At 60.3% G+C, this 133,146-nt stretch overlaps 8 protein-coding genes and 1 long non-coding RNA gene across 27 annotated transcripts; 7 read left to right on the top strand and 2 right to left on the bottom strand.

Moving 5' to 3' along the window:
• Nucleotides 1-1,757: 1,757 nt before the first annotated feature.
• On the top strand, nt 1,758-17,328 carry Kcnn1 (potassium calcium-activated channel subfamily N member 1). The gene is made up of 8 exons (XM_071609676.1): nt 1,758-2,222; nt 2,765-2,860; nt 5,777-6,195; nt 8,744-8,885; nt 11,324-11,434; nt 12,081-12,208; nt 15,335-15,404; nt 17,074-17,328. Exons 1-8 carry the CDS (start codon nt 1,818-1,820, stop codon nt 17,326-17,328), a joined length of 1,626 nt encoding a protein of 541 aa, XP_071465777.1. The 5' UTR covers nt 1,758-1,817.
• A 2,128-nt stretch (nt 17,329-19,456) lies between these two features.
• Nucleotides 19,457-25,992, top strand: Arrdc2 (arrestin domain containing 2). 2 transcript variants are annotated; one of them, XM_027932165.2, is made up of 8 exons: nt 19,457-19,730; nt 22,571-22,637; nt 22,826-22,973; nt 23,457-23,559; nt 23,651-23,907; nt 24,082-24,244; nt 24,610-24,767; nt 24,927-25,992. In XM_027932165.2, exons 1-8 carry the CDS (start codon nt 19,472-19,474, stop codon nt 24,978-24,980), a joined length of 1,209 nt encoding a protein of 402 aa, XP_027787966.2. In that variant the 5' UTR covers nt 19,457-19,471; the 3' UTR covers nt 24,981-25,992. The 2 variants fall into 2 exon arrangements, with proteins under 2 accessions (XP_027787966.2, XP_027787965.2); XM_027932164.2 differs by lacking the exon at nt 19,457-19,730 and adding an exon at nt 19,758-22,477.
• Nucleotides 25,993-47,117: 21,125 nt separating this feature from the next.
• On the bottom strand, nt 47,118-60,596 carry Il12rb1 (interleukin 12 receptor subunit beta 1). 3 transcript variants are annotated; one of them, XM_027932595.2, is made up of 17 exons: nt 60,473-60,596; nt 60,209-60,289; nt 59,181-59,240; nt 57,991-58,108; nt 57,547-57,716; nt 56,990-57,144; nt 56,289-56,322; nt 55,721-55,849; nt 55,283-55,365; nt 54,497-54,731; nt 53,308-53,475; nt 52,332-52,469; nt 51,932-52,084; nt 50,672-50,806; nt 50,206-50,302; nt 49,866-49,947; nt 47,118-49,143 (listed from the first exon to the last, which is right to left on the bottom strand). In XM_027932595.2, the coding sequence occupies exons 1-17, from the start codon at nt 60,525-60,527 to the stop codon at nt 48,760-48,762; spliced, it is 2,277 nt and encodes a 758-aa protein (XP_027788396.2). In that variant the 5' UTR covers nt 60,528-60,596; the 3' UTR covers nt 47,118-48,759. The 3 variants fall into 3 exon arrangements, with proteins under 3 accessions (XP_027788396.2, XP_027788397.2, XP_027788398.2); XM_027932596.2 differs by having other exon boundaries at nt 60,198-60,289; nt 60,473-60,491; XM_027932597.2 differs by lacking the exon at nt 50,206-50,302 and having other exon boundaries at nt 48,977-49,143.
• Nucleotides 48,702-55,459, top strand: LOC139701657 (uncharacterized). 2 transcript variants are annotated; one of them, XR_011704216.1, is made up of 3 exons: nt 48,702-48,784; nt 50,177-50,285; nt 51,961-55,459. It is a non-coding gene; the product is annotated as an uncharacterized lncRNA (long non-coding RNA). The 2 variants fall into 2 exon arrangements; XR_011704218.1 differs by having other exon boundaries at nt 51,861-55,459.
• Nucleotides 60,597-66,848: 6,252 nt separating the features above from the next.
• On the top strand, nt 66,849-99,887 carry Mast3 (microtubule associated serine/threonine kinase 3). 13 transcript variants are annotated; one of them, XM_027932606.2, is made up of 29 exons: nt 66,849-66,902; nt 71,943-71,974; nt 74,229-74,318; nt 82,119-82,207; nt 82,290-82,359; nt 82,530-82,550; nt 83,045-83,123; nt 83,503-83,660; nt 83,837-83,912; nt 84,109-84,318; nt 84,409-84,510; nt 84,700-84,832; nt 85,991-86,049; nt 86,337-86,422; nt 88,032-88,240; nt 88,565-88,703; nt 90,045-90,177; nt 90,366-90,531; nt 91,133-91,234; nt 91,654-91,776; nt 92,276-92,385; nt 93,454-93,590; nt 94,064-94,308; nt 94,695-94,916; nt 95,196-95,422; nt 95,675-95,797; nt 96,331-96,467; nt 96,547-96,731; nt 97,816-99,887. In XM_027932606.2, the coding sequence occupies exons 1-29, from the start codon at nt 66,864-66,866 to the stop codon at nt 98,334-98,336; spliced, it is 4,023 nt and encodes a 1,340-aa protein (XP_027788407.2). In that variant the 5' UTR covers nt 66,849-66,863; the 3' UTR covers nt 98,337-99,887. The 13 variants fall into 13 exon arrangements, with proteins under 13 accessions (XP_027788407.2, XP_027788406.2, XP_071457315.1 ...); XM_027932605.2 differs by having other exon boundaries at nt 82,287-82,359; XM_071601214.1 differs by lacking the exon at nt 74,229-74,318 and having other exon boundaries at nt 82,287-82,359.
• Nucleotides 99,888-101,096: 1,209 nt separating this feature from the next.
• On the top strand, nt 101,097-112,561 carry Pik3r2 (phosphoinositide-3-kinase regulatory subunit 2). Of its 2 annotated transcripts, XM_027932421.2 has the most exons (16): nt 101,097-101,193; nt 103,072-103,791; nt 106,454-106,546; nt 106,857-106,907; nt 107,009-107,140; nt 107,240-107,450; nt 107,770-107,855; nt 108,018-108,126; nt 108,220-108,318; nt 108,439-108,619; nt 108,732-108,857; nt 109,955-110,097; nt 110,300-110,476; nt 111,124-111,195; nt 111,320-111,490; nt 111,668-112,561. In XM_027932421.2, the coding sequence occupies exons 2-16, from the start codon at nt 103,476-103,478 to the stop codon at nt 111,873-111,875; spliced, it is 2,175 nt and encodes a 724-aa protein (XP_027788222.2). In that variant the 5' UTR covers nt 101,097-101,193; nt 103,072-103,475; the 3' UTR covers nt 111,876-112,561. The 2 variants fall into 2 exon arrangements, with proteins under 2 accessions (XP_027788222.2, XP_027788221.2); XM_027932420.3 differs by lacking the exon at nt 101,097-101,193 and having other exon boundaries at nt 101,385-103,791.
• Nucleotides 112,562-116,169: 3,608 nt separating this feature from the next.
• Nucleotides 116,170-119,783, top strand: Ifi30 (IFI30 lysosomal thiol reductase). Its single transcript, XM_027932396.2, has 7 exons — nt 116,170-116,349; nt 117,682-117,864; nt 117,942-118,016; nt 118,223-118,315; nt 119,032-119,184; nt 119,353-119,406; nt 119,487-119,783. Exons 1-7 carry the CDS (start codon nt 116,239-116,241, stop codon nt 119,550-119,552), a joined length of 735 nt encoding a protein of 244 aa, XP_027788197.2. The 5' UTR covers nt 116,170-116,238; the 3' UTR covers nt 119,553-119,783.
• Nucleotides 119,784-124,040: 4,257 nt separating this feature from the next.
• Nucleotides 124,041-126,809, top strand: Mpv17l2 (MPV17 mitochondrial inner membrane protein like 2). 2 transcript variants are annotated; one of them, XM_071601167.1, is made up of 6 exons: nt 124,107-124,259; nt 124,459-124,555; nt 124,691-124,861; nt 125,544-125,620; nt 125,732-125,860; nt 126,237-126,809. In XM_071601167.1, the coding sequence occupies exons 1-6, from the start codon at nt 124,194-124,196 to the stop codon at nt 126,291-126,293; spliced, it is 597 nt and encodes a 198-aa protein (XP_071457268.1). In that variant the 5' UTR covers nt 124,107-124,193; the 3' UTR covers nt 126,294-126,809. The 2 variants fall into 2 exon arrangements, with proteins under 2 accessions (XP_027788204.1, XP_071457268.1); XM_027932403.2 differs by lacking the exon at nt 124,459-124,555 and having other exon boundaries at nt 124,041-124,259.
• Nucleotides 126,810-126,866: 57 nt separating this feature from the next.
• Nucleotides 126,867-132,909, bottom strand: Rab3a (RAB3A, member RAS oncogene family). The gene is made up of 5 exons (XM_027932402.3): nt 132,764-132,909; nt 131,391-131,618; nt 130,228-130,346; nt 128,511-128,635; nt 126,867-127,620 (listed from the first exon to the last, which is right to left on the bottom strand). The coding sequence occupies exons 2-5, from the start codon at nt 131,616-131,618 to the stop codon at nt 127,430-127,432; spliced, it is 663 nt and encodes a 220-aa protein (XP_027788203.1). The 5' UTR covers nt 132,764-132,909; the 3' UTR covers nt 126,867-127,429.
• Between the last annotated feature and the right edge of the window lie 237 nt (nt 132,910-133,146).

Here is a 133,146-nt window from a genome sequence, read left to right as displayed (position 1 = left end):
TGTCATATTTCCCCTCCTCCCCGCCCCCCGCTGCCCCCTCCCTGCCCAGGGCACCTTAGGACGCGGCTGCCAGGCGAGGAGGAACATGGCAGATACACCGCTGAACTTGGCCCAGGCGTCGGGTGGCTGAGTCACATCCCAAATTGCCTCTTCATCGGTGCGTTTGGAAGGTCGTTTGCAGCGGCCCTCTGCAGGCCCCCGCCCCCTCTGGGTCCTGTCTGCCAGGCCGCCCGCCTCTCCTGCCTGCCTGTGCTCCCCAGCCCAGGTGGAGACCTTCTGCACCTTCAGGGGACGTGGAAGGGCACCTGGGGTCTCTTTGCCCCCTGCCCTCGGGTGAAGGCAGGACGTAGGGCCAGGATGAGCTCCTGCCCACCTGGAAGGTGGTGGCCTCAGCGTAGAGAGCGGGGGTCCCAGAGTTTGTGTTGACAGAGAAACCAGGGCCGGGAGGGGCCGCTGAGTCCTGCCGCTGAGCTGAGCGTGCCCGGCCAAGTGTGGGCGGAGGCAGGGATGGGGACAGGCTTTACGAGGTTGGCTGGCCACGAGGGGATGGCACCAGCATCTGGAGATACCTGGTGGAGGGGACAGACCCCTGTGGGGGCTGCTGGACGAGGGCACGCGTGGACTGTGGTGGGTGGTGGGCAAGGCCGCCCTGTCTCCCCCTATAGTCGGGCTCATCTTGGTGTGTCCTGAGTTGATGGTCTCCATATCGGCCACCCCAGTGGGAGTGGGGACTGTCCTGCCTATAGGCACAGCTGCTGCCCACCTCCCTGACCCAGGCCTGGCATCTAGAGGAGCTCCAGCCTGTGTCCCCTGAATCCCACCAGGCAGCCGAGGCAGAATCTGTCCCTTCACAGTGCTGTGCCTCGGGGTCTCCATCCCTAAGACTGGCCAAGCCCAGGATCCCCTTCTGGGGTATATGTGAGGGTGAGGGCAGACGTCTACATGAAGATTGAGGCACGGCACATAGTAGATGCTCAATAAACCCTGGCGAGGTGGCCGCAGGGTGTGCCGGTGAGGGTGTGAGACAGCGGGCTGGCAGGGAGGGTTGGTCCTGGAACCTGCCGAGGCAGAGGGAGCTTCGGGGTCTCTGTGGCCACAGCCTTGGTCTCTGATGTGGCCCAGGCCTCACCTGAGCTGCGTAAACACACGCAGGCCTTTGGAAAGTCTGGGGCGAGGAGCCAGAGTCTCCATCTAGAAGTCTGGGGGGCTGACCTGGATCAGAACCACGTCCTCCCCATATGCTGCGTCTCTGCTCCCAGGCACCCCTGATGGCAGCGCCAGCTCGCAGCGTCCAGCGGGTGTTCACTGGGTGCCAGCTGCGTCCTTGGGGACGGAGACAGTCAGCAGGCAAGGGTCTGCTGTTTGGTGTCCCGGGCAGAGGGCACAGCCCCTGCAAAGGCTCAGAGCAGGACTTGCTGGGGTCATGCGGAGGCCGGCGTGGCTGGGAGGGAGTGAGCCTGGGGTGGGATGGGCGGAAGGCTGAGCACAGAGGGCCTCTTGGCCGCAGTAAGGAGTTTGGTTTAGCAAATGACGGCGCTGGGCGGGGTGGGGGTGTCCAAGCCGAGAGGCCACAGGCTGACTTGATGTTTCTGGATGGTGACCCACATGTTGGCATTCTGAGCCTCCCGAGGTGGCCTGTGCCTTCCTTCGAATGTTCTGGAACGGTGGTGCTGATCCCTGCTCTTCTGGTCAGTCACCAAGGCCTTCCTGTGACTAAGTCCCTCTGCTCTCCGCAGGTCAGCGCAGGAGCCCAGCCACTGAGCCATGCCGGGCTCCGGGTGGCCTGCAGGGAGTCCAGCCCCGGCAGCCAGGTGGTCATGAACGGCCACAGCCATAATGGTAGCGTGGGGCGGCCGCCGGGCAGCGGGCCAGGTGTTCTGGGCCGAGACCCTCTGGACCCTGAAGCAGGCCGCCCCCTGCACCCCCCGCCCAGCCCCGGCCTCCAGGTGGTGGTGGCCAAGAGCGAGCCGTCCAGGCTCTCGCCAGGCAGCCCCCGGGGGCAGCCCCAGGACCAGGAGGAGGAGGAGGAGGAGGAGGAGGAGGACGAAGCAGGCAGGCGGAGGGGCCCTGGGAAGACCCCGACTGTGGGCCACCGCCTGGGCCACCGCAGGGCCCTCTTTGAGAAGCGGAAACGGCTCAGTGACTACGCCCTCATCTTCGGCATGTTTGGCATCGTCGTCATGGTGACGGAGACCGAGCTGTCCTGGGGGGTGTACACCAAGGTAGGCACAGCCCCCGCCCAGGCACCTCAGGGCCCCCAGGGAGGCGGGCGGGGAATGCAGGGGACCCTGGGGCTCCCTCTGCCACTCCAGCCCCTCCCTCTGCTGCTCCCCGGGTGAGCTGGGGAGGGGGACCCCAGGGAAGGCTGGGCTAGGCTCAGGCCACGCTCTCCCTCCCCGTCTAGAGTGGTCGGTATGTCACCAGCCTGGCTCTGTGAGCCCTCTGTGTCACCAAGCGGGTGTGAGGACAGAGAGAAACCAGGGCTTGTCTGCCCGGAGACGGGGGCTGGAGGGAGCCAGGCCTGCAGACGGAGGTGCCAGTCCATGGCCCAGCAGGCCTCGCGACATCCCGGGGCCATAAGGGACCAGGCCTTATAAACACAGGACCCAAGTGAGACCAGGCCGGGACAGGCAGCTCAGGAGATGGAGGCTCAGCGGGCACCGGGGCGGCCATGGGGAGGAGCCCCCTCTGGCCAGCTGCTGTCCCCAGGGGCCTGGTGGGGTGGTGCTTGGGAGCCCCCCCAGCGCCCTCTCCCTCTCCCCAGGACTCGCTCTATTCGTTCGCCCTGAAATGCCTCATCAGCCTGTCCACCGCCATCCTACTGGGCCTCGTGGTCCTCTACCACGCCCGGGAGATCCAGGTCAGTGCCTCCTCACCCTGGGCCCCAGAGTCCCCCGGTCAGCCCAGCTGGGGCCCCCGCTCCCCAGGACACACAGGACAAATAGTCTCCTTGACAAAAACCAAAGTTCTCGGTGGAGAGTCACCGCGTCGTCACCCCCTCCCTGCAGCGCGTCTGCCTGTTGACTTTTGTGGCTCCTCTCCAGACGGGAACAGGTGGGGAGGTGAAGGAGGGCAGAGCCAGGGGGCTGGGACACAGTGGGCTTCATGGCCCTGGTGGCTTCCTGGTGGCTTTCGCAGCCCCGGAAGCAGGCCCTGTTTCTACTGGGAGGCACCCGATGTCCTTCCCAATAGGAAGAGTCGCTGGGCCTGGCGCTGGCCTCCTGCTGTGGAGCCAGCTCAGGCCCCTCGGCGCCCGGTGAGCAGCACCGGCCTGGGCTCCTGCCCTCGCCTCAGACCCCTGAGCTCCAGGGGCCTCAGGCTGGCAGAACAGGCGAGTGGGAAATCTCCATCTGTGCCATGTGCACGTGTCTCTGGGGGCTGGCTGTTGGGGACAGGTGTCTGTCAGTTCCTCCAATACAGCCAGCCCTGGGGATCCCTGCAGGATTGGTGCCAGGACCCCCACAGATACCCAAACCCCAGGACGCTCAAGTTCCTGCAGATGACCTCCTTTGGACTCTAAATCATCTCTAGATGGCCGAGAACACCTAACACAACATAAACGTGCATGCGCTGTGTTGTTTAGGGAATCGTGACAAGAAAAAGAGTACAGATGGGATTTTTTTTTTCAAAATATTTTCAGTCCGTGGGTGGCTGACTGTGCGATATGGAACTCAGGTGTGGAGGGCGGATTCTAGCTAACCAGGAGGTTACCCTGGCCCCTAACAGTCCCCCTCCTAGGTTCACCCCCCAAGAGAAACAAAAATCAACATCCACACAAATGTTTATAAGACCATCTTTCACAACAGACAGAAAGTAGAAACCATGTACGAATTTCCCTTAATGAAATCCCAGCGGCTCAGGAGGCCGAGGCAGGAGGATCAGGAGTTCAAAGCCAGCCTCAGCAACCTAGCAAGACCCTAAGCAACTCAGTGAGACCCTGTCTCTAAATAAACAAAATACAAAATAGGGCTGGAGATGGGACTCAGTGGTCAAGTGCCCCTGAGTTCAATCCCTAGTACCACTCCCCACACGCACCCCCCCCACACACACACCAAGGTCCCTCGGTGAATGGATGGATAACCAAAATGAAACATAGAGCCTCTGTACAATAGAAAGGGTGCACCTCTGTATTGATGAGCCAGGGAGCCGGTGCAGAGACCCACACGGAGTGCCCTCAACACAGATGCACCCTCTGCCTGTCCTGGAGGCTGAAGGTTCAAGACCAAGGCCTCAGCAGGGCTGGCTCCTCCTCAGGTCTGTGGGGGCCACTCCAGGCCTCCTTCCTGGTTTCTGGTGCCCCTGCAGTCTCGGTACTCTTGGCTTGTGGATGCGTCACTGGTCTGGAAGCTCACATGCCATTTTCTCTGTGCACGTCTGTCTAACTGCCCCCTCCCTCTGGGCAGTACTGGGGAATCAAACCCAGGGCCTAGCGCTCTACCACTGAGCCACACCCCCAGTCTCCAATTTCCTCTGTTTCTAAGGTCATCAGTCTGTCTATCTTTCTGACTGTCTTTCTTGTGTTGTGGATGGAACCCAGGGCTTCACGTGTGCCAGGGAAGTACTCTTCCACTGAGCCACACCCCTGACTTGCTCCTGTTTGATTTTATTAATTTAATTTTATTATTATTATTTTTGGCACTGTTGGGAATTGAATCCAGTGTCCTGTGTATGCTAGGCATGTAGTGTACCACTGAGCCACATCCCCAGCCCTGTTTATATTTTTATTTTGAGACAGGGTCTCACTAAGTTGCTTAAGGCCTCGCTAAGTTGCTGAGGCTGGTCTCAAACTTGTGATCCTCCTGCCTCAGCCTCCCCAGTAGCTAGGATTGTAGGTGGGAACCACTGCATCCCACTAGATATTTTTTACTAAGGTAAAATTCATATAATATGACTGTAACCATTCTAAAGAGGAACAGTTCAGGGGCATTTGCAATGTTATGTAAACGTTACTTCTATCTAGTTCTAGAACATTTCCAAAATCCCAGAAGGAGACCCCATCCCCATCAGCAGTCACTCCCCACCCCCTCCCTGGCCCCTGGCAGCCATGCTCTCTGTCTCTGGATCCGCCCCCTCTGGACGTTTCATATAAATCGAACCTCACAATATTAATAAGTTAATCAAAATCTGCGTGAGTTCGGTGCGGCTGCTATAAGTAAAATACCACAAGTGGAATGGCCTAAACTACACAGATGGGTCTTCTCGCAGTTCTGGAGGCCACGAGTTCAAGATCAAGGGGCCAGCAGGGGGTGGGTCCCTGGGCCCGCTCTTCTTGCCTTATAAGTGGCCGTTCTGTCGCCATGTCCTCGTGTGGTTTCTCATGTGTTCACTGTCATCCCTGGTCTCCTCCTCTCCTGTCCACACACCGGTCTTGTTAGCATAGGTCTTTGTGTGTTTTTGATCTTGTTCTGTTTTGGAACCAGGGATTGAACCAGGGCGCTTAACCACTGAGCCGCCTCCCCAGCCCTTTTTATTTTGTATTTAGAGACAGGGTCTCGCTGAGTTGCTTAGTGCCTCACTTTTGCTGAGGTTGGCTTTGAACTTGCGATCCTCCTTTCTCAGCCTCCCGAGCCTCTGGGGTGGCAGACGTGCCCGGCCCATGTGATGTTCAGTTTGAATCTGGCCAGAGCTGAGAACTAGGGAGCCTCCTCTGAGGCCAGCTTCTGACTTTTCTTGGGAACCTGAGGCTGGGTTGGGTTTCCCGGCAAGGGCGCTCTTGGGGGTGGGACCTGGGTGCGAGTCCGGGACCCACCGTCCTCCTTGCGTCCGCTCTCGGCAGCTGTTCATGGTGGACAACGGCGCGGATGACTGGCGCATCGCCATGACCTGCGAGCGCGTCTTCCTCATCTCGCTGGAGCTCGCCGTGTGCGCCATCCACCCGGTGCCCGGCCACTACCGCTTCACGTGGACGGCGCGGCTGGCCTTCACGTACGCGCCGTCGGTGGCCGAGGCCGACGTGGACGTGCTGCTGTCCATCCCGATGTTCCTCCGCCTCTACCTGCTGGGCCGCGTGATGCTGCTGCACAGCAAGATCTTCACGGACGCCTCGAGCCGCAGCATCGGGGCGCTCAACAAGATCACCTTCAACACGCGCTTCGTCATGAAGACGCTCATGACCATCTGCCCGGGCACCGTGCTGCTCGTCTTCAGCATCTCCTCCTGGATCATCGCGGCCTGGACCGTGCGCGTGTGTGAGAGGTGCGCCCCAGGCCGCCAGGCCGAGCGGGAGGGCTGGGGACCCGGGCCTCGGTCCCCCCCCATCCACGGCTCCCGTGACCTTGGCTTCCACTCATCACCCTTCCCCAGAGCCCTGTGGTGCCCCCTGGCCCCATTTGTGGTCTCAACGCTCATTCCTGAGGACCTTCATCCCAGCTGTGGGGAGGGGGTGTCCTGGGCCACCCTTGGCTCCTCCCCCAACGTGGGCGGGGCTCCCGCTCTCCCCACCTCCCCTCCGCAGGCCTCCCGTGCTCCTCCGGGACCTCTGGCCAGGGTGGCAGAGGCAGCAGGACGCAGCGGGACAGGGACACCCCACGCCCCTGTTCCCCTGCCCCCACGGTAACCAGCTTTCCTTCTCCCTCTGCCCGCCCTGCCGGACTGTAGGGAGAACATGTGAGTCCCGCCCTTGGCCGAGCTCAGCGCGCTCAGAGCTGCAGCCCCCGCGCGGCCCCGCTGCTGGGAATTTAAGATTAGCTGCCGACAACCGAGTGAGGGCCAGCGGGGCTGCCAGCGCTGCCCAGGGGAGCTGGGGGCACCCCCCGCTGGCTGGAGGCCATCTTCTCTGAGCCTGGGTCCTTGTCTCGCCTGAGGAAGGCGCTTGGAGAAGCGTCCTGTTTGGACGGCTCTGAAGCCCCCTCCTGAGTGCTTAGTGGGTTGGGGTCACCCGGCCTTCAGGGCTTCTGTGGGGTCTGGACAGCCCTGGATGGCGGCAGACCATCAGCCCAACTTACAGATGAAGAAACTGAGTCTCTGAGGGCAACAGGACTTGTCCTGGGCTTCCTTGTCCAAGAGGGGCTCGCCCTACCCCTCCTGCAGCCCCTCTCAGACCCGATGGCTAGTTCACAGTGGCCGGGGCCAGCTCCTCTGGGGATCAAGTCTGCCATCTGGGAGTCATTGCAGGGGTCTTCTTGGACCCCTGATGTGCCGGTGCCAGTCCCGGAGCCCATCCCCACCCATCAGGACAGGAGTGAGTCAGGAGTAGGTCTGGGGTGGCCCATGGTCAGGTGTCCCTGAGGTCCAAGTTGATTCCCTGCAGGCCTCTCCCCCAGGTGAGGTGGGGACGGGGCAGGGCCAAGGGCAGCCAATCCTAAATTCTGAGCCCAGCAATGATGCTTGCCCCCGCTGCTGGCCCCACCCCGCCTCCTGCATGCTCCTCGCCTCTGCCCCTGGGGTTCTCGGCAGCAGCCCCCCATGCTCCAGTGGGCGTGGCCTCATGCTCCAGTGGGCGTGGCCTCACCTGCCTCCGCCCCCACCCTCCTGGCTCCTGGGGCCGCGGTGCTGGTGGTCCCCCCTCACCCCCATTGAGGCTGGGGCAGTTTGGGACTCATGCCTCTGTGTAAGACGGGGTTCTGTCTCTGATCCCCCACCTCGTGAGCAGCCTAAGCCCAGACTGGAGGGGCCTTGAAAAGCATCCAAGCCTCGGCGGTTGGAGACCCCCAAACAGCTGATCAGGGGGCTCCATCCTCCCAGCTCCCCTTCGGGAGGCCTCCACCTCCTTCCCTCCCCCAGACCCCTGTCCCCAGGCTGTGTCCAGCACAACTGCTCCTTCCAAACCTCCCTGTGCCCCGCCGGCCTAGGGGTCCCCACCTCCCGTCTCCCCAGCCGGCTGCTGACTTTAATTGCCCCCGGGTGGTCTCCACAGGCTGGCCTCGGCTTCTGGAGGCTGGGAAGGCCGAGGTCAGCGCGGAAGGGCCCCTGACTCCCTGACAGCGGTCTTGTCGGTTGGAACTGGACATCCAGAGTTGTCCGGGAGGTGAAGGGTAGCAGACAGGCCTCCAGCTGCTCCAGACCCAGAGAACCAACCTCCAGCCCCTACCCTGAGTCGGCCACAGATGTGCCTCTGAACCCCTGTGGCTGGGGCCCCAGTCCTGGCTGAGACTGGGACAAAGTTGTGTCCTTTCTAAGTTCTTGGGGATTGTTCCCCTGGATACCGGACTATAGCCCCAGGCCTGTCCCCTGTGCCAAGTGACCTGCCCCCTTCTTCTCAAACCCAAGACCCCGGGTTTGGGCCTTGGTGCCTCCCCTGCGTATTGGCTTTCCTTCTCCTAAGTCCTGGGCTCCATCCGCTGGCCTGTCCAATAGTTCTCCTTCTCCGGGGCCTCGCCGGCTGAGGAAGTTCTTCCTGGTGTCTCACCTAAATCCTTGCCTTCACTCCTTGCTGCTTCTGGCACCCTCAGCCACCTGTGTCCCCGTGTGTGTGTCTGTTGGGAGAGGGATTGTGTGCACGTGTGTAGGTGCACCCTCACCTGGGCCCTTCTTTGTCCTGTCACCAGGGCTGGGGAGCAGCAGCTTGGGTGTCCGGCAAGGGGGAGGGTTGGGAGAGAGGGAGGGAGGGAGGCTGTGGGCGCCCTTGCCTCCTGCCCCCAGCAGAACCACGCCCCGGACTGACCCACTCTCTGTGGCCGAGGTCAGGGCCTGGTGCAGCCGGTGGGCAAGGTGGGCAGGTGCCCTCAGTCCCGGCCCTGCCCCAGGGGTGTGACGGGCCGAGACATCACCGTGAACTGATGGCAGCCCCACCCCTGCTCCCCAGGTACCACGACAAGCAAGAAGTGACCAGCAACTTCCTGGGGGCCATGTGGCTCATCTCCATCACCTTCCTCTCCATTGGCTATGGTGACATGGTGCCCCACACCTACTGCGGGAAGGGCGTGTGCCTGCTCACCGGCATCATGGTAAGGGCCGGAGACACCCCACTTCAGCCCCGCCCTTGCCTCTGTCCTGCCCAGAGCCCCCCCTCCAGAGCCCTGAGGTCCTGCCAGCCCACCCTTCCTCCCCTGCTTCTTCCCTCTCCTGTCGTGTGACATCTGCACCCTCAGGCCTTGGGGTCTCTTAGTGGGCTCTTCCAGCTCTGGCTGAGTAGCTCCCTCCAGGAGCTGAGGTCCACTCTGAGTGGAGTATCATCTTTGCCCCCTTATTCTCTGTAGCCCAGTTTATTCATAGCCCTGGTTCGGGGCCTTGGTTTCCCAGCTTGTTCTGTGCCACTTTCTCCTCTTGCTACAAAAACTAGGCTCATTTATGCTTTGGAACCATGAGTGCCCTGGGCAGCCCGTCAGTGTCTGGAGGTCACAGCCCCGCCCTGCCCCCATCCTTGGCTGGCTTCCAGAAGCCCAGGACCCTGTGTGGCTTCCCCACTGCGGCACGTCTGTGGACTCGGGCCAGCAGCCTCCTGCTCTCCTGGGCTTCTCAATCCGCCTTCGTGGGCGTGGGCGTCCTCTTTTCCCTGATTCCATCATCCGTTTCCTTTCTATCATCTCCTCCTTCTGGAACCTTCTTTTTCGCCAAGTTTCTTTCATCTCCTCCACAAGCGCTCTTCCTTCCTCCCGCCCCCGCCGCCGCCCCCCTCGCTCTGTTCCCTTCCCTCCCGCTCTCCCCATCCTCTCACCCCCTGCTGGCCGCCCGCCGGGAGCCCAGGCCTCGCTTCTGCTGCGAGGGGACTCGCCCCCCCCCCCAAACTGGCTGCACGCGCTTCTGCGGAGGGAGGGACGCGGTGTGGACGCTGCACTTCATCCTGGAGTCCAGGGGGAAAGCGGGAGACCGTGCCCCCTCCCCTCCCCAGGCAGCTGGTGCAGGAGGACTTCGAACCCAGGGGGGCCAGGATGAAGTGGAGAAGCCACGTTCCCTTAATGGGCGTGGCTGTCAGCGTAGCTCCTTCCAGAAAGTTCTGTGTCTACCCTGCAGCCTGCTCCCTGCCCTTGCCCCAGTGCACATGGAACTGGTCACTCAGGTCTATATGGTGGACTTTTTGGATTTCGGTGGTGGGCACAGAACCCAGGGCCCTCCGCCCTTTCCATTCAGCCTTAGGGGTCACATGAAGCCACACCTGGACGTTTCAGCCAGGTCTTTTTCTCCCTCTTCTATCAACCCTCTCCCCTTCCATCTTTACCCAAGCGCATCTCCTTGTGCTCGCTGCCTCACAGACTCCAATTTCCAGCACCATCTATGAGATTCTTGTTCTTAAACTTCAGGGCACCCCAGCCTGGCCTTCTGGAAGCTGACACTGATTGGCCAACATCATGTCTAGACTGTATCTGTGAAGCGCCCATGTGCTTCTACATGGATCCCTCAGTTGTCCTTTTTCTTGGCTGCATAGTGTTCCAGAGTTTCCCAGCAAATTGCTTTTTCCCTGTTGACAGAGATTTTCCTGAGAAGCGGCCTCTGCATCCTCTCTAGACCCTCATTCTGGTCCAGGTGGGAAGCCCCTGCTTCCCCTTTTGCCCACCCACCCAGGCTTGGCATGTTGGTATTCAAACCCATCCAGGACTTTTTTGATAATGTCCTGGCCCTTCCCCGCTCCTTCCCATAAATGTTTTTCCTTCTATCCCCAGAGAAACGTTCAGCCGTCCTCGTCCCCACCCTCAGGGTCCTTTCCCTGCTCCCAGCCTGTGACTGGGCAGTGGCAGAAGGAAGCAGCTGGTGGCTCAGTCATGGGTGCCTTCTGCTGCCTCAGCCCCCCACCACCACCACCTGCCTCCCTGCGCCTGCGACACCCCTGGGTGTCTGAGGTTCCCTGTCCCCTGCTTCTCGGTGGCAGAACTCACCCCCCCATTCCTCTACTCCTGTGTCACTCTCCTCTGTCTCCCTCCCACCTTGGCCTTGCCCTTCCCTGTCTCCCTGGCTGCCCTGAGCAAGTAGGGGGCCCACAAGCAAGTCCCCAACCGCCACAGGGGAGCTCCCATTCTTCCTGGGCCCCCGCTGCCTTTCCCCTCCCGCAAATGCCCTGAGCCCCAGCCTGACCTCTGACCCTGTTTGGTGGCCCTGTGTATGTCGGCTCGTCTCCTGTCCAAGACCCCGAAGCCTAGAACAAAATCTTCCAAATCCTCCTGCCGCCGTGGGCGTGGCTGTGGGCGTGGCTGTGGGCGTGGCCTGCAGGTCTGTTTCTTGCTCCTTTCTCCTCTGAATCTCAGTCCCCCTCTGCCTGGAGGGGAGAAGAATGCGTGGCTGGGGACTGAAGGAGCTCTTTGTGGGTTCCGGAGGTCGCCTGGGCTCCCAGAAGGGAATCTACCGCCCTCTCGGGTTTGGCGCAGCCCAGCAGGGGTGGAACAGGGCAGGCCTCCTGAGGAGGAGGCGACCTTGGGGCTGGAGGCTGATGTGCCCCTCGCTCTGCCTGCAGGGGGCTGGCTGCACGGCGCTCGTGGTGGCCGTGGTGGCCCGGAAGCTGGAGCTCACTAAGGCTGAAAAGCACGTGCATAATTTCATGATGGACACTCAGCTCACCAAGCGGGTGAGGACCCCAGCCCTGGACACGGCCTCCTTTCCTGCTCGCCTTTCCCCGCACCAGTGGGCGCGCCTAGGCACCCTTGAGTCACCGCCCTGCCTGGGTCAGACTGCGAGCCCTGCCCGCAGTGTGCACGATTACACGCTGTGCACAGACCCAGGCGGCGGCCTGGGGAGCCACCCTTGTGCCCAGCCAGGCCAGACAGGGAAGCACGGATCCTGGGACCCCGCCTCTGGTGCCATGTGCGTGCTCTCTGACCTGGCCAGGTTGCAGATTGACCTTCTGTGCCTCAGTGTCCCCCTACAGAGAATGAGGGCGGCCTCAGCCAGGCATGGTGGCGCACGCCCCGAAATTCCAGCTACTCGAGAGGCTGAGGCAGGAGGATTGCTGGTCACTGTAGTGAGACCCTGTTTCAAAATATAAATGAAAAAGAGCTGGGGACGTGTCTCCCTGGTAGAGGGCCCTGGGTTCAACCCCTCGTATGAAAAATGTCAAGGCGATATCAAAACGGGCGGATGCACTGCGCTGAGGTTCCCACTCGCACAGCCCCACCTTACATTCCAGGGACTCCAGTCCTGGGGGGTTCCTGGAGGTTTCTAGAACCTTCCCTGGTTTTCTACCTACTCTGAAAAACTTCTTTTTCTGACCCCAGGTAAAAAATGCCGCTGCTAACGTTCTCAGGGAGACGTGGCTCATCTACAAACACACCAGGCTGGTGAAGAAGCCAGACCAAGCCCGGGTTCGGAAACACCAGCGTAAGTTCCTCCAAGCCATCCATCAGTAAGTCCAGCAACTTTCCCGCTCATGTTTCCCAGGCTGCCGGGCCTAGAGGCAGCTGTGGCCCCCAGGAGGAGGCCAAGGGCCAGGCCAGGCAGCTCACCGTGGCCTCATCATGGGTCCCCTCCACGCCAAGTGGTCAGTTGGTTGGGACCTGCCATTCCTGTGCTGGGGAGGATAAGAAGATGGGGGGGGGGGGTGGCAAGCGACAGGCCAGGCACCAGCCACCACAGTTGCCTCAGATGAGTCACAGAAGCCACCCAAAATAAGTGGAGGAAGCAGACTTTATTCTCTGGGATAACAAGAATGGTTGAATGTTTTGGCTTTGAAACTATTTTCCCTTTTTGCTCTGCCTCCCAGGAAGCTTGGAATGAAATGTGTGATCCGATCTGTGAGGTTGTGTGGCGTAATTAGAAACTACTTGATTACTTCTGTTGTCCCTTGGCCCCAGGAATTATTTAATCAAGTGGGTTTCATCCTTGGCCACTCATTAGAGTCACTTAGGGAGCTTAAAAAAAAGCTCACAGACCACTTCCAATAGCAGTTACGGGATGTCCTGGGTGCAGCATGAACGTCAGTTCCTCAGGTGGATCTGAAATGTCGCCAGGAAGGGCGTTTTTCCAAGTAAAGGGACAAGTAGTAAATATTTCAGGCCATGGGGCCAGATGGTCTCTGTCCTGCTGTTCAGTTCTGCTGAACAGGGAAGCTGAGTGTTTCCGAGAAAGCTTTACTTTCTAGGACAGAAGAACACGTGAACAACAGTGCGATTTCCACTTCCAAAGAAAGTAAAAGAAACGATGGAGTCAATGTTGTTTGTTTATTTATTTTTACTTTTCGGTTCTGGGGATTGGACCCAAGGGCACTGAGCCACATCCCCAGGCCTTATTTTTTTTTTATTGAGAGACAGTCTCACTAAGTTGTTGAGGCTGGCCTCAAGCTGGCCATCCTTTTGCCTCAGCCTCCCAAGTTGCTGGGATCATAGGTGTGTACCACCACGCCTGGCTTTTTCATATTTTCAAAATCTTGACAGAAATAAGTGTTCAGACTTACGGGGTACAGTGTGATGTTTCCATGCCTGTGTGTATGTGTGAAGACCAGGTCAAGGTAATTGTGATATCCATCTCTTCGAGTGGTTTTCATTTCCTCGTGAGCCTGGTGGTCCACATCTGTGGTCCCAGCTGCTCGGGAGGATCACTCGAGCCCAGGAGTTCAAGGCCAGCCTGGGTGACATGGCAAGACCCTGTCTCAAAGTATATGTTATTTACTTGTGTTGTGACTAGCTATGTTGACACATCACAATTAGAGGTTGTCAGCCAGTTGCCCTCCAGTGCCCTCCTATACCCTCCCGTGCTGGGGATCAAACCCATTAACTATCCTCTATCCCTCCCCTTCCCCCCCCCCAGTTTTGTTGGTTTTAAAATATGTATACTATCGCCATGACACTGTCACCACAGCCAAGATATGAATATATCTGTCACCCTAAAGACTTCCTCATGCCTTTTACATCCCTGTCTTTTTTGGGGGGAGGGGGGAGGTCAGGGGGGTGCCCAAACCCAGGACGTCCTTAACTAGACAGTTTAGTCCGTTTACATTTATTGTGTTTACTGTTATCATTGGACTGATTTCTGATGACAGCAGCCCCTTGTCACATGACTGTGGTAAGACTCTTGTTTTTGTTTCTGTTTGAGACAGGGTCTTGCTATGTTGTCCAGCTGGCCTTGAACTCCTAGACTCAAGGAATCCTCCTTCCTCAGTCTTCTGAGTAGATGGGACGACAGGCTCGGGGCACAGCACTTGGCTACCATGGGAGGGGTTTTTGTTTGTTTATTTTGCTTTGTTTTTCCGTGGTGCTGGGGATGGAACCCAGGGCCTCGTGCATGCTAGACAAGTGCTCCTCAACTGAGCTCCCCCATCCCCTCCCCTTTCTATAAGGACACTGGTCACAATGGATTAGGGCCACCCTAATGACCTTATCTTTGCTGAGGACACGTGCAAAGACCCTATTTCCTATTTGGTCACATTTTAAGGTACTGGGAGTGGGGGTAATTTGGGGGAGAACATGGTTCACCCTAAACAGGGCAGTTCAGAGAAGCCAAGAATACTATTCCCAGTGCAAGGCTGTCTGGGTTTCCTGGCGGCCTCCTGCTGTTCCTGGGGCTCCCCAGCACCCAGCCCTGAGCTCCGGGGCTGGGGGTGACTTTCCATCTCTGCTTCTCTGGACTGGGGCTCCATGGGCATCTCCTGCCGGGGGCCCTACGAAGGCTGAGCTTGGAGTGCTGGGTCTGGGGTGCGGGGAGGTGAGTGCTCCCTGACGTGGTGCCCTGGGCTGACCAGCACAGAAGGGACCGTGGGGACAGGAGAGCACACACATTGGCTGCCCCCGCAGGCAGCTGTCCAGGGGCCGAGGGCATAGAGAACAAGGGGCAGTTATGGGTTCAAATCCTGCTGGGGTGCCTGCCGCTGGGCAGTGGCTGTGCCCCTCATACCTCAGCTTTTCTGGGTGAAACGCCATCTGCAGGGTCCGGGCCAATGTGCACAGCGAGGCCACTTGGCCAGGACTGTGTGGACACTGCTGAGGGGAGAGACCGAGGACAGGCACCTGCCTGGGGGCTGGCCCTGAGCCTTCAAGGCTGGGCCCCTCCTGCAGAACAACAGCAGCCCCTCTGCCACGGGACCCCCAGCTTGGCCCTGGTGGGGTGCAGGGCAGGGCGGGGTCTGGCGCGTGCGGCTCAGCTGGGCTGAGAGTAAAATTGCCTCGTGGTTTCCTCCTGCTCTGCCGGTCCTGCCAGGGCTCAAAAGTAAGTCACCCGTGGGGCTCGGGGTGGCAGGAGCCTGGGGTGTGTGGTGGCGACGGGCACCCGCGGGGCATGCCAACCCCCACCTCAGAGGCAGGCAGGGTGCATGTCTGTCCCATGGGTTGGTGTGAAGATTCACCTGGGTCTCGGGACGGTTCTGATTGGGACCAGTCCTGCAGACACCTCAGCCAGTGGCCACAGCATGGGAGCTGACCTGCCCTCCGCCCTGCAGACCCGATGCATGTCCCAAAGGCCACTGCGGGTGGGCGCATGAAGGATCCCATTCCCACGGCAGCGGCCACCTGTCCCCACTCACCCTCCTGTGTCTCCCCAGGCTCCGCAGTGTGAAGATTGAACAAGGGAAGCTGAATGACCAGGCCAACACGCTGGCCGAGCTGGCCAAGGTGAGCGGGCGGGGCAGGATGCGGGCAGAGGACTGGAGGGACAGGTGCTGGCCGGGGACCAGGGTCCTCTGTAGCCCTGATGTAAGAGAGACACTAGGCATCTACCTCTGCGTGTGGCATCTTTACCTGTTGACACTGGCATCTGGATTTATTTTAAAAGACTGATGTGTCTGGCGGGGGGTGGGGGTGGGGTGGGGCGGGGGGGGGGGTGACTGGAGTCCCCGCCCCTCGGAGGCTGAGGCAGGAGGATCACTTGAGCTCAGGAGTTTGAGGCCAGCCTGGGCAACAAAGCAGGAAACCTGTCTCAAATACTAATATGATTACTTTAAAAATTATCTTTAATTGGAACCCATGGCCTTGCGCCAGGTGAGCGGGGGCTCTGCCCGTGAGCCTCACCCCAGCCTTGAAATTTGGATTTTTAAAAATTATTTATTTTTTAGCTGTAGATGGACACAACACAATGCCTTTATTTTTATGTGGTGCTGAGGATCACACCCGGGTCCCGCCCGTGCTAGGCGAGCGCTCTACCGCTGAGCCACAATCCCAGCCCCTGAAATGTGGATTTTAAAAGATTGACCCACCCTTTCATCCTACGCTCCTCGCAAAAAGACATTTAACAAAACCTTCTTTGAAATAAGTCTTTCACCGGATTGGATTATATGAGTTTCTAATTTTAAAAATAATAATAAAAGTTAGAATATTCTTCAATTTTTGGTCAGTACGTTTTGGTTTGGTTTGGTCTTGGAACCTCACCTGTTGACCAGGCAGGTGTTGAACACCTGAGCTCAGGTGATCCTCCTGCTTCAGGGGGAGCTGGGGCCACAGGCGCTGGCTCGATATTAAATTTGAATGGTCTCCAAGATTTCTGGCTAATGGAAAAATAAAATGTAAATTCTAAATTTAAGGGGGTTGACTCTGAGGTTTACTGTCCTCAGAGAGCCCAAAAGATCCGTCCATGGCTGGATGCCGCTTCAGGCGCCAGCAGATGTCACCCTCTCACCCAGGGGTGGTGGCAGTGGAGGGGGGCCCATGGGGGACAAGCTTCCTAGGGATCAGGTCCCGACCTCCTCTGTGTGCTGCCTGGGGAGTCCTCAGATCTCTACTGTGACCTGGCCGCGTCAGTCAGAGTCACAGAGCGAGGTTCTGGCGCCACCTGTCGGCCAGAGCGGCATCTGCGCCAGGGACTGTCCCTGGGGTCGTCTCCTGCCCCTGTGAACAGGAGCGCCTTTCTGGGTTGTGGGGAAGCTTCAGGGGTGACGGGGACGCCCCACCAGCTGCTGAAACAGTGATTGTTCCAGTGACACGTCCCTGATCTGTGATCCTTAGACTAGACCCCCATCTCATCAGGCCCCGCCCCCTCCCCAGCTCAGTGTGGAGCAGGAACCCTCAGACCCTGGCCCTGAGCCTCCCCTGTCCCCAGCCCAGCGCCTCCTCCAGGTCTGGGAGCCCCCGCTGAAGTCCCCTGTGGCTACATATGTCCAGGTCACCCCCAGGGCACCTCCGGCTGCGGCCACCCTTCCTGGGCCCTCCAGGTCCCCTGGCCCTGAGCCTGGCATTCGTGCCCATCCCCCACCGCCCCCTCAGCTGCAGCCCCAGGTCGCCCATGCTGGGTCCCCGCTGCCCTGTGCCCGTCCCTCCTCCGCCCGCTCAGCTCTCCTCTCTCCGGCAGACCCAGAGCGTCATGTATGACCTGGTGTCCGAGCTGCACGCCCAGCAGGAGGAACTCGAGGTCCGCCTGGCCGCCCTGGAGAGCCGCCTGGACGCGCTGGGCACCTCCCTGCAGGCCCTGCCCGGCCTCGTCGCCCAAGCCATACGCCCGCCGCCCCCGCCGCCGCCGCCCCGGCCCGGCCCCGGCCCCCCGGACCAGGCAGCCCAGAGCCCGCCGCGCCGGTGGCCGCCCGTGGCCCCCTCAGACTGCGGGTGACGGCTCTGCCCGCCACCGGACCCCTAAATCTTGGCCATCGTGTGGCCGCCGTCCCCACGCCGTCCAGGAAGCCCTGTACAGTGTCGCCTCTTGCGGTTCAAGAAGCCGAAGCTGAGTTGGGCTCGAGGACCGGGCGTCCCCACTGCCGGAGGAGGGCGGGGCGGGCGCCCAGCAGACAGGGGAGCCCGGAGCGTCCCCTGGTCACTGGCCCCTCGACTCGCCCGCGCCCCCGGAGGGTGTGGAGCAGCCGGGGAGGGTCCTTGCCGACTCTGAATAAAGCAGGACCCACCACATCGCGGCCTGTCGTGGTGGCTGGGGCCCCTGGTCGCACACCACGGGAGCAGTGCTCAGGCTGGAGGCCCCCAGGCAGGCAGGGGTGAGGACAGCCATTCCCTGACTGTCCTGTCCTAGTGTCTTCTGAGCTCCACTGGGGACAGCTCCTTGGTGACATCCATGCCTACCCCACCTTGGATGGATAGAACCACGGGTCACCATCCAGGGAGGCAGGTGACATGGGTGAAGTGGGTATTCAGTTTTCATAGGACACACATTGAGCACCCGCTATATACATTGAATACCATGTAAATGACCACAGTGACGTCACCAGAACTTGACCAGGACGGGAGGGGAAGCTGAGGCTCAGAGAGGCCACACTGCAGGCAGCCATGGGGCCAGGATTGCAGCTGGGAGCCTGTGGGACAGGGGGCAAGCACCGGGGGTGGCGGGTACTCTGGGGAAGCCACAGGAGGGAGGTCTGAGTGGGGGCAGGCGTGTGGGTGGACTGATGGGCAGGGTTCCAGACGCAATCAGAACCAAAGGCCCCTCCAGGCTTTGGGTTTTGGGTGCTGTCTCTGGTGAGGCCACAGACGTGGCAGATGCTAGCCCAGGGGGTGGGGCGGGTGGGGGAACCAAGGCCCCTGGCAGCTTCTGATAAGGCCATCAGTGCCTGGCCCGAGGAGATAGGCCAGCCCTGATAGGTTCGAAGAGGACAGCTCAGACCCAAGAACAAGATGGGTCTGGGGAGGTGCCAGGGACACTATTTTTTTTTTCTTTCTTTTTTTTTTTTTTTTGGGTACTGGGGATTGAACTCAGGGGCACTTGACCACTGAGCCACACCCCAGCCCTATTTTGTATTTTATTTAGAGACGGGGTCTCACCCAGTTGCTTAGGGCCTCACTACTGCTTGAGGCTGGCTTTGAACTCACAATCCTCCTGTCTCAGCCTCCCAAACTGCTGGGATTCTAGGCGTCTGCCACCACACCAGGCCAGAGGACACTATTGAGACCTGGGTTCCAGTTGCCGTAGGGGTGCCTCTGAGCAATGGCTGTCCCTCTGGGGTCTTCTGTAAGATGGAGGTAGCAGTAGATTTAACCAGAACTTGCTAAAGGCTGAGGCCTTGCTTAAGGCCTCCACTTTGTCTCCTGAAGGCCTCATGGGAACCAGAGGGGCTGCAAAGCATCCACCGCCGGTCCTAGGCTTCATAGCAGCCCTGTTAGCTGGTTTGGGAAACAGTCCTGGAGGGAAGCGGTTGTCCCCTCTTGTGCCCAGTCTTAGCTCCTGGGCCTCTGGGGAGAGCAGGGCGGGTGCCCACCCTTGGGGAGCACCGGGTCTGGTGGAAGAGGAGAGGTAAACACCAGCCAAACCCGCGGCCAGAGGTGTAAACAGGTCAGAGGTGCTGGGGACTGCGGAGATGACATCTGGGTGTGGGAGGGGTGGGTGGGAGAGGGGATCTGGCGTTGAACCAGCCGGTGCAAAGGCCACGGGGCAAGATTTGAGCTTGGAGTGTTTGGGGGACAGCCAAGAGGTGACAGGGAGAGGGCGTGTGGGGGGAGCAGGCGGGGCGGCGGTTCTGACTCATCGTTGCCGACCCTGCAAAAACACGGCCCGCCACACTCTGGGGGGTGGCAAAGTCCACAGGCAGACACTGGGCGGCACGTCCTCGGCAGCTGCCTGGGCGCGTCACTGGGGCGGAGGCGGGGGACCAGGAAGTTCGCCGACGACGAGCCCTCCCACGGCCCGCGGCGCCGGTAGAAGTTAACAGACGCAAAAGAAGGCGCCCGGGACGCCCGCGGACCCCGGAGACCCGCCGCGTGTCCCCGCTGGGCGCCCGGGCACCGTCCGGCCGCACGCCCCGGCCCGCACCATGCGCCTGGGCGGCGTGCGCAGCTTCGCCCTGGAGCTGGCGCGAGGCCCGGGCTGTGCGTACCGCGGCGGGGAGCGGCTGTGCGGCCGGGTGCTGCTGGAGGTGGCCGCGCCGCTGCGTGTGCGGGCGCTCGTGGTGGCGGCGCGAGGCGGGGCGGCCACGCACTGGCTGGAAGGGCGCAGCGTGGGCGTCAACGCCGTGTCCAGCGACTACGCGGCCGCCGAGACGTATCTGCGGCGGCGGCAGCTGCTACTCAGAGGTGAGACACCGTCTGCACCCCACGCCGGCAGGACCCCCCGGCAGGGACCTGTCCCCAGGACTGGCGCCCCTCTCCAGGGTCCAGAGCCTTCTGACTTAGGCGATCTGGACGGGGTGATACTTCTCAAAGAGTAGGGACCCCTCCCCAGGAGCCGAACCTTCCCTCTGGGACACCCACGCTCCTTGGACCAGACAGAACCTCTTCTCCTGGGACCTCCTGCCAGGTTCTGGGTGTCCCTTATTCCAGGCCTGGGTGCCCTTGACTTACAGGTTATGCGGTGAGGAGACTTCCCTCTCAAAGCAAGGGGACCTCAACCCTGACTAGGGTCTGGGGAACCCCTGCACTTAGGGTCCTCGATTCTCAAAAGAAGTCCCCCTCTCACGTGCTCCCCTGCCTCAGTTTACCCTGCGGTGTCTGCTGCTGTGGGCTGTTCCCGAGGGTGGGGGTATCTGGTGGTGTTTGTGGGCACCGGGGTGTAGATGCCTCTGGAGTGAAGGGAGTCGGGATGGGGTCACATCAACTGAGAGTCTTGGGTCTCTGGCGTGTCCTTACTGCGTTCTGAATCTCAGTCCACCCCCACGGCCACACACCTGTAAGGAGCGGGCCAGGGCTACAGAAGATGGGAGTTTGCCCCCAGCGTCATGCGGTGTGACTGCAGGAGAAACGTTGGCCTCTCTGGGCTGCTCCTGGCAAAGCCAGATCTCACTTATACCAGTCTGCGAAATTGGCGAGGCCAGGTGCAAGTGTGACAGCCCCCAACAGTACTGCGTAAAACAGATGCTTTGCCAATAGCTCCCAGGCGCCAGGGTCCCCGGCCACCGCACTCCCCACCCCCACCCCGCTCAACTACCGTGGAAACCGAGACGGGTAGCGCGGTGGGGCGGGGCAGGAAGGGGCCCACGAGGCACTTCCCTTCCCCAGGGGCTCATGTCGGAGCCACTTTTACCCCTCAGTGCCCACCTGGCCCCAGACATTCGTTGAGGCTTCCTTAAAACACTGGAGGGTGACGCTGGCGGAACTACTGTGACCTCAAGCGAGGGTCCCCCTGCCTCTGAGCCTCTGGGGGCTCATCTGTGAAACGGGCTGAGTAGGAGCCTCCGGTTGCCTCAGAGTAACCTCATCTCCTGCCTCGCCCTGAGCTCGTGGCCTCCAAGCTTCACCCTGTGAAGGGGCCGCTCCTCCACTCAGCCGGCGTCGCTTCCTCCAGGCAGCCCCCGGGGCAGGCTGATCCTGCGCCTCCTGCCCCTTACCGGCTCCGACCCGCAGGACCGACAGCGAGGGGCGGGGCCTTGTGTGCTTATGGCCGCCCCCTACTGGTGGGCTGAGGACTCTGTCGCCCCAGCGACAAAAAGGGGGAGGCTGAGTAAGAGGTGGGTCCGAACAGCGGCGGGTCCTGCTGCCACCAGAGGGCGCCAGCGCGCCGCAGGCTGCACGGAAACGATTCCCGCGGGCGAATGCCCCGTGAGGCTCTTCTCTGGGAAAACTGAGGCCTAGAAGGGTCACGCCGGCCCGGGAGCACCCTGCAGTCCTGCACCCGAGGGTGCCTGAGTGTGCCCCGTATTTGGTTCTTTCCTTTGGGGTGTGGGGGCTGGGGACGCTTGGATCAGGCCTAGAGACTCGGGGCGAGTAGTTTGCCAGAAGCCGGAAGTCGGGAAGGGAAGCTTAGGCAGAAGCACCGAGGCGCGGCTGGGAGTCTCGGGAGCCTGTTGGTGAGCTGGGCGCGAGGCGCTCGGAGGAATCGAGCTGGGGCTGCGCGACCCTCCAAGGCCTCCCGGCTCTACAGAAGTGGAAACTGAGGCACCAAGAGGCTGACCCTTGACATGTGGTCACGTGGCTGAGCGGGGCTCCTGAGGAGGGAGGCCCCTCCTCTTCCTTCCCCCTCCCGCTTTGCGCTGCAGGACTGAGACCGGCCCCCTGCCCAGCTCGAACTGGGGTCGGGCCCGCTTCCCAGCTCTGACTAGACGTGTCTCCAGTCACGTCTGCAAGTGGCAGCCAGGTGATGATTAAGCCGAGAGGGAGACTGCTTTGCTAGTTGATCTCGGGCCTGGGTCTCCGCCTCTGAGCCTCGGTTTCCCTTCCTTATTCTCGGGACCCTCTAGAGACTGGCTTCGGAGGCTTCGTGCTTCATTGTCCCCGCCCCGCCACCGCCGGTCCGCGAGCTTAGAGCGCGACGGCGCTGAACAGGGGCGTTTGTTATTTTGCTCCACGCCTGGGCGAAGCCACGCCCCTCTCGCCACGCTATTGGTGGATCCCTTTTCGGGGGGAGAGGCTTACATCTCAGGCTCCACCTCCGTCCTGCCGTATAAAAGCGGCGCCGCCGGCGGACGGCGCGGGGTTTCTGGCCCGCTCGGCGACTGCGCTTGCGTGCGCGGTGAGAGTTTGCGTCTGGAGACTGCAGCGTCTTTAGCTCGCGTTCCGCGTCGCGGGTTCGAGGCCAGGGTCCGCGCGTGGTGGGTTCGCGCCCCGGGGCGTGATGCTGTTTGACAAGGTGAAGGCGTTCGCGGTGCAGCTGGACGGCGCGACCGCGGGCGCTGAGCCGGTGTTCAGCGGCGGCCAGGTCGTGGCGGGCCGGGTGCTGCTGGAGCTGGCGGGCGCGGCGCGCGTGGGCACCCTGAAACTGCGCGCGCGAGGCCGCGCACACGTGCACTGGACCGAGTCCCGCAGCGCGGGCTCCAGCACCGCGTACACGCAGAGCTACAGCGAGCGCGTGGAGGTCGTGAGCCACCGCGCCACGCTGCTCACCCCAGGTACCGGCTGGGACCCCACGCCCACCCCGGCCGGCGGCAGGACATCCGGGATCCCGCGTAGCCGCTGAGCCACCCTCTTGCTTGTACCTACAGACACCGGAGAGACCACGACCCTGCCTGCTGGGTGTCACGAGTTCCCGTTCAGCTTCCAGCTGCCTCTGTAAGCCCCCTGCCTGGGGCCGCCCCTGCCCCGGTGTGACTCCGCTGGGTGGCCGGGGACCCAGGAGCACCAAGATTGCCCTTGCCTCCAGGGGACCCCCAGGATATCTCTCTGCCCCTAAGCCTTTGAGACACCGCACCTTTGTGTCTGCGTACTCCTCCCCTGAATCCCCTTCCCTCTACCCCCAGGACCCTGGTGACATCCTTTGAGGGAAAACATGGCAGTGTCCGATACTGCATCAAGGCCACCCTGCACCGCCCCTGGGTCCCAGCACGCAGGACCAGGAAGGTGTTCACTGTCATTGAGCCCGTGGACATCAATACACCTGCCCTGCTGGTGAGCCACTACCCTGTGGGAGGAAAGCAGGGAGCATGGTAGGCAGGGGCTGGGGGACCCTGGCTGGCTGCTTTCACCCTTCACCAAGCAGGGCTCTCGGTGGACCCTGGAAGGGAATGGAGTGAGCTAGAGTCCACTGGAGCTGAGGACAAATCCCGCTGTGCCAGTTTGCTCTGTGGCTCTGGGAGAGTGTCTTGCCCTCTCTGAACCTCAGATGCCAGGTGTTTGAAATGCCCGGCAGCCAGGGCTGGTGATTGCAGGGCTCACTAGGCACTAACCACACGCCTGTGCTGGCCTGTTCCTTTCATTTTTCGTTTTATGAGCCCTGTTCCTGGTTCCATGTTAAAAGATGGTTCCTGGGTTATTATAAAGGAACCAGACCCTGCCCCAGGTTCTGTCCCTCGGCTGAGGGTGCTTGGAGGCTCCCCAGGGGTCTGGTTTATACAGATGACCCATTCATGTCCCTTTTCTCCACCTGGGCAGGCACCTCAAGCAGGAGCTCGGGAAAAGGTGGCCCGATCCTGGTACTATAACCGCGGCCTCGTCTCCCTCTCTGCCAAGATCGACCGCAAGGGCTACACTCCAGGTGGTGGCTGGGGTGGGCGGGCGGGGGGGGGGCCGGAGCCCGGGTCGTGCCTGGCCTGTGATCGGGGACTGAGGCCGTGCTCCCGGCGCAGGAGAGGTGATCCCCGTCTTCGCTGAGATCGACAACGGCTGCACGAGGCCCGTGCTGCCCCGGGCGGCTGTGGTGCAGACGCAGACGTTCATGGCCAGAGGCGCCCAAAAGCAGAAGCGATCGGTGGTGGCCAGTGTGGCGGGCGAGCCCGTGGGCCCCGGGCGGCGGGTGCTGTGGCAGGGCCAGGCGCTGCGCATCCCGCCCGTGGGCCCCTCTATCCTGCACTGCCGTGTGCTGCACGTCGGCTACTCCCTCAAGGTACAGACCCCTGGGCCCCGGGGGCAGGTGGCTCTGCCTCAGTCCCCACCCCCAGGCTGAAGCTGGGGTCTCACTGGCTGGCATGGGGTGCCCGGCGCAGTGGTCGGGACCTGTGTCCTCTGTGGGAGGGAACAGGTGGCCTGGGACCCTCCCTCATGGCTCTGCTCCCTCCAGGTTTGCGTGGACATCCCAGGCACGTCCAAGCTGCTTTTGGAACTGCCGCTGGTCATTGGCACTGTCCCACTGCACCCCTTTGGTAGCCGCTCATCCAGCGTGGGCAGCCACGCCAGCTTCCTGCTGGACTGGGGGCTGGCGGCCCTGCCCGAGCGCCCCGAGGGTGAGTCCCGCCCTGTTAAGAAGGCAGCAGGGCACACGCAGGTCCCCTCCCTCCCGCAGTCGCCCTGTGCCCACACTCAAAGGTCACAGTAATGGTTGCGTTGGTGGCCAGGCACGGTGGCACACACCTGTCATCCCAGAGGCTCTGGAGGACAGGCAGGAGGGTCGCAAGAGCCAGGCCAGCCTGGGCAACCGGGGGGACCTGCTTCCCAACCAGAGGCTGCGGGTGGGGCGCCCGGCGCAGAGGCCCTGGGTTCCGTCCCCAGCACCAAAAAGAAAAGCGTCCCGTGGTGGCCCCCGATCCCAGGAATCCCAGCCTGAGGGCTCCCTGCCGGCCCTGCTCACCCTTCTGTCCCCTGTTCCCAGCCCCTCCCGAATACTCAGAGGTGGTCACCGAAGAAGAGGTGGCAGCCACCTCGCAGAGCCCCTTCCCGCCGCTGCCGGACCCCAGGCTGAGCCTGGAGGGGCCCTACTTCGCCTGCATCCAGGAGTTCCGCTTCCAGCCGCCCCCCCTGTACTCGGAGGTGAGCGGGGGCCCAGGAGCCCCGGGTGCCTTGCCAGCCCTGGGGACCTTGTGGGTGGAGGCAGCAGGCGAGGGCTCCCCCTGGTGGCGGGGCTCCTCACCCCGTCTGCCCAGGGACCTCCCCTGCCTTCCCCTGGCCTCACGGGCACCCTTCTCCCAGGAGGACCCAAACCCCCCTTCGGAGGCCATGAGGCCACGCTGCATGACCTGTTGAGCGGCACGGGGACACTTGGAGGGGCGCGCTTGCCCACAGATCTCCCGCCACCGCGACCACGGGGAACGGCTGGACCAAGAGCTCACGAGCCCAAAGTTGAGGAAACTGAGTCTTGGGGCAGGGCCAGGCTGTCCCACTGTCCCACAGGACGGAGGAGGAGCCAGGCTGGGAGCTGACGTGTCTGGACCAGCCATCCCAAAGCATCGGCGCCAGCACCGGACCCAGGGGACTGTTGGGCCCCCGTGTGCCTGGCCTATGAGTGGTGCCAGGTCTCCCAGGAGCCTCTAGTCTTAGGGAGCCAGAGCCGGACATGGACACTTCCCATCTCGTGAAGTCAGAGGGGACCCAGGGCTGGGGGCATCCAGAGACGCAGCAGGGGAGGCCTGGCTGGCCGAGGCTTTGGAGGACAAAAAGGAACTCAGCAGGCGGGCGAGCGGGAAGGGGAAGTTGGAGAAGGTCAGCGCTGAGTGGCATCTGGGGGCCACCACCTTCAGCTTTCGAATGGGGCTGAGAGGGGAGGCGTCTTCATGGGCTGAGGGGCCTGGCAGGCAAGAAAGAGGGCCCAGGAGCAAGGCGTTCAGGAAATCAGGTCACTGGAGCGACGTGGGGCAGCAGAGGTCCCTGGCTCAGGCTGGACAGCCCGGGAGTTCCTCCAAGTGCCCCAGGACATAGGAGCTGCCTGGTGATCTAGGGCCCGGGACTCAGGTTCAGGGAGGGGCGGGCAGGAGCAGCCAGGCTACTTACTAAATGGACATCAGGCCTTGCTCACGGGCGACTCAGGACTTCAAGACAGTGACAACAGCATTAAAGCAGGCCCTGGGGACTCAAGTCAGCCTAGGGTGACATATCAGGGACCATTGTGCTTCAGGAGGCCCCCCCAGGGGGGGGTTGAAGGGGGCAGCTGGACAAGCCCCCAGCCGCAGGGCCCATCCCCGGGCTCGGCATGGGTGACAGGCCTTAAAATCACTCTTTTATACAATTATTTTTTATAAAATAAAAGTGTTGCAGAAGAGACTGGCTTTACCGGTTTACGTCCTCTCAGCCACCAAGACGGCGGGTGTGGCCGTGACCACCATCCTGGGTGACAGTCAGGAGTGCATTTCTGGCCCATAGTGCAGAAGGGGAGGCTGGGGCTGGGGCTGGGAAGAGACTGGCCCAGAGGCGGGCAGCCGAGCAGGGCAGGAGGGCCCTGTGCCCCTCACCTGCACCCTGAACAGGACGGGGGAGCAGGGACGGGGGCTCCTCTGCCCTCAGAACACACAGGTGGCTGGGCACAGGGTGACCCTACCGACCTGACTCTGGGCATTTCTGGATTTAATTGAGCTGAAATTCACATACCATAAAATTAACCATTGTAAGGTGTAAAGTTCCACAGAATTCACCACACTGCGCTTCAAATGTGCCATCAATGACTTTTATCTTGTTCCAGAAGTTTCCACCACTCCCCAAGGAGACCTGTCCCCTCAGCAGTCACTCCCTGCTCCTCCTCCCCCAGGCCTTGGTAATGGGCAATCTGCTCTCTGTCCCTGTGAATGTGCCTGTTTTGAACATTCCCTGTCAATGGGGTCACCGGCTCTGTGGCCTTTTCTGTCTGGCTTCTGTCACTCAGCATGTTTTTGAGGTTCACCCACTCGGCAGCACGGATCAGGGCTCTGCTCCTTTTTATGGCCAAATAATATTCCTTTGTCTGGACCACCACCTAGCGCTGAGCCATTCATTCCCCGGAGGACCGTGGGCATGTGCTGGACCGTTGCACACAGCTGCGCTGGGGACACCAAAGGATTTCTTTGACTATCCAGTGAGCTCTCTGTGCTGTTGACATGGAGTTGTGTGTGACTCACGGGACAGCCAGCCCAAGAGAAAGAGGCGACTCACCCAGGGTCTCAGGATCTGGAGTAATGCAGCTGCCACTCAAACTGGCTTCCTGGGATCAAAGTCCTCGCCTCCGCCCCTCCCCGCAGCCAGGTTCCCCAAGCTTCTGCGCAGGCTCCGCGCCAGATTTTGAGGCCCCGCCCCCAGCATCCTAGCCACGCCCAGATCTGGTAGCCGAGGCTGTGCCCAGAAGAGGCAAGGAAACGGGAGAGGGGACCGAAGGAGGTCAGATAACGGTCCCGAATACAGCTGGGTAGGAGCAGCTGGTGCCGGGGTTGGAACCCAGCGCTCCCCCCCCCCCGAGCTCCACCCACAGCTTATGACAACTTCTATTTTATAAAGAGTTAGAAAAGGGGAGTTGGAAGCTCCCAGCACAAAGAAATAAATGGTCAACGTTTAGGGGACAGAAATGGTCATTGCACATGGTACCCAAGTATTGAGTGGCCACACGGCACCCCCAAATATGTATACTTTTTAGGATATAAAATTAAATTTTTTAAAATTTTTTTAGCTTTCGGTGGACACAACATCTGTGTTTGTATGTGGTGCTGAGGATCGAACCCGGGCCGCATGCATGACAGGCGAGCGCGCTACCACTTGAGCCACATTCCCCAGTCCTAAATTTTTGGTACGATAATTATTTTGGTACCGGGGATTGAACTCAGGTGCGCTTAACCACTGAGCCACATCCCCAGCTCTTTTTTGTATTTTTTTCAGAGACAGGGTCTCACTGATGGCTTATGGCCTCACTTTTGCTAAGGCTGGCTTTGAACTCATGAACCTCCTGCCTCAGCCTCCCCAGCCGCTGGGATTAGAGGCGTGAGCCACCATGCTTGGCTAAAAATACTTTAAATTAACTGGCAGCCCATGGTGGCCACTGGCAGGGTCAGGGGCTAGAGATAAGGACTGGTGGCCCAGGCACTGGACCCTGGGAGATGCAGGTGAGGGCTGTGTGTGACTTCAGGTAGGTGACATACCCCCGAGTCTTAGTTTCACCAACGGTGTCCCTGGGCTGTGTCTGCAGAGCCTCTGGCCTGATGTTGGCCCCCAATTTCTGTCTGCTCTTTGTCCTGGGGACCACCCAGCATCTGCCCTGGACAGCTGACCTGGCACCAAGCTCAGAACAGAAGGTACCTGGGGCCTGGCTGAGGGCACATGTTCCCACAGCTCGGTCCCTAAGCATCCACATTGGTAGTTTCAAGAGGAGATGAGCTGGGCGCGGTGGGACACACCTGTCACCCCAGCAGCTTGGGAAGCTGAGGCAGGAGGATCGTGAGTTCAAAGCCAGCCTCAGCAGTTGAGGGAGGCGCTAAGCAACTCAGTGAGACCCTGTCTCTAAATAAAATACAAAATAGGGCTGGGGATGGGGCTCAGGGGTCAAGTGCCCTAGTTCAATCCCCGGTACCAAAAAGGGGGGACTCCCCGTCACCTGGGGTATACAAGACGCAAGACCTGTTTCCAGATCTATGTTCCCAAACTGAGAGTGGCCTCGGCATTTCTTCTAACATCGGATGTGCGTACAGTTCTACAAGACTCCCCTCTGGCAGGGCTGGGAGGACCAGACACCCGTGTCCTCAGGACTCCTGAGTCTGCAACTGTGGGGAACCCGATCCCTACAGGAGGACTTTCTGGGTCAGATAAATGACACAGGGTGGAGCCGGCTCAAACAGTCCCAATTCACTGACTTCCCTGAACACAGGGAGGGGCTTCTGGGGCCTAGAGGAACACAGTCAACTTAGTGTGAAGTGACCCAAAGACTCCCCTCCCAACCCAGCTCCTCCCGACTCCCCCCCCCCCCCCCCCCCCCCCCCCCCCGCTGCTCCTGAAACACCAGAGCTGATTCCCACCTCAGGGCCTTTGCATATGCCGTTTCCTCTGCTGAAATGCCCTTCCCTTGTGACTGGCTCCTGTTTACCTTTTCAGAGACGTCCAGCCTCCTGACAAGTTACCACCTGTCATCACCCTCTCTCCTCCCTCTGTTCTGATGTCTTCAGGGTCCTCACTACACTCTGAATTCCCCACTTATATTTCACTTGTTTGTCTGAGACTTTGAGGGCTGAGTCAAGTCATGACTGTGTCCGCAGCCACAGCCTCCAGCAGACAGGAGGAGGTTGTGGACTGACTAAAGGACTGGAGGACCCCTACTTTATGGAGGACAAGATTCAGATGGGGAGGGGATGTCACCCCTTCTCACTTGCTCCCAGGATCCTTTGCACCAGGTACTTTGCTTGTGCAGAGACAGACTGCAGGTCCCTCTGCGTCCTTCACCGCCCCTGTGCCTGGGTCTCTGACGCCATCTCTCCCCAGTCTGTCTCTCTGTCTCTGTCTCCTCTGCCCCTTCCTCCGCCCTCTCCTTGGCTTGGACTTGCCCAGAATTTTGCCTCTGTGTCCCTCTGTCTCTGTGTCCCTCTGTCTGTCTGTTTCTCTGTGTCACTCACTTTCATTTCTGTCTCTCCCGATCTGTCTCTCTTGGTCTCTGGTCCTCTCACCATCTCTGTCTCTGGCCGTGGCCCGGCCAGCCCTGGGGCACGGGGTGACAGGCAGGCACAGGGTGACAGGCAGGCACAGGGTGACAGGCCGGCACCGCGCCCAGCACTTGTTTTCCCGCCCGCACTGGCAGGGAGCCCGGCCGGGCTGCTGTTCAGGAATCCTGAGCCGCCCGCCCGCCCCAGCCACCAGGCACAGCCAGCTGCCTTCCTCCCGGCACATTCTGTCCTGAGCGGGGAGCGCTGGGGGTGGGTGGGAGGGGGACGCGTTCCTGCTGGGCTCTGGTTACAGGACAGCTTGTCCTGGTGCCCCGAACCCCTGACCCGTCCCCTCCCAGCTCTGGGTTTAGACCTTCCTGAATAAGACCACTGCCTCCTGCTCACCTCTACCTCAGGACCTTTGCATTTGCTGCTCCCGCCACCTGCACTCCCTCTCCCTAGATGTGCCCAGAACAACCTCTTCGGGCACATCTCAGACCATGAGTGACCTGCCCAGAATGCCCTTCCTGTCCCTGGCCAGAGCACCCCTGGGTTCCCACTTCTGCCATGGTGTATTTGCTTCCTGGTCTTTCCCTCTCCCTGGGGCTGTGTGCTTACTGGTTTGGTGTCTGCTGTGCCAGGGTCTCACTTGTCCCCAGTGCCCGACACACACACAGGTGCTTGGTCACTAATTTTACAATTGACATTGTTTCCTCCAGAGCTCAGCCCTGCCCAGGCCCCAGGACGGCCTGTGGCTCCCAGCCAAGGGCTGAACTGAAAGTCCCCTCCCCTGCACCCCGCGCCCCAGGGGCCTCCCGGCCTCCTGTCCTCGCCTGGAAGGTTCCGGCTGCTACGTGCATCTTTTCTGCAAAGAGTAGGGTCCCTGTCCCAGGGCTGCGTGTGGGGGGCAGCCGTGGTGCTTGGTGGGGGGTGGGCAGGGCACTGGGTCAGACCTGGAGCCACAGCCCCGGGGCCACATGGAGCGCAGGGCAGGTCCCCCAGCGGGGGGGAGGCACCAGTCCATCTGCCAGAGGCCCCCAGGGGCTGGCCCTTTCCACGCCGCCACTTCCCGGCCCCATCTTGCTTTGGATGTCCAGGAAAGTCCCCAGAAAGCACGAGGCCGGGCGCGGGGCCAGGAGGAAGCAGCCACTCAGTGGTGGCCCTCGGTGCCTGCCACAGGAGGATCTGGGCAGGAGGCGGGTCCATGCAGGGCTGGGAGGCAGCCAGGGAGGGACAGGCAGGGACCCCAGCCCTCAGAACAAGGGTCGGGGTCTCTGCCCTGTGCCTACCTTTTGGTGGCTTGGAGCCAGTCCCCAGTTAGAGCCTTTTGTCACCAACGACGTGGAGACAGGCGCAGGGGTGCTCACCTGACTTTGGGGACCGCCCATTTCTCTGGGTGTTTGGGGGCTCACCTGGAGTGATAAAGGCCATCTACCACAAGGACAGAACAGAGAGAGTCCTGGTGGGGAACAAAGAGGGACACAGACACTCTCAGCCCCCTGTGGAGTCGGGCAGAGCCAGAGAGGAGGACTGGGCGGGGTCCTGGGATGGCAGAGGGGACACTGAGGCTGGGGCTTCCGAGGGGGGAAGAGGAGTCACCAGGAGCCGGGGCTGCAGCCTGGGAGGTGTTTGTCGCAGTGTTGGGTCACCTGCTCCTCCAGACCCCTGGGGACAGCCAGAGTCTGCTTGGTGTGGCCAGCAGTCCTTGAGTGTGACATAGGTGGGTGACCCGCGCAGGGCCTTGACCTCTGGCTGGGAGTCAGGGCTTCATTGGGGACACACACAGGGTGATGAACAGGGGGACAGGAGCCACAGGGCAGAGAGCGGTGGCTGGGGGGAGGGGTCCCCGAGCCCGAGGGCCCCGAGGTGCTGGGGCCACAGTCCCTGGGGAGCGGCTGCTGCCCCACCCGGGGGCCGGGGAGGAGTCGGCCACTCGGGCTGGGCCTGGCCTGGGGGCCTGGGGGCCACGGGTAGGGACCGGCCATTCCCAGCCGCCTGGAGGCGGGAAGGCACTCTGGAGGAGCCCCGACCCCCCAGGGCCGCTGGCTGGAGTCGTGCGCGTGCCCGCGGGGTCGGGTCGCGCGGCCGGGGACCCCGTGGGCAGCAGCCGAGGTCGGGCGGGTCCGCGGGGTCCGCAGCCTGCGCATGCGCGCCGCTGGGCCGGGGCTGCTGGGGACCAGGCCTGGACGCCGTGGGGCTTTGAGGGCTGAAGAGGAGCTCGCGGGCGGCACTCGGGCGTGTGTCACCGGGTGTCGGGCCACGAGGGCGCGTGCAGGAGCCCGGTGCCGGCCAGGGCTCGGGCATCCCCGGTGTCCCCCCCCCCCCCAGCTCTCCTGTTCCCAGCCCGCGGTGGCTTCTCCAGGCCACTGAAGCCCTGTGGCCTCCCGAGCTCCTTCCCTTCCATCTTCCCACCCCTGGAGCCACCAAGCCCAGGTGTCGGTCCCCTGTGCCCCTCAGTGCCCCCATACGACCACAGACCCGGCTCCCAGGCTGGCCACGCCCCCCGTCCAGGAGGGGCCACCTCCCTCTGGGCCTCGGTCTCCCCTCCTCTCAGCCGGGTCTGATCTCTGTGGCCTCCCGTGCCCGGTGTCACCCAGATGGTAGAAAGGTCTAGACTGGTGAGGCTCGGGGTTCAACCCCAGCACCGCCCCAAAAATAGAGGAAGGAAGGAGGGAGGGGGGATGGAGGGAGGGGGGGAGGGGGAGGGGAAGTGGAGTCAAAGCCAGGCTGCACTGGGTCGCCTGTCGTCTCAGAGCCTTTGCCCTCAGGAGTGGGAGACTTGAGGGCCAAGGCCCCGCCCAGAATCACTGCCTCAGGGCCAGAGGGGGTGGGGCTAGCGCTTCCTAGACATCTGTCCCTAGGAGGCCTTGATCTCGCTGGCAAACTTCCACTCACCCTTCAAAACCCCGCCTCCAAGCCGGGCACCACGGCGCATGCCTGTAATCCCAGCAACTCAGGAGGCTGAAGCAGGAGGATCGCAAATTCAAGGCCAGCCTCAGCAACAGAGTGAGGTCCTGAGCAATTTGGCAAGACCCTGTCTCAAAACATAAAAGGGACTGGGGATGTGGCTCCGTGGTTCAGTGCCCCGGGTTTGGTCTCCAGGATTGCAAAAAAGCAAAACGAAACAAAAACAAAACCCCGCCTCCAAGCCCCCCTTCTCCAGGCTGAGCCTGGCCCCTGGCCTCCTGCCTCCATCTCCGCGCAGCTTATTCCTGACCCCGGGCTGAGGGTGTTTGTGTTCAGCTCTGTCCAAGCCTGAGGACTCCCAGGGCCTGCAGCCACCCAGCAGGAAGACAGGCTGCCTCGCAGCCTCCCCTGGCCAGCCAGCTCCAGCCATGCCCGGCCTCTGTTAGAACAGGCTCAGGCCGGCCTCAGGGCCTTTGCCCCTGCAGCTGCCGTTGCCCAGAGCGCTCTTTCCTCGGCTCTAGCCTTCCCTTGCGCTACTTCAGTGTAAAGGCGGGTTCACGACCTGGCCTACACCTCCCTCCAGTAATGGGAACTGTAGGAGACCCAGGTCAAGCATGCAGTAGGTGCTCAATGAATGTGCTACAGCTTGTGTGTCCCTTATCCAGAGTTCTTGGGCCCAGCAGTATTCCTGCCTTGGGGTGCCCTGGGTGAGGGGATATTGCATAGTGAGGCATCTGGGGGAGGGTCCGGCCCAGCCCCCCTGCACCTGCGCACGCCCCAGGGTGGTTTATATGATGCCTTTAAAATAACTTGTGCAGAAAACAGTCCCCGTGTGGGGTTCCCCTGGGGGAGCGTCGTACTGATGCTCAACAGCTCTCGGATTTCGGAGCATTGTGGATTTTGGACTCGGGGACCGGGATGCTCCATCTGTATAGCCACAAAGCTCCAGGGAAACCCGGGGACAAGATGCAGAAGGCGGGGCCACCCTAGTACCTGCCCTGTGAACAAAAACCTCATGGATGGATGACACCACTTTGTGACATCCCAGCCACCTGGCCATGGCCTCCTAAGAGCCTCCCAGCCTCATCCCTGGTCCCAGGCCTCGCTGCCTCCCTCCCACACCCTTTGTGAGCAGCCTGCAGAGCCGCGTGGTGCCTCTGGGGGAAGCAAAGCCCCTGCTCAGTGACTGCGTGCTGGCCTGTCCCGTGGAGCCTGGTTGTCACAACCCCAAGTGCTTCCAGATCTGAACCAGGAAAAGTCCTTGTCGGGCACCTCAGCCCGTTGCACAGGCTGGAAACCCAAGGTCAGGAGAGACCCCTCCCCGTGTCCCAGCTGAGCGTGGCGCTGCTCTGCTCACGCACCCTCTATGGCTCCCCATTACCCCCAAAGAAAGCAGTCCAGCCCCTCAGCGTTTGGGATCCTGCCCGAGTGTGTCCAGAGCGTGACCTGATTCTCAGCCACTCAGTCTTATCTTTGTTGTGTTTGCTGGTAGCAGCTGGTGACACTCCCAGGACACACTAAGTCATCAGAGACCAAATATTCTGTCTGCATGGAACCTGCCTGGATCGCAGCCACAGGAGTGTGACCCAGGAGGGGACTCGCTGTTTGCATGGTGTGTGGACACTGTGGGTCATCGACTGCTAACAGGGTATCAAGCAGAGGACGGGGACGGCGACTGCCCGGGAGCTCAGGGCACAGTTGGCCGCCTTTCTCCGCCCAGGGCCACACGGTAAATATTTGAGGCTTCGCTGGCCGGAGGCCAGCTCTGCTGCACAGTGGGCCCCGCCCTGTCGCAGGAAAGCAGCCACCGGCGCTGCAGGTGACCGGACACAAGGTTCATGTTGTTTTTCAGGTGCCACAAAAGAGGTTTCTTCATTCAGGCATTTTTTAAAAAGATCATTTGCAAATGTAAAAACCACTCTCACGTGGCCTCAGGTTTGCTGACCCTTGGAGGAGCCCCTGGGTGGGTCGGAATGCAGCACCAGGGATGGAACTCAGGGACACCCGCCCAGCAAGCCACCTCCCCCGCCCTACTTTGTCGTTATTTAGACACAGGGTCTCCCTGGTTGCCTAGGGCCTCGCCGTTGCGGGGGCTGGCTTTGAACTTGAGATCCTCCTGCCTCAGCCTCCCGAGCAGCTGGGATTAGGATTCTTATTTACAGAGCGGGGACCTGCGTAAAGTGGCTTCAGGCTGCCAGCAAAGACATTCCAAACCAGGCTGAGGCCCCGCCTGAGCGGCCGAGGGTACATGAGTGAGGGGCTCCTTCACCAAGTAAGTACCAGAACGAAGGCAGCTGGGGTGGGGGGGTAACCAGGTGTCAGGTCCTGGGTTTCAGTGGGACCCTGCTCCTGGCTGTCACTGAAGCCACCCCCAGCCACACACCGATGGACACTGCTACCTCCCGTCAGGATGCTGTTTACCAAGTATCCAGTGACGGGGCAAGGTGTCAGGTCACAGAGAAGTCACACCGCAAGATGGGCACTGTGACAATGTGCGTCTCTGGGTGCCGGCTGTTTACAGTTTGCAAGGGACCAGCCAGAACCACTTCCAGAGGCCCAAGTTCACGTGGCCAGTGGGACGAGCTCCTCGGGGTCTGCAGAGGGTCCTTGCTGAGCCAGGACCCGCTCCTGTGGCCACCTCCAGCCAGGGCTCCTGACCCGCTGGGAATGAGGCGCTAACGGTTCCAGGTTCCAGAGGAGCTTGGATTCTTCCTCTGCCGCCCCTGGCTGTGCTGCCTTGGGGGTACCGTTCAACCTCTCTGGGCCTCTACTCCCTCCTCCATCAACTGGGCGTCGTAGTGGATGAGGGTTGCCCGATAAAATACAGGTGGCCCAGTTAAATCTTCATTTCAGATAAATAATAAATCCTTTATTTATTTATTTTTTTATACTGGGGAAAGAACCCAGAAGTACTTTACCACTGAGCCACCTCCCCAGCGCTTTTTTATTTTTTTGAATCAGGGTCTCACTAAGTTGCTGAGGGCCTCGCTAAGTGGTAGAGGCTGGCTTCAAACTTTCGATCCTTCTGCCTTAGCCTCCCGACGCACAGGGTTAGCAGGTGTGCGCCACCGTGTCCCGCCATCGAATCCTTAAGTATAAACGTGTCCCACGTGATACTTGGGATATACTTAAGCTCAAGGTTATCTTCCTGTTTAAGATTAACACATATTAATTGGACCAATTCATGGTTTCTCTGTGACATTTTTACGCATGCCTCAGTCACGTCCACCCTCCCTTTGATTCTCCCTCACTACAGCCACCTGTGGCTTGTTCCCGTGACCCCGCTCACCACCCAGTTGTTGAATGAAGGAACGGTGAAGTCCGAGGCTCGTTGACTATTTGTGACGTATTGTTTTTCGAAGCCAGTGATTGATTCCACTTTCATTACTTGTGCTCAGGATGGAACCCAGGGCCTCACGCATGCTAAGCCCGCATCCTACACAGAACCACACCCAGCCCCTCCGTCACTCTTTATTGAGTGCCTACTGTATGCCAGGCTCTAGAGATACAACCATGGATCAGGTGCCCTGGGTCTGCCTGCCGAGGGCTCCCGTCAACCAGAGATGGATATTGATCCAGACAGCACCATGAGGAATTAGAACCTGAGCAAGACCCTCCAAAGGGAGAGGCCAGGGCCAGGACCCTCTAGATGGGTGGGGTTCATCCTAGAGGGCTCCCTGGTGCAGATGATCCCTGATCCAGATCTGGAGGAGGAGCTTTATAGGTACAAACAAGGGACCAGAATCCCAGGCCAAAAGGACAGCATGTGCAAAGGTCCTGGGGTGTGGGGAGCATGAGGATTCCACGCCCTCCTCAGCTCCGATATTTTTACAGAACCCTGGGGAGGGTTGGTTGATGAGGCTGAGGCTGAGTTTGGGAAGGTCAGGGTCAGCTGGTCAGTTAGGTAGGACCAGGGGAGGGGATTCAAGACTCCAACGCATCCCTGGCCCAACAGGAGGCCACATGATATTGGGGCTGGTGTGCTGTGGCGTTTCTGAGCTGCCCACCAGGCGTCTCTTCTGCACCGCCGCGGCCACCAGGGGTGGGGCAGGGGACCTGAAACAGGAGGCAAGGCCACAGGTGGCTGGGTCAAGTCAGGAAGCAGAGGGGAGCTCTCAGGACCAAGAACTAGAGTGTCGGCCGCGACAAAGGTCACCACACCTAAGAGCACTGGGCCACCCTCCCAGGAGTGGCCTCACAGCCACAAAATCCCCACTGCCGGCTGGTCCCATGCACCCCCACTTTACAGACGGGAAATGGGGCTGGGGAGGACGAGGCTGCTGCCCAGGATTTGCAGTGACCCCAGGAACAAGCTCCCTTTATCCTCCCACCGAGGTCCCAGTGTGGGGCCAGCCTCAGGGGCACAAGCGATGACGTGGGCGGGACCTGGGACACCAGAGTGTGGCTCAGGGGTGGAGCCTCGCCTGGCCCGGGAGGCGCCCACGTCACCCCAGCACCGAGAGAAAAGCAGGGGACAGGCTTTGGCCGAATGCAGATGGCCATGGATGGCCCTTCACCAGGGGACTCCTGGGAGTGCGACAGCCCCCTCCAGGCCCTCGCCCCCGGGATCCATAGCTCTTGTCCACCGCTGGCCGGGCTTGGGTTGGGGCGGCCGTGTCCCCGTGTCCCAGGGCAGCTGTGCCCAGCGCCTCCGGCCACATCGTCTGCAGGTCGGGAAACGCGGCTCAGATGGAGAATGGGCACAGCCGTCGGGGGACGGGAGAGGAGCGGACCCCACGTTTCCGACAAGACCTTCTGTTCTGGGAGCACGACGGTCGCGCAATTGGCCTGGGGCGCGCCACGCGGCGTCTCCTTTTTCTTGCTTCAAAGCACGACACTCCGGGGGGCTGTGGTGGAAATGTGACTTTGCTGGACTCTGCACAAAGCACCCGGGCGGGCGGCATCCGTGAGCCACTCCACAAACAGGGCGGGGCGAAAGCCGTCCCCGCCGACGTGGCCGCCTTAGGGCCTCGGTCTCCTCATCCGCGCGAGGGCTGCGAAGACGCCCCTGCCAGGGACAGGTGGGTTGGCCCTGGAGCAGTTGGTGCCGTCAGGTCGGGTGGCACAGCCCTCCTGTTTATTTACTGAGAGCGACGCTTGCGATGTTGCCCAGGCTGGCCCCAAACTTCTGGCCTCCAGCTCCAGGGATCCTCCTGCCTGGGCCTCCTGACGTCAAGGCGGGGATAAACAAATCCGGGGGGAGGGATCGTGTTTCTTTGTCCTGTCGCTGAGTCTGTTTATTTTATGCTGAGGTCACCCAGCCTGGGAAGGACAGATCTGCAGTCTCACCATCACCCAAGGGCCAATGAGCGGCTGATCTTCAAGGAACTTCCCAGGGCCGGGGGTGGCGGCGGCAGAGTCCTACCAGCATGAGCCAGTTCCTGGGCACACCCTACCACAGCTGCCCCTTCACAAAGTCCAATTCCAAGATTGCTTCTGTTCTAGAACAATCTTGGGGTTCCTGTGCACTTATTCCTGAGACCCTGTAATCCCAGGGTCAGCTGGAGGCTGGACTCAGTGGGGGGGGGGGCTGGTGGTCAGGAAAAGGGAACTGGGGGCAGGGGGCTAGTGGGGCAGGACACAGCAATCGGGCCCAGACTGAGGACCCAGCGTGGGTGACTTTGTCCCTGTGGGGAATTCAGCCTGTCCCCCCTGTCTATCAAGGCTGAACAGCAGCCCATGTCCCCCTGAGGGTGGAGGGCCCTGCAGATGTCTGACTGGGAGGGGGTGGCAGCCAGTGCCATCTACCAGGGACAGAGACACAAGGAGACCGTGGGAAAGGCAGGGAGGGAGACAGTGACACAGACCAAGTCAGCTCTGGAGTCATTGATCCACCCCCAGGTCTGCTCTGTGGACCCCTGTGCAGCCCAGAGCCAGAGTGGGGCTTGCCCCTCCCAGGTACACACGGCAAACAGACACAGGGGCCAACCTGTGGCCCCCAAAGTCGTGACACTACCTGGGGCCCAGGACGGGGAGGTGCAAGCTGCGGTCCGTGTAGGGGTCATCCCAGCAGGTGGGAGGCTGAGGCAGGAGGATCGAGAGCTCAAAGCCAGCCTCAGCACAGTGAGACCCTGTCTCTAAATAAAACACAAAACAGGGCTGGGGATGTGGCTCAGTGGTCGAGTGCCCCTGAATTCAATCCCTGGTACCAAAAGAAAAAAAAAGACCTCAGTGGCCCGCGGGGCTGGCGATGGCTCTGGCTGGGGCCCGGCTGGTCCTGAGGCAGAGTGTCAGGTCTCAGATGTGGGCATGTGACCTTGGAATTTGCAAGAGCCTCCTGTGGGAAAGGTCATGGCTTCGGGGTCCACCACCTGGTCACTGTGTTGGGCAGCCCGACTGCTCTCCTGACCCCAGGCCCTGTTTGGAATTTTCCACGGCTCAGGACATTGACAAATGACGCGCAGACTCCTGGAGGCTGGCCCGGCCCCATGTCCACGGTGCAGGGCGACCTCAGCTCCTGGAGGGTGGCCCAGAGGTGCTGCCACTGGAGGGGTGACAAGTGCAGCTCCCCGGGCCAGCCAAGGAGGTCAGGCCAGAGATGGCGGCAGGAAGTCTCAAAGGGGCGGCTGGGAACTGGCTCCTGGGGACCCCTGCATGGTGGACACCGGCACATGCCCCACCTGGTCAGGGAGGCTGAGGGGACCTGAGCAGAGCTTACCTGGCCACCTTGGGGAAGGGACTTGCCACCCACAGGTGGACCTCTCGTGGGCACCTGCCTGGGAGGCCCTGGGGACCCCAGACTTGTGGGGAAGGGAAGTGATGGCCTGAGGTTTTAGGGGACCTAGGGTCTCACCCATTTTCTGTCACATAAGACTTCTGTGGGTCGGGCACAGTGGCACCTGCCTGTAATCCCAGCAGCTCCAGAGGCTGAGGCAGGAGGACCAAAGGTTCAAGGCCAGCCTCAGCAACTCAGTGAGACCCTGTCTCAAAATAAAAAAATAAAACAGGGCTAGGGATGTGGCTCAGTGGTTAGGCAGCCCTGAGTGCAGGCCCACATTCATGGCAGCACTATTCACAATCACCAAGAAATGGAAATAACCTGAGGCCATCAGTAAATGGATGAAGGAAATGTAGCTCGTGTTCGCCACGGAACACTATTCAGCCATGAAAAGGAACTGAATCCTGTATTTGTGGCAATGTGGATGAACCCAAAGGACATAATGTTAAGTAAACGGGCACCAGCAGACACATACCATGGGATCTTACCGTGTGGAATCTAAAAAATCTGACCTTAGAAAAGTAGAGAGCAGAATGGTCATTACAGAGGCTGGGAAAATAGGCGGGATCCATCTGTTAACCAGAACATGATTACAGTTAGATAATAGGAATAACTTCCAGCGTCCCATCGCACACAAGGGTGACCGTAGTCAGAAATACTTCAGAATAGCTAGAAGAGAGGGTTTTGGATGTTCTCACCACAAAATGATACATGATTGAGATGATAAACTGATTTGATCTTTATAACATATACATGAATACAATGTACACGTGGATAAAGCATCGTACTGAACCTGATAAATATGTACAATTTCATGTGTCGATAAAAACAAAGTGAAACTTTTATTTATAAAAAGAGAGATTAATGAGGGGCGAGGGCGTCTTCTCCGGGAGCTGGAAGGCCAAGGTATGGGTGCTTCTGGGCTCAGGCTGCGTCTTTCGGGTCAGAACTCAGACTGGCACCTGCCACTCAGGACCCATCTGCCGGGGCCACATGGCTGAGGGCTGAGTGCTCATGGCAAACACAGTGGTGCAGCGTCAGGAGGAGACCAGACCGTGAAGGAGGACCTGGCCAGCCAGCTCCACAGAGGGCGCCGGCTGGACTGGGCTGTCCACTGCCAACCCTCCTGGTCCTGCTCGAGTGTGTCTCATTCCCTGCAGTTAGGGAAGGTGGGTTGGGGGCATCCTTCCCCATAAAGACTTAAAATCTCTTCCAGAGAAAGAGGGAGAAAAGAAAGAGAGCGCGCGCGCAGATGAGAGAGACCAATGAGGCTGCAGACAGTGGGTATACCATGCTCATGGAGACAGGGAGCGGTGGGTGTACCATGCTCATGGAGACAGGGAGCGGTGGATGTACCATGGTCATGGACAGGAAAGCTCAAGTTCAGAAAGATATTGGTCATCTCCATCTGTAGTTTCAACACAATCCCAACCAAAACCACAACAGGGTTTTCTCTGGAACTTGATAAAAGGATTCAAAAAATTCCTGGAAGAGCAGAGGGTTGCACGTAGCCAGGACACTTCTCCAGAACAGGGTGGCCCTACTGGTCCTACCACATATTAGAACCAATTAGAAACCCTGTAATTAAGTCACAGAGACAGTGCCAGAGGGAGAGGCACATTGACCAATGGATGGGAATTAAATGCCCACAGACAGCCCTTATGCAAGTCAGGAGCTTTGCTGCAAGGTGGACACAGTCTGTCCCAGCCGGGGACAGGAGAGACTATTCCATAAGGGGATCTGGGAGGTGGGAGTGTTTGTGGGAAACAATGACATTGATTCCCTACTTCGCACCACACACCAAATCCAACTCCATGTGGCTTAAGGGGGTTCCATGCAAAAATATAATAAAATAAAGTTTTAATGTCTTGGTAGAAAATATAAGCAAACTTGAGGTAAGAAAAAAAAAATAATAACTTTCCCAAATAAGAGCCATCAGGCATTGTGTGTAAATAAGTAAAGATTAGTCACACAGGCACAGTGGCACACGCCTATAATCCCAGAGACTTAGGAGGCCGAGGCAGGAGGATTGCAAGTTTGAGGCCAGCCTCAGCATCTTAGCAAGACCCTGTCTCAAAATAAAAAATTAAAATGAGTTGAAGATGAGCTAGTGGTAAAGTGACCCTGTGTTCAATCCTAGCATGAAAAAAAAAATTTGAAATTCAATGTGCATACCTGAGGAGTAGGACTTATTGTTCACCAAAAAGCACTTTGCAGAAAATGAAAAAATAAGCTGCAAACTAGAGAAGGATATTTGCAATATACTTATGGTCCTCAGATTGTACAATGGTGCAAAAAGGAGTCTGCATCCAGTAGCAATTCTACTTTGAATTTTTAAGCTCCATCTTTCTCTGGGCGAGCAACGGAGGGCACAATCCTCTCTTGAGATGTTGGGCACCAGCAGTTACCTACAGCTCCCAGGCAACCTAAAGGTCACGAGGAGAGAAACCGGACACCTTGCAGGGCACTGTGGCTGAGCCAGGATGTTTGGCAGGTCAGGTGGACACCATATATTTTCAATTTATGATATTTTTAACTTACAGTGGGTCGACCAGAACCTAGCCCCACAGTAAATCCAAGAGCATCTGAGCTGAACTCGTGAAGGAGTCCAAAACATACATAAAGAATTCCTGCCAGGTGTGGTGATGCTTGCCTGTCAGCCCAGCGGCTCAGGAGGCTGAGGCAGGAGGATCATGAGTTCAAGGCCAGCCTCAGCAAAAGCAAGGTGCTAAGCAACTGTCTCTAAATAAAATACCAAAAAAAAAACTAGGAATGGGGCTCAATGGTCGAGTGCCCCTGGGTTTAATCCCTGGTACCAAAAATCAATCAATCAATCAATCAGTCAATCTCACAATGCATCAGGAGAACACAAAGGAACCAGAGGGTCCTGGAGAAGGAAACCCAGGGGTAGGAGGTCCTCAGCCTGAGCTGGGGGTCAGGATGCAGTCAGCACACCCAGATGGCCTAAACCACAGAGCTTTCTTTGCTCCGTGTTCGGGAGTGCAGAAGTCTGAGGCGAGGTCCAGGGGTCAACAGCTGGCCCGCTGGGGGTGGAAATGGCTAGATGAGCACTTACTACATGCTCACAGGGAGGAAAGCAAAATATGTGAACGCAGAACAGCATCACGTAAGCATCGGCTGTCAACTGCATGGGCCACCTAGGGTCAGGGTCCCCGACCCCTGACCGCCTCCCTACCTGGAGCCCGCAGGTTTTCCGTCTCCCCGGTGACAGACGCCACTCCAGGTGCTGGTGGAGAAAACCTCCCCAGGGCCGCAGGCGGCAGTAAATCGAAACCCAGCCTGTGGCTCCAGTCACCGACCTGCGGAACTGGCTGCCACTGTTTCCTCCCCGTGAGAAAGTCCCCGAGTGACGCTGCGAGAGGGAGGGGCAGGTGGGGCCGGTGGGGCAAGGACTTTGTCCCCGGGGAGCCCTGGGGAGGGACAGTGCTGCTCTATGCCTCGGTGTCCCTGTCTGTGGCGCATGGGGCAGGGCGGGGCTTGGGGGTCTGGCTTGGGGACAGCAGATGAGCGACTTCACGTCTTCCAGCCTCAGAGTCCACTTCTGTGACGCCGTGAGAAACTGTCACCAGGTTCCTGCGGGAGCACGGACCAGTCCCCTCCCCCCTTCCCCGTTCCTTTTTTCCTTGGTACCAGGGATGGCACCCAGGGGCCACCACGGAGCCACACCCCAGCCCTGTTTTGTGTTTTATTAAGAGACAGAGTCTCGCTGAGTGGCTTAGGGCCTCACTTTTGCTGAGGCCGACTTTGACCTTGCGATCCTCCTGCCTCAGCCTCCCGACTGCTGGGATTCCAGGCCTGACCACTGCGCCCAGCTCCCCGATCCTCTTAGGGTGCGGGCGGGCCCTCCCATGCCACCTGAAGCCCCCTGGGTCCAGCCCACTGCCCCCTCCATCACCCCCCACGCCCCTGCACACATCCCAACCCCCAGCCACCTCGGGGCTGCTCGGGCCTCCCCTGCGGCCCCCCTCGAGTCCCCGCCCCTCCTGCCCCACCAGGCCCCGCCCTCTGGCTGCCAGATGCAGAAAGACCCTTCCTCTGCCGTCGGTCGCCCGGGTCGTCTGTGGTGCTCCTGCTGCCGGCGCCATGTCCCACGTTTATTCCTTCAGATGCTGAAGGTTCCCAGACCACGAGTCCCACAAAGTAGACACTGGTCTCAATGTCACGAGCTGTGTCCCCCGTCTCTGGCCCGGGGCCTGGTGCACCCGAGGCACCTGGCAAAATGACCCTTATTATCAGCATGATTTTTGGCGAACACAATGATTAAGCCCCAACAGTATACAGGAACTGGGCAGCAGCATGAACCAAACAGACTCCTGGTGGCAGGGGAGGGAGAAAGGACATGTGGGTGACAATGACATTTGACCTGAAACCTAAAAGAAGTTGGAGAGACAAGTGGTCTCCGGGGGAGGCACAGACCACGCAAAGGTCTGAGGCAGGGGCATGCCTGACTTGGAGAAGCTTCCAGCAGGCTGATGCAGGCTGAGTAGGCTGAGGAGGGGGTGGCAGGGGCGAGGCAAGGGGACAGCAGGGCCAGACAAAGCCTGTGACCTCGGGGAGGACTGGCTGTTACCCTGAGGAGCTGGGAGCCACAGAGGGTTATAGACAGAAGGACAGGCCTGGCTCAGGCACCTGCTGGGGATGTACAGAGGGGACGAAGGCAGAGGTGAGGGGACCCAGGAGGTGACAGGGCTGGGCCAGGTGGCGTGGTGTGGTGAGAAGGGATCGGGTCTGGGGACGTTTTCTGCTGGCAGATGGGGGGTAGAGAGTGCAGAAGAGATGGGGCCCCTGATCCCCTCTCACAGGGACACAGGGACCTGGGTAAAGAGCCTGGGAGGGATAGGTGGGACACTCAGAGGAGCCAGCATCCCGTGGAGGCCGAGTCACCAGGGAGGCAGCTCGTCCTCCATCTCCCCAGCTCCCCCGGGCGGGATGGCCTCTGCCGCTGCTGACCACCGGGTGGGGTCCCTTCATCCCCTGCCCGTCCCCTCCGGCCCAGCCTGGGGTGGGCGGTGGCTGAGCCCGTGTGGGAGGCCCCCCTGGACAGCGACACCCTCCTGCTCCAGGTCAAGGCTGTGCCGGGAGGACGTCCCCAGAGCCGCGCAGGAGGCACAGGGGCCTCCTGAAGGGGAGGTTGCAGGCTGTGGCCCAGGACTTCCCTGCCCCTGTCCCCCATGAAGGGTGACCTGGAGCTCCGCAGTCCCCAGCCCACCCTGGCGTCTGGCATGGAATCTGGGTGACTCTGAGCCTGAAGGGCCACCTCAGATGCCCCCTCTGCTCCCCACTCCTGGCGGGCACCAGACAGCACCGAGGCCACTGGGCCACCTGCCAGCCTGCGTCCAGGAAGTGGCTCCTGGAGGGCAGGTGCCGCCCTGCCTGCCCGTCTGGGTAGAGCCACCCGCCGACCATCTAGGGACAGGCCCCGGGGACCGCATGCGGGGCAGCCGATGGCCACAGAGCCGGGCAGCGGGATTGAGGTTCCGGGTTACCCCGGGCCTGGGGCCGGAGCCCGGGTTTCTCCCCTGAAAAGGGGGGGGAGGCCACTTCCCTGCGGGTGGCGCTTCTGAGCTCTGAGGGTTGGCGAGGGACGCCTGGCAGTTGGGGGCTCCGGAGCAGCAAGTGAAAGGGTCCTGAGGTCGTCGCTGGCCGGGCCTAGTCGGACTGTGCTGGGGGGTCCTGAGAGAGTGGAGAGGGACAGGGAGACAGGTGGGGGACAGGCAGAGACAGAGACAGGAGGGACAGAGGAAGCAGGAGGCAGAGAAGCAGGGAGGTAGGGAGCGGAGATCAGCCCCAGCAAACAGGCCCCTCCTGAAGGTGGGCCCCGCCTGTGCTCTATTCTTAAGGATGGTGGTGGCTTCCAGGGTGGCGCTCCCCGGCCTGGCTCCTCTCTCCTCACAGCCCCCAGAGGGTTAGTCCCCCATTTCACCCACGGGGAAACTGAGGCCGCAGCGGCCCAGGCTGCACAGCAAGCCAGAGGCGGGGGACACTCTCCTGGTCGGGGACACCTCCCCTCGGTCCCATTGAAAAGCACCCAGTGGTGGGGGAGGGGCAGGGCGCCCGGGACGTTTTTCCTCCCTCCTCGGGATGGTTGATGGTTTTGGTTTGGGCAGCAAGGACCCCTGGAGGAGCCGTGGGTCAGCCCAGGTCGGGACAGCAGCCAGGAGGGCTGGGAGCCTGGTGGCGGGAAGGCCCGGGGCATGACCTGTGGGTGGCCCTGGCGGGAAGGCCTCCTCTCCTCCCTGCCCGGGTCTCGGTTTCCTACCTGCAGAGCGGGGCCCTGCGCGGTGTGGGCGTCGCGGCGCTGGGGACAGCTCCAGGCTTCCCACACCCCTGGACAGTCCCCGCTCTGTTAGTGAGCACCTGACGGCGGCAGCTCAGTGGCTGCCCAGGCAGGTGAGGCTGGCCCCTGAGGCCTCCTCGGAGGCCAGGAGATGGGTGCAAGCGCCTCAGCTGGGGGTGGGGGTCTGAGCCCGCCAGAGGGGAGGACCTGGGGGCGCGGGGTGGGAGGTGCCTGAAAGGAGCCTCAAAGACAGAAAGATTCTTTGCATGACATGGAGGACACCCACCGCCACCAGGGAAAACAGATGGAGTGGACTCCAGGGATCCAAGGCTCTTCTTCCTCAAAGGACATTTATAGTGAGTCAAAAGACAACCCCCAGAAAGGAGTAAAGGTTTGCCATTCCTACCCCGGACACGGGTCACACAGCCAGAATATATAAAGAGCTCTCACAACTCAATAATAAAAACAGGAAGAGCCCAGTGGTGAATGGACAAAAAATTTGAATGGACAGTTCCCTCAAGAAGAGCCACAAACAGCTAAGGACAGGGAACAAGAATGATCCATTGGGGAAACATCAGAAAGACCAGGTGAGCAGGGCGTGGTGGTGCAGCCTGCAATTCCAGTGGCTCAGAAGGCCAAGGCAGGAGGATGGCAAGTTCGAGGCCAGCCTCAACAACTCAGCGAGACCCTATCTCAAAATAAAAATAAAATTTAAATTTAGAAAAAGAGGCTGGGGATGTGGGGATGTGGCTCCGCGGTTGCAGAGGGCGGAGGAGGCCCTGGGCTGAGTCACCAGCCCTAAAAGCCAGACGTCACACAGAACCATCACACCCACCAGGACGGCCGGGATTAAAAAAAAAAAAAAAATAGTTGATGCGGACACAGGGAGCAGAAGGCTGGTGGGGATGCGCGGGAGCCCGGCAGGTCCTCAGCGAGGGGGGCGCAGAGGGTCTTGCCACCGTGCACCTGCGCAGAGGAGGCCCGAGGGCAGGCGGCCCCGCGCATGCTCACAGCGGCCCCAGAGTGGCAAGGACCCCAACATCGGAGGATGAGTGGAGAAGCGCACGGGGACAGGCCACACGGTGGGACACTCCCCAGCCTCCCGAGCTGTGGGGAAGGGAGAGAGGGGCCGAGAAAGAGAGGTGGACAGGGGAGCGGAGGGTGGGCACTCTGCTGGCCACCTCCGGGGGTCCATTGTGCAGACCAGAGCACTGAGGCCCGCCGGGGTGAACCAGGAGCTTCTGGAAGCACTCACAAGTCACACCCCAAGTCTTCGTTCCGACCACCCCACGCTCGGAATAAAGCTCTGGCCTGTTGGGCCCTGGGTGCAAAGGACCCTCTCCCTCCCCATCCCTGACAGGCAGGAGGCCAGCGCTGCCTCAGGGCCTTTGCATAGCTGCTCCAGCCCCTCCTCACTGCTGCGGCCCTGCATGGCCTCCTCCAGGGAAACTCCCTCCTCCCGTTCTTCACATTCCCATTTTTCCCTCTAACTAGCATTTGTCTGTTCCCCATCACGAGTCCCCATGACAAGTCCCCGAGCCCTGCCCCTGCCCACTGGCGTCTTGAGTGAATCAATAGCTGAGCTGCATTCTGAAAGGCGACACAGCTACTGCAAGGAGCTGAGGAGCCACCCCCAGAGGACCCCAGAATGATGGTGGCCCAGCGGTGCTTGATAAATCCTGGTGGAGGTGTGGTTCGGTGGTAGAGTGCTGGCTGGGCCTGTCTGAGGCCCTGGGTTCCATCTCGAATGCCACGAAAATAAATAAATCCTGGGCCAACATTCTTCTAGGGAGTGACTCAGCCCACCGAGGTCAGGACTTCGGCCAGTATCGCGAACCTCTTCCTATTTCATAGACAGGCAGGCAGAGGCCCAGGGAGAAGCTCTTGGTCATTTCTTGGCAGCAGAATCAGTGGCTTGCATTTAAAAGGGGGCGGGGACCTGATTGAAAGGTTGGGTTTCAGGCATGGCTGAATCCAGGTGACTGCCTCTCCATCTCTGCACTTTTGTCCTCCCTGCAGACTTCTCCCCCAGGCGGCCTCCCCCAGTCGAGGAAAAGAGGCTCCCAAGCCAGCTCCTGGCCCTCCTCCGCCCAGCCCAGCCTCTCCCACTGGGAGCAGGTGTCCTCTTTCCCTGTCACACCAACAAGAGTGCTAGCCAGGACAAGTTGCCTGTCCCTTGGACCCAAGGGGCTGTGCCTAGGAGTGGGCTTGTGGACAACTCTAGAGGCCACCAAATGGGATCCTGTGCCACTAGGTGGACCCAGGCCAGGGATCCGCGTTCCCAGGGGGAAGTGACGCCTCCAGATGGGGCGGGGCCTGGGCCTCCGGCCTCCCCGCCCCGTCCCCCCGCCAGGGCCGGTCCCTCGGTGGCCCTCGGCTTTGCTCCTCCCCCGTCGGAAACCGGAAAAGTCGGTTAACGCCCTGGGAGGGGGAGGGGCGGGGCGGGGAGACGCGCGCCGTCTCTGCCCCCTGGTGGCCAGCGGCGGGGTCGACGCAGCACGTTCCTCCTCGGGAGCTGGGGGGGGGGGGTCCGGGGACCCCGCCCTGGCCGCCGCGATCAGGGGGCAGGGGCGGTGGCCGCGGGGCAGTGTGGGCAGGAAGTGGGTGGGTTTAGGGTGACGCTGGGGTCCAGGGGTTTGCTCGGGCGCTGGGCGTGAGGAGGGAGGAGGATGGCCCCTGGGGGCAACCAAGGCCACTCACGGGGGACCCGCCAACTCCCTCCCACCGTCCCTCCCCCTGCCCAGTCCCGACGCACGTCCGGCTGGGCCGCCCCCAAATAGGTGATCCCGGGGCCCCCAGAGGGAGAGGGGCGTCCACGAGGGAGGAGGAGGAAGGAATTCTCAGCTTCCATTTGGAGATTTGGAGCCGGACATTGAAACTGGCCCCGGGGACAGGTCGGGGACAGAGGAGGCTCATTTATGAAGCCTGCGCCCCTCCAAAAGCCCCGCGAGGTCGCCCTCGTGCTACCCCGTGTGACAGAGAAGACGAGGCCGGGAGGGGACCCGGTTTCCCCAGCGCTGAGCAGCTCCCGGGTCCCTTCTTGGGATCCGTGGACAGTCCCTCCAGTCCCCGCCCAGTGCCGTGGGAAGAGGACATCCTGGGATCCACCCAGCAGCCCTCGCCGGCCTCCCCACAGCAGAGCAGGCCAAGGGCAGGCCCGTCCCTGGCCCGTGGCTGTCAGGCCTGGCTGGGCTGCAGCTCGTTTCCTGGTGGCTTCCAGGGTTCCCGTCACAGGATGTGTGGCAACAGGTGTGGCCCCAGGTTAGAGAGGAGGGCAGGGCGCAGGAGGCGGGGCGATGGGGAGCAGTTTCCGGGTCACAGAGTCCTGAGTTTGAGTCCTGGCCCATGCTGTGTGGCCTCAGGCAAGGCACTCACCCACTCTGAGCCTCGGTGGTCACACCCCTGACATGGGCATGGTATCTCGAGGGCAGCTGTGGGAATCACGGGCTCTTCCGCCGTCTGGAAGGGACAGGCTGGTTATGCAATAAGCCCTGGATGCCGGCCTCGGTGACGGCCAGGTCAGTCTCCCTCTCTGGAAGACGAGGTGCGTGTTCCCATTTCTTCCTCGCGTTTCCACGTCCACCAAGGGTCGTCAAACTTGGGGGGCCCCTGCCTCAGGTCCTCCAGGAGCAAGGGGAGTCTAGACGCCTGGGCAGGGCTGCTATCTGGACAGTCCCGCCTGCCGGGCCCTAGGACCTTGGCTTCCCAGTGTCCTTGCACCTGTCCCTTGTCCTCCGGGGACAGCTCTGTGTCCAGGCCTGGCTCTGGGACACCCCTCAGCAGCTCCGTCTTCGCCTCCAGAGGTTCAGTCCCCTCGCCTTTGTTCCAGGTCACCTCCACCACCAGGGTCTCTTGAGGAGACACCTCTTCAGGGAAGTCCCCCGGGATGGGCCATTGCCACAGCTAGAAAAGAGGGCGGGGCCAAGGCGCTGGGCGGGGCCGTTCCCACCCCCCCATGGGCGGGGCCCAGCTCTGGGGGCAAATTCTTTAAAACCCTGAGACCCATTTAAAGGTGCGCCCTGCCTGGGCGGCCCTGCTGGCCCCGCTCCCGCACCCCCACGTCTTTCTGGGAAAAGCCTCCCTCCTCCTCTCCTGGCAGGTGGCCCCGCCCTGGTCTAGCAAGGAGCATGTGACCCTGGCTCAGCCAATCATAGCATCCTAGCCCCGTGGTTCCAGCCATAGGCCGAGCGGTAAGCACGTGACCTACGCTGGACCAATCGGTGATGACCCTGAGACTTTGGCCGCAGTTAAAGGGCACCACAGGGCCTCTTCTCCCTGGGGAAGACTGAGGCTGCCTGCGAGAGGAGCCTACGGGGACCATGGCCACATAGAGAGAGAGAGAGACCCCACAGCCCTGGATCCAGCTGTGTCTGAAGCCCACCACCTTGGCATGCCCACCCCCCCCCCCCTTCAGTTCTGTTTCTCTGCTAGGAAATGATCTCTCTGGATTGTTACTCGCCCATATGTAGATGGCAGAGGGTTTGGGGCAGGGATTTTGAAGCATCTATCTCAACAGGCTGGGGAAGAATCAAATGAGCCAATACATGGTGGCCATTGCTCAGCCGAGCTTTGCCCAGAGTATGTGACCCATGGCCACGAGCTGGAATTTGAAATGGAACATTTACCTGCTTCCCTTGGCTGCTGGGGAACTCCACAGCGGTGCTGACGCAGGGTGTGGGCAGGGGTGGACACAGGTACCGGGCGGCCCTTAAGTCAAATTAAGTCATATTTGGCTCAATTTTTTCACCAACATGAGGTTATAAAAGGTGTGAGGACGGGATGGGGGGGTCCTATAGATTCAGGTTCAAATCCCACCTCTGCCCCCTGCTGGGCCAATCCCTGGCCCTCTGGACCTCAGTCTCCTCATCTGTAAAGTGGGCACCCTGCCTCCGCTCCTCGAGTTGGGAGGCTATTGTTATCGCTGTGACTCTTACAGGTGGTCCCCGGGGAGAAGACATGAGTTACCTGTTGAGGCCGAGGTACCCAAGGACACCCAGGAGGAGGACGCTCACGAAGCTCCCCAGAGACACGAAGGGGATGGGCAGGTTGGAAACCTGGGCTTCTGGGGGTGGGAGAGCTCGGGTTGGGAGGGATGAGGGAGGACCCTTCATCTACCTGCCGCCGGCCCTCCCTGGCTGCCAGCCCCGGACAGGTTACAGTTTCCCTAAGGTGACGCGAGGGACCCGTACCCCACCTGCCCAGAAGTAGGAATAAACACCTGGCACAAAATAAGTGCACGGCACTGAAATCCCAAACCCAGGTGCCAACCCAGGACAGAGGGAGGCTGGCAGTGTGGGAAGGCTTCCTGGAGGAGGGAGGTTTGGGGCCGGGCTCTGAGGGGTGAGTAGGAGTTCGGTGGCGGCAGGTGCCCGCAGTGGGCCGGGCTGGGGAGGCCGCGGGCCTGGCCCGCTCTGGGCAGGCGGCTGCTTACCGAGGCCGAAGCTCTGCGGCTGGCTCCAGGCGCCCCGCAGCCACACCGTGTCCGCCCGCACCTGCACCGTGTAGGCCCTGCCCGCGCGGAGGCCCCCGAGGGTGACCTGGGTCTGCGTGGTCTTCACGAGCCTCTCTGCAGGGGGTGGGGGAGGCAGCCGTGGGTCCCGGAACCCCCTTGCTCCCCGGAGGCCGGGTTCAGGCTGCCAGGACACCTGGATGGGGACTGAGCCCTGGTCGGGCTTTTGAGGAAGGGGCTCCCGGCCATGTGTTGAGATGGCGCCCCTCACTCAGTCCCCTGTGCATCTCACCATGACTTGCAGGAACATTTCCCATCAAAACGCACAGCAAGCCATGTTCTTCCTGTCAAATTCCAACCTCCTCCCCTGCCCCTCCCCTTGGTCTCTCTGCTCCGGCCATTCTGACCTCCTCTCTGCTCCCCAAGGGGCCAGGCCCCTCTACCCCAGGGCCTTTGCACTGCTTGTTCCCATGTGGTCTGACTGACCCTTTCCCCAGATACCCACAGGGCTCCTCCCCGCCTCCTTCCTGTCTTGAGGGTGGGGGTGAGGGTGAGGGTTAGCTCTGTCTGCTTTGCCTGCCCCCCAGCATCCCCAGCATCTCCAGAACAATAAATAAATGTTTGTGGAAATGAATGAATCAAATAAAACACTGAATAAAATTTAAAATGAGAATATAATCCCTGGATGTCACTAAGAAGGAAACCGATGTAAGGGGCCGTGGCGCACACCTGTCATCCTAATGACGCAGGAGGCTGAGACAGGAGGATGGCAAGTTTGAGGCCAGCCTTGGCAATTTAGCAAGACTCTGTCTCATAAATAAAATAAAAAGACTGGGAACATAGCGCAGTGGTAGAGCACCCCCAGCTGATCCCCAGGAGAGCAAAAAACCAAGACCAAGCAAATTTTAAAAAATCCATAGACTACAATTTTCTCTCTCTCTCTCTCTCTCTCTGTACATGGGATTGAACTCAGGGGCACTTGACCACTGAGCCACCACATCCCCAGCCCTATTTTGTATTCTATTTAGGGACAGGGTCTCACTGAGTTGCTTGGTGCCTCACTTTTTGCCGAGGCTGGCTTTGAACTCCTGATCCTCCTGCCTCAGCCTCCCGAGCCCCAGGGGTTAGAGGCACGCACCACTGCACCCGGCTCAATTCTCTCGTTTTAAAGGTGTGAAAACCAAGACCCAGAGAGGGACAGCGTTGTTCCCAGGGTCACACAGCAAGAAGGAGCCCGCGTACCTGACCCCTGGCTGCCCTCCTCTTGGCAGCGCACGACGTACCCCTCCAGGACGCCGGGGCAGGTGCTCAGCAGCGAGGGTGACCAGTCTATGGACACGGAGTCCCTGCTGCGGTTCCTCACCGACACGCGCTGCGGGATCCCGGCCACCGAGGCTGCGACCAGCGCATCATCACCGTCAGTGCCGGGGCCGAGCACCGGAAGCCCAGCCTGGCACATGGGGGACACTGGCCGCTGAGGCTCCCGCACCTCGGCCCTCGGTGTGCTTGGCCTTGGTCACCTGTGAGCGGCTGGCACCCGCCGGGCTTCTGCCTGACGTGCGGTGGGACAGGTTCACCTGCCCCCTGAAGCCCGAAGCCGCTGCAGAGCCCCGGGAGATGAGCCTGCAGGTGGGTCACTCACCGCTGCCCCCGAAGTAGTGGGTGGACAGGACCGTGGACCAGGACGTGGGGTTCTTCGGGTGCGCAGAGGCGAAGATGCCCAGGTGGTAGCAACCCTCCGGCAGCAGCGCCCCGGATCCTCGGCCCCAGGTGTGAGCCACTGGGAGGAGGGAGGGCCCCCGGGGTCACCGCGTCACTACCTCTGCCCACTCGTGCCTCAGAGCCCCCCGTGCCAACGTCCCCTCCTCCCAGATCCCTCCCCAACTTGCCCCATCCACTCCCACCTGGCCCCTCCCGCACTGTGGGGTGGTTTTGTCCCACTGTCAGGCTGGGGACACCTCCACAACCAGTCGGCGGCACGCCTGGCATCCCAGCTACTGGGAGGCTGAGGCAGGAGGATCGCACTTGGGAGGCCAGCCTCAGCAACTTAGCGAGGCTCTAAGCAACTCAGTGAGACGCTGTCTCCAAATTCAAACTAGAAAGGGCTGGGGCTGGGGCTCAGGGGTTAAGTGCTCCTGGGGTTAATCCCTGGCACCAAAAGAGGGGGAGCCGGGGGTGTGGGTCATGGTCCGGCGAGTGCCTGGCAGACTCAAGACCCTGGGTTCCTCCCCAGGATCTCAGAAAAGAAGGCCAGGCGGAGGCTGTGGCTTCCTCGCGCTCCAGCAAGACCCAGGCAGGAAGCGGGCGAGCAAGAGGCGCCCGGGCCACAGAGCGCCCTCCCCTCCCCGAGGCCTCATTAGTCTGTCACCAGCACCTGCTAAATGCCACCTTCCCTGGTGACGGCAAATATTGAACAGGCCCAGGATGTGAGAGAGGCTCCCTGCCGGGTGCAGCCTGCCCGGGCGCCGGGGCCAGCAGAGGAGGAGGGCTCAGGCCATGTTCCGGCCCAAGCTGTGTGACCTGAGTCCACAGCGGTGCCTCTCTGGGCCCTGGACGCCCCTGTGTCCAGTCTCAGGAGGCGTCCCAGAGGCCTGGCAGGGACGCGGCCATTCACGTACCTCGTCCAGCGGGGGCCGGGTCCCGGGGGGTGTGCAGGCTGCAGAGGGCAGGGCCGCCCCCTCCGTCCAGCCGCTGCCACTCGATGCAGTAGGTGGTGCCCGGGTCCCCCGCGGGCCAGCTCAGGGTGGTCCCCTCGGCGTCGACGCTGATGTTCAGGAGCCCTGGGTCTGGAAGGGGATGGCAGGGTCACCCAGGGCAGCCGCCTTTGCCGGGCCTGTGCAGTCCCCAGGCCACCTTCCTGCCCAGGGACATCTGCGCCTAGCCCTGTCCCCTCAGTGGGCAGCTGGGGGCTGGACGTGGGCAGAGGGGAGCGTTTGAAGGGCTTCCCTCGCCCGGACGGGGCCCCCCTGCCGCCCTGTCTCCCTCCCCTGCAGCAGACGCCCAGCCTGGCTGGACCCGCTGGGGACAGAGGCCAAGTTCAGAGGCAGCAGGACGCACCCCCGACCCCTGGCTCCATCTCTCCCACTTCCTAAAACAAGGGCCTCTGCTTCTAATTTGCGGAAGACAAGCAGCGTTTATCGAACACCAACTGTGTGCGCCAGCTCCCTGGGAGACGGGACGATGATGGCCCTATTTGACGGATGCCAAAACTGAGGCCCAGACGGTGTGGATCAACCCGAGTCTACCAGCAGGGCTGCGACCCAGATCAGGTCAGAGCTGACCACACGCTCCTGTGCCGCCCTAGGGAGTGACAGGACCTCTCTGAGCCTCGGTTGTCGTATCTGTAAAATGAGCCTCGTGGCCTCACCTGCACCTTCCCAGGGTGGCATGGCACTCGGGCACGGAATTTAAGGAGTCACCCGGATGAAGGATGTGGGGATGACATTTTTTTTCAGTGCTGGGGATCGAACCCAGGGCCTCACACGCACTGGGCGAGCACCCCACCACTGACCTACGGTCCTTTTGTGTTTTGAAACAGGGTCTCGCTAAGTTGCTGAGGCTGGCCTCGAACTTGTGATCCTCCTGCCTCAGCCTCCCGAGACACTGGGATGACCGGCGGCACCGCCAGGCCCAGCTTGATCATGGGTTTTGGCGCCTGTTACGCTCCCTGGCCTCCTGGCCTCCCTGGCCTCCCGGCCTCCTGGCCTCCCTGGCCTCCTGGCCTCCTGCTGGTGGAGTGGGGCTCAGAAGAGCTGCTCAGCTCCGGGTCCTCTGGCGGCCGCCCCACCCCGCCCCACGGAGAGGCACCTGTGCTGGTGTTGGCGGGAATGCGCCAGGTCTTGTTGGAGCTCCGGCCAAAGTGACTCTGGGAGAAGACAGCCACGTCGTAGGCAGCCCCCGAGAGGCTGAGCTTTCTCCGCAGGGGCCGGGTCCTCTCGGCCTTGGCCTTGCAGGAGCAGGACAGCATGTGCAGCTGGACAGAGAGGTTCACCCTGGCTGTAGGTGCTTCGAGGCAGCCTTCCGGAAGCTTGACCTGGGGTAGCTGTCATGGGTACGAGAGATGGCTTGTGGGGACCTGAACACTGTCCTCGGGGCAGACAGCACGACAGCCCAGGAGGACAGGACCGCAGCCAATCACATGCACCGAAATTTCTTAAAAAAAAAAAAATAGTCAAACACAATGCTGGCAGAGCTGTTGGGAAATGGGCAATCAGAGATCAGAGCCGGGGCATGCTGATCTGGGGAGCAGGGGGATTGTCAAAACCCACTGTGATTTCAGGAAAAAAAAGAATCAAATCTTTGGAGTCGGTTAGCTCAGGCCCAGAGATTGTTCCTAGGAAAAGGAATTTGAATTGGAAGAAACTGAGCCCGTGAGAGACCTGCTGAAGTCTGTCCCCTCCCGCCATCTGGTTTCTGTCTGCTCTGGGCGGACCAGAGCGGCCGTGGAGATCCAGGCCCACCCACCGCCGTCCTCCCGGCCCACGTGCTCCGTGGCTCCCACTGGAACCCCAGGCTCCCCGCCCACCCCCTCCAGCCTCTTGTCCCCGCCACTGCCCCGGCCACCCACAGCTCCTCGGAGGGAGGTCCCGTTACCTGCCCGAGCACCGTGAGCAGCCTCCTCCCGTCGGGGCCCAGGGGTCCCACGGAGAGCCTCAGCTCAGGCCGCGGGAGGGTGGCTGCGGAGGGGGGAGCACATGCTGAGCACACGCCCCACCACTGACCCCAGCCCTCGCTGCCTGATTTCTAATACACATTGCCTTATGTCCACCACCCACTGTCTCATGTCTAATACCCGCCGCCCCGTTTCTTCTTTCTTTTGTCTTTTAGGATAGAGATGGACACGGGGACACGGGGCGTGTAGTGTCTTGTTTTGTATTTCACGCAGGATCTCACCAAGCGGCTGAGACTGGCCTCAAACTCACAATCCTCCTGCCTCAGCCTCCCAAACCTCTGGGATCACAGGCGTGTGACCGCCCTGGCCCTGCTGCCTCATTTCTAATGCCCCTACACCGTGGCCCTGGGCGTTCTCACCAGGGGGGACACACACAGAGCTGCCCCAGCTACTCCAGGGACCTCCCGGGGCACCTGATGCCAACCGCCGCCGCCGCCGAAACTGGCATTCCCGGGCTTCGTCCGTCTCCAGGGGACACAGGCAGGACTCTGGGGGAGGGGCGCCACACAGGCCAGAGGTCAGTCCCACAGGGTCACCCAGGGCTTGGCACTAGTCGCTTAGCTCTCGTGCACTTAGGAGCTCCAGCTGTGTACACAGCCGGGCACTGGACTCTGGGGACGGCAGGAGCGAGCCAGGCCCCGTCCCCTTGGGTTCCTGGGTATGTCCACGTAGCCCCTGCCCTAGGTGGGAGCTGGCCCCACCTCCCCTGGGGATGGGACCTTGGCCAAGGGCTCCTCAGCGCCCCCCCAATCCTCACTTTGTTTTTTACTTGCAAAATGGAAATAATCCAACGTCAATTAAGGGAGGGGGCGACGGCACAAAACCCAACGAAGGCCTTTGCAGAAGGCGAGGCCTACAGTAGGTGCTCAATTAATGTCTCCTTGCAGCGGCTGCCTTTGCTGCTGCGGTTATTACTGTCATTCTCACCTAGGCCGGAAGCATCCTGAGATCCACAGTCGCCCTAGAGAGAGGCCACGTGACAGTCTTTTTACACTTCGGTGCTGAAAACTTTAGCTATTTAAAAAGGAATCGAGGGGGGTCCCAGGGATTGAACCCGGGGGCCCTCGACCCTGGAGCCGCATCCCAGGCCTGTTTTGTATCTCATCTAGAGACAGGGTCTCACGGAGCTGCTGAGGCTGGCTTTGAACTCGTGATCCTCCTGCCTCAGCCTCCCCAGCTGCTGGGATGCAGGTGTGGGCCACCATGCCCGGCTGGGGCTGGGGCTCCCGCACGCTCAGCTGTGCCCTGCCTGGGTGACAGCGGCCGGTGGGTGGAGCCATGCCTGGCCGGATGCTCAGAAAGCTGGAGGCTGCCTGGGCTCAGGTGACAATGACAAGGCCCAGGAGCGGCAGGGGGGGAGCGCGGATCCTGGGCCTGAGGAACCCTGAGCCTGGCCAGAGGGGGGCGTGGAGAGCGGGCGGCACTCCTGAGGGTAATAGGGAGCCATGGCGGGCGTGTGAGCCCGGGAGGTTGCAGCCCGCGGGGGGAGTGTTGGAAAGACCTTGGGGGCTGACCTGGGCAGGGTGGAGGCCAGGGAGGGGGGCGGCTGTGGAGATGGTGAGACCCACGGGAACTTGAGGGTCCCCGAGAGAGGCTGGGTCCACTCTTGACCCGTGGAGGAAACTCACCCATTTCCACGAGCCGCTGGGTGCGCGGTGCCGGAGCTGCACCTCCGCCCTGTCCGGCTGGGCCTCGGCCTTCTCCTGCCGGGTGGCCCACTCCCACCGCGGCTGCCCAGAGGCGCTGGACACCCTGATGTCGCCCGGGGGAGGGTGGTATCGGACTGGAAGCAGAAGTGGAGGTCGGGAGGAGATGGCCCCAAGTGTGTGACTCCGTGAGTCCCGCCTCTGCCCGTGGCTGGCCCGACCCGGGTCACCAACTGGGTCCCCCGGTGAGAACCAGGGTTGCCCACGCCCCCTCCTCCGTGGGGCCCACAGGCCATGTCCCCTGGGCACACAGCCTCAGGTGCCCTTTGGAGACAGGGGCCAGCGAGAAGCAACCTAAGTGCCCAGCAAGAGGGGACTTTAGCGAAGGCACCATGAAGACGGCCATGTCACGCTCCAGAGTTGGATGTCACTGCTGGCACTATCTATCGTGTGACCCTGGGATCCCCCTCCAGGTCTGGGCATGGAGGCCGGGGGCTTGTGAGGGTGGAGAGGGTATGGGAAGAGAGCAGAGTGCTGACCCCACGTGGAGAGCGTCAGGGAAACGCTGGGCGACTTCTCCGACCGGTTCCCCGCCCGAGACTCCACCCAGAGCGTGACGTCCCGGAGCACAGGCACCCCGTCCTGGTCGGAGAACTGCAGCCTGGTGTCCCGGCCCGCGGGGAAGTAGCAGCAGCACCCCTCCTGCCGGCTGCAGGGAGGAGAGTGTCGGTGCCGAGTCTGGGGTCCTAGTGGACCTGGGCATCGCAGCCGCCGCAGCAGGCCCCGTGCACCAGCTCCTAGCACCCTTCCTGTCCCCCTGTAATTCCACTTCCCTCAGCCCGGGGGTTACTTAGGGATCGACTTAGGACTGAGGGCTTAGGGGGACCCCGGAATCTCCCAGCATCTCACTTCTGAGAGCAGGAACGGGGGCGGGGCAAGGGCTGAACATGGGTCTGGGTTTGGGGACCTTGGTGGAGTCTCACCGGCACCACAGGAAGTGGCTGACGCCGTCTGTGGGACCCTCGTACCGCCAGGAGCACTCATAGACACTTTCGCTGTCCACCCGGTAGCAGCTCAGGTCGGTGGGCCCCGAGGCAGAGCCTGCAAGAGACCCCGGGCTCTGGGAAGAACCGCAGGAGGCGGAGCTTGCCCACAGGGACCCGCTCCCAGGCAATGAAACCCCGTCACAGTGTCCTGGAGCAGACACTTCTGCCTCAACCTTCTGTGGCTCCCGACACCCTCCCTGAGTCCTTCCCATCTCCCCACCTCAACCTGTCCCACCCCACCAGCCTCCTTTCTGGGCCTCCAACATGCCAGGTTTGCTCCCACCTCAGGGCCTTTGCACATGCTGTGCCCTCTACCTGGAAAGCCCTTCCCCCAGATCTTTTTTTCATTAGCGGGGATGGATGAGACCCAGCCGCTCGCACATGCCAAGCAGATGCTCTACCACGGAGCCACACCCTGCTCCTTCCTGCTCCTTCCCCAGATCTCAACAGTCCAATTGCTCATTTATGTCACTTCCTGGACCTCCAGCTGGCCCACAGCAGCCTCCTCCTCCCTCAGCCGCCTGTTTTTCCAGTGTGTGCCATCCTGTGCAGTCCAGGCACTGGTTCACCTGTGCTCTGTCCTCCACGAGGCTGTCCTGGGAGGACAAGTTATTCCCTACATCTGGAATTGGGTCTGCACATAGTAGATGCTCAGTTAAAAAAAAAAAAATTTGAGATGGAGTCTTGCTCTGTTGCCCAGACTGGCCTCAAACTCCTGGACTCCAACGATCCTCCTGCCTCAGCCTCCTGAAGAACTGGGACTCCACAGTGTGCCACCACTGCCAGATGAGCAGATAATCTTCAACAGTGGAATGGACAGCGTGCCCACCGGGCACCGGAGCCTTTGTGGGTACTTAGTGAGCCTGGGACAGCAACACCTACTCTGGGGACACTGCAGCTTCACCCAGGCACGCCTGACCACCACCACCCCCAACACCCAGTGACCAGCCTGGTGACACACACACCAGTCCTGCCACCCTGCCGGGGACGGGGAAAGGTCAGGCTGAGAGGGTGAGGATGGGCCGGCAGGGGGTGGTCAGGGTCCCCGAGACCTCAGGTGGGGCTGCTCTGGCTGGGAGAGGCGGAGACCAGCGCCACGCAGTCCTCAAGGACCCACGGCCTCGAACCTGAGTCGGTGTCCGGATCTGGCAGGTCCTGAACTGAGCACTCGACGGCTCTGCAGGCAGCTGGAGGAATAAGAGATGGTGACACCTCTGGCCTTGCACTGTTTGGGGACAGGGGCTCAGCTTGGGGGTCTACATCCAAGTGATCATCACTGTCCATCCACCCCCCGTCCACCCACCTGTATCTGTCTAGCTACCCGCCAACCCACCCATCCATCTACCACCGTCTGTTGATGCTGAGTCTGGGGTCCTAGTGGACCCCCTTCATCCGTCAAGCACCGGCCATTCTGTCCACTCACCCCTCCATCCACTCGTCCCTCCGCCCACTCCTCCATCATCCACCACCCCTTAGCCCTTGGTGGCTGGGTGGAAATTTCACAGTGGACACTAAGATACGCAGTTGGGGTCCCTCCAGGGGGTCCCCCCAGCAGGAAAGAGCAGTGAGACCCAGAACCTGGCAGGCGGGACGTGTTGGGGGCGCCTGAGGCAAAGCTGGTCGGGAGGAAGGAGGGTGGGGGGGGCCAAGGGGGGCTCCTGTCCCACCAGCAGTCAGGGCTGTGGTGAGCCTGGAGGTGACCTCCTTCAGCCACAGTGTCCCCCACGCTGCTCAGGAGCACCACTGTCCGCCAGAGGTAGAAGCGGACAAGTCGGGGCGGGGGCCGCCGTGGGCGGAGTCGGGGGAGCCTGGCACCCACCACACACCCTGACCAGACCCTCCACCCCCCCCCGCCCTCCCCGGGGCTGACCATCCAGGGCCACCACCAGTGAGCGACTCCCAAGGAATCCCGGGCCTGGGGCCTCCCCTGCCCTGTTCTCTTCCCGCGTCTGGCTCCTGAAGTCCCCGCGGGGCACATTCAGCACCTCAAACTTGAGTGCTGAGTCTGCACCCTGCTGATCCCCAGTTTACAGAGGAGGAAACGAAAGCACAGAGAGGCACAGAATCTGCCCAGAGTCACACAGCAGCAGGAGCAGAGCGGGGCTCAGAGTCCAAACCGAGCCACCCCAGTGACCCCTCCTCACCTGATACGTACATGACTGTGTGCACACTGCCACGCGCCTGCCATGCGCGGGCTCGCTCTCCACCGCTCCCCTGGGTGTCCCCTCAGTGAACTCTGGGAGGTGGGGAGGGTCCAGTCCACAAAAGAGAAAAGCAAGGCCCGGGAGGAGTCTGAGCCCAGAGGCCAGGATCACCAGGTCCCTCCCACTCGGGGCAGGACCCTCGAACCCGGGGCCGCAGCCTCCACCCACCAGTCCCAACCAGGAGCAGCGGGTGGCGGCTGGGGGCCGTGACTCACCCCGGCTGGACACCAGGAGGAGGAGGACACGCAGCACAGCCACCGGCCGCCCCATCGGGTCCACGAGGAGCCTCCGGTTCCAAGCAGCTTCTCAGCACCAAGGAGGCCACCACACTGTCCCCTCCCGGAACTCACTGAAGCAGAACCTTAAAAAAGAAAAAAAAAAAAAAAAAAAGGCGTCACAGTCCCAGTCACACGGAAAGAGAAACCCAGGAAGTCACAGCGGTGACCTCACCCCGGCAGAAACCCACCTTGGGGCACGTTGGGCCCTGAGGCTCGGGGCCCTGCCCTGCTAGCCCCGGGCCCAGCTGGACACCTGGGTGGTGGCCCTGAGAGTCACCTGCAGCTCTGAGCCCCGTCCCCAAGTCCTCTCTGACCCCCACCTCAGACCCCAGGGCTGGCCGGGCCACAGGGTCCTTGGGCAGGTTTTTGGTCTTTTTAATATTGGGGTTCAAACCCAGGAGCGCTTCACCAGTGGGCTGCCTTCTCGGCCCTTTTATTTTTTATTTTGAGACAGGGTCTCTAAGTTGCCCAGGCTGGCCTCCCACTTGCCATCCTCCTGCCTCAGCCTCCGGAGTCCTCCAACATCTTGAATTCTTTCATCCAACAAATTGCTGTGAGGCACTCGCGGTGCGCCACGGCCGGCAGAGCACCCGCTCCCCACGTCCAGATTCCTGCCCCGGGTGCCCTGGGTCCCGGCTCCCAAAAGGTCACTGTACGTCCTTCATCTTTGGCTCGGCGTGATGGTGCACCCCTGTCATCCCAGGAGCTCGGGAGGCTGAGGCAGGAGGATGGCAAGTTGGAGGCCAGCCTCAGCAACTCAGTAAGACTCTATCTTACAACAAAAAAAATAAATAAAAATTCCTGGGGATGTGGCTCTGCCGCTGCGAAGTGCCCAGAGCACGCAGTCCCCAGGCCATGGAGCAGGTGCGCTGCTGGGGGCTGAGGGCAGGGAGTGAGGCTCATGTGTGCAGTCTCCTTTGGGGGACGGGAATGTTCTAGAACCAGGTAGAGCTGTTGCGCCCCCCTGAGAGCAAGCTCCACACCAGCTACATCGTCCTTCTTGAAAGGGTGGATTTGGGTCGTGTGACCTCCCCTGAAGGGACATGTTCCCGGGGTCCCGGGGCACCGAGGCGGGGGAGGGCCTTTCCTGGGACGGGGGCATCTGGGGAGACCGAGGCCGGCGACAGGGCGCGGCTCAGCCTTGGCAAGGACGCCCCCCGGAGGAGGAGCCGGGGACGGCAGGGCCGGCCGGGGTCAGGTGGCCCAGAGACGTCAGTGCCTCGGGGACAAAGAAGCAGTGTCCTGGTCCTGGCACCACGGGGACGGAGACCCCGTGACCCCACACACAGCAGCCTTCACTGGCCACAGGACCCGGGCGGGGGGGGGAGGGGCAGAGACAGAGACCCAGAGATAAGAGATAAGAGAGATAAGACCGAGAGACACAGATGGAGGGGGCTGCGACAACCTGGGCCTCGCAGCCCATCTGGCCCCCGGGAGCCCCGCCTGCCCGGGTCACAGGGGTGGGACCTGAGGCACAGGTGGGGCCACCCCAGGCTCTGGGTAAAGGACAGAAGGTTCCAGCAGCTGCCCTCCCAGGCCTGGTGCCCCCACCCTGCAGAGCCAGGCCTGAGGGAGGAGGGGGGAAGGGCTCCTGGGGACGGCGCCCACCACCAGCCAGGGACACTAGCCCTTGTCACTGGTGCCCCCCAGTGGCCTCTGTCCTGCTAACATGTCTTGCTCATCCCAGAGTCAGAGCGGCCACTGGATAGACAGGGCGGGAGGGAAAGAACTGGACGCAGGTTCCCCAGCCCCTGGGGGGGTACAGCCCAGTGCTGTGCGCTGGGGAGAGAGGGCTTCCTGGAGGAGGAGGACTGAGCTCAGGGGCCCCGACCACTGAGCCACGTCCCCAGCCCTGTTTTGTATTTTACTGTGAGACAGGGTCTCGCTGAGCTGCTCAGGGCCTCGCTCTTGCTGAGGCTGGCTTTGATCCTCACGATCCTCCTGCCTCAGCCTCCCGAGCCGCTGGGATGACAGGCGGGGGCCACCGCGCCCACGAGGAGGGGGCTTGGAGCTGGGTTTCCAAGGGAGATGGCCCTGGGGCCGAGGCCTCCTCTGGAGGAGACGCTTTGAGGAACAGTAGCCCGTCACGGAGGGTCTGGGGCTCTGTGTGGGGAGGTGACACTGGAGGTCGCAGGGGGCCTGCCTTGCCCAAGGGCACGGGGAGCCGTGGGGGGCTGTGAGCAAGGGGTCCCCAGCCGCATGTGAGGTGGCATTTCTACCCTCATCGGGGTCCCACTGAGCTCATGATCTCACCTTCCCGGTGCCACAGGTGGGCACAACCCCCTCCCTCTCCCCCTCCTCCCTCCCAGGGGCCCTTGCCAGCTGCCAGAGAAGGTCCCAGGGACGCCCCACTTTCAACCGCCCCTCAGAGTGGGGGAGGGGAAGCAGGAAAGAATAGGTCACAGGAGCCGGAAATCATGACAAGGGGAACCGCAGAACCTCCCCACCCCCCTCCGTCTTCCTGGGGAAAGTGACCTTAAGCCCAAGAGGGAGGAGTCCCCTCCCTGTGGCCAAGAGACCAAGGTCCCTAAGGGGCATTAAAGAGGGTATTGAGGGGTGAGTAGGAGTTTGCCAGGAGAAAATCTACTCGCTCACTAGCCACCACATTTATAGGTGTCCTCGTCCATAGGAACAGCCCCTGCCACCAACGGGGACTTCTCAGCCTCCAGAGCAGGGTTGGAGGAGGTCCTAAAGAGTAACAGAAGGGGCCGGGTGGAGCTCAGTTGGTGGAGCGCATGCCCAAGGCCCTGGGTTCCCTCCCCAGCACCACATAAAAATAAATAAATAAAATAAAGGTATTGACAACTACCACAAAACAATAAATATTAAAAGAAGAAAGTACACAGAAGGTTACCAGAAAAAAATCCATTCAACAAGCACACTTCCTGGGGTTCCATATGGAAATATTTGAACAGAATTTTTGCTTTTTCTACTTGAGTTCTGAGGATTAAGCAGAAGGCGCTTAACCACCGAGGTTTGTGTTTTACTTAGGGACAGGGTCTCACTGAGTTGCTTAGGGCCTCGCTGTTCTGAGGCTGGCTTTGAACTTGCGATCCTCCTGCCTCAGCCTCTCGAGCTGCGGGGAGGACAGGCGTGGCCACCTCGACCAGCTTTGAGGAGAGTCCTGATGGTGCTCTGGTTGGGCTCTGGGGTGTCCCCAGGGCCCACGTGTTAAAGCCTTGATTCTCAACCGACAGCACAGTTGGGACCTTTAGGAACCAGGACCTCGGGAAGAAAGGTGTTTGGGGGCACACTCTGGAAGGGGATCATGGGACCCCAGGTATTGACACTCTTCTTTGCTTCCTGGCACCAGGAGGAGAAGGGGCCCTGCCATGTGTTCCCACCACCATGGAAATTGCTGCCAAGGCCCAGAGCCACGGGGCCCAGCAACCAAGGACTGAAATCTCTAAATCCATGAGCCAAAGGAGACCTCTCCTCCTTTAGGTTGATTGTCTTAGGCATTCTGCCACAGTAGGGAAGGCCAGGAGATGGATGTGTGAAAGGCCACAAGGAAAATGTATTTGTTCACTCAAGAAATGCCCTCTGAAGGACCTAGAGAATTTGAGTGGGTTTTAAGAACTCATAGGACTTCTTCAAAATGGAAAAATTGGGGCTGGGGTGGTTGGTGGCTCAGTGGTAGAGCGCTTGCCTAGCACTTGGGAGGCACTGGGTTCAATCCTCAGCACCATATAAATATAAAATAAAGATACTGTGTCCACCTAAACTAAATAAAAAATAAACATTAAAAAAATGGGAAAATCACATTCAATCAATCAGTCAATCAGTGAACACTCCCTATCACCTCCTGGGACGTCATTTGGAAGAGAGCCCTGGGTAGGAGTTCCCCAGATAAAGCAGGGGCACCTAGGATCTCTCCGGTGACTCCCTGGGCAGGTCCACATTTACTGCCCACCCCAGCAACCTCTGGTTCATGGACACATGCTCTCTCTCTCTCTCCTTTTAGCAGTGTGCTTTTTTAAAATAATATTTTTTTGGATGTTGATGAATCTTTATGTTATTCACTTATTTATATGCGATGCTGAGAATCAAACCCAGGGCCTCCCACATGCCAGGTGAGCTCTACCCCTGAGCCCCAGGTCCAGCCCCAGGGAACCTCTCTTTTCCCAGGATTCCAAGCAAAGTCTCAAGAAAGGCCGTGATTGGCTGAGCCTGTGGGTCACAAGCCCACCTTGAACCAATCACAGTGACTGATAAAGGATAAAAGGCTGGGGGTCAAGTGGGGGTCCTGCTTGAACTAAAAGTGAACTGGGAGACAGAACCAGCCAGATCAGAGCAGTTGTCCCTTATAGGAGGAGAACTTCCAGCCCCTTGGGGTAAGCAAGCTGCAACCTGCGCTTCACTTGTCCAGGGCTGCTCAGTGAGACACAGGACAGCCAGCTGAGCTAGAATTTCAACACACAATGTTTTAGCATAACTATGTCCCAGCTATTACAGGGGACATATTTATACTGAAAAATTATACACTGTTTGTTGAAATTCGAGTTTAACTGGGTGGCCGCTTTGGAAAACAGTCTGGCGGGTTGTCACAAATTTAAAACACAGAATCAACATATGGCCCGGAAAGTCCACCGCGAGGTACGTGCCCAAGAGGATTGAAACAGACATCCTTACAAAACCTTCTAAGCGAACACAGACAGCGGCTCTATTCCAAAATTTAAAAACCCTGATGACTGTCAAGGGATGAGCAGATGAACAAAATGTGCTCCGACCACACCACAAAATAGTATTTGATCATAAAAGGGAATGAAGTACTGATTCACCACAATGTGGATGAATTTTGAAAACATGATACCAAGTGGAAGAAACCTTCCATGTGGAGAGGACCGCAGGGTCTAGGACTGCATTCAGATGAAGTGTCCAGAAACCGCCAGTTTACAGAACAGACAGCTGACTGGTGTCCCAGCAGCTCGGGAGGCTGAGGCAGGAGGCTCTCGAGTTCAAAGCCAGCCTCGGCAACTTAGCAGAGATCCTGTCTTTAAATAAAATACAAAAAAAAAAAAAAAAAAAAAAAAGGCTGGGGATGTGGCTCAGTGGTTAATGCCCGTGGTTTCAATCCCCGGTACCAAAAAAACAAATAAGGGGGGGGGGGAGGGAGAGGAAGAGGAGCACGGGGAGCCTCAGCTAATGAGGACAGGGCCTCTTCTGTGGATGGGGAAGCCGCCTGGATGAGATGGTGGTGGCGGTTGTGCAACTCTATGAATATGCTAAAAATCCCTGCATTGCACATTCTAAAAGGGTGAACTGTCCCGCTCTACCACTAGGACACACCCCAGCCCAATTATGTCAATTTTAATGAGAAAACTAAGTATTCCCAGCACCCCGTGTTTTTATATGCTCCATCAGGCCACCATAAATTGGTGCAATCCTATAGCACCCTTGAGACATTGGGTCCAATGACACTTCCTAGGATCCCCTACAGCCAGAAAATATATTCCAGTGTCCAGTTTGAACAGGGGACTTGGGGAGGCAGAGACGGTGGTGGCAGGGAAAGAGACTGCAGGGGTTCTCTCGGGACTTGGGGTTGCTCCCAGGCTCGGTTTCTCCTTCTGCAAAGCGAAGAATTTCCGTGAAATGCCTGTGAGAGCCGATGTTCCTGAGGCAGGTAGGCAGGTGCTCCGGCAGCCATGACTAAGGCCGCCAGCCTCAAAGAGAAGCTGGCGACCACAGTGGCCCTCTAGCTGTGTATATAGTTTGTTGGCTAGGGGTGGCAGGGTGGTACCAGAACACCTGTCTTTAAAATGTCGATGTTTTGTTCATCACGAACATTTTCATTTCGATTTTTAAAAAATTATCCCCAAATATTATTTAAAATTTTTTTTAGTTGTAGATGGACACAATATCTTTATTTACTCTTATGTGTGCTGAGGATCGATCTCAGAGCCTCAAGCATGCTAGACGAGCGCTCTCCCACTGAGCCACATCCCCAGCCCCAATTCCAAATATTATTGATGAGTTTTGGGGGAAGTCTTAACTTTTGCGAGTGCCAGTCTTGCTGTGTGCTCTGGGCACATTGATTAACCTCTCTGAGTCTCAGTTTCCTATCTGCAAAAATGGGAATGAATAATGCTCACTTCCTTCGAGGAGGATTCATTACAAAATATTCACTTGGATGCTTTGTGGCCGGGCTGGGCCTGGAGGGGCGGGGCCGCTCGCCCGCTGGGGGCGGGGCCCTTCCAGATGGGCTTCCCGGGGAGGGGTGGGGTCAGACCACGGTCAGCTGACCGGCCTGGCCAATAGCGTCCGGGGGCGGGGTCTGGCAGGCCGGGGCGGGGCCGGGGGCGGGCCCCGCGGCTCGGACTCGCTGGCCATGGACGAGTCGAGCCTCCTGCGGCGCCGCGGGCTCCAGGTGAGGCCTTTGCGCGGGCGGGCGGAGGGCGAGGTGCGGCGGCCGCGGGTGGGTGCCGGGGCGGGGCCTCCGCCGGCCGTGGGGAAACTGAGGCAGAGGGCGGGGCGCTGCCGGGTCGCGCCCTCTGCCCGCCTGCATCTGAAAGTGCGTTTTGCCCTCTGGGAGGGGGCTGTCCCCATTGGATTCATGGGGAAACTGAGGCTCCAGGAGATGGCGTGGGAGGAGGGGACTGAGGGTTGTCCCCTCCCCACCAGATACTCTAATAATAATAGGCTCCACAGCAGCCCGGGCGCCGAGCTCGCCATATGTTCATCGTTGTGTCAACCCCGTTACTACTGACATGCGACTGTCATTAGTATATATCAGTACCTGCCTGGGTCGTGGCTGTGCCACTGTACCCCAGACTGAGGTCACCTCTAGAGCCGGTCGGGGTGGGGGGACTGTCCATTTATCAGGTAAGGAAACTGAGACCCTACCTGGCAAAGTCACTAATCAGGGTTTGCCCAGCCGGGATTCATTCCGCGCCCTTAAACAGCTCTCTCTGGGCTCAGTCCAGACATTTGTGTGACCTGGGAGGACCCCGATTCTCAGGCCTCAGTTTCCCTGTTCACCATAAGAGCCCTGCTTTCCCAGCCTTTGGCACCATGTCTGTGTTGGGTGGCTGTGTGACCCGAGGTAAGAACACGGCTGTTGGGACAGCAGAGCCCTAAGTTCGAACCCACCCTGGGGGTACATGACCCCAGGTGGCAACTCCTTTGACCTTTCTGAGCCTCAGTTTCCCTGTTTATACCATCTGTAAAATGGGGATTCAGATCTGGCTATTTCCCTCCGGGCTCGGACCAAACCCTTCAGAAGCCACCAGGTTGCAGGCTAGGACCTGGCAGTCGTCATTTACCAAGCCAACAGTCATTGAGCACCTACTGTGTGCCCAGCTCTGGCAAGGTGGCAACCTCCAGAGGTGCCCTCCTGGGCCACGCAGGCTGCTGGGAAGGTAGATGCCTGAGCAGCTCTGACCCCACAGAGTGGTCAGGTCTGAATGGAGACTTCCAGGCTGATTCTGGGGTTGTGGGATGACCTCAGGGCATCAGAGGCAGCTGCGGGTGGCAGGGTGTGGGGGTGGGTATTTGGGGAAATGAAAAAGGCTGAGGAAAGCTGGAACCAAGGGAAGACAGAGCAAGTGGCAGGAGCCACGAGGGGCCAATGTGGGAGCCGAGGCAGGCAGGTCCCCAGGCTCCAGGCTTCAGGACTGGGAACTTGGCAGAAGGTAATGAGAAGCCTCGTTGGGGGAGGGCCAGGAGGGGTGAAGCAGAGCTGGGGACAGAAACACTGACCTCCCAGGGCATGGAGGGGAGGGTGCCGAAGGGGAAGGGAGGAGGCCAGAGACAGGACCTGGGGACCTGGACAGAAAGGAGGGGGCGGGGTGGGACTGGCCGGCAGGGGGGTGTTGTGGGGGTCGGGCAGGCCCTGCCTGGAGCATCAGTTAGATGCCAGCCCCGCCCTCGGCCTCTTAAAATAGAGAAACCGCCTCCGGGTAAGAGAATGGGGGCGCTGCTGACGTCAGGAAGTGGGACCAGTTCCATGGGGGGCAGACATTCCTGCGGGAGTCCTGCAGTTACCAAAGGAGAAACTGAGGCTTCGGGAAGAGTAGTTGCCATCCCAGTCTCCCCGTGTAGGTGACAGTCAGGATTGGAACCCAGGCAGGACCTCTCCCCCTGCAGCACAATCCGGCATTGGCCTGCATCCAGGGAGGTGAGGCCGGATCGCCTGGGTGCATGGGCATTTCAGACAGCGGGCACAGCATATGCAAAGGCCCAGAGGTCAGGAGGCACTGCTGCTGTTGTGCGGGGAAATAAACTAGAGTCATTTCCTAGCACTAGAGCCAGAGGTGCGAGAGGGGGTGACTGACAGCAGCATTGATTCTTAAAAGAGGTTAGACTTTCCCCCTAGGGTAAGGGGACCATCGGAGGAGCTGGAGCAGGGGAGGACACAAACACATCTGGGGTCTGAAAAGACTCCTCTGGAGCCAATGGGGGGCAAAAAGGGGAACAAAAGCCAGGAGTGAGACTGGCCAAAGTGGGAGAAAGTTAAAATAATGATAAAATAATCATAAAATACTAATAACTGTTCAAATTAACAGACTAAGCACTGTTCGTGCCTCTAATTCTCCTGAGAGCTGGAGGGGTTGATGCTATTAGTAGTCGCATCTTTCAAAAGGGGACACTGAGACTCAAAAAGGGAAAATAACCCTTCCGGCGCGTGAGCGTGCAGGAGCTCAGGGGCTTTGCTTCTTGATGCTGTCAATCTCCCTCCTTACCTGGAACCCCTCTTAAGGGCCAGGGTAACGTCTCAGCCAATCAGGCGGCAGGCTGCTGATGCGAGCCAATCAGATTTCTAGGAGGCCAAACATTGCCGAAGGTCAAAGAATCAATTCATAAAATCTACGGGAAGTTCTGAGGACTCAAGTCGGTCGCTGATTGGCCAGATCAGACAATAGCGGTGGACATCCTGTCCAGTTAGATGGTGGCCAGGCGGGGGCACGAATAGTCCTATAAGCAGTTTCTGACCTAGTCCGCGGGAGCAGTGGGACAGGGCAGGAGGGGGGACGGGTTCAGCTCAGCCAATGAAACTCAGCAGTTATTGCTGCTGCTACTATTAGTATTTCGCCGGCTCCTTTGCGTCACACACGACAGAATTTCAAAACACCAGATGCCCAAACAGAGCATCCCTAGGACAGAAAATGTGGCCGCGACCTGTAATTGGACTTTGTCTCCCTTGCTGCTTGGGAGGCTCCCTAGCAGGTCCGTCCTTCAGGGCGACTCTGCTCCCCCAGGCCCACAACACTGGCTCTCCTCCTCCAGGAAGCCCTCTGGCTGGAGCGACGTGAGCCTTGCCGAGTTTGCATTCCTGCGCTTCATCCCCACAGCCACCCCCTTTTTTGGGGGGTTGGTACTGGGGATTGAATTCAGGGGCCCTCGACCACTGGGGCACATCCCCAACCCTATTTTGTATTTTATTTAGAGACAGGGTCTCCCTGAGTTGCTTAGCACCTCGCCATTGCTAAGGCTGGTTTTGAACTCCAGATCCTCCTGCCTCGGCCTCCCCAGCCCCTGGGATTGCAGGTGTGGACCACCACCGCCACCCTTTTCACATGCTGTTAGCACACCCAGCCCAATCCGAGATCACCCTGCTCGGGGAAGCCCCCTTGGGTCCCCTCTCTGGATGCCTCCAAACTCTCCTCTCCCTCTGCCCCCCCTAGACCCTCCAGCATGGGATGCCCAAGTCCTGCTCCGTCACCTCCAAATTGGGGGATCCTCAGGTGATGAGGCTTGAAGAAGCAGCATCACCCAGCCAAGAGGATACCTCAACTAATATGTTTTAAGGGCAATTCCAGGGTCGCGGTGGGAACCACGTTCGGCAGGAGCCGTTCCGTCGGGGAACAGCCGCTGGGAGGGGGCTGTGGGGAAGCAGATGGTGCGGAGCGGAGGGCCCGGGGGCGGCGCCAGCGGAGCTGTGTGGGTCCAGCTTCCTGCTGAGCCTTCCAGGGGCTCCTTTCTCTCCGCCACTGCGCGTCTTTTTGTACCGGGGATGGCACTGAGATGGTGATTATTATGAACGTCACCGAGTCACCCTCTGGGCGCTGCGGCATCCAGGTCTCTCCCCCCAGCGCAGACCCTGCATTGGCTGCTCCTGGATTCTCCCCAGACTCTACAAAGCAATGCCTCCGTTCTCTTTCTTGAGGACACTGAGGCACAGAGGGGTTAAGTTGCTTGGCGCGGGCCACACAGTGCAGGAGTGAGGCGGCTGGCCTGGGGACCACAACTGTCAGAACTTTGGAAGGAAAAGGCTGAGATGGGGGTGGCAGCAGCTGGGACCCCGGGGTTCAGATCCCTCGGTTTCAAGCCAGGCGGTGGGGGCGAGGTGGGATGAGGTCCCACAGCGACTGGAGGAGACAGCAAGGAGGTCTTGGTGGCACTGGCGGTGGCGATGGCTCCTGGATCTGGGACTGCCTGCCCTAACGGTAGTGAGCTCTGTCCTGAGGTTCGGGGAGACCTCCGAGGGGCAGCTCATTCTCCGGTTCCGAAAGGTTCGGTTTTGTGAGAGCAGCGTAGCTGGGAGCAGCCTGAGGGGGACCGCCGGAACCCCGCACCCCTCCTCCCATTCCCCCGCGGGAGACCCTGCCCCTCCTCCCAGCCGGGTCGTCCAGCCCCTGGCAATTTCCGGCCCCCTCCAATTGGCTGCGGGGGCCGATGACGTCATTGGTTGCCATGGCGAACACCCCGCATCAGGACGTGGGCAGCCTGGAGCCCACCGAGGTAAAAATAGTCCTGTGTCCCCAAGCAGCCGCCCCAATGTGTGTGTTTGTGGGGGGGGGGGTGTCCCGAGACCCAGTTTCCCATCTCCCCCTCTACCGAGAGTCGTGGGCACCTGGCTTCCCTCAGTTTCCCAGCGTGTAAAACGGCCCCTGCACCTGGGGCACAGTAGAGGCTCAGTAAATGGGAGTCCGAATTCCCAGGATTGTGATAGCTTCTGCGTAGGCCCTCGCTGAGCTCAACACACAACAAAAATGATCATGTTACCCCAGAGTCCTGCTGATGTCACCTCCAAATTACAGATGGGAAACTGAGGCACATCATCACAGATCACCCTCACCACCGGAAGGAAACATAAGAGAACGGGAGGCAGGTCTGAATGTCCCTGGATTCTGGAAAAAAAAAAAAAAAAAAAAACTCTTGGGTAGGATCTCTCTGAAGGTGGACCCTGGAGTCACAGCGGACCCCAAACCCAGGGCTTTCTAGCTGCCTGTGGTAGAGGCACCCAGAGTTGGTGCAGGCCAATTTGTTGAGCTCTAAAAGGGAAGGTGCTGCTGGTGCAAAAGCCCTGAGGCAGAAGTCTGAGTCCAGTGTGTGGAGTGACTAGAAAGGAGGCATGGGCTGAAGGGAAAATTGAAGGAATGATTTGGGGTGTCGCTGGATCAAGGGCCAGGGTTCAAAGTGCTTGCTTTCTAAGGATGATTCCCCCCCCCTTTTTTTGTCATTTCAGAAGGAGCTGAGCCTGCCTCGCCGAGGACGGGGGTGAGTTCATCTGGGGCCCGTGGTCCTGGGTACAGAGTGGTGAATTTAGGTAACAGTCACTCAGAGGCTTCTCACCGCCAGCCTGCCCTGGTGTTTGGAGCGCTTCCTGAGCACATGGGAGGCTGGCGGGCAGCCCGGAGGCCCAGCCTGTATGCAAATGAGGGACCTGAAGCGGGGAGGAGCTTGGTCGCTGGGCCCCGGCGGAGCTCGGAACCGAGACCCTGCTCTGGAGTCCGGAGTCGGATCTGGGGCGCCCCAGCCCCGCACACCCAGAGCAGCCCGCACGCCCCGCGCGGCGGGCAGCTCACCTCCGTTCAGGGGTGCGCGTCGAACATTGTCTTCCTAAGGGTCACACCGGCATTCCTGTAGGTTGGCAGTTTGGGATCCCCAAAGCTCAAGAGCCTCTTGTTCAAGGTCTCCCCCCCACTTAAGGTGGGAGAACCCAGAGCCCCGGAGGGGGGTCCTAGTGCTCCCGTCTGACCCCGGGTGAGCGCAGGCACGCCCTCTTCGCGGGAGGCCTTCGCCCCAGTCGGGGCTGGGAATCGCTCAACAGACATTTCTGGGGCACCTGCTGCATGGGGCAGGTGTTTGGGGCACAGGGGACCCAGAAACAAGTGAATCGCAGGCCTGCCCACAGAGCTAGTGCTCTTGGGGAGGGAAAAGGGAAAGTGACGGTGCAGCCGAGAAAGAGAACGAGGGGCTGGCGGCAGCTGTAGCCTGAGATCTGGGGGCTTCTAGGAGGAGGTGGCCTTGACTCTCGATCTGGAAGGGGAGGAAAAGCGGCCCCTGGGAGGCTGGGGGAAGGGCACCCCGGGTAGAGGTTAGTGGTAGGAGCAAAGGTCCTGAGGTGCGGAGCAGCTGGCGTTGGAAGACCGCAGGGGGCAGGGCGGCTGAACCGAGAGAGGCGAGGGGAGGTGGAGGGAGAGAAGGGGGAGGTCTGAGGACGGGGTCAGAGTGGCTCCCTAGGCCAGGCCATCTGCTCTTGTTGGAGTGGGGATGGCGCAGCTGGTGGGGAGGGGCCTTAGGGGCCCAGGAGGGGAGGGACTCGGACATTGCCCGGAGGGCGGGCACTGTCCCTGGCCTTTGCCCAAGCTGGGGGCAGGGTAGTGGGCAGTGAATCGACCGCGAAGGGCAAAGTCCGGGGCTCTAGGGCAAGACGGGGCCACAGACCCCCGAGGAGTTGCCCCCTCCCTGCCCCCTGCCTGACAAGGTCCACCCTGGGATCAAGGGGTCGCGGGGCGAGACACCCATCCTCAGATCTGTGCGGTCGAGGCTGAGAGGAAGGGACAGCTTGGGCTGGGAGCGCCGTAGCGGGGCGGTGCGGGGACAGCTTCGCGGAGTGGGGTGAACTCGGACGTGGATGCCGAGAAGGATGTTTCCAGCAGAGGCAGCCGCGCGAAGGAAAGGCCTGGAGGCGCGTCCGGGCCTCTGGTCTGCGTGGCGATGCTGAGAGCCGGGACGCGGGCGGGGGACGCGGTGACGGGGCTGGGCGGAGCGCGGGCATCCTGGGTGCCGGACACCCGGGGCCAGGCGAGGGCGGAGCCGGCCGGGAGGAGGGGCGGGGTCGGGTGATGGGGCAATCGCGCCGCCCAGGCGGCAGTGACCGCCCTTCCTTTGGGGCCACGCAGCTGGGGACCTGGGGACCTCGCGGCCTCGGAGCCCTCCAGAGAAGGGGGCGGCGCCCACCGCTGCCTTCTCCCGGCCGCGCGACCCCTCCTGCCCGCCGGGCTTGCGCGCAGGTGCCGCGCTCCGAGCCCCGCCCCGGGGCGGAGAGAACCGCCCCCCGCGCCCCCCGCGGCCCAGCCTCCGCGCCGGTCCGCCGCACCCGCCAGGCGCGCCGCCCCTCGGTCCGTGTCTGTCCGTGCGACCGATCGCGCCACGATCGGGGCTTGGGGGCCGCCAGGAGGACGTCGTTACCCGGCCGCGTAGACGCGGCCCCAGCCTCGGCATGAAGTCCCGCAGGGACAAGCTGCACATCCCGGCGCTGACCCTCGAGTGAGTGCCGCGCCGGGCGGGGAGGGGGACCGGCGAGGACAGGATGACAACCACCCTCCCAGCCACCCCGCGTCTCGGTTGGTGTCGCCGCCTCCGGGGAGCCTTCCTGGCCCCTCCCTCGCGGCCTGCGCTGAAACCCAGAATCCCCGGCCTGGGGCCCCTCCTCGCCCGGAGAACCACTGCCCTGGTCTGGTCTCCGGATCCGGCCACACTCAGGGGCAACCGCCAGGTTCACCGTCCCCGGCCTCTTTCTTTGCAGTCTGTCTCCGAGCAGTCAGAGCCCGTCGCTGCTGAGCCCCAGCAGCCCCTGCAGCCCCTGTAGCCCCTCCCTGGGCCTGCACCCCTGGAGGTAAGTGACCGCGCCGCTGCCGGCACCCCAGAGCCTTGGAAGGCTCCAGACCCAGCTCTCTCCCCAGGGTACTGTAAGCTGGTGACATCACCTCTCAGGACCTCAGTTTACCCCTCTTTATAATGGTTGGCCCAGGCACACTGGGGCCAAGATGGGGAAATTCCATTTACAGCCTGGCCAGCAGGTCCTCACCTGACAGGTGGCCGAGGCCGGCCAGAACTTGAGCTGTTGCCCAAGGACTTCCCCCAGACAGGTGCTGGATTCCCAGGCTGCTCTGGGCAGCGACCTCGGGGACCTACGTGGAACTCTCCTCCCTCTGAGCATACACACACGCCCAAGCCCCAGAATCCACCACTAGAGCCCAGGCTTGGAGCCCTGTGCACCAGGCTGAACCAGACAGAGCGGTCAGGAGGAATACCCAGCCTGCCGGAGTGCCAGTGTGGCTCCAGGCCCGCATTCCCTCCCTCACCCTGGCAGGAGGTCCCTGCTTAACCCCATTTCCCAGCTGAGGAGATTGAGGCCCAGGGGAGAATCCTATTCTTCTGATTTAGTGTGTCTGGGGACCAAGGATCAAGGCCAGATATGCCACCAGAGTCTGTCAAGGTTTGAGTCACTCTCTGTGACTGGGCAGGTCTCAGGGTCTTGCCACTGTACGGGGAAGAATGTTATGGACTGGAACCCAGGGGTGCTTAACCAATGGGCCACGTCCCCAGACCTTATTTATTTATTTAGAGAAAGGATCTCCTTAAGCTGCTTAGTGCCTTGCTAAGTAGCTGAGGCTGGCTTTGGACTCATGATCCTCCTTCCTCGGCCTCCTGAGCTGCTGGGATCACAGGCATGCGCCACTACATCCAGCCTTTCCAAAAGCTTTTCTTTTTTAATATTTACTTTTTAGTTGTAGGTGGACACAGTACTATCTTTATTTTTATGTGGTGCTGAGGATCGAACCCAGCGCCTCAAGAGTGCTAGGTGAGCGCTCTACCGCTGAGCCCCAGCCCTGGCCCTCCACATGTTTTAATAAGAGAGAACAACATGGAGCCCACACTGGGTGCCTGGCAGTAGGCAAGTTTCCTGTCATTCAATCAGCAAGTGCTTATTAGACACCTACTGTGTGCCTGGTGCTAAAGGCATAAATGTGAACAAGAGGAACACATTCTTTCCTCCAGGGAGTTCTCAGCCAGCATGAGGAGATGGTGATGAGCAAGCGTGTGGATAAACAAGACCCGTTCAAGTAGGGAACTCATGGGGAGTTGCTGTTTGAGCCCGGGCATGGACAGATCTAGGCAGAAATTGGCACAAGGCAGTGGGAACAGGATATGCAAAGGTCCTGAGGCAGGATGAAAAATTTTAAAGCTTCTGTCACTGCCTGGGGACAGGCATGGATGTGGCAGAGACAAAGAGGTAGGTAGTGCAACATTTGGACAGAAGAGAGTAGGGCCTGGAGTAAGTTGAGAAGCAGGGACTGCTGTCATCCCCATAGAGGAGAGGAGAGAACAAGCACACAACCTCAGAATGTATTGCCCAGAGACGCCCTGGGAGAGCATCAGGACAGATCTGACTCTGAGTCCTTGGCCTCCACCCCAGTGAGGACAGGAGGGGAGGGAAGGAGCCCTGGGTTGGGCGTGGCCGAACAGACTTACCAGAGGAAATGGAGGCAGTTTGGGGCCAGAGGGGAGGCCACCAGGATGCCTCACTCACCACCAGGGGGCAGCAGAGCCAAACTACCTCGGGCCATGCGAGCAAATGGGTCTCTGCCTCCAGGTGGCCCAAGCACCCTAGGAATAAGCCTTCATTTGTCCCCTTAGCCCCCAAGGCTCTAGAGGCCATGGTCCCTGTGTCCCTGCCCCCACTTCCCCCCATACCTCTCCCCATCGCTCAGTCTGCTCTAGTCAAAGAGTTTGGGGGAGCTGGTCATCCTCAATGCAGACTGGTCAGGCCCCAGGACCTTTCGGATCATTTCCCCTCTGCCCAGAGCCCCTTTCCTTCCAGGTCTCCATGAAGCCCTCAAACGGGCAACTGTGCCAACTTCTTTCCAGATCCTGGTCACACTGTTATGCTTGTGTCCCTCCCTCTGTCCCCACCAGGAGTGCGACCTGCACGTCTTCTTGTGTGATCAAGTTGTTTTTCTCCCTCGGAGGTTTGGGAGCCCCAAACCTGAACCTGTTATGATCATCTGTGTCCTCAGGGCAGGGCCTGGGATCCAGCGGGTGCTCGGCTAATGCTTGTGGCATGGGTGAATGGGGACAGCTGGGAGGGTGTCTCCTGTGGTGGCGGGAGTGGAGAGATGGTGTTGAGAAAGATATGAGGCGGACCCTTGTGGACAAAGAGGCTGTTCCAGGCAGGAGCAGCACTGGGAGCCCCTGGGACACCCCTGGGACCTTAAAGGCCAAGGTCAGGAAGAATGTGGCTTTTGTATCTGGGGCACTGGGAGCCCTACAGGATGTGGGGTCAGGAGAGGCACAGGGGGATGGGCCAGTGGGGAGGGCAGAAGGGCTGCGGTGGCCAGTCCAGCAGCCAGTCAGGGGGAGGCCTGAGACCCACTTACCCAGTCCCTAGCACAAGCCGAGAGAGGCAAAGGCCAAGGTCACAGAGTGGATGAGGGACCTGGGTAAGATCTGAATCTTAAGAGGGATCCATTCAGGGATTCTACAGTTCTGCTCCAGAGCAGTGAGGAGCCGTTGGGGTGTGGGCACAGGAGGGGCCTGTCTGATGGGCGGCCAGCGGGGTCAGAGCTCAGCCCTTCTGGTTTGTCTTTTTGTGGGGGGATGGGGAGTACCGGAGATTGAACTCAGGGGTACACAACCACTGAGCCCCCATCCCCAGCCCTGTTTTGTATTTAATTGTGAGACAGAGTCTCACTGAGTCGCTTAGCACCTCGATGTTGCTGAGGCTGGCTTTGAACCCGCGATCCTCCTGCCTCAGCCTCCCGAGCCCAGCAGCCCTTCTGTTTTTATGGGGCTGGAAACTGGGGTGCTCTACCACTGAGCCACATCCCCAGCCCTTTTGTTTGTTTGTTTTCAAGACAACCTCGCTAAGTTGCTGAGGCTGGCCTTGAACTTGTGATCCTCCTGCTTCAGCCTCCTGAGTGGCTGGGATGACCGGGGCCTGCCGCTGCGTCTGGCCAGAGATCAGCCCTTCAAGGTGGCCTTCTCCGTTTCCGCGGAAGCAGGCCCTGTGCTGTGGGGGGGAACTGAGGCCAGATGGGCCTGGGAGAGGCCGCTGCTGGGGAGGCCAGGGCAGTGGGCAAGTGTGATGGGGCGTGGGGGTTGCTAAGTGTACCTGTGGCTGGTGAAGAGGAGCATCTTGTGTACCCAGCGTATGCAGAGGTGTGTCTGGAACACATGGGTGGGGCGGGTGGCTCAGATGCAGAGACAAAATATGGAGTCTGTGGCTCCATCCCCAGAATCGGGAGGCTCTGTTCCCTGAACCAAGCTCAGACCGGATGCTGGCCTGGGAGCTTAGGTGGCCCCCGCCACCCCCACCCCAGGACTCACCACTTGCCCTCAAAACAGGTCCCAATGCATGGACTTCTCCTCCTGGCCCCACCATAATCCAGACCCCAGTGGTCCCCTCCCACATGCCGTCCAAGTCTCCTGCTGGCCTCCTGTCCCTTCCCATCCTGTCCCCCCACAGCCCCTGCGTCCCACGGAGGACATGGTGGATTCACAAACACAACCCAGATGGCGCCCCGTCCCGGCTCCCCGCGGCTCCCCACTGATCCTTCGCCTCCTCCTGCAGCTGGGAGCCAGTGCGATCAGCCGCCAGCCCCTTCCCTCGCTCCTGTGTGGGATGCCCTTTCTCTGTGGCTGGCTGCTCTTCCTTCTCAGTGTCTCTGCTGGCCGCAGTGTGATCCTCTCTGAGAGATCTCCCAGCTAAAGCCACCATTGGCCAGTGTGGCACCTGCGCTCGCTCTTCTCCTTTCTCCACTTTGGCGTTTGACATAATATTGTTCACTTCCTCGTTTCCTGTTTGTTCTCTGCCACCCCAGACTGGGACCTCTGAGGACAAGGAAATTGTATGGCCTGGTCCCCGCTGGGTCTTCAGAGTTCAGCACAGGAGTAGGCATAGAGTAGGTGCTCAATAAATGTTTGCTGAGTGAATGAATGACCGGATACCGGTGTCTGAACTCCAGGTCTGGGGAGCCTGGGGAAACACCCAATAGGGTGGGGCACCTAGGAGTGGCACTGGGGATAGAGGGGCCCTGGCAGAGGATCTAGGAGTGACTTGTGAAGAGGGATGAGTCAGGACTATACACAGGGCATCAGCGCCCACCTCAGCCTCAGTCTCCTGGTCACAGATATGGAGTCTGGCTTCAGCATCAGACCTAAGCTGAGTTCCAAATGGTCCTGGCCTAGGAAGAGACCGCCCTCAGAATGGCTTCCTGGTTTCCAACACCTGGCTTCCTGGGACTGTCCAGAGAGGAGGAAGGAGACATCCCTCCACCTAGAGTGGCATCCAGAGTGAACACACATAGAATCCCAGCCTCATGCCAGGCCTTCCCTGCCTCTCCAGTGCAACCCCGCGTTCACCCCGGGGCCTGTGACAGACGAGGAAACAGGCCAGGAGTTAGTGTGATGCTAACAGTTATGGGACTTGTGTCGCAGGGCGAATGGGAAGCTCTGTGGGCGCCACCTGCCTCTTGGAATCCTGGTGACAGCCCAGCTCTCTCCCGTTGTCCAGTCGAGGAGACTGAGGCTGGAGAAACTGCTGACCAAGGCCCTCTCCCATTACACACGGGCATAGGAGGCCAGGTGCTCAGGTTCCCTCTGCCCGACACTCCCCCTGGTAGCCCAGTGGTGGGAGACGCGGGGACTCCTAGGGGCCCCCAGCCAGAAGACGACAGGGCTGCCAGGGAAGGGAAGCTGGGTTTGCCACGCTGGATTCCAAGCAGTGGAGCCAGCACGAGCCGGGCCAGGACGCTTGGGTGGGTCTCGAGTGCCACACCCAGAAGGGCTTAGCGCGCCGGGAAAGAGGAAGGGGACAGTGATGGGATTTACGTTGGGGGAAAATAGGCAAGATCCCCCGCTCCCACTTGTGGAAGTGCCGCCAACGCCCCGCCCCCGACGCCTGGGGCCCTAGCAACGCCCCGCCCTCGCCGCCTGGGGCCCCAACGACGCCCCGCCCTCGCCGCCCGCGCCCCTGGAAACGCCCCGCCCCGCCGCCCTCAACCATAGCAACGCCCCGCCCACTCGCCGACACGCGGGTCCGCCGGCTGCGCTTCCGTGTCGCCCCCCCTCCAGGCCAGGCCCCGCCCCCGCACTCGCCTGGGCGGGGTTCCCGCCGCGCTCCCGGGCGCGCGCTTCCTCCTCGCCGGCCCCCCGCCCGCGGCCCCGCGGCGCCCCCTGCCCGGCCCGGCTCCGCGGGGCTCCCGGGGCTCTTCCCGCCGTGGAGGTGCGCGCCCCGCCGTCGCCGGCTGCCCCCGCGCCTGCCCAACCTCGGGCGGCGGCGGCCGCACAAAGGGAAGCAGCATGTCCGACCCCAGCTACTGGACGGCGGTGGCGGCTCCCGGCCATCGGAGCCGCCTGGCCAAGGGCGCGCTGCTGCAGCGCTCCAAGAGGTAGGGGCACCGTGCCGGCCCAGGCGCGGCGGGGACCGAGCAAGTATGAGTTGCCAGACGTGTGACCCGGCGGCATGGCAGGGGCCACGGGGGGCCATCGTGGGAGCGGGGGCACGTTTTGAGATCAACGTATTCTCTAAGGTCCCAGGCAGCTTCCCTTTGCTGTCTGTCCCTCGGTATCTTTCTGCCCGGGTCGCAGCTGGGGTGGTGACAGAGGCAGCGGCAAGTTGGGACCGAGTCAGGATTCGAACCTTGGACTCTAGGTCTGAGCAGAACTGTAGAGGAGCTCCGAAAGACTGAAGCTGCTCTGTCCCAAGGACCCATTCAATGGAAATGTTGGCTCAGAAGCAAATATTTACTGCAGGAGGCTGGCGTGTGGGTGGGAAGTCAGGACCAAATAGCTGGGTCAACCCAGGCAAGGCTGGGTCTCTCTGGAGGGAGCTGTGGACTCTAAAGATCTGGGTTCAAGTTTCAACTTAGCCATCACCTGGCTGTGTGACCTCATGATGATCCTTAACCCCTCTGGGGTTCCTCACTGGTATTTCTGTTTGCCCAGATAGGCAAAGTCTGGGCAGTGGGACCAGCTGCTGAAAGACCTCAGTGCTGAGTCCAGGGCTCAGACTCTCCTCTGAGATCCTGGGGGCACCCTGGAGTGTGTATGGGCCTGGCAGAGACTGGGTACAGGAAAGTGGCCTCAAGGCCCTGTTTCCAGCCCAATCCTTATTCTGTGCTGTGTCCTGGGCTCCATATGGATAGTTACTGGTCCTGAGCCTTCTCCAGGGAGGGTTGTGTAAACAGTTGGCTTTCAATAGGTGCTCAGGAAGTGAATGGATGATGCCTAGTTCTCCTTTGAGACTCGGATTTGGCTGTGGTTTCAAGGCCTTGCCTGGGAGCCAGAGGGAGGCCAACCGAGTGTTTTTTTCCAAATGCCACTGGAAGCAGCAAAGGACCGCAGCAAGCGCTGTGGGCCGCAGCACTGGGGTGTGAGGATGTGGCGACTGGCGGGTGTGTGTGTACGTGGGGGGTTGGCAGGAAGTTTGGCAGAAACCTACCGGTTTCACTTTTGTCTCTGTGCCTCTCAGGCTAGAGGACATCCCTGTGGCTGTTGGCGTCTGTGGGCCTCGGTTTCCCAGTCTGGGAAATGGGTGCAGCTTATCTCTCCTCCGCTTGGCCTTGTCAGGATTGGTAGGAGTTGGTGTCGTGCCCCCTAGGAGTCAGGGACCTCAGAGTGTTGTCCAGAGAAAGGCAACATGATAGGCACCCACCCGCCTGGGGTCCAAAGCTGAGCGCCGTGTGTGGGTCTCATGGAATCTCCCCCCATCCTTCGAGGTACACGGATGGGAAACAGGCGCCAGAAGGAGCTACGCGTGGGTCCCTCTTCCCTGTTGTCGCCTGTGTTTACGGATCATGCCATCACGTCTTGGCCTGCAAGGGCTGTGCCTCCTGCCTGGGACTCCATCGTCCCTCTAGAGGCCCCAACCCTTGCCTGCCTCCCTGCAGTTCTCCTGCTGAGCTGCGTTGGTGGCTGCGTGGGGGCGTCGCACATGGGAGCAGAGCAGCGCCCGTTGCTGGGCGACTGCTGGGGGTGGGGGGCAGGGAACTTGTCACTCCTGATTCCCTCTGCCAAGGCGGGGGGGGGGGGGGGGGGGGCTGGGCCAGGGCCCAGGTGGGTGGAGGAAGGCCAGGCAAGGTGAAAGAGGCTGTGCCCGGAGTCTGGTGGCCAGAAGGGACCCCGGGTGAAGGGAGGAGAGAGGGGCGGTGGGCCAAGTGTGGCATGCTCACAGGAAACCAGGTCGCCGTCCTCTGAGTCTTTGTCATATGAGATTGGCATTTTAGGCGGATCCTGGGGGAAGGGGCTTGCCCACAGGTGGGGGCAGTGGCCTGGGGCTCCTGCGCAGGCGCCGTGGCTGTCTCAAGCCAGCCGGGGCTCCAGGCGTCCCCTCTGCCTTACCTGTGGGTCCGCCTGGCGATGGACGCAGCCTGGGCGGAGGGTGGGCAGCAGCTGCAGGCACAGACGCCTGAGGCTTGGCTGGGTCCCCTGGCCATGCGCAGTGTCTACCGCGAGGCCGAGTTCCAGGCCCAGCACCTGGGAGAAGCCACCTGGGTGGTGGGTGCAGTGGGAGTGGCCGGGCCCACTTCTGTCCTGCCGCCAAACTGGCCGCACTTGTGCTCCCAGCTGGACATGTGGTGCCCTGCAGAGGCCTGGGCCCGCCATCTGACTCGGTCCCTTGCTACCCCGACAGCTGCCGCAGCGGGAACCGCAAAAGCTTGGTCGTGGGAACACCGTCACCGACTCTATCCCGGCCCCTGTCACCACTGTCTGTCCCAACCGGTGAGTGTGGGACGGGGGCCACAGGCAGGTGCCTCTGGCCTGTCTCTGTCCCCTGACTCAGTGTCCCCACCCCCCTCAGCAGGCAGCAGCCCCCTGGACAGTCCCCGGAACTTCTCCGCTGCATCCGCCATTAACTTCCCCTTTGCCCGGAGGTGAGTGGTCGCCGGCCGCAGGGGACAGTGGCCGCAGGGGACAGTGCCCCGCAGGGCCCGGGCTGGGTGGCTGGATTTGCTCCTCATTCGCCTTCTCCCCTCCCCTCCCCTTGCCTGGTGGTGGTGTCTCCCTCTGGCTCCTGCCCCTGGCAAACAATCGGCCCCGGCAGCCACATCCACCGCGCAGACAGGTAATTGCAACGAGCCCGGGGAGGATGAGGGGCACTGACCCCAGAACCAGGGAGGCCCTAAACAAGTCACCAGTTCACTCATCAAGAGCTCACTGAGCACCTGTAACGTGTCAGGGACTTGAATGTCACTTGTTCATTCAACATTTATTGAGCCCCTGCTGTGTGCGGTGAATGGGAGGCTGGACTCTGGCCCTCGAGGAGTCCTTGATCTGCCAGGGGCAGCCAGCGTGTCCCCTAGCAGCTACAACTTAGAGGTCAAGGCTGAGATTGGGGGCACACTGGCAGCTGTAGTCAGGGAAGGCTTCCTGGAGGAGACGCCTGGGGTCAGGAAGAAAGCACACGCTGTGGATTGGCCAGCCCGTGCCCCCGGCTCAGCCTTCCCAAGGTCCTTCTTCCAACGGAGCCATTTTCTGCAAGCCACAGTACCTACTTGGAGTCCCCACTGGCTACCAGGACTGGGCCATGGTGCCATCTACTGCTGTTCCTCTTTCCAGGGCAGACGGCAGGAGATGGTCCCTGGCGTCTCTCCCGTCTTCCGGCTATGGAACCAACACGCCCAGCTCCACCGTTTCGGTACCCGGGGCTCCTCCTTGGGGGGTGGACAGGCGGGTGCCCGGTGGGGAGAACACACCTTTGGTATTTTTTCAAGGTGTCAGTTATCCAGGAAGCAGACCTCCTGGTTGTCCCCGCAGGCCCCATTCTGGTCAGTGGAGGGGGCCTCTGAGCAGACCCAACATTGACCCCAGCTAGCCCCCAGTCTGGGGGACCCAGAGATTGCAGGCCTGTGAGGCCGGGTTCTGACCAGAGGGAGACTTGGGGATATAGGCAGGGAGGGCCTCCTGAAGGAGGGGCCTTCGGGTTTTGAGGGATGCCTAGGAGGCAGGCAGGGTGTGGTCCCTGAGCGGTGGCACCGAGGGCCCTGGCTCTAACCCTGACCTTCCCCTCCCGACAGTCAAGCTCGTCCTCCAGGGAGCGTCTCCACCAGCTTCCCTTCCAGCCCACGCCGGACGAGCTCTGCTTCCTGTCCAAGCACTTCCGCAGCTCAGAGAGTGTGGCTGATGAGGAGGGCCACCGCTCACCGCGCCTGCGCCCCCGCTCCCGCAGCCTCAGGTGGGCCTGGGCCTCGGGCCCCAGGCCCAGCCCTTTCCTGGGCTGCTGTGGGGACCCACACTGTCCCTCCTCCACCTCTGGCCCCCACCTTTGGCCCAGAGCCAGGCCCCTTGCCTCCTCCTCTGGGCTGGGTCTTGTGTCCCATGTCACGAACTGTCCACCCGTCCCCCTTCCAGTCCTGGGCGCACATCAGGGACCTTCGACAATGAGATCGTCATGATGAATCACGTGTACCGCGAGAGGTTTCCCAAGGTGAGCCGCTTTGGGCCGGCCCAGTGCCGTCCTCGTGTTATGTCGTCCTTGCCTGTCCCTCCGTCTCTGACCTGCCGCCTCCTGCGCACACTGCTTCTCTGCCCATCATCCCCACCGTGGCATGGCTGCTCTGTCCTGTACCACATGCACATGCCATTCCCCAGCTGCCCTCTGACCGGGTCCCCTTGTCATCCAGGCCACGGCACAGATGGAGGGCCGCCTGCAGGAGTTCCTCCTAGCCAATGCCCCCGGGGCGCGGCTGGCCCTGGCGGATGGCGTCCTGGGCTTCATCCACCACCAGATCGTCGAGCTGGCCCGAGACTGCCTGGCCAAGTCTGGCGAGAACCTGGTCACCTCCCGCTACTTCTTGGAGATGCAGGAGAAGCTGGAGCGGCTGCTGCAGGACGTGGGTGGCCCGGGCAGTGGCAGGGGGTCCAAGGGGCAGGACTGGGCGGAGGGGCGTGGCCTGTGACTGACGCCACGCCCACCTCCCCAGGCGCATGAGCGCTCGGACAGCGAGGAGGTCGGCTTCATCGTGCAGCTTGTCCGAAAACTGCTCATCATCATCTCGCGGCCCGCCCGGCTCCTCGAGTGTCTGGTGCGTCCCCTTTTGCGCAGCAAATGCAAGGTCTTGGGCTGTGCCAGGAGGACCGCGACAGTTCTCCTGTTGTGCAGGACTTGAAGGGGATCCAGGGTGCGACCTTGCTCGGGTGGGCGACCCGGGGAGGGGTCGGGAATTGCAGGAGCCAAGTGTGGGAGCCCCGCTAACCCCCTCTCCGCACCCCAGGAGTTCGATCCCGAGGAGTTTTACCATTTGCTGGAGGCGGCCGAGGGCCAGGCCCGGGAGGGCCAGGGCATCAAGACGGACCTGCCGCAGTACATCATCGGGCAGCTGGGCCTGGCCAAGGACCCGCTGGAGGGTGAGCCCGGCGGGGCGGGGCGAGGAGAGGGAACTGGCCCAGGGAGCGGTCAGAGCGACCTCTAGACCCCACACCGCCCTGCCCTTTTTGTGTGGGCAAGTGCCCCAGATTCTGGGGTCAGCTCACCTCCGTGTCTTTGAACCCAGCATCAGCTGAGCCAAGGGCAGGGGCGAGGCTCAGTGGTAGGCGCCTGCCTGGCACCGGATGCCCGGTTCTGCCCCAGCACTGCAGGCGGAGGGGGGGTTCCATTGAGGCCACTGCGGTGGTGGGCACCTGGAGTCCCAGCTACCTGGGGTGGGGACCGGGATCTAGTGCCACCACAGCATAAGACTTGGGCCTGGGCCAGGCCCGAGTGGCCCAGGAGACTGGGAGGAGGTGACAGTGTCCAAGCTGAAGGCTGGAGTTAGGGGAGATGGCCCGCTGCAGGCGTCGGGGGTGCAGCACAGGCAAAGGCCCAGGGGTTGGACTCTGCCCGGGTGAGGAGGGAAGGGGACAGCAGTGAAGGTGCTGGCAGGGGCTGGACATGGTCATGACGGCGGCCAGCGTTCACCAGCACCGTTGCTATGGTAACCCTGTCATTGTTCCCATTAAAGCTTGGGAGACTGAGGCGCTGGGAAGATGAGGTCAGGCAGGTGTCCACCCAGGTGTGCCTGGGAGCAGACCACCCGTAGACTGGCCATGGCTGCCCCCTGGACCTTGGGTGTGGTGCTGTGGAATGGAGATGCTGCGGGTGGCAGTGAGGGTCTGCCCCCGTGGGGGTGGCAAAGAGTGGCCTAGGCTTGTCTCCTGAGCACCCTGGAGTGAAAGGCACCGAGAATAAAAAGGAGCTCGACCTGAACCCAGGCCTCGTCCTGGAGACTCAGGTGCCCCTGCCAAGCCCAGAGGCTGGAAGTCACGAGGCCTCCTGTGAGCAGTGCCCAAGTGGAGGGAGGGGTCTCAGGCTGAAGCTCAGAGTCCTGAGCCATCTGAAGCCCGGGGTACCCATTGACCTTCTAGAAGGTTCCTCAGTCATTGCTTAGTCCAGCCTTTGGGTTTGGCTCGATGGTGGTATCAGGAGCCTGGTCAGGATGTCCCCAGCCCAGCAGCAGCCCCACAGTACTCTGGAGGGAGCAAGGGGCAAGGCGTGAGGCTGTTCAAGCCTCTTCTCTCGATCTGCAGAGATTGAGCCTCTGAGTCATCTCGACGGAGGACAGCCCCCAGCACCCGAGTCCCCAGAGGTGAGTCATGCAGCACCAGGGTCCCTTCCTATCTGCTCTTTCCAGAGTAGGCCAGGCAGACATAGAGGGCTGGACTTGGGGGGGTCTTGTGTGTAGTAGGTGCTTAATAAACACCTGTGACTGGGGAGAGGTGGCAGAAGTGGGCCTGTCCCCCATGAAGGCTGGGGCAGGGCAGGCTGGGTGGGAGGGGGCACTATAAGGTGAGCCTGGAAGGAGGTGTAGGAGTTTCCCACGGGAGGGGACCAGCTCTGCAGGGGGGCAGGGTCCTGACCCCTCCTGTCCCCTAGAGCCGTGCCCTGGTTGGCCCATCCCGGAGGAAGCCATGTGAGAGTGACTTTGAGACCATCAAGCTCATCAGCAACGGGGCCTATGGGTGAGTCCTCGGGTCCCTGACCCGTTTGTCCTATGGGCAGAGGGATGGCTGAGGCCCTGGAAGCCCCTGTCTCTTGTCAGCAAGACTCTCACCCTCATACTGGACGGGCAGACAGGGCAGCTGAGGGCCGCAGGGACACGGAGACACAGGCGCCAGGTGACTGTCTTGGATGGGCTCTGAGCAGCCTTTACCTGCCCCAGGGTAGAGGACTCTAGGGCTTGGGAGGCTGGTTAAGGAAAAAGATGACCCCATGCATACAGCAGGCATGTAGGTCATGTAGGTGGCCTGGACAGCTCTGCACAGAGCTGGGTCCCTTGCAGCTGAGACCCCTGGACACTGCGGTCTATTTCCTTCCTTCCTGGGTTGAACCCAGGGGCACTCGACCACTGAGCCACATCCCCAGCTGTGAGACAGGGTCTCCCTCAGTTGCCTAGGCTGGCCTCTAACTTGCAGTCCTCCTGCCTCAGCCTCCTGAGTTGCTGGTGACACCACGCCCAGCTGGACGTGACAGTTTAGGGTGTTACCATGGAAAAAGGGCGGGGGTCAAGGGGACTGCCAGGGAGAGGGGTGCTGGAGCAGGGCCTGTGTGTCCACCTGACACTCTGGGTCAGAGGTGCAGAGAGTGGCAACGGCTGCGGCCTCTGTACCTTTATCTGATCTGTGGTTGGGAGCTGGGCTGGCCCCGTAGTTCTCAGTGGCCCTCAGTGGCCCTCGCTCTTGGCTTGGGCTTGTTTCAGTCCTTCAGATGTGGACAGAGTCTGAGCTGGTGCCAGTGGACCGTGGGGGAACTGGCGAGGCCTGGTATGAGAACAGCCAGCGGGAGGCGTGGAGGCAGGAGGAGGCAGGAGGAGGCGTGGGCAGGTCCGCAGGTGCCAGTTAGATAGGAGCAGGTAGCCCCAGGGCCTCTGCACTGTGGGCGGGGCAGCTTGCAGCAGTTCATTATATATTTTATATACATCTAAAGACGGAAGAATTTACATTTACGTATTTAATTTTTTTAATATCTCCATTTTATTTTTATGTGGTGCTGAGAATCGAACCCAGTGCCTCACGCATGCTAGGTGAGCGCGCTACCACTTGAGCCACATCCCCCCAGCCCATAATTTTTTTAAGAGAAGAGTTCTAAGGCTCCCAACACAAAGAAATGATCAATGCGCCCAAGTGCAGTAGCTCATGCCTATTATCCCAGCGACTTGGGAGGCTGAGGCAGGAGGATCGAAAGTTCGAGGCCAGTTTCAGCAACTTAGCAAGACCCTGTCTTAAAATAAAAAATAAAAAAGGGCTGGGGATGGGGCTCGGTAGTAAGCAGCCCTGGGTTCAATCCCGAGCACCACACACGTCAAAATAAAAAAGTAAAAAAAAGAAAAATGCTGGCTGTTCAAGGAGGCGGAAGTGCCCCCATCCTTACATGTCGTGTACGTGCATCCAGTGATCACACTGTGCCCCGTAGTATAAGTACAATTATGTGTCCATTAATTATGAAAAATGAAATGAATAATCCGGGGCCAATACACAGTTGCCACGGTTTGCATGACAGCAGCGGAGGGTGGCAGCTTTGGGAGGGGCGGACCCACTGGGGCCTGGGGCTCAGCCAGCGCCCCACCCCCAGGGCTGTCTACCTGGTGCGACACCGTGACACGCGGCAGCGCTTCGCCATCAAGAAGATCAATAAGCAGAACTTGATCCTGCGCAACCAGATCCAGCAGGTGTTCGTGGAGCGCGACATCCTCACCTTCGCCGAGAACCCCTTTGTGGTCAGCATGTTCTGCTCCTTCGAGACGCGGCGCCACCTGTGCATGGTCATGGAGTACGTGGAAGGTGGGGTTCCCATCCTGCCTGCTCCGGCAGGGGCTCCCCCACAGCGCCGCCCTGCCCCCTGCCGGCTCCAGCCTGCCCTGGGGGACTCTCAGGAGCCCCTGCTGGGAGTGCAGTGGGATGTCGGGAGAGGAGTGGGGGGGCACGCAGCTACTGCGCATGTCCGTGCGGCCTGCATTGCTCTGGAGCCCCACCTGCCGGAGGGGTACCTGCATTACAGCGCCTCCGACCCAAAGCTAGGGAGTGTGCGTGTGTGGAGTGGCTGGTACAGAGGGGAGAGCAGCACTTAGTAGGCACCTGCAGTATGTATGTGCACCCCTCCCCCAGGCGGTGACTGCGCCACCCTCCTGAAGAACATGGGCCCGCTGCCCGTGGACATGGCCCGCATGTACTTCGCGGAGACGGTGCTGGCGCTCGAGTACCTGCACAACTACGGCATCGTGCACCGCGACCTCAAGCCCGACAAGTGAGCGCCCGGCCCCCAGCCCTTCCCTGTGCGTGTGTGACTTGACATCTGCTCTGCATCTGGCTTGGCTCTGTGCTCTAAGGAACCCAAACCAAAGTAGGAGGGACTCCACACGCTGATGTGGGGGTTATGAAGCAGTTTTTAGGGCTGGGGTGTCATTGGTGGAGCATTTGCCTATCACGTGCAAGCCCTGGGTCCATCCCCAGCACTAGAAAGAAAAGAAAAGGCACCAGGCGAGGTGGCACACGCCTGTCATCCCAGTGGCTCAGGAGGTTGAGGCAGGAGGATCGTGAGTTCAAAGCCAGCCTCAGCAACTCAGTGAGACCCTGTCTCTGAATAAAAAACAAAATAGGGCTGGGGGTGTGGCTCAGTGGTCCAGTGCCCCTGAGTTCGATCGCCAATATTCCCCTAAAAAGAAAGAAAAGAGAGCAACAGTGGTGTTCATAGTAGGTGTACATAATTGCTTTATAGAGCCAGGGTACCCAGTTGGTAACAAATAAATGCTTCACTAAATGATGAACATACAGCATGAACTTTCCAGAAACTAATTTTTTAAATTTTTTTAAATTATTGATAGATCTTTTATTTATTTATTTATATGTGGTGCTGAGACTCAAACCCAGTGCCTCACATGCACCAGGCAAGTGCTCCTCTGCTGAGCTGCGTCCCCTGCCCCAGAACTTTTTTTTTTTTTTTTTGAGAGCAGGTCCCGCTGCATTGCCCAGGCTGGCCTTGAACTTGTGGGCCCAAGAAGTCCTCCCACCTCGGCCTCCTGAGTAGCTGGGCCTACGGTGGGCAGCAGCACGCCCAGCTCTAGGAAACTGTTCTGAACAGCAGGGCGCAGCCAGGCCTGGTGTCCCCGGGGGCTTGAGATCAGGGTCCCTACAGATACCCAAATCGACAGAGTCTCTTTTATAAAATGCAGCATTTTCAAAATAACCCACATGCGTCCTCCTGTCTGCCCCAGTCCTCTCAGGGCCTCACCGGGCCTGCAGGGCACCTGCCGTTGCTGTCCTGCGTTGTTCAGGGACCGAGGGCCAGAGTGTGTCTGTGCATGTCCGGTGCAGACACATATTTTTAAAATATTTTTCAGTCCACAGTCTGTTGTCTCTGTGGATGCGGAACCATGGGTACAGAGGGCCAACTGTATACAGTAGGTGTTCAGCAGTGACACCAGACACACCCTGTCGGGCCACAGAGAGCCTTGTGACACAGCCTGGGACCCGTGCTCTTCCAGTGGCCCTGGCGGGGAGGTGCAGGCCTGGGCCCCCTGGGAGCTGCGCCGGGTGACAGGCAGGTGACTTTGCCTCGCCCACCTGAGCGCTCTGCCCATGCCCACAGCCTGCTCATCACCTCCCTCGGCCACATCAAGCTGACCGATTTCGGCCTGTCCAAAATTGGCCTCATGAGCATGGCCACCAACCTCTACGAGGGCCACATTGAGAAGGACGCCCGCGAGTTTGTGGACAAGCAGGTGAGAGCCGGCGCGGGGCGGCCCCTGGGCGCGAGGCCAGCCCCAGGGATGCCGGAGAATGGAGACAGGAGAATGGAGACAGCCGACCCCTCGAGTTCTGCCCACCCCGTGGCCAGCCTGGCCTCCCCTGCTCCCTCCTGGGTCCCTCCTGGGCTGGGCCACCCTCAGCTCCCCGCTCTGCCCGCCAGGTGTGCGGGACCCCCGAGTACATCGCCCCCGAGGTGATCTTCCGCCAGGGCTACGGGAAGCCGGTGGACTGGTGGGCCATGGGGATCGTCCTCTATGAATTCCTCGTGGGCTGCGTGCCCTTCTTCGGAGACACCCCTGAAGAACTCTTCGGCCAGGTGGTCAGCGGTGCGTTCCCTCCCCAGCCCTGGTCTCAGCCCTCCTGGGTCCCCCTCGGGTTGGGAAATAATGGCCCTGCCTGAGGATCGACCCCTGACAGTGTGCCCTGGGGACACGGTCCAGGGTGAGAGGGATGGACGGCTTCACCATCATGGTGCTCGCTGTCCAGCAGGCAGATGGACAATCAGAGAGAGGAGTCAAGCGCGGTGGAGCAGTCCTCCAATCCCTACAGCTTGGGAGGCTGAGGCAGGAGGATTACAAGTTGGAGGCCAGCCTCAGCAATGTAGCAATGTCTCCAAAAAAAAGGCTGGGGTGTGGCCGAGCAGTAGAGCGCCTGCCCAGCTTGTGAGGCCGCTCCACCCAGCACCGCACAAAAGAAAAGGCAACTCTAGAGGCGGAGAGTGCCCAGGAGGGGAGCAGGGCAGCCCCGGGGCAGGTGGCTGTTGCGGAGGAGCCGGGCGAGCTGCAGGGACAGAAGACAGAAAGGCTCGGGAGGAGGGCACCGCTGCGGGGTGTCCATCAGGCATTAGGGGCACAAGGGAACCCAGGGCCAGGAGCACAGAGAGGCGGGGAGGAGGTGGAAGGCGCCTCACCCCTCCCCTCGTTTTAGATGAGATCATATGGCCCGAGGGGGACGAGGCCCTCCCTGCCGATGCCCAGGACCTCATCACCAGGCTGCTGCGGCAGAGCCCCCTGGACCGGCTGGGCACCGGTACGCAGGCGGGGAGGGTCGGGAGGGTGTCCGCTCGGGACTCAGGGCCCAGGGACGGGGAGTGGGGATGGGCCCTGGGAGAGAGCTGCCCTGGGGCAGCTGCCTGGAGGGGGAGGCTGGAGCTGGGGTTTTGAGGGTCGCGTAGGAGTGCGCCAGGGCATGTGGCCTCCGAGAGCTGTGGGGTCTGGGGCTCACAGGGGACACTGAGGCTGAGGAAGGATTTGGGCCTGTGCTGTCGTCTGGGGCCGTGTCCTGAAGTCCTGGGAGGGGGGCCGCCCAGCAGGGGCCAAGCCGGCTGTTGGCTCCGCGCGGTGGCGGGTTCCTGGCCCCGGTTTCCAGTCCTGCCTGGGCCGCATCACGTCCAGGCTGCGGGGCTGCGGGGCGTGGCCGGGACCCGGGCTCAGGCCGCATGTCTGCAGGCGGCACCCACGAGGTGAAGCAGCACCCCTTCTTCCTGGCCCTGGACTGGGCGGGGCTCCTGCGACACAAGGCCGAGTTTGTCCCGCAGCTGGAAGCCGAGGACGACACCAGCTACTTTGACAGTACGTGGTCCAGAGGGTCCCCGGGGTGGGGGACAGTCCCCGGTGCCCGGCTGTCGGCCAGGACGTCCTCCTCAGAGGAGAAGGGGACACCGTGCTGAGTTTTCATGGAGGGGACTCCTCAGGGGACTGCCTGAGGACCCAGACAACCCTTCTCCCCATTTGAGGCTGCTGCCAGGCACAGAGCAAGGGCGCTGTTTCCTGCGCCTTATCCAGAACTTACTGCATGTCAGAGGTCTTCTCTGAGCATCTGTTTCCTCTTTGGCGAAATGGGGAAAATCCTTTGCATTTGAAAGACAGTTTTATCTAATTCTGGACCCGTTTCAAGGGTGAGGAATCTGAGGCTCAGAGACAAGAATTCCTGTCCAGGGTCCCTAGACCCACCGGGCAGGGCCTTTGCCCTGGTGTGCCCTCATCCTGCCGTGCCCTCCCTGCATCGCCTCCCAGCCCTTGGGGACACCTCTGGGCAATCGGTGGCTTCACGTGCCTCTCCCTCCCACAGCGCGTTCAGAACGGTACCGCCACCTGGGCTCCGAGGATGAGGAGACCAACGACGAGGAGTCCTCCACTGAGATCCCCCAGTTCTCCTCCTGCTCCCACCGGTTCAGCAAGGTGGGCCAGGCTGGGGTGTGGCCGTGGCAGGAAGTGTCGCCAAGTGTCTGTCTGTCTGCTAGCTTTTCTGGGTGTAGGGTTTTTTGTTTGTTTGTTTGTTTTTGAATCAGGGATTGAACTCAGGGACCCTCAACCACTGAGCCCATCCCCAGCCCTGTTTTGTATTTTATTTAGAGACAGGGTCTCACTGAGTTGCTTAGGGCCTCGCTTTTCCGAGGCTGGCTTTGAACTCGTGATCCTCCTGCCTCAGCCTCCCGAGTGCCGGGATGGCAGGCGTGCACCTCCGCGCCCGGTGTGTGTGTTTTTTAAATTGCAATAAAACACATACAACAAACTCACGTTTCGGCCACTCTGAAGTGCACAACTTAGTAGCGTTTAGCACAGTCACAGTGTGTCAACCCCAGGCCTGTCCAGCTCCAGAGCATCAGCACCACCCTAAAGGAGACCCCGTCCCTGCCAGCACCCTCAGCCCCCGCCAGCGCCTGTAGCCCCTGATCTGCTTCCTGTCCCCATGGACACACCTGTTCTGGACATTCCACGTCACGTGGCCTTTGGCTGGCTTCTGTCACTCAGCGTCATGTTTCACCTTGTGTTCCATATTGGTGCTTCTGCCCTTTACGGCTCAGAGGGTTCTTCTGTGTGGCTGGACCATGTTCTGTTGGTCAGCCATCTGCTGGAGGACACTTGGGGTGCTTCTTCCTTGTGGTGACAGTCCTGGATGCTGTGCTGGGTGCTGTGCTGAGTACTGGGTGCTGTGCTGGGTGTTATTCTTCACTCCCACAAGCTTATGTTAAATGCCTCCCTTTATTTAAAGTTTGGTCAGAAATCTCTCTGCTTTGGGCTGAGCCCTGGATGAGACTCTGACCCCAGTGGCCAGCCACTCTGAGCCTCAGTTTCCTCATCTGTACATCAAGCTAAAGACCATTGTCTTTGGGGAGATGGCGATGGAGGGAGTTAAACGGAGGCACCAGGCGTCGAGGAGGCGCGCCGCCTGGCCGGGCCCTGGTGCGGCTGCGGCTGCGGCGGCCCTCGCCATCATCATCCCTGTGGTCTTTCGCCGCCTCTCAGGTCTACAGCAGCTCTGAGTTCCTGGCCGTCCAGCCCACGCCTGCCTTCGCTGAAAGGAGCTACAGTGAGGACCGGGAGGAAGGGTGGGAGCGCAGCAGCGAAGGGGAGAACGGCCGTCGGCAGAGCACTGAAGTCCGGTAGGTGGGCCAAGGGTGTAGGCAGATCCGACCTCCCAGCCTGCTGAGGTTGAAGGAGCTTCCCAGTGGCCCAGTAGAAAAGGGTCAGACACATGGGCCAGATTATCAGACCCCTCCTAACCTCACTCCTAATCGCATTCCTAATCGCACCAAAAATTAAAGCAGCTGTGCACCATCACACTGCTGGGCTTTTGCTTACACTGTTCCTTCTGTCCAGAATGTCTTGTTAACAAACTCCTATTCATCCTTCAAAGCCCAGACCCAACAGAAACAATCAGTGTCTGCTGGAGAATGGGCGTTGGAGGCTGGGTTTTAAAGGTCAAATAGGAGTTCTCCAGGCACTACAGAGGCCTCCCCTGTATTTGCACCTGTATTGCCTCAGCCTCCAGGCTGAGTAAGACATGGCCGGGAGGGGCCACGTATGCTGGGGTGCAGGCACCTGGTCAGAGGGACGCGGCTCTCCCTCCCCGCAGGCTAAGGTCCTGGACGTCCTCCGGTTCCTCCTGTCACTCATCTTCGTCGCAGCCTGAGCGGGGCCCCAGCCCATCCCTCCTGAGCACCATCAGCCTAGACACGATGCCCAAGTTTGCCTTCTCTTCAGAGGACGAGGGAGCAGGCCCAGCCTCTGGGGACCCTAAGAAACCCGTCTTCATCCTGGGGGAGCCTGACCCCCCTCCACCAGCCACCCCAGTGATGCCCAAGCCCTCAAGCCTTTCCGGTAAGGGGCCCGGGGGCAGGAGGTCGTGAACTTTCCCAGAAGGGGGCTGTTTGCAGGGGGCTTTTGGGGTGCACAGGAGTCCCCAGGGCTCGCACTGACACCAGGAGAGGCCGGGCCCCAGGAAGGCCTCAGGCCCCTGGAGCCACGATCTAGAGGGCGACAGCCCCAGCTTCATAGGGTCAAGATGGGGTTGGGGATCCCAAGAGGAGACAGAGGTCCCACTGGGACGGAGAGAAGATGCCTTCAGGAAAGGGAGGGGACTCGGTGGCGTTCTCCTGGGCGCAGTTCGGGAAGGGTGTGCAGGGACTGGGAACGAGGCGGGGCCCGGCTGTGTGTATGCCAACCGGGAAGGTGGGGCGCCGGGTGACCTCGCCGACCCCCCTCAGCTGACACAGCGGCCCTGAGCCACGCGCGCCTGCGGAGCAACAGCACGGGGGCCCGCCACTCCACTCCCCGGCCCCTGGATGCTGGCCGGGGCCGCCGCCTCGGGGGCCCGAGAGACCCGGGGCCCGAGAAGTCCCGGGCCTCCCCCAGCAGTGGCGGGGGCAGCGGGGGACGTGTGCCCAAGTCAGCGTCCGTCTCTGCCCTGTCGCTCATCATCACAGCAGGTAACAGCTGAGGCCCCATCTTGGCCTGGTGCTGCCCAGGTGTGTGTCACCAGCAGGCCCAGGACAGCTGTGGCCAGGGACTCAGGAGCTGGGAGGGGGTCCCGCGGGTCCCCTTGGGCTGAGCCCTAGAGGAGGAAGCACTGGCGCCTGGGGACCAGCTCCAGGCCTGGGGGTGTCTGTGCTAGGTACCCCGCGGCTGCCAGGCGGCCACCGCGCCCACCGTGGGGGAGGAGGCTGCCCCGTGGGGACCCACAGGGAGTGACCTCTCGATGCCCACAGATGATGGCAGCGGCGGCCCCCTCATGAGCCCCCTGTCCCCGCGCTCCCTGTCCTCGAACCCGTCCTCCCGAGACTCCTCCCCCAGCCGGGACCCGTCCCCCGTGTGCGGCAGCCTGCGGCCCCCCATCGTCATCCACAGCTCGGGCAAGAAGTACGGCTTCAGCTTGCGGGCCATCCGCGTCTACATGGGTGACAGTGACGTCTACACCGTGCACCACGTTGTCTGGGTGAGTGGGGGGGCACCCAGGGTGAGTGGGGACAGCAGGGTGTCCTGCTAGTGTGGCTCCCACCAGTGGCAGAGGCAGCTGGAGTCGGCGTCTGTCTCCGCCCTGCCCCTGGTCACCGTGGCAGGGGCCCACGGTGGCAGGGGCACCGATGCCCCCCACTGCCCAGCGCAGGGAAGCCGAGGCCTGTGAGGGCAGCAGCTGGGGCCCTGGGACGTGGGGTGCCAGCCCTGATTCTTGTCCCCCTGTCCCCAGAGCGTGGAGGACGGGAGCCCCGCCCAGGAGGCGGGCCTGCGCGCCGGCGACCTGCTCACGCACATCAACGGGGAGTCGGTGCTGGGGCTGGTGCACATGGACGTGGTGGAGCTGCTGCTGAAGGTGCCCGCGCAGCGTCCGCTCTGGGCCTCGCGTCCCCCTCCCTCTGCCCCCTTGTGACCTGCCAGAAGCCATCCTGCCCCCTGGCCATCCTGTGTGGCTCGCCCCAGCCCCCTGTGGCCACGGGCAGCCGACCTAGGACCATGCGCAGGACACGGATGAGCAACGGGGAGGGGCCGAGGCGGGCGCTGCTGGTAGCTCCCGGGACCACAGGGGGCCGTGGATGGCTCCAGGTGGCGGGGCGGAGACCGTGGGCTGTGTCTTTGACCTTGTGGGTGGCAGGCCATGAGGTGAGGGGTGTGTGGACAGGGAAGGGGGGACACTGGGCAAAGAAATGGATGGATGGGGGGGGGGGGGGCTCGGTGGCCCACGCCTTGTCTGGTGCGCAGGGCCCCGGGCTCCACCCCAGCCCGGACCGCCGGGCCCTGGGAGGCGGAGCTGGAGGGCCTTCAGTGCTGGGGACGGAGCTGGGTCGCCTGGCGGATCCCAGCGCCAGAGCACAGGGGCCCGCAGGCGACCCTGCCATCTATCCACAGAGCGGTAACAAGCTCTCCCTGCGGACCACGGCCCTGGAGAACACGTCCATCAAGGTGGGCCCGGCGCGGAAGAACGTGGCCAAGGGCCGCATGGCGCGCAGGAGCAAGCGGAGCCGCCGGCGGGAGACCCAGGACCGGTGAGCGGCGGGCTGCGGGGGACGCGGGGCGCAGGCACCCACTTCCCGTTGCTCATCGTGTCCTCCGCACGGTCCCCAGGCGCAAGTCGCTCTTCAAGAAGATCTCCAAGCAGCCCGTCTCCGCGCTGCACACCAGCCGCAGCTTCTCCTCCGGCCTCCACCACTCGCTGTCCTCCAGCGAGAGCCTCCCGGGCTCGCCCACGCACAGCCTCTCCCCCAGCCCCACCACGCCCTGCCGCAGCCCCGCCCCCGATGCCCCAGCAGGTAGGTGCGCACCCAGCCCCCCAGAGGGCTGGTCCCCAGGAAGGAGGCAGCAGGACTGGGGACAGGGGTGACCACCTGGAGCCTTCCCGCCTCCTAGGGCCTAAAAGGCAACCTGAGGTGGCCAGAGACAGATGTGGGGGTCGGGGAAGGGGTGCCCAGCCGAGGAACACCCTGAGCCGTGGAGCAGAAAGGAAAGCAGGAGGCAGCTGCTGGCGCTTTAGGGAACAAGATCCCCCCAAAAATCTGAGTTTAAAATGGGGGGCGACAGGGGGCCATGGAGACTGAACTGGGTGGGGAGGGCTGGTCTGGGTGTTGGGAAGATTGTTGACTTGACCTGAGAGCCCCTAGTCTTCAAAAGGTAGACAGATCGGGGCTAAGTGGCTCACACCTGTAGTCTCAGCTGCTCAGGGGGCTGAGGCAGGAGCATCACAAGTTCAAGGCCAGCCTGGGCAACTTAGCAAGACCCTGTCTCAAAATAAAATTAAAAAGGGCTGGGGGTATGGCTCAGTGGTCCATCATTTGCCTAGCATGTGAAAGACCCTCGGATCAGTCCTCAGTACCATTTTTTTTAAAAAAGCCTGTGCGGTGGCACCTGCCTATAATCCCAGCAGCTCTGGCGGCTGAGACAGGAGGTTCACAAGTTGGAGGCCAGCCTCAGCAATTTAGTAAATCCCCATAAGCAACTTTGTAAAACCCTGTCTCAAAATATTAAAAGGGCCAGGGATGTGGCTCAGTGGTAGAGCGCCACTGGCTCAATCCCCCAACCACCCCATACCCCCCACCCCACCCCATTCCCCACCAAAAAGACACAGACGCCACTGGGAAAGGGTCAGACCTGAAGGAGGGAGAAACTGAGGCAATTCAGAGGGGAGGCAGGGAAGGCTTCTTGGAGCAAGGGGCGAGAGGGCTGGGCTTTGATGGTTGAGTAGGAGTTCCCCGAATCTAGGCCAAGGAAAGGGCCCTGTGCAGATGGGTGGCAACGGTGAAAGATGTGGGCTTTGGCAGGTTTGGTCGGTCCCAGGGCCCCACCTGCAGGCTGGGGACATTGAGGCTGGTGGCTCTGACCTGTGCCTGTCACCCACAGATACCGCATCCCCACCCAGCGTGTCCCCGAGCTCCAGCAGCCCTGCCTCCCCAGCCGCTGCTGGCCACACCCGCCCCAGCTCCCTGCATGGCCTGGCTGCCAAACTGGGGCCACCACGCCACAAGACTGGCCGCCGCAAGTCCACGAGCAGCATCCCTCCGTCCCCGCTGGCCTGTCCACCCGTGGCTGCAGCCCCACCGCGCTCGCCCTCGCCCCTGCCCGGGCACCCCACCCCCCGGTCCCCGCGGCTGCGTCGGGGCCAGTCAGCCGACAAGCTGGGCACAGGAGAGCGGCTGGATGCGGAGCCCGGGCGCCGCAGCCGCGGGCAGGACTCGGAGCTGGTGGTGATGCGGCGGCTGCACCTGTCCGAGCGCCGAGACTCCTTCAAGAAGCAGGAGGCGGTGCAGGAGGTGAGCTTCGACGAGCCGCCGGAGGAGGGCGCTGTGCTGCTCGCCGCGGTGCCGCAGATCGCCGTGGAAGGCGCCGAGAGCGCGCCCGGAGCCCCGGCCGCGAAGGACTGAGCCCAGCCGCCGCTCCCGGGCCTCGAAGCCACGCGTTCTTCGTGCTGTCTTTTTCCGTCAAGTCACGCCTGGATGGAGACTGACACATCAGCCTGCGACACCTAGAAGGCAGAAGCCATCTCGGTCCTTGCTGGAGGGTGGAGACTGCGCCTCCCTCGTATTCTGGTGGCCGTGGGGCAGGAGGAGCAGGGATGGGGGCCGCGGGCGACGTTGTAAATAGCAGCGAGTCCTTGCAACTAATTTATTACTTTTTATAAGCAATAGTCAGACTGGCCGTTCCTCGGAAGCGGCTGCCAGGTCTGGCCCCAGGCACCTGAGACCCCGACTAGAGACCCTGCCCTCTGGGCTGAGAAGGAAGCACTTTGGACAAGTCGTGTGTGTTTGTGTTTTCTAGTTTGTCTGTACTTTCAAAGTGTGTGTGTGTGTGTGTGTGTGTGTGTGTGTGTGTCTGTCCTGATCCCATTTCCAACCCAAGATTGATTTGAGAGGATGCAACCAAGCTCACCAGTCCAGGCCGGGTTTGGATATGACCTGGAGGGTCCACAAATTGCGCTTCCCCCAAAACAATCTAATCTCAGTGATGGACTGGATTCTGAGGGTCACTTCCCACTGTCACAGCTGCCGTCCCCAATCCATCCTTGCTAGAGTCCGCCTCCAATCCTGCAGGCTCCAGCCTGGAGGAAGTAGTGGGTGTGGGAGCTGGGGCTTTGATGGATGAGTAGGAGATCACCAGGTCTAGACAGAGGTCTCCTACTCCACTGGCAGGTGTCCCCAATGCCCTGGGAGGCACAGGCCTCAAAGGCTACTGCCAAGGAGGGGGTGTCTACTCTGGACAAAATCCCATGTGTTCAAGGTCCACCAGAGTGAGCCCTTGACCATGATATGTCTGAAACATCCGTCAGCAGGTCCTTCAGTGTCAGAGCCTCCCTGGGAAGAGGTTCCATGAGGAAGGCCAGCTGAGGGCAACAAGACCCAGGTTTGAATTTCAGCTTCACTGTGTGGCTCTGGGAAAATGGCTTTCCCACTCTGTGCCTGAGTTTCCTTGTGTTTACAAGACTAATCCCAATGACTATTTATTAAGCACCTACTGTGTGCCAAGCGCTTTTACTCATGGCTTCTCCCTCTGCCCGCCTCTAGAAGGCTGGAGGTGGTATTGTTATCTCTATTGTACAGTCCAAGCAGCTGAGGCCCAGCAAGGGGCAGAGACTTGGCCCAGGATGGCCCAGGGAGGGTCCTGGTAGAAGAGAGCATCTGCCAGGCCCTGTTGCAGGCAGTATCATCAAGAGAGCTTGAACGGTGTCAGCTACAGCAGATTCTAGCCTCAGTTCTTTCCCAGTGATGCTGCGGGTGACCCGCTGGGCATCTGGGAGGCAGCTGGTGAGACTGCTCCACACCCCCTGGTGAGGGAGATTCCCGCGCTGCAGCCTGCTCTGCATTCCTCCCTGAGCCCTCGCGCGCTGCCTGGTGTTGAAGGGCAGACCTCGGCTGTGCATGACTCGCCCCTCCGTCCATCCTGGAGCTGGCAGTGAATAAAAGCCACACTTACAAAGAGGAGGTCTCATGTTTATTTGTGAGGGGCTGCAAAGGGGACGAAGGACGGGAATGGGGAGAAAATTTACTCGGTTCAAAGTCATGTGAAATGGGTTATGGAGACGACTGAAGATGCCCTTGATTCTCTCCCTGGCATCTTCTCCGACCCTGGCCCCCTGCTGCCCTTTCCCTAGGAGTGCCCATCATGGGAACTACCCTTAAAACCTTCAGCCTGCCGGGTACGAGTAGCCTCTGCTACTCTAAGGGGCTGGGGCGGAAAAATCCCTTGAGCCCGGGAGTTCGAAACCAGCCTGAGCAACACTACGAGACCCGCCGCCTTTTCCCCAAAACAAACAAAACCTTCAGACACTCGTCTGGAGTCCGGAGCTATGCTAATAAAGACAAGCCATCGTCGTGTCCTTTGTATTCTGATCTTTGCTTGGGCTGTGCCATGCACTGTGCCCCACCCCGAACCCAGCCCGAGTGCTATCGGCTATTTCCGGAGCTCTGGACAGTCTGAGAAACATCCTTGGTCACGCCCCCAGTTCCGAGTGTCTTCAGCTGTTTCCGGAAACAATCGTGGATGTGTGCCCAAGTCAGCCACGTTCTTGCTCCGGCCGGGACTCGAGATCTTTCGGCTGTTTCCGGACGCTCCTGGTTGCCATGGAAACGCCTCCAACTCCGCCTCTTTCTCGTAGGCGGTCGGCTGTTTTCGGTGGCAAGCCCTTCCCCCGTTCCCGTTGCCCACTTTCCTGAACCTGAGTCCCCCTCACCCGCCGTCTAGAACCGTCCATGCTTCGGAAACTTCCGGAATTTGACGGTAGCCTCTGGGCCTAAATTCCCAGAGTCTCCGTTTGGGACGAAGCACGCTTGGTTCTCTCCAGCAACTCCCCGCGGTCTCTCAGCTCAGCCTCTGTTCCACCAAACCAGCTGGAGCGCGTTCGGCTATTTCCGGACCCGCTCGGGGGTCTTTTGCTCCTGCCGAGTCCAGCTTCCACCGACCCGATCTTATTCGGCTACTTCCGTAACTGTTCGGCTGTCTCGCTGTAACCTCCAGCCGGCCAGTCCCGCGGGAGTACGTTCGGCTCTTTCCGGAATCACTCAGGCGTTCTCCCCGCCCCGGCTCCGCCTAGGTCTTGGTGAACTCGCCGGCCCGAATGCGCTCGTCCATTTCCGCCGGGGGCGGGCCCGGCAGCTCGGAACCGCGGCGGCGGCTGACGAGGGGATCCCGCGGCTGCGGCGACGGCGGCCGCGGTGGAGCCACGGGGCGGATTCGGCTCAACGTGACGGCGGCCGCGGCGGCGGCGGCGGTGGCGGTCGCGACCAGGTGAGTCCCTAGTGGCCGTCGTGGCAGGAGGGGCTGGGAGTGCACTGAATGCGGGGCTCCTAGGCAGATTACAGGGCCCCTGTGGAAGCCGGACCACGGGCGCGGGCTGCATCGGGCCCCGCGGGAATTGGGGGGCCGCAGGGAAGGGGAGGCGTCGGGCTCCCTCCGCAGCCGTGCAACCTGCCCGGGACGGTCGGGACGGAACGGGGGATTTCGCGGCGGAGATCCGGGGCCGGAGCCGCGGTCCCCCATGCAAGAAGGCCCCGTCTGGAGTGTGGCCTCGAGCGGTAACGAGGGGCGCCCAGCACTGGGGCACAATGGGGTGCAGGAGGGTCTGGGGTCGATCCCACTTCCGGTCTCCTGGCTGGGCTGCGGGGTCCACGCAGGCCCGAGTGTGCGTCTGCGTGAGCACGCAGGCAGTGCGTCCACCCGCGGAGCCCCCAGCCCTGCGGGGGCTCCCTCGCCTCTCGAATTCGGGGAGCGCCGTTTCCCCAGCGTGTGCAAACGCGTGCACACCGGGGCGCGGGGGCGGCCAGGCAGGCGGATCCAGGAGGTTTCCTGGACATTTCATATCCGGGCCTCAGTTTCCCCACCTGTAGAATGTGGGTGACCAGGTTCAGAGAGCTGGTTTATTCGGGCACCTGAGAACGTGGAGCCCCGGCTCTGTGCTCGGACACCTCCTGACAGTCTCTGTGGCCTGGGGCAAAACCCCAGACCCTTGGCACGAGGCCGTTGTTGGATGGCGCCTTTTCTTCTAGCCACCTGAACTCTTGGCAAGCGACTTGCTGCTGCCAGGCCTTCGCATGTACCTTTGCAGAGGCTGGGAGGGGCCTGGTGCGCCCTCTTAGCTCTGAGGCAGATTCTCTAGACTGCACACCCCGCCCCGGCCCCATCCTCACAGGAGAACCAGATCTGCAGGGCTGGGGCTGGGAACATGGCCCCATCTCTGCTCCTCCAGGCCTGAGCTCCTGGGGGACGGTCATCACTCAGCACCTGGCATCTACCTCCCTTGGCGGCCACAGTGCCCTCCTCCTGTCCACCCTCTCCTGGCTCCCTGTCCTACCCTGCAGCCAAGGTCTGGCTGGCTCTTTGCCACACCTCCCCCCCTACTTTTTGCACCTATTGTGGGCCCCAGATAGCCAAGCTAGGGACACCCCCAGCCCCCTGCCTGCTCCCCTGCAGAGACTGGAAGTCCTGTGCTTGGACTTACTCTGCAGGTGCCAAGGGCTTTCCCTGGCCCTCCCGCCCTACGCTGTGCACCCTCTGCTGCCTCCTCCTCTGCTCCACCGGCCCCCAAGTACTTTGAGTGGCTCCCATTTCACCCTGCTTGCTCTGAGCGCCACTGGCCATGTGACTGCCACCGCCTCAGCTCCATCTGGGCCTGGGTGTGAGTCCCTGCTGCTCCCTGGCCCACGGAGTGGCCATACAGAGACCTCCCTGCTCTGAGCCTGGTTCCCATCTCGAACGAGGATGAGGAGCTCGCTCAGCTGAGCATGAAGTTTTTTTGTTTGTTTGTTTTTTTGGTTTTTTTTTATAGAGAGAGAGAAGTTTAATATTTATTTTTTAGTTTTCGGTGGACACAACATCTTTGTATGTGGTGCTGAGGATCGAACCCGGGCCACACGCATGCCAGGCGAGCGCACTACCGCTTGAGCCACATCCCCAGCCCCTGAGCATGAAGTTTGTCCAGCTCCACTCCCCACAGCCCTGAAGGAGGGCTGCTAATGCACCCATTATACAAACGGGGAAACTGAGGACAGGAAGGGCACCCAAGGCCACCCAGCGATTCAGGGGGTTCCGGCCCAGGATTTGGATTTGGGCCCATCTCTGTGTCAAGGGTATGCATCATCTGACTATCACTGCCCTGTCCACCTGCAGGTCAGCGACCCTGGCCAAGCATGGTGGCAACCTGTGCCCTTGGCTCCCCCGGCTCCCTCACCTGGTACAGCTGGAGGAGCTGCCAGCCTCGGGCACTGATGGCCCCTCTCCTGAGGGAGTGATCTGCCTGCTCCAGCGCCCCTCTCCCATGGGGAACGCAGTGGCCAAGTGAACTGCAATCACTGCACCAACCCCCCGCCCTGCAGCTGGCGCATGGTGGACACAGCAACAAGTGGCCGTCACGGAGTCATGGAATGATGGTGCGGAGCCAGGCATGAGCGGCCCCCAGGGTCGCCTTTGACTTCTGCTGGAAATCGAGGCCTGAGCACCCCAAGCCCACCCAGTGGATGGGGCCGTCAGGGCCCCGAGCAGCTGCCTGACCATCCCATCACACCGCACCCAGCATGGCCGACGGCTTCCAGTACCGCGCACTGTACCCGTTCCGCCGGGAGCGGCCAGAGGACCTGGAGCTGCTACCCGGCGACGTGCTGGTGGTGAGCCGGGCTGCGCTGCAGGCACTGGGCGTGGCGGAGGGCGGTGAGCGCTGCCCACAGAGTGTAGGCTGGATGCCTGGCCTCAATGAGCGCACCCGACAGCGAGGTGACTTCCCTGGCACCTACGTGGAGTTCCTGGGGCCTGTGGCTCTGGCCCGGCCAGGCCCTCGACCACGAGGCCCCCGCCCACTTCCTGCCAGGCCCCGGGATGGGCCCCCCGAACCAGGTGAGCAGCAGGCAGAAACTTTAGGAAGAGGATGTCCACTTGGACCCTCAGTCTTTTCTTCTCTGCAAGGAGGCACTGGAGTCTCTCTCAGGGGCGGAGGAATAAGGATATTGGTCGTTTATTAGCTGTGTGTATGGGGTGCTGCTGTCAGTCAGCACTGGACACAAAGCCTGGCCCTGCCCTCACAGGACTTCTAATTCAAGACATGATGGGAAGGTGATAATTGGTGGCAGAGGCTGTGCGGAAGGCTTGCAGGGAGGAGCTGGGGTTGGAGGAACCCAGGCAGTGGGCACAGCAAGGGTGAGGGTGGTGACATAGCGATGACAGGTTCAGGGGACGCTGGCAGGCTCAGCACCGTGAGGAGTGCTGAGGAAGGTGGCCCACAGGGGGCATGGACAGTGAGTGTTCATAGGATTCAGAGGCCCGATCTAGCTTCATCCTACAGTTTGCAGATGGGGTTCCTGGTAGAACCCCTTTGATTTTACTTGGTTTTTAAAATCAAGGGAGCCAAAACCCAAGAGGTTGGGGTGCTCGGTAGAAAGGAGCCATCCCCACTTCCCAGGAGGGTGCCCGGAGCAGAGAGGCCGGGGCACTGAGGAATGTGGGGCAGGCAGGGGCTGTGGGTTCCGGCCAGGAAACGGAGGCCCCCGTTGTGGTGAGGAGGTGCTGAGGACCAGCCCGGCCTGATCCAGCCCTCCCGCAGCCAAGGAAGCCCATGGACAGGTTGAGACCAAAGTACTCAGGGTCAGTCCCCAGGGAGGCCAAGGCCCCAGGGGGCGCCAGGCTGCTCTGCACTGTCCCCAGATGCTCAGGCCGGAGTCCCACAGCAGGGGGCAGAAGGGGGACGCAGAGGTTTCCAGCTTGGCTTGGGCCTCACAGCATCTGGCGTCTCCAGGGCCCAGGCCTGAAGGAGCAGGAGGCGGCCCCATCCGGGCTCCAGGCCAGACTCTGCCTCTCCCCCTGGTAACAGCCGCCTCCCTCTGCCTGGCCTCGCTCCAGCCCCCACACCATCTCCACTCGGGGCAGCTGCCCAGTCTCGCCCTCCAAACGTCCAGGGCCGTGACCTGCCAGGCTGCCCTCCGCAGAGCTGGGCTTCCCCTCAGGAAATGGCAGCTCTGGTCTGTGCGCCCTGTGGCCCTGCTGCTCTGGGCGGCTGGGACCCCCGGGAGCCAGTGGAGGCAGGTTTCCGCCATCAGCCCCATCAGGGCCTCCTGGGCCTACCTGGCCAGCGTCCATGGGAGGCCCGGCCTCTCTGAGCCCAAGTTCCTCATCTGTAAAATGGGGGCAGGGCCTGATCTCCGGGTCCTCCGGCTCCATTTGCACACGGGTCCCTCGTGGTCTCTGGGTTGAATTTGCAGAACCAGGGCCCGGCCAGTGCCCGCCGCCTCTCGTGATGTTTTTTTTTTTTTTTTCCTTTTCTTTTTCTTTCTTTCTTTTTTTTTTTTTTTTTTTTTTTTTTTTGGCACATTCCACGCAGCTGGGCCTCTGCCGGCTCCAGGCCCCACCTGGCCTGTCACTCAGCAGCCCCACAGGCCCCAGCTTGCCCCTGCCCTGTGCCAGGGCGTCCTGCCGAGGGCCAGAGCCGCATCAAATGGTGGCGCAGCAGCAGGAGCCTGCTGGGGCGGGAGGCCAGCGCACAGAGGACCCCGCGGGAACACAGGGTGGGGGGTGTTGGCCCCAGACCCTGGCGCCCGCCCACTGGGAGGGGTTCCAGCCTTTTCTAAAAGGGAAGAGAATTTAGAAGCAGAATGACTTAGGAGGTGAGGAAGGGTCGCTGGAATAGCGGGTCAGAGGCATGTTTCCTTCTTTTCTTTCTCAATCACTTTTTTTTCCCATTTATATCAAAAAAGGAGAGACGGGCTGGGATGCGGCTCAGTGGTAGAGAGCTCCCCTAGCTCGTGTGAGGCCCTGGGTTCCATCCTCAGCACCTTCAAAGAAAGAAGAATCCCCTAAGGGCAGCCACTATTAGAAACTAACAGCAGGTTTGGGGCTCTGCCGCAGTTGCTGTGCGACTCTGGGTGCCCGACCTGCCTTCTCTGGCCCTCGGTTTCTTCGAGGGAAAACAGGCAGATGGGGTAGGCTGCTTTTCTTTCTGTGACTCTGGACAGTAGAAATGCCCTCTGTCATGTTTCTAGAACCCAGGAATCCAAAATCAGGGCCTGCTCCCTCTGCAGGAAGTCGGGTGGTCTCTTCTTGCTCTGCTGCCTCCTGGTGTCTGCAGCCATTCCTGGGCTAGGCCTGGCTCACTCCAGTCTCTGCAGCTGTCTTCACGTGGCCTTCTTTAGACACCAGCTGGTGGCTTAGGGCCACCCTAGATCCAGGATGATCTGCTCTGGGCCAGATTTCCCTTTATTCTACCTGCAAAGACCCTACTTCCAAAGAGCTGCAGGTCCTGGGGTCAGGGCTTGGACCTATTTTTGCATGGCCACTCTTCAGCCTGGCCTTTGAAGCAGTGTGACATCTTGATGTCTCTTACTCCAGAAAATGGCCTCCCATCAGTTCAGCCCTCCCCGGGCCTCTTCCCCTCCAGCCTCCCCCGGGTGGTCCAGGTGCTGGGTGCTTGTCTGAGCCGGGTCCTGCCTGGAGCCATTTGAACCGAGCTCCACTGGGCAGAGGGACAGGGTCCTTCCAGGGACCTCACCAACCTGCTGTCCCCTACCAGGCCTCACACTCCCCGACCTGCCTGAGCAGTTCTCCCCACCTGACGCGGCGCCCCCCATTCTGGTGAAGCTCGTGGAGACCTTTGAACAGATAGGTGAGCCTCAGCCTGGCCCTGACCCCTGCTTGCTCTCCTCCCCATGGGCAAAACCCCACACAGGGCTGCCCGGCGGCTGCGCTGAGGAAGCTGAGCCTGGGAGCACTGGGCTGTGGGGGGCACCTGGGTGGCGCTGGTCCCGGAGGTGGCGCATAGTGCCCTTGGGAGGTCTCCCTCCTTACCCCCTCTCCTCCTCTTAACCGTATCTCTGGGCTCCAAAGCCAGTCTGCTGGGGTTGAGTGGCCACCCGATCCTTCCGTGGGGTCGGGCAACATTTAAGAGCTGACTCACTTGTCCCCTGACCCTCCAGGGCTGGACAGCGAACCCCACTGCAGGCCCGAGCTGCCCGCCCTGCGCACAGGTGAGGGGAGCCTCCGTGGGCAGGGATGGGGGGGCCGGCGGCGGTATCCCTGCGGGCCCCCACCCCCGTAACAGCCGCTGGCATGTCCCCTGCACCCGCAGACTGGTCCCTGAGCGACGTGGATCAGTGGGACGCTGCTACGTTGTCGGATGGCATTAAGGGCTTCCTGCTGGCCTTGCCCACGCCCCTCGTGACACCTGAGGCCTCAGCAGAAGCCAGCCGGGCTCTGCGGGGTGAGCCTGCCGGGGAGCCAGGGACAGGGAGGGGACTGGCGGAGGGTGGGTAGGCGGTGGCCCGCCCCGGCTCACCCAGCCCTGGCCGTCTGTTCTCAGAGGCTGCGGGGCCCGTGGGGCCGGTGCTGGAACCCCCGACGCTGCCGCTGCACCACGCTCTCACGCTGCGCTTCCTACTGCAGCACCTGGGCCGGGTGGCCCGTCACGCCCCAGCCCCGGGCCCTGCCATCCGCGCCCTGGGGGCCACCTTTGGGCCGCTGCTCCTGCGCACGCAGCCACCCTCACCGCCGCCAGGGGGCGCGCCCGACGGGTGAGCAGCAGCGCCATAGGGGCGGGGCTGAGTGGAGCAGAAGGGGCGGGGCTGCGCCTGAGCCTGCGGGAGGGATCCAGGAAAGACCTGGGGCGGGGGCGAGGAGACAGGTCTGTGTCGGTCAGGTGCCCTCTCTTGGTCTTCTCTGTGTCCTTGGGGACTGCACACACTAGGCAGGACTTGGCCTCGCCTACCTGCGGGTGTCACCTACCCCTCTTCCCTGTACATACCTTCGTGTATAATGACCCCCAAGTGTGCCCACCACCATGTGAGGCCAGGACGGACCCTCCCGGCCCTCACCATGCTCCCGTTCCCCCAGGAGTGAGTCCAGCCCCACCTTCCCCGCACTGCTGGTGGAGAAGCTGCTGCAGGAACACCTGGAAGAGCAGGAGGTCGCACCTCCAGGTAACACCCCCCCCCCTTTTAAAAAATGATTGTCAGTTGTACTCCTGGGGGACCATGATTGCGGATCTGGGGCCCTGCCGGTATGAACAGGCCCCATTGCAGTGGGAGATGGCTGCAGTATACAGTTGGTGCTTACTGTGCATTTGTTTTCCTGTCCCCCAGCACTGCCACCTAAACCCTCCAAGGCAAAGCCAGCCCCCACAGGCCTGGCCAATGGGGGGAGCCCACCTTCCCTGCAGGACGCAGAGTGGTACTGGGGGGACATCTCCAGGTAGGGTCTCTGGGGTGGGGCTGGGGACCCAGGAGATGCCACTTGGGGTGTAGGGTGTCCAGATCGGCAACTCTTCCCTGGATGTCCCCACAGGGAGGAGGTGAATGAGAAACTCCGGGACACCCCAGATGGAACCTTTCTGGTTCGAGATGCATCCAGCAAGATCCAAGGGGAGTACACGCTCACCCTCAGGTGGGCCTGTCCCCTCGGGCTCTCTAGGGGTTGCACAGGGGCTGTGCGTGGTGTTGGCTGGAGGGCAGGGGGCTTGGCCAGGTCCTGCTGGATGCCAACCGCCCACCCTCCCTGCTGTAGGAAAGGCGGTAACAACAAGCTGATCAAGGTGTTCCACCGCGACGGCCACTACGGCTTCTCAGAGCCGCTCACCTTCTGCTCCGTGGTGGACCTCATCACCCACTACCGCCACGAGTCCCTGGCCCAGTACAACGCCAAGCTGGACACGCGGCTCCTCTACCCCGTGTCCAAGTACCAGCAGGTCCGTGCCAGGCAGGGCCAGGGTGGGCAGCGCCTGGCTGGTTCCAGGGCCTCTGGCCCCAGGGGTGGCCTCGCCCAATCTTGGGTCTCCCCTGACCCCGTGGTGTCTCCAGGACCAGGTGGTCAAGGAGGACAGCGTAGAGGCGGTGGGCGCCCAGCTCAAGGTCTACCACCAGCAGTACCAGGACAAGAGCCGCGAGTACGACCAGCTCTACGAGGAGTACACGCGCACCTCCCAGGTACTCCTGCGCTCGGGAGCCAGGGCCCCAGCCCAGCGAGGCCAGGAGCCAGAGGGACAACCCGAGGCCATGAGGACAGGTGGCCTGGCGCATGTGGTTAAAAAAAACAGAGTGGCCGTAGCAGGACCTGGAGGTCCCGCCAAGAGCCTCCGTGCCTCTCTGGGACTGGGTTTCTTTCCCCTCTGCGCTGTGGAACCCAGGACCTGGGTTACTTCTCAGTGCTCCTTAGCCAGGGTGTGACTCTGAACGATAACAACCTGATGAAGACCTGGGCCCGAGGGCAGGAGGTCACAGGAATGGGGGGCATTTTTTTAAAAGGAGGTTTTGTCACTCAAGGACTGTATCAGTGGGGGAATACTAGGGGTTGAAACCAGGGGCACCTTGCCACAAAGCCACTCCTCCGCTCTTTTTATTATTATTTTTTGAGGCAGGATCTCACTAAGTAGCATAGAGTATTGCTAAGTTGCTTAGGCTGGCCTCGAACTTGCAGTCCTCCTGCCTCAGCCACCCAAGTTGATGGGGTTGCAGGCATGCACACGGTGCCCGGCCCAAGGGCTGAATTAATATGCCTCTTTCTGCAAGTTGAGAGACAACGGAGTCAGATAGAATGTCCTGTCTCTGCCAATTGAAAGACATGCATAGAAAATGCTTAGTGTCTGGGCTGGGGCTGCGGCTCAGCGGTGGGGCACTCGCCTAACATGCGTGAGGCCCTGGGTTCAACCTTCAGCACCGCATAAAAATAAATAAGTAGATTGTGTCCAGCTACAACTAAAAAAGTATTAAAAAAAAAAAGTCCAGGGGTTTTTAAGGTGCCCAAAGGAAAGGGGAAGTTGGAGAGTGGGGGCTTGGTTTTTGTTTTGTTTGTGGTCTGGGGGTGGAACCCAGTGCCTGTGCATGGGAGGCCAACTGAGCTGTCTCCCCAGCCAGGAGGAAGGTTTTGAAGGCTGAATAGGAGTTCGTTGTCTTCCACTAGACTAAGTGTTCCAGGAAGGTGTCCCGGTAGAGAACAGTTTGAACAGGGTCTCCGTATCAGAGATGAGGTCGCCCTTCATCCTCATGAGGAGTCCCTAGAGGTACTCTGCTTTACCCCTCTCCAGGAGCTGCAGATGAAGCGCACAGCAATCGAGGCCTTCAACGAGACCATCAAGATCTTCGAGGAGCAGGGCCAGACGCAGGAGAAGTGCAGCAAGGAGTACCTGGAGCGCTTCCGGCGCGAGGGCAACGAGAAGGAGATGCAGCGGTGAGGCGCGCTGCCAGGGGGTGGCGGCGGCGGGCGGGTGGGGTGTGCTGAACAGGCTTTGGAGGATGAGCAGGAGTTCGCCAAGGGGGGGGGGTATGCTGTGCGCAGGCTTAGAGGCTCGCAGTGTAGCCTGGCGCACAGAAGGTTCTCGAGAGCCCTAGAGCCACCTGACGCCACTGACCCTTCCCCGGCCCACCCCCAGGATCCTGCTGAACTCGGAGCGGCTCAAGTCCCGCATCGCGGAGATCCACGAAAGTCGCACAAAGCTGGAGCAGGACCTGCGGGCCCAGGCCTCGGACAACCGCGAGATCGACAAGCGCATGAACAGCCTCAAGCCCGACCTCATGCAGCTGCGCAAGATCCGCGACCAGTACCTCGTGTGAGTGCAGTCCCCAGGCCTGGCCTGTGCCCTTGCTCACCACGCGGCCCTGCCTAGCCCCTGAGGACCCCTCGCTGGCCCCTGGGTCCCCTCCCTCTCGGCCAGCAGGGCTGCTGCTCCCTGGGCCTCTGACCCGGGAGCCCTGGTCTCGCAGGCGCTGCGCTCTGCCCCGTGGTGGCAGCCGCAGCCTCTGTCCACCTCTCCAAGTGCGCGGCCAGGCGCCCTGCCCAGCACGCGTGCATATTAGCGCATTTATTCCTTTCCAAGCTCTTTGCCAAGTTTGCCCTTAGCTGGGGAAGCCGAGGCACAGGGCAGACAGACAGCTTTGTTGGACAAAGGCCAACAGCAGTGCGGCGGCCCCCAGGACTGATCTCTCCGGGCGTGGTGATAAGGCCTTCGCCAGGCCGGCGGGCGGGGGGGGGGGGGGTGTTCAGGGCCTCCTAAATGTGAAGGTCAGTGGACAGGAGAGGCGGCTAGCAAGCCGCGCTCGGGGAACCAGCGGCCCTTGACCAGGTCACCTTTCAGGATAGAATTTATCCCGTCTCCTAGCCGCTGCCTCCCACGGGGCTGCCCGGGCCTGCTGGGTGCCCTCCCTGTTTCCCCCCGAGCAGCAGGTGCCCACTGTCCTCTTTCTTCTTGGTCCTCAGGTGGCTTACCCAAAAAGGTGCCCGGCAGAAGAAGATCAATGAGTGGTTGGGGATCAAAAACGAAACAGAGGAGTGAGTGACTACCTGGAGGAGGAGGGGAGGGTGCTCCTTAGACCAGGGACCTGTGGCGCGGGCTGTGAAGGAGGAGCGGGGGCTGCAGATGAGTGACCAGGCCCCGTCCCTGCCCTCCCCCCAGCCAGTACGCTCTGATGGAGGACGAGGAGGACCTCCCCCACCACGAGGAGCGCACGTGGTACGTGGGCAAGATCAACCGCACCCAGGCCGAGGAGATGCTCAGCGGCAAGCGCGACGGCACCTTCCTCATCCGTGAGAGCAGCCAGCGCGGCTGCTACGCCTGCTCCGTGGTGTGAGTGCCTCGCGCAGGCCGGGAGAGCCCTTATTGAGCACCTACTGTGCGCCGGGCCCTTAGAGGACAGCCCCTCAGCTTCCCAGGAGGAGGCTGGCCGGGGGCGTGGGGGGAAGGGGCCCCGAGGCGACAGGGGAAAGGCAACGGCGCTTCTTGACCGGCCCTTGTCCCTCTCAGGGTGGACGGTGACACCAAGCACTGTGTCATCTACCGCACGGCCACCGGCTTCGGCTTCGCAGAGCCCTACAACCTGTACGGGTCGCTGAAGGAGCTGGTGCTGCACTACCAGCAGGCGTCCCTGGTGCAGCACAACGACGCGCTGCCCGTCACCCTGGCCCACCCCGTGCGCGCCCCCGGCCCCGGGCCGCCGCCCGCCGCGCGCTGAGCCCAGGACAGACCAGCCCCCAGGGTCCCCACCCGCTCGCTCTGCCCCCTTCCCAGCCTCCCTCCCGTTCCTGGTCTCTGTCTCTGTTTCCACGTTGGGGGTCCTGCCCCTCCACCCCCTGCCCCTGGACGGCGCCCCTCGCCCCGCCCCCGCAGTCCCCGGAGCCCCTCCCGGCTGCACCTCCATGTTTACAGAGGCCCCCGGGCTGCGCGGCCCCGGCCTGGGCGCCCCGATTTTTAAGCCATAGACCTGGGGTCAGGGCAGGAAGGAACTTCGCTCGGCTGCTTCCAAGAACCTCGGCCGCGACCCTCGGGGCCGGGCGGGACCCGCCCCACGGACCCCAACTTCCCCTCCCGACACTGAAGTGAAACCGTCGCCTGACAGGCCGCGACAAGAGTCAAAAATAAACTGGTGAGCGCCTGCCCCGGAGCCCAGGCCTCCAGGGCTGCGCCGCCGGGTGACCGCTGCGACACTGCCCACGGTACCTCCACTGACCAGGTTCAGGCTCCTCCCGATCACGTTGGGTTTCGATTTGTTTTTCCTCGACTGTAAGCTCCCCCTCGGTCTCTTGGGACGAGGGCCCTGTTTTCTACACTGCCCGGGACCCCGCTGCCCGCCCGCCAGGCTGGGCGCAGCTTTTGTACGGTACGTTGTTACGACATGGAGATAAAACATTTGAACATGGGGCTGAGTGTGTCCTTGATGCCTGGGATTCTCTGCAGTCCCCACGTGCAGGGGGACCCTGGCATGCGTGGGTCACAGTGGCCAGGACTGTGGGTTTAACCTCAGGCCACCTCCGAGTGCCAAGGCCTTCACTCCCTCACACTGGGCCACATGAGTCCAGAGGACTCCACACCCGCCTAGTGTCCCTCGGGAGAGCCACCCGCTCAGCCCCCAGTTCCTGCTCAGGGGCCCCCGGGGCCCCCTCTGGCTCTGACCAGCTTCCAGGTTTGAGTCCCTGCTGGGCCACCAGCTGTGCCCTCGGAAGAAGTCACCTCCCTTCTCTGATCTGCAGCTTCCTCCTTGTCGAGTGGCATCAATAGTCCCCACACTCCTCGTGCCACCCAGAGGGTGCCCCATGCCCTCAGATGCAGCGTACAGCTACTGTGAGGCCCTCCCTGGCCCCCTCTAGACATTTGTTCAACACTCGGGGACCATGACCCAGGGCAGGTCCCAGGGGTCCTGCGTCTCTTGGACCTAGACTTCTAGTTGCCACTCTCCAGGGACCAGAGAACCCCCCCGGCTCCCCCCAAGACCTCACATGCAACCGGTGGCCCACGCCTGTCATCCCAGCGGCTCAGGAGGCTGAGGCAGGAGGATCTGGAGTCCAAAGCCAGCCTCAGCAACACTGAGGCGCTAAGCCACTCAGTGAGGCCCTGTCTCTAAATCAAAGACAAAATGGGGCTGGGATGTGGCTTCCCGGTTGAGTGCCCCTGGGCTCAATCCCCACTACAAAAACGAAAAAGAAAGAAAAAAAAGCCCACATGCCTGGGCAGCTTGGAGGAAATGAACCAGAAACCCCCGCCCAGGCTACTGCTGTACTCTCAGGACAAGACAGCTTCCTCTGAGTCCCCAAGCCTTCCCAAGCACCTTTCCTGTCACATGCCCAGCTGGAGATGTTCCATAAGTAACTCCAGCCTGTAGGATGCCTCCTGTTGCTTGTGATCACAGGACAACAGCCCTCTGCCCACGCCCCAGCCAGACTGGGCCAGGGGTGGGAGGTGCTTGGCAACAGCCTATGTGGTCTTTACACTCAAATCACCATGCAGCTTGCTGTGCATCTTTGGCAAAGTTGCCTAACCTTTCTGATCAACAGCTTTCTCAATACCAGATGGAGTCTGTAGTTGCTATCCCTGGCCACGACTAGATGCCTCTGAGGGTTCAGTGATACATTGAGTTGTGGCCCCAACCTGGGCCTGACACCAAGCATACAAGTTAAATGATGAGGGTACTTAACATGACTTCTTCCAATAGGGAAGACACCAAGGAACCACAGGAAAAATTGTAGCAATTTTATTTATTATTGCTTCAGTCTCACCCAGCACAGGCTGAGGGCATAGTAATGTCCTGAAGACGAAGTGCTGAGTCTTGGGAAGAACTTAAGACGTAAGTAGCAGGCACAGTGGCGCATGCCTGTAATTCTGACGGGGGAGACTGAGGCAGGAGGATCACAAGTGTGATGCAGCCTGTGTAACCTAACAAGACCCCGTCTGAAAACGAAAATGGCTGGGGTGTGTGTGGCTATTTTAGAGCACCCTGGGTTGGATCCCCAGTATCACACACCAAAAAAAAGGAAATGGAGGGGCTCAGGTGAGGGTCAGTGGCTGAGCAGGTGCTCAGCCTGGGCGAGGCCTTGGGGTCCATCCCCAGCACCACAAAAATGAAGAGGAGGAGCTAGGCTTTGTGACTGGCTTGGTCCTCCTGGGGACAGGACACGGGGTCTCTCTCTGGGGCTTCAGGGAAACTCCAGCTCCTGAATCTGCCACTGCTTCACGTAGCACGTGGAGGCTGGGACCTTGGGGCTGAGGACCTGCACGCTGAGCTTTGTCCCCTAGCAGGGTTTGGTGTTTCTTCTTGGGACTGGGCTCCGTGGCTGGCCAGGCCTCGGGAAGCTTGCAGCACCTGAACCTGTTTCGGGACCCCCAAAGACCACCAGAGACCAAGACCGATGTAAACAAACAGCAACGAGGTGTTTATTGCGAGCTAGCTCGGGCCTCCCCGCACACACAGAGCAACTGGTGACGCCGAGAGGCCCCGAGCCCAGGGTTTGCAGCAGTTTTATACATTCTTTGGAGAAGGCAGGGACTTCACATACATCATAGCATCTCAGCAAATCATCACACACCGCGGGAAAATCAAATAACAACTCTAAAACATGATTAGCACATTCACTGGCGGGAACAAGTTGGGTAGGGGTGATTGGTCAGTACAAGAGGGGGATTCGTTTGAACTGACTGGTTTAAGCCAAGAGGGATGTTCCTGCTGAACTGCATGGTTTCCCAACACGTTATCAACCGCCATAAACTACTGGGAGGGTCATCTGGCATCCCAGGTATTTCCCTTGTCTCATGCTGATTGGTGGCTGCTAGGGGCTTGCTATGGGTCCCCACCTAGCCTGACTGAGTCAGGGACACCTGTCGCAGCAGATCTCTCCTGTTATTTGTAGATAAACAACTTAGCAGAGTGGGAATGTGTTTAGGAGCGCTCTGTGGGTCTTTCCAAGGACAAAGGTGATGTCCCTTCCTTGGACAGGCTGTGCTGAGGTAGAGGCTGGTTTTTCAAACCTCGTGGTTATTCCAAACAAAAAAACCCTCCAGCCTCCATCCAGGCCTTTTGTGGAGGCCACACTTTGTCTGCATTGCTGGGGCCGCTGGAGTGGCCATCCTGGATGGCCCCTTCCCAGGGTCACAGGACCCAGCTGTACCCTCCTGAGGCCCAGCCTGGGAAGTGTTCTTCCTGCCTCTGAGGGCTCTGTAGTGGCTTTATCCCCCAAACCTCTCTCCTTCCCCATCTTACAGATGGGGAAACTGAGGCTCCCTTTCTCTAAGGGATCAGTGGTGTCCCGGGAGCAAAGCGGGTGCCAGACTGACTCCATCTGCTCTGCGGCCCCCCAAGTCCAACCTCCTCCACCCACCCGCCTTGTACATGGCAAACCGCTTCCCTGCCCCGCAGGGCCAGGACATCCCCACCCCAAGCCTTGCTCAGGAAAGAAGGAACCCAACCCTCCTGTCCCTCACCCAAAAGTAGGGGTGGGGATCCCACTGGGTCCCGGCTTCTGCTTTTTGTTGAGCTGTGGCCAAGCCTGGATCAACTGGTGGCGGTGAGTCTGGAGCCCAGGGCCCCGAGGCGGGAGGGGGAGGGGCCAGTCCCAAGGGTTAGGCAAGGAGAGGGGGTCATCCTGGGCCTGGCCGGAGGGAGGGGACCCAGGCTGCGCAGCCCCTGCTGGCTTCAGGCACAGAATCTCATCAGAGCTCAGGAGCGCCCTAGAGTGGGACCCAGAGGCCATGGACAGGCCTTGATTACCCTGGGGATCCCCAGAGTGTCCCTGACTCACGGGGCTCACAGGGCTCCGGACCCCGGGCCCCCGCATGACTGGGTGCAGCCAGCGGCCCAGCAGGAGCTAGGAGGTGACCGACCGCCTTTTCTTGATCTGGGGCGCAGCGTCTGGCGAGGTTGGTGGCGTGGGCAGGTTGGAAAGCAGGCCCAGAGAAAGAAGGAAAGATCCCAGCGACACTTGGCCTGGGCCCCAAGGGGCGTGGGCACCCGAGGGTGGCCTGGCCTGGGGGCGGGGCCACCGCCGGGATAAAGACGCCTCCTTCCCGCGGGCGGCCGCTCCAGCCGCTGCGCCTTTGCCCCCGCCGGTATGGCCCTGTCACCACTCCTGCCGTCCCTACCGCTGCTGCTGCTGCTACTGGAAGTCCCCGCTGTGACGCGGGCGTCCTCATTGGCCTCCCAGAGGGTGGCCGCCTGCAAGGTAGGGTCGGACGGCGACGCGGCAGGCGGGCCAGAGGGGACCGCGCCCTAGCGGGGCAGGCGGCTCCTCTGCCGGGACTTTGCTTGGGAAGATCAGGTGGGGACTCCCGAGGGGACGCCGTCCCAGCCGGTGCCCGCTCTCCCGCCCCATTCATTCCCGTCACCGTGGTCCCACACTGGCCGAATCGTTTTGCTTCCCCATCGCGTGTCTGAGACCCGCAGCTGTCACCCGCCCGCCCCTCCCGATTGTTCGTTAAGCACCTACGGTATACTTCTCGCCTGGGAACCCGGGCCTCCTCCTGGAGGCAGAGGTGACCCGATGATCTAAGGGCTCGCGCCGCCGCCGTAGGCGCTCGGGCCAGTCGGGCGCTCATTCCAGCCGGGAGGAGGCCTGGCGCGCTTCTGCTAGGGAGCAGCAGATGCCCCGAAGGCTGAGCGACTTGCTCACGGTCCCGGAGACCAGACCCGCCTGCCACCCTTCTGCTGAAGCCGGAAGTCAGCACATATTAGGCGCCGCCTCTGTTTAGTGGGGCATGGGTGAGGTTCACGTGGATCCCCGGAGAGGAAGGATAAATAAGTCCGCATGGGAGTACATCCTTGCTTAGCTCAGGGCCCAGGATCTGGGGAGGGAAGGAGTGATAAGAAATGAGCATGCATTAGGCTCCCATGATATGCACCTCCAAAAAAGTGGGGCTGGTGGCACACGCCTGAAATCCCAGGCTGAGGCAGGAGGATCATAAATCTGAGGTCACCTCAGAAACTTAGTGAGGCCCTAAGCAACTTAGCGAGGCCCTGGCTCAAAATAAAAAGTAAAAAGGGCTGGGGTGAGCTCCGCGGTCAGCGCTCCTGGGTGGAATCCCCAGTACAGTGACCAGGAATACAAGTGCCTGACCCTTCACTGTATCCAGCCCTTATGAGTGAGGGGGCATTACCTCACTTGGAGGGAAGCAAGGCCTGTGCATACACTGAATGCCTACTGTTTGCACGACTGTTCTGCCTGATTTGTAGACAAACTGAGACTGAGGACCGTTTGAGGGTACACTGAAACTTCTGATGGCTGGAGGAGGGGCTCGGTGGTAGAGCACTTGCCTCGCCTGTGCTTGACCCTGGCGTCACCCCCAGCCCCGCAGAGACAACAGAAAAAGAAAAAGCCTCAGAGGCAGGGTCCCCCACCCCCACCCAACCCCCACCCTGCAAGACCTGGCCCAAGTTCAAGGTGCATCTCTTGCTTGCCCTTTCCCTTCTCCAAGAATCCCAGCGCGGCCCCAACACACGGGGAGCTGCCCCGGGGGCTGCGCCTGCTCACACGCGCCCTGCGCCCTGCTCCTGGCAGGTCCATGACCTGTGTCTGCGGGAGCCCCTCAAGAAGTCCCCGGAGCTGCTGGTCAATGTGAGCCTCTACTACGAGTCCCTGTGCGGAGGCTGCAGGTACTTCCTGGTTAGAGACCTCTTCCCAACGTGGCTGATGGTCATGGAGATCCTCAATGTCACCCTGGTGCCCTACGGAAACGCCCAGGTGGGTAGGCGCGCCAGGGAAGCCGGGGAGGGGTCGCCGGTGTGGCGACCCGGGCTCACTGGGCTCTCTGCTTGCAGGAGCGGAATGTCAGCGGCACGTGGGAGTTCACGTGCCAACACGGGGAGCGGGAGTGCCAGCTGAACAAGGTGGAGGTGAGCGGGGACCTGGGCGCGCAGTGGCTGCGCAGCCTGGGGCGCCCATAGGGAAAGACGGCTGCCGGCTCCATCCTCGGCGCCGCCCGCCTCGGCGCCATCCCGTCCGCCTTGCCCGCATCCTCCTCTAGGCACCGTGTTTGTCCCCAGAAGCCTTGGGGTGTCGGGACCCCTCCTGACCTTGGCCGCCCCCTCTCTGGTCCCAGGCCTGCCTGTTGGACCAGCTGGAGAACAGCGCCGCCTTCCTCACCATTGTCTGCCTGGAACAGCTGGACGACATGGAAAAACATCTGAAACCGGTGAGCAGCACGGACCCTGGCCAGCCCAGGTTCCAGGCCCAGCTCCCTTCTCTGGGTCGGGGGACACAGGCAGGTCCCTTGGGGGTGCAAGTACATCAGGGAAGACTTCCTGGAGGAGGCATCTCTGAGCTGGGCATGGAAGGAAGCGCAGGAAGGTGCAGGGACCTAGATGCTAAGATATGGGGACAATGGATAGGAGAGGCCCTACCTATTTATTTCCCTGGGGGATTGTAAAACAAAAATAATAATTCCCCAAAGGGTGATCCCCCACCCCAATCATGTATTCATTCATCAAACATCCAGGACACCCAAGAAGCCTCACCCCATCACTCCCCACCTTGCAGGATCAGAGGGGGGCTGGGCAGTGAAGAGGACGAGGGAGCACTGGGGAGGAGGGAGGAGGGGGAGGAAGGGTGTTCATGCATGGGAACAGCATGCACCAAGCTCTGAGTAGAGAGAGACCTGTCGAAAGCGGCTGGTCTTAGCAGGGAGAGCACGAGAGGTGGGAGGCAGGAGTAGCCTGAACCCCAGCCTCAAGGGCCTCCATTCAGGCACATAATGAGCACCTACTGTTTATGGGCACCGTTGCATCGCTGTGGAACCAACTGTCCCCTCTTGCCAGTGAGGAAACAAGCCTGGGGGGGGGGGCAGAGGGGACCGTTGGGGAGATAACAGGGAGGAAGCCGAGCAACACGCTGGCCCACCCCTTGCCCTAGTGCCTGGAGCTCTATGCCCCCGAGGTGTCCCCAGACAGCATTATCGACTGCGCAACCGGGGCGCGCGGCACCCGGCTCATGCACGCCAACGCCCAGCTGACACACGCGCTGCAGCCGCCCCACCAGTATGTGCCCTGGATCCTCGTCAATGGGGTAAGACTGTGTGTGAGCAGCAGGACCCTGGGAGGGGATCCGGGTGGTGGAGGTGCCCCCTGGTCTGAGCCAGTTTTGGGAACCCTGGCAACCCCTTGGGGGCCCAGACCAGCAGAGCAGGATTGCGGGGCTGGTGGTCAGTGGGGCTGTTTGCTTTTCTCTGTGCAGAAGCCCCTGAAAGACTCCAGCCAGCTCCTGAGCCTCGTCTGCCAGCTGTATCAGGTAAGATGGGGGGAGCCGGGGATCCCGCTGGTGGGAGGAGCACCTCCTGCCAGGATTCCCACACCGACCCTCCACTCCAGGGTGAGGAGAAGCCAGATGTCTGCTCCTCCATGGCCACCACCCCCAGGGAGGTCTGCTACAAGTGACCATGAGTTAGTGTCCCAGGACGGAAAGGACAGGAAGAGCCAGAACCCAGCTGCCACCCTTCTTCGGATCCCCAACCCTGGGCAGATACGACTCACCAACTGGGGGACTTCTAGACAGCCCGCAAAGCCCAGACCCAAAATTCCACCCCGTGATCCAGGGTTCTGCCTCACTGAGAATGGTGCAAGATTGAAATTCAATTAATACATAATAAATCCATCTGGTTGTGATGATTTATTTTATACCATTTTTTGCAGCACTGGGAATGGAACCCAGGGCTTTGGGCAGCCACTGAGCTACACCCCAGCCCCTTGGATAGTTTTCAAAAGTGGAAAAGTCAAGCTGGGCGCCTTGACGCACACCTGTAATCCCAGTGACTTGGGAGGCTGAGGCAGGAGGATCACAAGTTCAAAGTCAGCCTCAGCAATTTAGCGAGGCCCTGTCTCTAAAAATAAAAAGGGCTGGGATGTGGCTTAGTGGTTAAGCATCCCTGGGTTCAGTCCCCAGTACCAAACATCAGCAGCAGCTCAGGGCTTGGGCTCGTGGCTCAGGGGCAAACGGTCTTGTTCTAGTCTGTGTGAGGCCCGGGATTCCACCCACAGCTCTGCAAAAAATAAAATAATAATAATAAATGCAGGCTCTGATTTTTCAGTGTGCAGACCTGGGGATGGAGCAATGTGAGGACTAAATGCATCCTAGAGAGACTCTGGCCAAGTTAACATTTTAATCATTAACTGAATTTCTGGCTGCTAATGGACTATTTTCGCCTAATATCGCTTGGAATACTGTCAGGACTCTGAGAAACAGCATGGAACAGAGAGGCTGCTGCAGCCCCGTAGTGGGGCGTCTGCCCGACATGTGCAAGGTCCTGGGCTCCATCCCCAGGGCTGCAAAAGAAAGGTAACAGAGACATGAGGGCACTGGCCCAACTCCCCTGTGAGAGCTCAGATCAAGCCATTAGACATTTTCACGACATGTAAAATCCCAAACAGGAGCCAGGCACAGTGATGGGTGCCGGGAGTCCCAGCTACTCAGGAGGCTGAGGCAGGAGGATCCCTGAAGCCCAGGTGTGGTTCCTGGAAAGACCCTTCTAGTTGCAAAACAAAAACTAAAAATGTGGGCTGGGGTTGTGGCTCAGTGGTAGAGCGCTCGCCTAGCATGCATGAGGCACTGGGTTCAATTCTCGGCACCACATAAAAAAATTTAAAAATAAAGATATTGTGCCACCTAAAACTAAAGAATAAATAATAAAAAAAATGTTGTGAGATATTAGATGTATAAAAGGAGAGAAAATAAAAACTGAAACAAACTGAAGAAAGTGGCCCTGCACAGGTTCCGTTGGTGGCACGGAGCTCTGTACTGTGAGAGCCATCAGGCGGGGGCGGGGGTGGGGGTGGCAAGGCTGGACCCAGGTGCTCTACCCTGAGCCACACCCCAGTTCCATCATGCACTTCACCAGGATTACACCCCAGTTCCATCATGCACTTCACCAGGATTACACCCCAGTTCCATCATGCACTTCACCAGGATTACACCCCAGTTCCATCATGCACTTCACCAGGATTACACCCCAGTTCCATCATGCACTTCACCAGGATTATTTCTACCAAAACAAAGGAACTGCCAAGCAGCCAACATGACTCACGCCTGTCATCCCAGCAGTTTGGGAGGCTGAGGCGGGAGGATGGAGAGTTCAAGGCCAGCCTCAGCAATTTAGCAAGGCTTTAAGCAACTCAGCAAGATGCTATCTCTAAAAGAAAAAGAAAGGGCTGGGGAGGCGGCTCAGTGGTGAAGCACCCCTGGGTTCAATCCCTGGTTCCAAAAAAAAAAACAAAAACAAAAAACCCTGAGTTTAATGATTAGAACCAACGTGGTGGGTTTGCAGAGCTGGATGGAGCCCAGGCCAACACATACTAGGTAGGAAAGCACTTTACCACTGAACTACATCCTTGGCTCTAAACTCACATTTTTAAATCCACGGGGCAGTGAGCAGAGATTTTTAGTCAGTCATAAACATCTTTAGATGGTAGTGAAGATCCAATGGGGGGTGGGAAAGCAATCCAATAGGCCGCTTGGTTTGCGGTTCCAATGTCTTTATGATGATGACATTTGGTATCCACTGAACTTTTTTTTTTTTTTTTTTGCACTGCTGGGGATTAACTCCAGGGACACTTGACCACTGAGCAACACCCCAACCCCCTCTGTTTCTCTTCCTCTTCCTCTTCATCTTCCTCCTCCTCCTCCCCTTACACCACCCTCCTCCTCCTCTTCCTTTTTTTTTTTTTTTTGTGGCGCTGGGGTTTGAACCCAGGACCTTGTACATGGGAGGCGAGCTCTCTACCAACTGGGCTATGTCCCCAGGCCACTCTTCCTTTTTTTCTTCTCCTGTTTTCAGAAAGGGTCTTGCTAAGTTGCTGAGGTTGGCCTCTAACTTGCAATCCTCCTGCTTCAGTCTCCCTGGTCACGGGGAGTGTAAAGTACTTACATGGGTCAACTTACATGGTTCAACTTGGTATAGATCAACTTACAATTTTTTGACTTCACAATGGTGTGACAGCGAAACCCACACGGCCATTAGGGTTTTGAATTTCAGGGCTGTAGTCAATGAGTACAGTGTCGGTGTTTCCCCTCCTGATCACGGGACTCACCGGGAGCTGCCTGGCATTCAGAGAGGATTGGACCTCACACCACCTGCTCCAGGAAACAGCCAAGTTCAAAGTCCAGAGAACTCTGAGTGACCCACCATGTTTATACACGGTCCGTTGTGATGATTTATTTGCCATTTACATGAAGTTGTTCAGCCTGCGCTGGCAGAGCATTGGGAAGGCGCAGTCCTAGTTTTCAGTGATGCCAAGTCAGGAGGGCGGGAGGAAGAGTGGAGTGTTACCAACAAGATAAGCAAAATGATTGGAGCTGTTTCTAAAGAGGCCCATAAAGACCAGGTGCAGAGATGCGTGCCTGGAACCCCAGCGACCCTGGGAGCCGAGGCAGAAGTGATGAGGGACAGATGGATGTGAGACATGGGAACTGGAGTTAAAGGAACAAGTCTGTAACATGGAACCCCATGACCCCAGAGTGATTTCACTTAGCAATTCATCTTGTACAACCAGAGACATGGAAAATTGTGCTCTATATGCGTAACACGAATGGAATTGCATCCTGCCGTCATACATAACAAATTAAAATAAATAAATAATTTAAATTTAAAAAAAAGCCAATTATCTGCAGCCCTGCTTGACTGAAGTCAACAGAGTATGTTAAATTCCTCAGCAAACTACCTGTTGTCTGTAGGGGAAAGGCAGACCAGGAAATGCCAACAAGAAGAACATGAGTTCCCCTGAAGAAGGGACGTAGGACTTACAAGGAACAAATCCCAGAATTCAGGCAGATCAGGATAATTCTACGTAGCTGTAATATCTGTAAAAAGAGGTTCAAATTAGGGCTGGGGCTGTAGCTCAGTGGCAGAGCACTTGCCTCGCATATGTGAGGCACTGGGCTTAATCCTTGGCACCACATAAAAATAAACAAATAAAGATATTGTGTCCACCTAAAACTGAAAAAAAAAAAAAAAGTTAGTTGGGGATGAGTCTCGGTGGTAGAGAGCTACTGATTTCAACTCCCAGGATCAAGGAAAAAGAAATGTAAGAAACATCTTTACTTCGGAAGCCACACAAAACCAGGCAGAAACAGGATTTGGCCGGTGGTCAGTTTTCTGCAACACAGATGACATTTTTCCCTACAGAAACACAGGAGGTAAAACGAGGAGGTTACAGTTTCTACAACAGCACAATGTTGCTGTGATTTAATTCAGTGCGTGTTAACAGCCCAGAACAGGGTCTAACGTTTATTTTTAGGCAACTGAGGTCTAAGGCCCGGGAAAGGTCAGGACCAAGGTCAACATCTGGATGAGGTGCAGAGCTGAGTCTTCTTCCCCACGTCCAACTTCCAGAAGGCTCTGCAGGACGGGACTTCAGTCTCCTGTAGCGGTCAAGCCCACTCTTGTCACCAACTCCAGGAGAATCTGGAAATCTGGAAGGCACTCAAACCCAGACTGTAGTACCTGCCTAAGATTGGCCATCTCAACGCTGGAGGCGGGGCAACAGGCAGCGATTGGCCAGTAGTGGCATTCGGGGGTGTGGTTACTGTTATCCATAGGCCGGCCCAGAAAGGGGCGGGAAACGGGGTTTAACGTTCCCCCAGGGCACGCTGGACGTCAGGGCAACACTTAAGTGCGATTGGTCCGCTAGTTCGGGAGGCGGTACACAGCTGTTTTCAACGACCGACCCTGGGAGAGCTCGGCTGCTTATTATTGGTCAATACTGCTAGGGGTGGGCAAGTGCAGCTCCGTGAAGATCAGCGATTGGTCGGGGGCGACTTGGGGCGGACACGAGGGCTGGGAGACAGTGTGGATTGGTCCGCGGCGGCGTGGGCGGGGATTCGTGGAGGCGGGGGGACTCATGGTTGGCTGGCGCAGGTCGGGGCGGGGCAGAGCAGCGCGCCGGTTCCTGCGCCGCGGGTGGCGATGGCGCCGGGTGGCTGGCAGTGGCTGCGCGGTCTGTGGGCAGCGGGGCAACCCCTGTTCCAGGGCCGTGCGCTTCTCATCACCAACACTCTTGGCTGCGGCGCACTCATGGCAGCTGGGGATGGCGCACGCCAGTCCTGGGAGATCCGCACCCGACCTGGCCAGAGGTTTGACCGGCGGCGCTCAGGTGAGGACGTCGGCGCTGCTGGCCCTTCACCCCCGGGGACCTTTGTTCCTACCTAAGATTCGGAGATCTTCGTATCCGGCCAGTGGTCATTCATCCCTGATCCGTAGCCTCCGTCTCTGTCAGAACACAACCTCGGCGTGCACTAAGTCTAAGGACTCCGATGATCCCTCCCTCAGTCTCTGTCCCCTAACACCCCCAGGTGTCCGTCACCCCCAATCCCTGGGATCTCTGCCATCCACCGAGGAGCCTGGAACGGCGTCTGTCTGGCGGTGGGGCTTGTAGTGGAGGAATACACGGTTGAGCTCGCCCGATTTTCTGGCCGAGGCTTGGAGAGGGCATTGGGCTTACCCACATCTTGGCCCGGGGGCGGGGGGAGTGTATTGTGGGGCTTGCTGGCCTGATCTGGCACCCTGCTTCTTATGCCACTTCAGCCAGCATGTTTATGGTGGGCTGCAGCATGGGCCCCGTCCTGCACTACTGGTACCTGTGGCTGGATCGCATACTCCCTGCATCAGGCCTCCGAGGCCTCCCAAACATCCTCAAGAAGGTCCTCGTGGATCAGCTCGTCGCCTCTCCTATGCTAGGCGTCTGGTACTTCGTGGGTAAGGAGCCCAAGATCTTGGGTTTTGCCCCTCATAGTTTGGGATTGGTGGAGACAGCATGTGTTAAGGATGCTGAGGTGTGATTCTGATGCTCCTCCTGTGTAGGTGGCCCTGGGTTGGGTGACAGAATAGACCCAATCTGACCCTCAGGGAGACAGTGGGGGTTGGTGTGAATGGTGGTGAGTGTGGGGGAGATGAGGACATTTTCTGGAGCTGCTTTGAATGGGAGGTTGGACACTCAGCAGAGACTGAGCTGGCAGACAGGAGGGTCAGCCTATGCAAAGGCCCTGAGGCCTAAAGGGAGAAGAGTGTGATTGGGATTAATGGGGTACGGTCATCCCAGCCCCAGGATCTGTGGAGAGTCTTGGCAGAGCTGCTCGTCCCCACCCTCCAGGCTCAGAGTTTCCTTAGCTGTAAAGAAGAACTAAAACCAGATTCTACCTCAGGGCATCTCCTTTGGAGCAGGTGTTTATTTTATAAATGATTTGTTCTGTGTTGTTCCCCTCCACCAGACATCCTGCTGTTCTGCCCATCTCACCAGACTGTCCCATACCCTCTGCCTGGCTCGCTCTGTCACTCAGAGGTCCAACCCCGCCCCACCATCATCGTGGGTCTCTTTGGGTCTCTTTCACCTCCACGGTACGCTGTGGCCTCTGACACTCATTTCTTGGTTTCCTCCCAGGCCTCGGCTGCCTGGAGGGCCAGACACTGGACGAAAGCTGCCAAGAGCTGCGGGACAAGTTCTGGGAATTCTACAAGGTGCGCATCCCCCAGGACCCGCCCACCTGCAGCGCCGCCTCTGACGGCTATCCTGCCCCGCCCCTCAAGGCTCTGGCCCCGCCCCTTACCCCACTCCGCCCCTCCCCCTAGGCTGACTGGTGCGTGTGGCCCGCCGCGCAGCTGGTGAACTTCCTCTTCGTGCCCCCCCAGTTTCGGGTCACCTACATCAATGGTCTGACGCTAGGCTGGGACACATACCTGTCCTACTTGAAGTACCGGGTGAGTGTGGTGGGTGGACCCACACCTGGGGATTCCCCTGGGGCCATCTCTGTGACCCTCAGTGGCACTACAGCCACTGCAGCGGGTGAGGGCCCCTGACAGTTGGGCCCAGGGAGGGCAGGCGGGGAGCTCCTCAGCCATGGAGAGGCAGCTCTGCTGTCTGACGGACCAGGCCAGGTACTGGTGTGACCACCAGGTCCCTGCTATGCCTGTTGAGCGGAGCTGACCCCATACCTGAGGACAGATAGATGTGGGCCCAGGGAGCAGGAGAAATGGCTCGGAGAGTTCCCGGCCCGCTTGTGCAAGGCCCTGGGTTCCATCCCCAGTGCCCCCCACACAGAAGCAATGCATGTGACCAGACCCTCTGTGCTGACAGGTCCCCGGCCCTCTGACACCCCCAGGCTGTGTGGCCCTGGGCACTCGAACGGACTGAGCTGCCTAACACCCAGGACTAGATCCCTGCTCTAGACAGGGCGACGGCGACTAGGAGCTGCCACGCCTCCCGTCAGAAGGGGAGTGGACTCCTGAAGCAGGCGGGGTCCTGGGGCCATGTCCCAGGCATCTAGCTGAACTCCCTTCCAAGCTCACAGCGGGCCATTTCCCATCTGGAACACAGCCACCAGATGGACAGTCGTCCCCCAACCCTTTTCACTGGAAGCCTAATAAGACCTGTGACCAAGATGTCCCACCTGCACAGCACAGGGCCTCAGCCAGCCAGCTGGTCCCAAGCACCAAACCCTCACCACTGCCAAGGCCTGGCTCTGGGCCACACAGCCACACTGGGGCTTTTCCAGGCCCCTGGGGACCAAGGCAAGGACATGGCCGATCCCCTTGGAGTAGGGTCCAGCCTGGAGTCAACTCCAAAAGCTTCAAGCAGGACACGGAGCCTCCAGGTCGCTTCTTTGGTCGTGAACATGGAAATTCCATTAAATTCTCTCTGTAATTGAAATCTTGTGATTGTCCAAAGACAGAAGGGGAGGGCGGGACCCTCTGCAGAGGGACAGGGCATGGTCCATTCGCTTTATTGGATTGTGTGTAGTGTGTCATTACATCTCCTAGGGGACTGAGGGGCACGTTTGACACTTGTGACGTCAGAACAGGTCCGGAGGGGTGGTCCCAGGGTGGAATCCACTCCCAGCACCCCACCCACCCAAAAAATAAAACTGAGGGAGAGGAGTCCTGGACTCCTCCCCTGTGGTCCACCAGGAGAAGCCTGAGCAGGGGACCCGGGGCGCTGCATCAGGAGGGGCTGGCGGGCCTGGCCACCCCATCACCGCATCAGCCTGCTCTGGGGTGTCATCTGGTCCCCTCTTCACAACCAACAACTGCTGATGAGGATGAATTTAAAAAAAAAGGTGAGGTCTCCAAAGGAGGGTGAGCAGTGACCACGACACGCCACAGCAGAGCAGGGACAGGGCTGTATGTACACGGGGGGAGAGGGCGGGGGAGCCCGGGCCCCTGGGGGACATCTTCAATAAATAAATAAATAACTACGATAATAAATAAGGATGATGGGCTACGTGAGGGGCGGGTCCCAGGCCCTGGGGGTGGGGTGGGGCGGGGCTGCTCTCAGCAGGCGCAGTCCTGGTGCGGGGGTGCCTGCTGGTCAGTGAGCTGCGGGCCCTGCTTGGCGCCAGTCACAGCGGGGTCTGCCGTGTCCAGTGACTCGGACATCTTCTCGCAGATGACGTCCACCAGGCGCTCAAAGGTCTGCTTGACATTGATGTTGTCCTTAGCACTTGCCTCAAAGAACTCGAACCCTGTGGTCAGGGAAGGGAGAGTAAAGACCCTTCTTTGCACCCAGCTCCCAGAGCCGGAGGACCCATTAAAGACACGGACAAGTCACCCAGGAAAGCCACACTGTGAATGTCCAAAGACAGAAGGGGAGGGCGGGACCGTCCTGCGTTTCCCATCCTTTTTTTAAAATTTTTTTTAATATTCATTTTTTAGTTTTCGGTGGACACAACATCTTTATTTTATTCTTATGTGGTGCTGAGGATCAAACCCAGCACCCTGCGCATGCCAGGCGAGCGCGCTACCACTTGAGCCACATCCCCAGCCCCCCTATCCTTTCTTCACCCTGAGATTGTCTCCAGGGCCCTAGCAAGCACCTCTGATCCCCACTGTCCAGCCCACATCCATGCACAGGCCCTGGAGACCTCCCACACTCAGATCCAACTGTGCCCTCCCCTCCTCAGATACCCTCCGTGGCTCCCTATTGTTCTAAGAAGTTCTGGCTCCTCGGCTCATGGTCGAGGCCCTGCACAACTGACCGTGTGTCCTCCAGTTAACCCCCGTGTTCCAGCCTCTTGAAACTGTGGCCTAACACAGGATCATTTTCATCTCTGGCCTTGGCCCACCTGTTTCCTCTACCTGAGGGACCGGCTAAGGCCCACCTCACTCCCAGTGAGGCAGAAGCCTGTCATGGCCCTTAACACCCGCAGGAAGCCAGACGGTGAGAGTGTGGGAACTGCTGAGCCCTCCCAGCGGCTCCTGGGTCGAGGCCAGCTGGCAGAAAGGGCTGATTGCCTAGATTTGAAGCCATCCCTGTCCTGACTCCGCTGTGAGACTTTGGGTGTGTGTCCTTCCCTTTTAGGGCTTCAGTGTCCCTTTTCTCACCTTGTGGGTCCCCAGTCTGCTGGTCACTCACCAAGATGGTCGGCCAGCTGCCGGCCACGTTCCGATGACACCACCCGCTCATCCTCCATGTCACACTTGTTCCCCACCAGCAGCACCTGGGCATTGTCCCACGAGTAGGTCTTGATTTGGGTCGACCTGCATGAGGCAGCAACGGGGTTGGTTTAGGGGTTTGAGGACCCCAGCCCCATCCCCAGGCTCTAGGGCAGGGCCTGTCCCCTTGTCCTGGGGAGAGAGACCTTGAGGTTGGCCCACGACCTTCCTACCCCAGGTCTCCTCCAGCCACCATGGCCCCATAGTCCTCCAACATGGCAGGCTTAGCCCTTCCTCCCTGCCGGGTATCCACTGTCCTCTCTCCATCCACCAGCCTCTTCCTCCAGGAAGCCCTACCAGGCCCCATCTCTGCCCTGCCAAGAACTCATGCTGTTTCCTGCCTGTAGGTATTTGCTCCAAAAGCTACCTGTGCTTCAAAATCCAGCTCTCAAGCAACCCCTCCCACTGTTCCCAGCACCCTCAGAGAAATTACTTCCTCTGCAACAAATTCAGAAATTCTCTGAAAGTTTACCATCATGGCTAGGCAGATCATTTATTTATTTGTCTGATTACTTACTTATTTTGCAGTACTGGGACTTGAACTCAGAAGCACTCTGCCACTGAGATACACTCTCAGCCCTTTTTAGTTTGGGGCTTTGTACCAGGGATTGAACTCAGGGGCACTTAACTACTGAGCCACATCCCAGCTCTTTTTTATATTTTACTTAGAGACAGAATCTCGCTGAATTGCTTAGGGCCTTGCTAAATTCCTGAGACTGGCTTTGAACTCCTAATCCTCCTGCCTCAGCCTCCCAAGCAGCTGAGATTACAGGCATGTGCCACTGTGCGCAGCCTCTTTTTAGTTTTTATTTTAAGACAGGATCTCACTAAGTTGCCAAGGCTGGCCTCCAACTTGAGATCCTCCTGCCTCAGCCGCCTGAGTTACTGGAATTTTATAGGTATGCACCAACTGTGTCTGGCTATCTTATTTATTTATCTATCTATTTATTTTTTGTTTAGTGCTGGGGATTGAACCCAGGGCCTTGTGCATGCGAGGCAAGCATTCTACCAACTGAGCTATATCCCCAGCCCTATTTTATTTTAGAGATGGGGTCTGGCTATGTTGCCCAGGTTGGTCTCAAATTCTTGGGCTCATGTAATCCTCCTGTCTCAGACTTCCAGCACCTGAGACCTTAGGCACCTGCCACCATCCCTGGCCAGGGAGAACATTCAAATGTGTCCAACCTCAGGTCTGGGGATGTGTGCAGTGGTGATGCATTTGCCTAGCATTTACAAGGCCCTGCATGTGACCCCAGAACCACAAAGAAAAAGAAGAAGAAAGACAAACAAATGTTGCTGGGGGCACATGCCTGTAATCCCAGCAGCTCTGGAGGCTGAGGCAGGAGGATGGTGAGTTCAAAGCCAGCCTCAGAAACTTAGTGAAGCCCTCATCAACTCAGTGAGACCCTGACTCTAAATAAAATACAAAAAGGGCTGGTGGTGAGGCTCAGTGATTAAGACCCCTGGGTTCAATCCCCGGTACTGAGAAAAGAAAAGAAACGTTTACAACCTATGTAAACTGCTCTTATAGTCTGTGTTCCCAACCTCATCAGATCCCAGATTGTTTCCCCTTTACATTCCTATAAGGATTTCCATCTGAAGTGAAGGGATGGTCTGAGAGGAGGGGAGGTGCTCACCAGTCCTGCACAGCGTTGAAGGACTCCTCGTTGGTGATATCATACATGAGGATGAAGCCCATGGCGCCCCGGTAGTAGGCGGTGGTGATGGTCCGGTACCGCTCTTGCCCTGCTGTGTCCTGGGAGGAAGAGACGGGAGCCATAGACCCACACGTGAGCTCCTCATAGAGGAGATCTGCTCTGAGATCATCCAGTCTGGTCCCTTCAGGGCCCAGCAGGGGACAGGCTCTCACCCAGGGACTCCATGGTCCAGGAAAAGCCCTCTGGGTCACTAGTATCCCAAACTTTTAGTACTCGATCATCCTACTGCAGAATCCATCCCTATTTATTCAACAAGCATGTACTGGGCACCAAACCACACACCGTGTGCTCCACCCTGTCACAGCAGGGAGCTTATAAAATGGACAGACATTCCCTCCCTGTGGAATGCTCAACACTGTGGTGGTGCCTGCCTAACCAGTGACTCAGGAGGCTGAGACAGGAGGATCACAAGGTAGAGGTCAGCCTAGGCACCTGAGCAAGACCCTGTCTGAAAATTAAATGGGCAGTGGGTGGAGCTCGGTGGTCCAGCACTTGCCCAGTACATGTGAAGCCCTGGGATCCACCCCATTACTGCAAAAATAACATAAAGTAACTACATAAGCATAGCCGTCGGAGGGTAGCAAGGCCTGAGGAGAAAAATAAAGCCTGCCCAGGATGGGGAGTGTCGGAGGGGGACAGTTAAAAACCTGAAGGAGGGGAGGGAGGGAGGAGCATCCCACATAGAGAGACCAGGCAGGGACTCCTGGCCCCAGTGAGGGGTTCCTTTTACGAGGAGTGCGATGGAAGCCATGAGCAGAGAGGACAGGCTCCCTCTGGCCTCTGCAGAACTGAATGAGGAAGGTAGGAAGCCCTGACAGCATCCGTCCCAGGAAATGAGGACAGGAGCCAAGATCTGGCTGAAGCCTCATAAGAAGTTCCAGAAAGAACTGCAAGCTGGGGAAACAGCCACTGAAATTAGACACTGATGGAACAGGGGTGCTCTATGATCCTCCACCCCCAGGTATACAGTAGGCATCTGATAAGTGCCCTGGGTGTGAATGCACGAATCTAACCAGGAATGCATGAATCTAACCAAATGGGCTCTTTTCCAGTAAGAGGAGGAGCCCTCCTGCCCGACCCACCCAAATCTGCAGCTTGATCCTCTTGTCGTTGCGGTAGATGGTCTTGACCTTGAAGTCGATGCCCACAGTGCTGACGAAGGCGGGTGTGAAGGAGTCATCCGCGTAGCGGAAGAGGAAGGACGTCTTGCCCACGCTGCTGTTGCCAATGATGAGGATCTTGAACATGTAGTCGAAGTTCTGATCCGAGGACTCCTTCTGCCCATAGCGGGAGTCTGTGGCGGATGCCATCTGGGGGTGCGGGTTGAAGGACAGCATGAGGGGGCTCTCTCCATCCCCAACTTCCCAAGCCCAGGATGGAGAGTTGCAGAAGAGTACCACAGTGGTGTTGGGAGACCACACTTAAATCATCAGGGGCCCCAGTATTAATGGGGTTGCCCCAGCAGAAGCCTAGCTGTGACCTTGAAAGGTCCAAGATTTCAAAGGAGGAGAGCGGATGGGGCCACCCCTGCAGCCCCTCCATCAGGCTTGCCCCAGGTCAGAACTGTAACCCTAAACCCTATGGCTCTACTCTGAGGGGTGACTGTTGCCGGCCCCGCCCCCCCCCCATCAATCTTTCATGGTCCTCAGAACCGGGCTGCACGTGCACAGGAATGTATGGCCCGCGGGTGGCGGGGTGGCGCGTCTGCAGCTCCCCTTCCCCCAAATGCCAAGGCAGGGAGAACTCAGGCCAGAACAGTTGCATCACGTGACCGTGGTGGGGCGTGTACAGACTCAGGTGTCCACAGTCCCGCACACATCCGCACACATTCGTCCACGCTCAGACATAAATGAGTGTGCCAACACCAGATACACAGGGCAGAGCCGCAGGCACCTGTGTACACACCAGTTCACATATAAAGATGTGCAAACCCACCCCGGCGCACGGCCCCCGGTTCCCCTGCAGGTGTGTGCACATCACCCACAGGGACACAGATCTTTGTGCACCTATGCACAGAGCCCAGCGCGAACACTCACAGTCCGTGAATTTCCCTCCGCACTCGTGCGGCACGCACATACTTAGACCCAGATCACACGGAGTCACGTGAACGTACCCAGGAACACACGCAAGTGTACACAGACCCGCTGACACAGTCGGGCGCGCACACGCGTGTGCACACCACGCGCACGCGCACGCAAGAGCCTCCCGCGCGCACAGCTCCCGCAAGGCACTCGCCTCCCCTCCCCCTCCGCCGCAGCGCCTGGGGGTTGGGGGTACTGTGAGGATCGGACAAGTTGGGGGACCCTCGGACCTACCCCTTCCCAGGCCCCCCACCGCCGCTCCTATCCCCCCATTCAACCCTGGTCAACCCCCTTCCCCTCCGCCAGCCCATCAGTCAAATGAAGGTTATGCAGGTGCTCAGAGCGGGAGCACAGAGGGACGCCCGGGAGCTCACCTTGCCCTGCACCAATGTGGCAGCGATCCGAGTGGCGGTGACTTTTGGGCGGTGGCGGTGACGGGGACCCCCAGTGAGCTGATGTGGGGCTGCGCGGCGGCGGCGGCGGCAGCGGCAGCGGCTCAGGCCCCTGCAGTCCTTGGTGACGTCCTGCAAAGAGTGGGGCGGGGCCGCACATGCAGATACGGTCGTGACGCCATCGGGGCGGAGCCGCGCATGGAGATATGCCCACCGAATCTTGCAGAACCAGAAGGGGCGGGGCCCCGCGCAGATTGACGCTTGAATGGGGCGGGGCCAGATGTGTACATGCTGTAGGGGCGGGCGCGGTTCCAGCTCCTGCTCCGCCTCTTGTACTGTCCAGGAAGGCGGGGCTGATTAGAGTC

Source organism: Marmota flaviventris, chromosome 1 (assembly GCF_047511675.1).
Source record: "Marmota flaviventris isolate mMarFla1 chromosome 1, mMarFla1.hap1, whole genome shotgun sequence".
NCBI classification, from domain to species: Eukaryota; Metazoa; Chordata; class Mammalia; order Rodentia; family Sciuridae; genus Marmota; species Marmota flaviventris.
This window is presented reverse-complemented; position numbering and strand designations above follow the sequence as displayed.

What these genes read in the sequence shown, in the direction of transcription:
- Il12rb1 (XM_027932595.2), bottom strand. Translation starts at nt 60,527, where the DNA reads ATGGGGCGGCCGGTGGCTGTGCTGCGTGTCCTCCTCCTCCTGGTGTCC. An exon ending in TCAGGATGCTTCCGGCCTAG is followed by an intron (nt 55,850 to 56,288) that starts GTGAGAATGACA and finishes CCCCTCCCCCAG; the next exon opens with AGTCCTGCCTGTGTCCCCTG. An exon ending in TCCCGCCAACACCAGCACAG is followed by an intron (nt 53,476 to 54,496) that starts GTGCCTCTCCGT and finishes ATCCCCTTCCAG; the next exon opens with ACCCAGGGCTCCTGAACATC.
- Pik3r2 (XM_027932421.2), top strand. Translation starts at nt 103,476, where the DNA reads ATGGCCGACGGCTTCCAGTACCGCGCACTGTACCCGTTCCGCCGGGAG. An exon ending in GGAGACCTTTGAACAGATAG is followed by an intron (nt 106,547 to 106,856) that starts GTGAGCCTCAGC and finishes CTGACCCTCCAG; the next exon opens with GGCTGGACAGCGAACCCCAC. An exon ending in GAGTACACGCTCACCCTCAG is followed by an intron (nt 108,319 to 108,438) that starts GTGGGCCTGTCC and finishes TCCCTGCTGTAG; the next exon opens with GAAAGGCGGTAACAACAAGC.
- Rab3a (XM_027932402.3), bottom strand. Translation starts at nt 131,618, where the DNA reads ATGGCATCCGCCACAGACTCCCGCTATGGGCAGAAGGAGTCCTCGGAT. An exon ending in GGATCAAGCTGCAGATTTGG is followed by an intron (nt 130,347 to 131,390) that starts GTGGGTCGGGCA and finishes TCTTCCTCCCAG; the next exon opens with GACACAGCAGGGCAAGAGCG. An exon ending in TTCAACGCTGTGCAGGACTG is followed by an intron (nt 128,636 to 130,227) that starts GTGAGCACCTCC and finishes TGCCTCATGCAG; the next exon opens with GTCGACCCAAATCAAGACCT.
- Kcnn1 (XM_071609676.1), top strand. Translation starts at nt 1,818, where the DNA reads ATGAACGGCCACAGCCATAATGGTAGCGTGGGGCGGCCGCCGGGCAGC. An exon ending in ACCGTGCGCGTGTGTGAGAG is followed by an intron (nt 6,196 to 8,743) that starts GTGCGCCCCAGG and finishes CCTGCTCCCCAG; the next exon opens with GTACCACGACAAGCAAGAAG. An exon ending in ACACTCAGCTCACCAAGCGG is followed by an intron (nt 11,435 to 12,080) that starts GTGAGGACCCCA and finishes TTCTGACCCCAG; the next exon opens with GTAAAAAATGCCGCTGCTAA.
- Ifi30 (XM_027932396.2), top strand. Translation starts at nt 116,239, where the DNA reads ATGGCCCTGTCACCACTCCTGCCGTCCCTACCGCTGCTGCTGCTGCTA. An exon ending in TGCCCTACGGAAACGCCCAG is followed by an intron (nt 117,865 to 117,941) that starts GTGGGTAGGCGC and finishes CTCTGCTTGCAG; the next exon opens with GAGCGGAATGTCAGCGGCAC. An exon ending in TGGAAAAACATCTGAAACCG is followed by an intron (nt 118,316 to 119,031) that starts GTGAGCAGCACG and finishes CCCTTGCCCTAG; the next exon opens with TGCCTGGAGCTCTATGCCCC.
- Mpv17l2 (XM_027932403.2), top strand. Translation starts at nt 124,073, where the DNA reads ATGGCGCCGGGTGGCTGGCAGTGGCTGCGCGGTCTGTGGGCAGCGGGG. An exon ending in AGTTCTGGGAATTCTACAAG is followed by an intron (nt 125,621 to 125,731) that starts GTGCGCATCCCC and finishes CCCTCCCCCTAG; the next exon opens with GCTGACTGGTGCGTGTGGCC. An exon ending in TGTCCTACTTGAAGTACCGG is followed by an intron (nt 125,861 to 126,236) that starts GTGAGTGTGGTG and finishes CTGTGCTGACAG; the next exon opens with GTCCCCGGCCCTCTGACACC.
- Arrdc2 (XM_027932164.2), top strand. Translation starts at nt 22,204, where the DNA reads ATGCTGTTTGACAAGGTGAAGGCGTTCGCGGTGCAGCTGGACGGCGCG. An exon ending in CGCCACGCTGCTCACCCCAG is followed by an intron (nt 22,478 to 22,570) that starts GTACCGGCTGGG and finishes TTGTACCTACAG; the next exon opens with ACACCGGAGAGACCACGACC. An exon ending in TTCAGCTTCCAGCTGCCTCT is followed by an intron (nt 22,638 to 22,825) that starts GTAAGCCCCCTG and finishes CTCTACCCCCAG; the next exon opens with GACCCTGGTGACATCCTTTG.
- Mast3 (XM_027932605.2), top strand. Translation starts at nt 66,864, where the DNA reads ATGGACGAGTCGAGCCTCCTGCGGCGCCGCGGGCTCCAG. An exon ending in CGGCGGGAGACCCAGGACCG is followed by an intron (nt 96,468 to 96,546) that starts GTGAGCGGCGGG and finishes CACGGTCCCCAG; the next exon opens with GCGCAAGTCGCTCTTCAAGA. An exon ending in CGCCCCCGATGCCCCAGCAG is followed by an intron (nt 96,732 to 97,815) that starts GTAGGTGCGCAC and finishes TGTCACCCACAG; the next exon opens with ATACCGCATCCCCACCCAGC.